Source organism: Armigeres subalbatus, chromosome 1 (genome assembly GCF_024139115.2).
Source record: "Armigeres subalbatus isolate Guangzhou_Male chromosome 1, GZ_Asu_2, whole genome shotgun sequence".
NCBI classification, from domain to species: Eukaryota; Metazoa; Arthropoda; class Insecta; order Diptera; family Culicidae; genus Armigeres; species Armigeres subalbatus.
Genome location: NC_085139.1, coordinates 117,150,623 through 117,272,876, shown reverse-complemented (window position 1 = coordinate 117,272,876; position 122,254 = coordinate 117,150,623). Strand labels below are relative to the sequence as shown.

Genomic DNA, 122,254 nt, shown 5'->3' with positions numbered 1-122,254 from the left:
AGTCTTCCGTCAGCCTACCAAACGAACTGGTGGGTCCAGGTAATGCTTTGAATAGTACATGTCCTCCCGAAGCAACATCAGATACCGTACCTGTCCTAAGTGGATATGAAAGATTTCAGACACGCACACAAGAACCATGTGGGGTGATTTAGTCTGCATCTGAACAACTTCCTGAGCCTCGGCCTGAACTGATAACTCTAGAAGACAATCTAATTACTGTTTACCATCAGCATATCAGAGGACTACGCACCAAGGTTAATAATTTCTTTCTGGCTGCTTCGGAATCTAATTATGACGTTATCGTTATCACTGAAACGTGGCTGAATGACCAGATTCACTCGACACAGCTTTTTGACGATCGTTTTACCGTCTACCGAGATCGAAACCCTGCAACTTCGATTAGAAAAAGGGGTGGTGGTGTTTTCATCGCCGTTACTAATCAGCTGAGTTCAGCTTTACCTTCAGTACAAATCGACAATTTCCTTGAGCATTTATAGGTGAATATTTTCATCGGCGATAAAGTGATCACAATCGGTGTCGCCTACTTATAACCAGAGATTTCAAACGTATTGAGAAACATGTTGAATCTGCCACGAACATAGCTAACTCCTTGAAGTTCTCATAGCTCACTTTTCTTGCACTTACCCTTAACCGACTTCGCAAAAGATTGCATTCAACGCAGTATCTTGCCCCATTATTTCCTATTGAAAATTGGCGGTACGGACTATGGGCTCAGCGAGCGAGCGTGGGCAGACTCTCTGGCCGACGAAGGAGAGAGAGCCGCTGCAACCTGGGACATTCGCCTCCTCTACGATATCTCACGACGCTTAAGCGGGGCGAAGATGTATGCAACGATGCCTGTGAAAGACGCGAATGATCGGTTATTGACCGACCCAACTGACCAGCCGAAACGCACTTCGAACAACTTTTTTCTAGTGCAACGATGCCTGTGAAAGACGCGAATGATCGGTTATTGACCGACCCAACTGACCAGCCGAAACGCACTTCGAACAACTTTTTTCTAGTGCCAGGCGATCACCACCACGGCATGATCTGCCTAGGATCCGACGTATAACACGCGTCAATACCGAAGCTCCATCACTGCCAGAGATTCAAACAGCCATCCAAAGCATGAAATCGAATAAAGCACCAGGGGTCGATCGCATATCAGCCGATATGCTCAAAGCTGACCCCATGACAGCCGCTCAACTACTGCATCGTTTATTTCGTAATATCTGGGGCACCTCAACTTTCCCGGTCGACTGGATGCGAGGTATCTTAATCTTAGTGAAGGTGCCCAAAAAGGATGACCTGACTGTATGCGATAACTGGCGAGGCATTATGTTGATGTGTACCATTCTCAAAGTTCTGTAATAATTGGGTAAGTATGGCCTGAGCTATGCTGAGACTCCCTGAATCAATGGCCTCAGGGTCGGCACGCTCACCTCAAGCTACTCGCGGGCAGGGAACTCTCGCAATCAAAATGTAGGGAAAACCACAGAGCTTCACAATGCGACACTTTATTTTCTCCACTCTTTCACTTTCTTAAGTCTAGCTAACCTGTCTTTCTCGGGGCCCCTCTTCCTGGCAGCACTCCACCACTTCACTTCTTCCTTCTTCAACTCCTATCCTTCCTCGTCCTCTGCCTAGCTCTCCTTCCGTCCTTCCTTGTCTTCAACCTTCGATGCAAGGGCATTCACGGCGGGGACGGCGGCTTTCTTCCTACTCGGTTGAGTCTTTACTTCCTTCGCCCTTTAATGGCCTACGTAGCGTCGGTGGCTGACACTTTCCTCCTTCTGTTGCCGACGACTCGGCTCGCTGCGGTTTACCGGTGGTAACGCCGGGGTGGCTTGGGGATCTCCCTCGCTCCTTGCCGCGGTCCAAAACGACCAATAAGATGGCCGAACGGCTATCGGCGGTACAATGCCGAATCAGGCCGACAATAGAACCTGGGTACGATGGCGGTTCTCGATGGTGTTTAACCAAGGGTTTAACCATAAAAACGGCAGGGTTCTGACGTCCTCTACGCCTGGTATTCTTCCACGAACTCTCTCACTTCAACTTCTTCTAATTTGGAATTGCGTTGGATAAGTGACGGTTTCAGACTTGTTTCCTGCATTCTAGGGTCATGACCTCCTTTTTCAGGTCAGTCACCACGCATCATTCCATCAACCCAATTACGCCACCCCTTCATGGCTGCTCGACGATGGTGCTTCTGGCCCTCTGGTGTTGGGTTGGAGGACTATGGTGAGTGGTTGGCTGCGGTCTTCTAGGGTGGTGGAGGCTAATCACGCCCTGCTCTACTGCAGTCGCTACTGTACATGGAAAACCTACACATAAAGACGAGTTTTACCTGCCATTCACAAACAATTCACGCATAACATTAAAATTCCACGAATTTCTCGGCAACACTCATCACATAACATAACCAACATTTACAGTTCTATGCAAAATTATCCTAGCCCGGATTCAGGAGAAGATCGATGCGACTCTCCGGCGGCAGCAGGCCGGATTCCGTGCCGGAAGATCCTGCGTGGACCTTATTGTCACGCTCCGCATCATTCTGGAGCAGGTCAACGAATTCCAAGAGTCCCTTTACTTGGTTTTCATTGACTACGAAAAAGCTTTCGACCGTTTCAATCACGAGAATATGTGGGCGCCCAGAGACGCAAGGGGGTTCCTGAGAAAATCATCGGCCTCATCGAAGCACAGTACGAGGCCTTTTCGTGTAGAGTGCTGCACAGGTCAACAGGTCCTGTCCGACCCTATCCGGGTCGTAGCTGGTGTGAGCCAAGGATGTATTCTATCACCGTTACTATCATCGTAATCGACGAGATTCTGGAAGATGCGATTGACCGTGAACCAAACCGCGGGCTGTTATGGCAGCCTATAACCATGGAGCACCTAAACGTCTTCGAATTGGCTGATTACTTTGCACTCCTCGCGCAACGGCGCCCTGATATGCAGAGTAAGCTCAACGACCTTGCCGAGCGCTCCTCCTCGGCAGGTTTAGTCATCAACGTCAACAAAACCAAATCGTTGTATGTAAACACGGCTACCCCTTCCAGTTTCCAATATCTTGGTAGCCAAATGGCGTCAGACGGCGGTACCAAGATCGACATAGGCGCACGGATCAAGAAAGCAAGGGCTGCCTTTGCAGGTTTAGAAATATCTGGAAAAACAGGCAGATAAGTGAACGCACCAAAATACGAATTTTCAACTCTAACGTGAATTCTGTTAAGAAAATTATTTTGAGCTTTTTAGTGGAATGTTTTCACCTGTCATAAGACGAGTTTATACAATCCCATTGAATTCCACCACTTAATTGTATATTGTCAGATACGTATTTCGACCTCAACGGTAAGGCCGTCTTCAGTGTCTCGTACTTGACTCGACTCAAGTCAAGTACGAGACACTGAGACGGCCTTACCGTTGAGGTCGAAATACGCATCTGTCAAGATACAATTAAGTGGTGGAATTCAATGGGATTGTATAAACTCGTCTTATGACAGGTGAATTCTGTGCTGTTATACGCTAGCGAAACATGGTGTGTATCAGTGGAGAGCACTCAACGGCTGCAGGTGTTTATTAACAGATGCCTGCGGTATATAATTCGAGCCTGGGGGCCCCACAACTGGATCTCAAACAACGAGCTCCAGAGGCCGATAGCAACAGAAATTCGGGATCGGAAGCGGGGCTGGGTCGGCCACACTCTACGTAGGGGCGGAAACGAAATCTGTAAACAAGCATTAGACTGGAACCCAGCGGGACATCGCAGCAGAGGCAGACCCAGAGGCTCATGGCGGTGAAGCCTCAATAAAGAAATAAAAGAAGCCGACCGAAATCTAACCTGGCAACAGGTTAAAGCGATAGCCGAGCAACGCTCAGGATGGAGATCTTTCAAGTCGGCCCTTTGCACCACCGGAGGTGTACAGGATCCATAAGTAAGTAAGTTAGAATTAATAGATAGTTGATTATTTCAACGGATAGATTGGAAGATAGCTTGATTGATAAAGAGTCGTAATGTTCAAGATTCCATACGTTATGGCAGACGCCATTTAAATGAATATTTATAGGCACCCAACATGTTTAGGAAAAAGAACAAAGTAAGCCGCAGAAAAAATCTTTCTCTATATTATATTTCATAACCTATTTTTACTTGCCATATGATATGCGAAAGTATACATGGTACTTGGCTCACAGACAATAGCTGTGCAAGTGCTCACGGAACTCTAATTCCACTTAAAGAAGAAGAAATCATTAAGTTTTTTCAAGTACGTTCCCGTTCTTTTAGTCCCAGGATCATCTGCATTCAAAGGACACTAAGCAGTAATTAAGAGCAGATTCATTTTGTTGCTGCTTCACCGAATCCGCACTTCATTATCAGTATCCTAATTTTGCTTCAGCGAGACTCTTTGCTAATGAATATATTCGCCACAATCTCTACCCAGTAACGGTAATGGATGGGAGGACGTTTTGCTTGATGCTGTTCTTTTTTAGATCCGATCCAATTGGAGTGCCGTTGTGGCCCTACAGATTTAATGGAGAAAAATTATATGTCCCCATCGCCAGGCAGATTTTGGGTGGTCATCGGAGGGAGGAAATCAATTTTGTTAATTAATTTTTAAGTCGCTCATCCTTCGCTCTAGAATGGGTTTCTGCGTGGTGCGACCATTGGACCAGAAAGCGGTTACTGCTGAAGAAGCACTAATTAAAGGAAATGGAAATGGCTTTGAAAATTTGCTAAACTCAATGATGGTGAACCGCGTGTGATTTGCTGGAATTAGTCTATTTGAATGATTTGTACCTATTGTTATTGTTATACTTTTTCCGAAACTGACTGTCAGACTATTTATTTATTTATCATCAGACTAATGGAACGTACACACGGTCAAGCAGTTTGACCAACATTGACTCCACCTCTCGTTTGTTCAAACATCCATCATGTTTTACCAACAGCGGCACGAACAATCAATTTATTCGACCAACAATAACACACACGAGCGACCGAAAGGCCAACTTGAGCACCAACCATCAAAAAATATATGGGGGTTTGTGCAACTTCACTACAAATGCTCAAACATGTTCGGCGAATCTTGACTCCACCCCCGACAACTCAAACCAAAATCAAACCGTTTTAATTTTTTCCAACGGAGCCGCCAACTGTCAAATGGTTGATCGAACAACTTCATACACGTTCAAACAAAGCAGTAACCGAAGCGTTTTCTGGGGGGCGGAGTCAATGTTCGTCAAACTGCTTGACTGGTGTGTACGTTGCATAAGGCCGGAGTGGCCTGTGCTGCACATAAAAGACTTCTCCATTCAGCTCGGTTCATGGCTGCACTTCGCCAACCACGCAGTCTGCGGAGGGTCCGCAAGTCGTCCTCCACCTGATCGATCCACCTTGCCCGCTGTGCACCTCGCCTTCTTGTTCCCGTCGGATCGTTGTCGAGAACTATTTTCACCGGATTACTGTCCGACATTCTGGCTACGTGCCCGGCCCACCGCAGTCTTCCGATTTTCGCGGTGTGAACGATGGATGGTTCTCCCAACAGCTGATGCAACTCGTGGTTCATTCGCCTCCTCCACGTACCGTCCGCCATCTGCAACCCACCATAGATGGTACGCAACACTTTCCTTTCGAAAACTCCCAGTGCGCGTTGGTCCTCCACGAGCATCGTCCAGGTCTCGTGTCCGTAGAGAACTACCGGTCTTATAAGCGTTTTGTAGATAGTCAGTTTGGTACGGCGGCGAACTCTATTCGATCGAAGCGTCTTGCGGAGGTCAAAGTACGTACGATTTCCAGCCACTATGCGTCTCCGAATTTCTCTGCTGGTATCGTTATCGGCGGTCACCAGTGAGCCCAAGTACACGAATTCTTCAACCACCTCGATTTCGTCACCACCGATAGAAACTCGTGGTGGGTGGCTCACATTGACCTCTCTTGAGCCTCTTCCTACCATGTACTTCGTCTTCGACGTGTTGATGACTAGTCCAATCCGTTTAGCTTCGCTTTTCAGTCTGATGTAGGCTTCCTCCATCCTCTCAAAGTTACGTGCCATGATATCAATGTCGTCGGCGAAACCAAATAACTGGACGGACTTCGTGAAAATCGTACCACTCGTGTCAATCCCTGCCCTTCGTATTACTCCCTCCAAAGCGATGTTGAATAGCAGACACGAAAGACCATCACCTTGCCGTAACCCTCTACGGGTTTCGAAGGGACTCGAGAATGCCCCTGAAACTCGAACTACGCACATCACCCGATCCATCGTCGCCTTGATCAACCGTATCAGTTTATCCGGAAATCCGTTTTCGTGCATTAGCTGCCATAGCTGGTCCCGATCGATTGTATCATATGCGGCTTTGAAGTCGACAAATAGATGATGTGTGGGCACGTTGTATTCGCGGCATTTCTGCAATACCTGACGTATGGCGAACACCTGGTCTGTGGTAGAGCGTTCACCCATAAATCCCGCCTGGTACTGCCCCACGAACTCCCTTGCAATTGGTGTTAGTCGGCGGCATAAAATTTGGGAGAGTACCTTGTAGGCGGCGTTCAGCAATGTGATTGCGCGGTAGTTGCTACAATCCAGCTTATCGCCCTTTTGTAGATGGGACACGACACCTTCCATCCACTCCTGCGGCAGAACCTCATTCTCCCAAACCTTGGTAATCACCCAATGCAGCGCTCTAGCCAGTGCTTCACCACCGTGTTTAAACAGCTCGCCTGGTAGATGGTCAACTCCAGGGGCTTTGTTGTTTTCAGCCGGCCGATCTCCTCCTGGATTTCCTGGAGATTCGGAGCCGAAAGTCGCATGTCCTGCGCGCGTGCTCCTAGGTTCATTACCATACCGCCACCGTTGTCTGCCATATCGCCATTCAGGTGCTCTTCGTAGTGCTGCCGCCACCTTTGGATCACCTCACGCTCGTTCGTAAGAAGGTTCCCGTTTATGTCCTTACACATATCGGGCTGTGGCACGTGGCCCTTACGTGAACGGTTCAACTTCTCATAGAACTTTCGTGCGTTATTAGCGCGGTACAGTTCCTCCGTCTCTTCACGGTCTCGATCTTCCTGCTGGCGCTTTTTCCTCCGGAAAATCGAGTTTTGTCTGTTCCGCGCCCGTTTGTATCGTGCCTCGTTCGCCCTCGTGCGGTGTTGCAGCAATCTCGCCCATGCTGCATTCTTCTCCTCAACTAACTGCTCACATTCGCCGTCATACCAGTCGTTTCTCTGATCCGGAGCCACCGTGCCTAGTGCAGCGGTTGCGGTGCTTCCAATGGCGGATCGAATATCTCTCCAGCCATCTTCAAGAGATGCTGCGCCTAGCTGCTCTTCCGTTGGGAGTGCCACTTCCAGCTGCTGCGCGTAGTCTTGGGCTAGTCTATCGTCTTGTAGCCGTCCAATGTTAAGCCGCGGCGGACGACTCCGACGCGTGTTGATCACCGTCGAGAGTTTTGAGCGCAGACATACTGCGACGAGGTAGTGGTCGGATTCAATATTCGCACTGCGGTAAGTGCGTACGTTCGTGATGTCGGAGAAGAATTTACCGTCGATTAGAACGTGGTCGATTTGGTTTTCCGTTACTTGATTAGGTGATTTCCATGTGGCCTTGTGGATATTCTTACGGGGGAAGAAAGTGCTTCGGACTACCATTCCGCGGGAAGCTGCAAAGTTTATGCATCGTTGGCCGTTGTCGTTCGATACGGTATGCAGACTATCCGGTCCGATGACCGGTCTATACATTCCTCCCTTCCTACCTGAGCGTTCATGTCACCGATGACGATTTTGACGTCCCGCAGTGGGCATCCATCGTATGTCTGCTCCAGCTGCGCATAGAACGCTTCTTTCTCGTCGTCGGATCTCCCTTCGTGTGGGCAGTGCACGTTGATGATGCTATAGTTAAAGAAACGGCCTTTTATCCTCAGCTTGCACATCCTTGCGTTGATTGGCTGCCACCCAATCACGCGTTGGCGCATCTTTCCCAGCACTATGAAGCCGGTTCCCAGCTCGTTGGTGGTGCCACAGCTTTGGTAGAAGGTAGCCGCTCGATGCCCGCTTTTCCACACTTTCTGTCCTGTCCAGCAGATTTCCTACAGCGCTACGACATCGAAGTTGCGGGGATGTAATTCATCGTAGATTATCCTGTCGCAACCTGCGAAGCCTAGCGACTTGCAGTTCCATGTTCCAAGCTTCCAATCGTGATCCTTTATTCGTCGCCTAGGTCGTTGCCGATTGTATCGAGTCGTATTATCTTCTATGTTGTTCGTAATAGTTGTTTTTAAAGGCGGCTTATTGGGCCTGCGCAAACCTCCTGTCTCGTCGGAGGGCCGTCGTGTCAGGGCTGTTTAGCGTCCCACCTAACACCAGGACTTGGGCTTGTGCGCTTTGAGCGGCACACGGTCGCTTTGGCGGAGCCTACTTGCGGATACATGCAGCTTTTTATAGAGGTATAACAGGGCCCACTGTCAAACCCCACCACATCCTAGGCAGGCGCCACAACTCGCAGATGGCCTGGGGAGGGATCGTCAAGCCCTTGGACATAGTCCCTGCTGCCCCCTGTCAGACTATGCGAGCTATATAATATCTCAAGTTAAAGTTCACACATTCATTCACGATATGAAGCGTACACAAACAAGTTTGACACATGGCCACATTTGAAAGTTTATTAAGCACTGAGGGTGGTTCAAAAAACCGATTTTGCTCCGCAACTCTCATCTGATTCTGTCTCATGTTCTGAATGCCCTTCGAAAAAAATTGAGCTTATTTGAATAAATTGATTTAGCACAAGCCGTTTCAAGTTCGAATGGAAATTAGTATGAGAAAAATATGTTTTGCCTTTCTCGTTAATTTAAAAATCCTAGATTTAAAATAAATAAAGAAATACCAATCGACTCAGCTCGACTAAGAGCATCATTATCGGTCGCGAGCATTTTAATCACCCGCGCAGCGCTTTCATTTTAGTTTCGTTATTCGTTTCCGTATCGGTCACTATTTTCGGCTCTCAATTTGGTTGCTGTATTCCGTACCGGTGGCGTTTGACAGTTGACAGTTCATCAAATAGCAGCGCTCTTATCGCGCTACCAAATTTGGTCACCTGTCAGTCGCGCTACTGTTATAGCAGCGCGTTTAGCAGCGACCGGTAAAGTGTCAAGTAATGATACTGCGCTGCCAAACGGCTTAAACTCACCACCGGTAATCTTGCTCTAATGGATTAATGAAAAGGCAAAATTTGCCGCTATGAAACGAGTAGATAGCGCCACCGTAGACCAGTTGCTTCAAAACCTCTCACATGTTAAACCACATATACAGTAGTGACTTTGTTTTGATGCGGTGAGTGCAAACGTGAAGTTCCTCGAGGTCTACAAGTATGAGTACTACACTCTCATGACCACCCCGTCACGAAGCCACTCAAGGCTTTGTTGAGAAGGCTCCACGGCATGATGGAAGAAGATCTAATTACGGAGCTCGAGAGCTGCGGCCTGAAGCCAGTGACCGTGCACAAGATCGCTCGTCATGACAAGACAAGGAAATATCGTAACCAGCTTTACCTGGTCCACCTGAAGGACACCACGTGGAAGGACCTGAAGCTGGTCGCCGTTATAAATTACACCGTCGTTGACTGGGAGCGATATAGGCCAGTTCAACTGGTTCAACTTCGGGCACAGGACCAGAAACTGCCCAGAAACTCATCCCAAATGCGCCTACCGCGGCGACCAACATCGGGCTACAACCAAGGACTGTCCAAAGCGGGCGACGTTTTTTGGAAATCCGGAAAAAGGCATCCACCAGGACTGTGAGTTATCTGATAACATTTTGTGTTCCTTTTTCTGTTTAAGGATTTGTTGAAACTGGCCTTCTAAACGAGATTTTAGTTCCAGTATTTCGACCCTGTTCCTTGTCTGAAATAATATTCAAAATTTTTACAACACCTTATGAAGTTATATGGCTAATAACAATTACCGCCATCGGGGGTGACAATAGGTCTGGGGAGTGAGAATGAGTCATCGCTTTCACCGGCAGCCTGGAGGTCGGATAGCAAAATGGTTCAAAAAGGTCTCTTATATTTTAGTCTTCTTCCCCTCAGATACATTCAATTTATTCTACAAGCATTCTAAGTACTTGAAACAGTGACCCATTCTCACCCCCATTTGACCCATTGACGACCCCGACGACGGTAGCTTCAAAAACGCTACGGAAAGAACGGATTCGAATGATTTATCACGAAAATGCGATAGCTCTCGAAGATGTGCACGACGATGTGTGTTGAAGAAGTTGCGCTGGATAGTTCAGATGGGACACGTTCCAGAAACTAGATCTTTGAATTCCAAATCGTCGGTTTTTGCAGACGAGTTCGATGTGATCCGCTTGCGTGGCCAGATCCAATAATTGATTGATTGTTGCAAAGAATTTTCACGGATAAAGAAATAAAGATACCTATGAAAGTATTGTTTTGCAATGAATCATTAATTGAAACTCACCTACAAAAATGTCTAGCAGGAGAAAGTTAATTGAACTGATGATACACCCAACCAGAGATTGCAACATTTTATTGCATTAGTTTGTTACAGTTTGCCATAATTTGCGACATATGCACAGATTACATTAAGTAAACACGGCAGGTCCTTGCATTAAATCCCTGGTCACGAGAGATTAAGAACTGGTTATGTGTTCGTGTCTACATTGAATCTAATTCTACACTCCCATCGAAGAGTTAGTAAAGACAGAACACGTAACATCTAGCATGAGACAACGGACATGACATTTACACAACACCCAGTGGACCAGTGAAGAGCTTTTCGCTTTACGAAAAGTTTTCTCCTTACCGGGGCGGGAATCGAACCCACACTCCACAGTACATGCATCTAGACGACTGACGTCGCTGTGTACCTCGACAACCTCATCAACCTTACAAAAAAAAAAATCGGCCGAAGACGGGTTTTGTACCTGGACCCTCCGCACTCAGCGCATCTCGACTGACGCGCTATCCATCTGGACTATAGATAGTAGAATCCAAGACAAAATTTTCAAAACGACTTATTTGCTTTTGTAAACAAAGATTCAAACGACGATTTGACGAATCTGATAGCTCTACCACGCAAACCAACACCACCAATAGGAAGGCGAGGGTTTCCGCTACCTGTTGATGGTGTTGGTTTGCGTGAGAGAGCTATCACATTCGTCAAATCGTCGTTTGAATATTTGTTTACAAAAGCAGATAAGTCGTTTTCAAAATTTTGTCTTGAATCTATAGATGAACGAAAGCATGGCTGAGTCGATTTTTTTGCCCGTGTACACGCCCATATGACGTCACAGCCCTTAACGTTTCCATTGAAATCGTGACGTCATGCTCGTTTGGAGACACGTTTGACAGTTCGTTTGGAGAAAGAGGATTTATCTTCGCTCATCTATATATTCCACTATCTATAATCTGGACTATATACCTCTATATACCAGATGAGGAAAGACGCGACCAAAGGCTATCATAATCCACGTTTCATGCTATGTGGATGTGATAATCATAATATAATCGTAAGTGGTAGGGTAACAGGGATAGAAATGAGTGATGCGATTGGAATAAGCACCATGCAAATTTGTGTCCTTTCCCGTCATCAAGCCTATCAAGTGTGGGTCGAAGTTTTATTGCTGTACACGATTCATATACTTGTTCTAGGAGGAGCCAACGAGATTCGTTTAGATGTATTCATCGAAACCAAATAAACCAACTTAATGCAATGTGCTGGCATAACTGATATGACATTCTCTGATCATGCGAGATTTAATACAAAACGCTTCACACAAAAATGTTTTGGGTATACGTATTCAAACTCCTAATTCGATTTTTTTTCTAACTTTTCTAGTTCAGCCTACTAGGCTCCTAAGGACGATATGCATCGTCACTTTTTCAGATTACGGCAGTATTGTCCTAGCTCGAATGATGGATTAAGATAGGGCTCGGTTTGGTAGATTTTACCCCGTAACACACTACGTATAAGGGACCTTCCAACAGCAATTATCAGGCAAGTACGCTCTCAATACGTTCAGTTCATCCTCCGAAAAGTCTCCTGTTTCCAGCCAATGCGCAGCGACGTTTCATTCATCAGAATATCCTTTTGATCGGACACCGGGACGCACACTTGCCCCCAGCCTTGTGGAAGGTCCCTGTCCGCTCATCACAGTCGAGCCAATCCAGCCTGCGATCATCAGCCGTCCCGGCCCTGTGTTTGAGGCCGGTGAAGGGACCTTCCAACAGCGATTATCAGGCAAGTATGCTCTCAATACGTTCAGTTCATCCACCGAAAGGCCTCCTGTTTCCAGCCAATGTGCAGCGACGTTTCTCTCATCTGAATATTCTAACGATCGGACACCGGGACGCACACTTGCCCCCAGCCTTGTGGAAGGTCCCTGTCCGCTCATCACAGTCGAGCCTATCCAGCCAGCGATCATCAGCCGTCCCGGCCCTGTGTTTGAGGCAGGTGAAGGGACCTTCCAACAACGTTCATCTGGCAAGTTTCCATTCAACGTGTTCAGTTCATCTTCTGACAAGATTCCTGATTCTAGACAACTCGCGACCACGCTTCTTCCGTTTGAAAATGATGCTCCCCAACATTCCAGTACTCGTCACTCCCACATCAGCAACGAAAACGGTGGTCTGCACATCTACTATCAGAATGTTCGCGGGCTTCGTACCAAAATCGACGATTTCTTTTTGGCGGTATGCGAAGGAGATTACGATGTTGTTGTATTAACCGAAACTTGGCTCGACGACGCCATACAATCAGCACAGCTTTTTGGACGCCACTACTCGGTGTTCAGAACTGATCGCAATCCTTTGAATAGCCGTAAAACCCGTGGCGGTGGTGTACTAATTGCAGTTTTATCTAAGTTCAATTGTGCTCGTGATTCTGCTATCGTTAGTGATACCCTAGAACAATTATGGGTTCGAGTCAATATGCCTGGATTCATTATCAGCATTGGGGTTGTGTACTTGCCACCTGATCGTATGAACAATTTTGATGATATTCAACGACATCTAGAATCTATCGAAACGGTTAATTCTACACTCAGGGCTAACGACAAGGCCCTGCTGCTCGGTGATTACAATCAATCTGCGATTCGTTGGTGTTCGGTCGAGAGTTCTCACCCGACTGTTGACTTGATACGTTCTCGTCTATCAGAATCCAGTTGCGCATTGTTGGACGGATTCAACTTTCATGGATTGACCCAGATCAACTCAATCGTTAATTCAAATGGTCGTGTACTTGATCTCGTTCTGGCAAACGATGCAGTGCTGCCTAGTTGTGCAATACGCCCTGCTCTTGAACCGCTGACACCTGTTGATGTCAACCATCCTCCGCTTACCTTGGAGTTGTCGTGTGCACCGCCAATTACCTTTGAGTCTGGACATGATTCGAGCAGTTATAATTTCCGAAAAGATTGGGATTGGGATTGCATCAATTCATTTGATAACGTCGACGGTGCTGTGGACTTTTTCACCGACAGTATCATTCGTGCATTTGCTATCCTTGTTCCGATTGTTGGAGCTGCACGAAAGCCCGCGTGGTCCAATCACAGATTACGAATACTTAAACGTCGCCGGTCCTCTGCACTTCGGAGATACTGCAATTATCGTTCCACTTACAACAAGCAACAGTTCAATAGTGCCAGCAGTGTATACAGAAGTTATAATCAGTTTTTGTATTCCCGATTCATCAGTTGCACACAACGAAATCTGCGTCTAAATCCCAAGCAGTTCTGGACATTTGTTAGGTCCAAACGGAATGAAGATGGTCTTCCTACGTCAATGCAACTGAATGGTGTTTCTGCTGACACTCCAGCTGACAAATGCGAGCTCTTTGCTGAACAGTTTAAGACCTCTTTCAACGATTTCTCAGCTCCGCTACCTCTTGTCATCGAGGCTTCTCGTGACACTCCTCGAGATGTTCTGGACTTAGGCATCTTTCCCATCAGTGATGAAGATGTGTGCCGAGCGATCCGGAAACTGAAATTTTCGTTCTGCGCTGGACCGGACGGGATACTGGCTGCTTTGCTGCGCCGGTGTTCGAGCGCTCTTATTAAACCGTTAGCAAAAATCTTCAATCTTTCCCTTCAAACCAGAACGTTTCCCATGCGCTGGAAGTCGTCATACCTTTTTCCAGTTCATAAGAAAGGAAACAAATGCGACGTGAGCAACTATCGTGGAATAACCATTCTCTCCGCTTGTTCGAAAGTTTTTGAAATAATAAAGAACGACACGCTCTTCGCCTGTTGCAGGCAGTACATCTCTAAGGACCAGCATGGATTTTTTCCTAATAGATCGGTCGCGACCAACTTGATAGAATTCACAACAACTTGTATTGAGGCTCTTGACAATGGGCGGCAAGTGGAAGCGGTATACTTAGATCTTAAAGCTGCTTTTGACCGAGTGGATCATCGTATTCTACTTGGCAAACTTGAGAAGTTGGGAGTTTCCATTGCGTGTGTTGATTGGTTTCGATCTTACCTGACGGATCGAAAATTGCGTGTGAAAGTCGGATCATCTCTTTCGGATCCCTTCGTCACGCCATCTGGTGTACCACAAGGGAGTAATCTAGGACCATTATTGTTTTCGATATTCGTCAACGATGTGACACTGGTGCTACCACCTGGTGTGAGACTGCTCTATGCTGACGATGCAAAGCTTAACATTGTTGTCAACAGTCTTGAAGGCTGCATTCAACTACAAATGCTTTTAATCCGTTTAGAGGGGTGGTGCGTGCGTAACTGCTTGTCACTCAGTATCCATAAATGTCAGACAATAACGTTCAGCAGAAAACGAAAACCTATCATCTATAATTACACGCTGTCTGGGACAGTTCTTGAGCGAGTGAACTACATCAGGGATTTAGGAGTTACACTTGAAGACGCACTAACCTTCCGTTTCCACTACGATAACGTGATTTCTAAGGCAAACCGACAACTTGGCTTTATAATAAAAATCACCAAAGGATTCCGTGACCCTTATTGCCTGCGATCACTATATTGTGCGCTTGTACGATCAATTTTGGAATTTGCTGTCACTGTCTGGTGCCCTTACCAAACCACTTGGATTTCGAGGATCGAATCTGTGCAAAAAAGTTCATGCGCTTTGCATTGCGCAATCTCCCTTGGCGTGATGGCCAACATTTCACTCCGTATGAAAACCGCTGTCGGTTGCTTGGACTGGATACCTTAGATGTTCGACGCCATGTGGCACAGGCCATGTTCGTAGCGAAAATCCTGAATGGTGCTTTTGACTCTCCGTCTCCAGGATGAATTTTTACGCTCCTATGCGTCCGCTGAGGAGGAGGGATTTCATTCAGCTTGGTACTCGAAACAGTCGTTACGGTCAGCATGATCCAGTTCGATATATGTCGTCCAGTTTCAACGAAGTGTTCCATCTCTTTGATTTTAATCTATCGCCAGCTACTCTACAGCGAGTTTTTACAGCATACTTTAGTGACACAAATTGACACTACAACCATAGATTTCTTAGTTCAGTTTTATTATAGTGATGTATTTCGTGTGTATTATGATTGATGTGTTATGTGTATGTTTATATAATGATTAGATAACGACAGTTTTTCCCCTTTTACCTTTATAGTCATTGAGACAACAGATGCCAGATGACAATTGTTATGAAATAAATAAATAAATAAATAAATCTACCCAGCGTTAGGAGGAAAGCATATGGGCCTATACGATGCTTGATTCCCCGGCGGTTTCCCTGGTTTAGCCAGCAACAATAGTTTGTGGATTTTCCAGTGATAAGCGTTGTCCGACGTATCAGCGTCAGCTTCTCGGCACAACTCCTTGAAGCAGTTGGACTTGCTGATTTTAATCCGTTTGAAAGCCGCTCACGCTCCTCTCTGATCATTTTAAACCTTGCCCTCTGAAATCGTACTGAAGGTACCTTCGTTTCCAATTTGACTTCCAGATTTGCCAGCGCCTCCAGCAAACTGTAACCTCTGGCGTTGGTCAGTCAGCTTCCCCATTCCACTGCCCAAGTGTTGAAGTCGCCTCCGATGATTACCCGTTTTTGGCCGATCAGCTTCTTCGTGAGTGCATCCAGCACCCGGTTATACTGCTCCAAAGTCACCCTTTTGAGTACGTTGCAGCTACACACGAAGATCCCGTTAATTTTGGCGATTGCAAAACTCTCGCTTGCGACTTCTTGAATAGCGCACGCAAATAAAAGCGATCATGAATTCATAAACTAACGAGTTCGAGGTGTATTTTTTCTGGAACAACAGTCACGGATTCGGGAATACATTCACATTTTCTGGAATGTTCTGGAAAACGTTACTGGTGTTCCCGAATCCATGAATTAAATCACGGTGTATTTTTGCTGGTTCACGAATTCGGGAACGCTTTTTTTAAAAGGTTGCAAGGCAGGCATCTCGGTTGCTTGCTACAGTCCCTAGCAACGTGTCTTACTTCACCACATTTTCTACATAGACAGTTTTGCGCCTGGTTGCCAAACGCCATGAATTTGAAGTATTGTTCCATCTCTTTGGTGATCCGTGGGGTGAGTCCCAACGGACTCACCGACCGTCCGACTATCGCCTTGCTCACCTTCACCACTTTGTTGACAGCTACTTGTGAACCACCGTACGCTTTCCTCAGCCGGATCGTCATCTCATCTGCACCCCACCCAGCATATATTGAGAGGCCAGTGCATCCCGCATTTCATCTTCCAACGTAATCTCGTCCAGGTCTCTGCATTCGACTATGTTTCTGTGTCTAATGAGCGACCACATCGGGTCACATAAGAGTTGCTGTCACCACGTTTGTTAGAATAATTCTTGTGCTTCTAGAGCTGCAAGGCGACAACGTTTATTTGAGTGCTTCGTTACTATTTAGGCTGTTTAGTGTATAAACAGAGAAACTACACACAAAAAAAATCGTTGGTGAAATTGAAAGAAACGTTGGTAAAATTAAGAAAATCAGTTAGTGATTTTCAGTAGAAAGTATAACATTGTTGAATTTACAATTCTAAAAGTGTCACTTCAGAATGAACTTTTACAAGAGCCAACTTTTCAAAATAACAATTACCTCTCAAAACTAAATGTGTATTTAAACTTTCAAAATAACATTTTCCTCTCAACACTAAATGTGTATCAAACTTCTCAAAATAACATTTTTCTTTCAAAATTGAAAGTGTGTAAAATGCATTGATATTCAAAACAAGTGAAGTACGCCAAACTAAATTATCACGTTTATTATTTATAAATTAATTATTATTATTATTGGTAATAAATATCTTCTCCTGATGAGCAGCCTCCTAGTCCAGGTCAATAATTGTTGGTGATGACGAGGCTTTAACGCTGGCATTTGCCCCAAAGACAGCATTCGCAGCGGACAAAAATGCAGCTGATCCATATTCGGCGCTAATCGCATCGGTTGAGCTCCAACCGGGGTCTCGGGTGCTGCGATTCCAGATTGAGCTTGAATAGCGGTGATAGTCGTCTTCGTTAGTAAGCTCTTGGATCAGTCCCGATCAAACCAATCAGCCGAGTTCGGATTCGAAGCGGATATTCACTCGACTGCTTTTCGAAAAGAGTCATTCGTATTCACCGATCGTCCAAATCCTCTTCAACTTCTTACGCCTAACCTTTATTGTCCTCTGATCCGTCTGCGCCCGAAGTTTGTTGTGCAAATTTCCTTGAAATCTTTTCCGATCTGACATCTGAAATCTGACATCACCAGCAACAGAAGTAGTAGCCATAAAATCTCTAACAAACGACATCGCTTTGACTCGTGATTTATAGATGGGTATCTTCTCCTGTTAGTCGCCGTCGTCCATGTTGAAAATTATCAGATGACCGTCGTCCAATCTACCCGCCAGCTGCTGTCGGTGATCCGGCATAGACAAATTGGCTTGCTTGTGACCGAGAGGAATGAGCTTTTTCCAAGGATTATATTATATCAACCATCCGATCGTCCATCAGGACCTGTTGACATAAAAAATAGTTGACAGTTTTTATTAATAATAAACCAATAAATTATTAATAAATTTCAAATTATTTACAATAGATAGTGATTTCTCGCGATGAATCTTATTTTTCACAATTGTCACTGACGGATACTTGTGGGCTGCCAGGGACATTATTTATTCCTGGCAGTGCTGCCGAAAATGTAAAACTTTAAACTTCGTTTGACTATTTTATTAATTTTGTCCTGAGAATTTTGTCTGTGAAAACCAGAACATCAAACTGAAAAAAAACTTTCAGGTCAATCAATTTTGCATTTGATTTGAAAGTTTTGACTCTTAAAAATACCAAATTTCGCATATTGTTGCAATAAAAGTAGAAAAATGTTGGAATCCCAATTTTATTTTTCTCTGTGTATGTACTTTGTCTTAAGAGTTTCATAACATGTTGTAAGAGTTTCATAACAACCTTATAGAGTAATTCTAAATCTTTAAAACCGCCATAAAACCAATCGGTTACTTCATTCGCGCTAGCTACTGGTTCAACTAGGTTCAACCTGAGACGAGACCTGCAAAGACGCTGCTTCTTTTCTCTTGTTTTGACACTTGTTCTTCTTTTCATCACAGTTGACCATCGAGTTTCAACTGTTTACTTGACTGTTTCACCTAAGCCCCAGGTGGACCCTTCTGAGCACAATAAAAGTGTATCCAATTCACGAAATAGTTAATTCATTTTCATAAGGATTTTTATACCGGGAACAAAACACAGCTTTATTACTGACTAGCTTTATGTACCCGGCCTTGCTCGGAATTGCCAGTTTGGTTTTCAGTTTTTTTTTCACAATCAGAAAAAGATAAAACCAATTGGTCAACAGGGTAATTGTGTTAACTTATTGATACTTCAAGATTTGATGAAAGATTGATGAAAATAAGGCTTTTGGAAACATTGACTGATCTTGAAGAAGGGATCGTTGTTTTGAATAGCCTTATTCCGGGCAAACGTCAATTGCTAAAGAAGGAATAACATCCACCGATACTTTATTCATTCATTATTTTTATTTTTAAAGAAGGGATCACACCCACCATTGCATTATTCCGGGCAAATGCAGAAGCAATCACATCCACCATCCAGAACGAAAAACATTAATCATTGCTTTTCAATGGGCAAACCATGATTGCGATGAAGAGTAACAATTATCATTGCTTTATACCCAGCAAATGCATGCTTTCTATGAAAGATTTTTCTGATACTGTCCATAATTCATGTCGAACGACCTTAGGCCTTAAATAGTGTTATGTTAATGGACTGCTTCATTCAGGGATATGTCATTTTCAGGGAACTGTCATATTCTGGGATATGTGTATCGGTAAGAATCACTTTTGGAAAACATCATTTTCGTCATTTTTGGGGAATTGTTATCACTGGGAAAATGTTATTGTCAAGGATTGGCTATTTTGGAGGAATTCGGGAAATTTGTTTTTGGAGCATTGTACAATGTCAAAAAAACTCGAATGAACTAAATAAGAGGGATTTTTAAATTACACGTTTCTAAACAAAGTCCAAAGTCCCTCCCAGCCTCTCTTTAATAGTTTCCTTTGGGTAGAGAATACGTGTTTACAAATTTGGTTTGAATTGACCCATGCGATAAAAAGGTATACTAAGGCTGTGAACCATTCCACCGATTCGATGGTTATTTCGCCGTGGTTAAAAATAACCCTGCTCCAGAGCATGGTTAGATTTGACGATTCTATAGTTAAACTTTGTTCGCGAGAAAATTGGCGCCAAATTCATTTCGTTCCGAATAACTACCAATCTGTCAAAACTCAAATGGGTCGGCTTCGGAGTAAAATTTTAACCACGATGGGAAAATAACCATCGAAGTGTCAAATTTTAACTAAAAGTTAAACGAATCGGTGGAATGGTTCACAGCCTAAACTGTTCGTTTAATAAATATCCTCTCTCTCATTCAGCTATGACACTCCTACCCAGTCTGATATAGTCTTCCTTAAACAGAGAATACGGGTTCCAAATTTGGTGGACATCGATAAATTGGTTCAAAAGTTATGCTGAATTGATCGATAACTAAACAATACCCCTCTCTCACACCCACCCCCTTTTCAAATGACCTACCCACATTCACTAAAATTGTTTCCTTAGGACAGACAATATTTGATACGGTTCAAATTAATCATTGGGTTCAAGACTTACATTGAGTTGATCGATTGCTGAATAATACTGCTCCCCCCATACCCTCCCTTTTTCAGAGAGCATCCCTAACCTAACTATCGTCGTCTCCTGAATATCAAGAATGTGTGTTCCAAACTTGGTTGAAAACGGCCAAGGGGTTCAAAAGCTACACTGAATTGATCAATAACTATGCAATACCCCTACCCCACCACCCTCCCCCTTGTACAAAGAGTATGCTTAACTACTCTATAGTCGTCTCCTAAAGATAAAGAATGTGTGTTCCAAATTTGGTTGAAATCGGCCAAGGGGTTCAGGAGGTATACTGAGTTGATCGATAACTAAGCAATACACCTCCCCCCACCCCACACTCTCCCCCTTTTTCCAAAAAGCATCCCTAACCCCCTATCATTGTCTCCTTAAGATAAAGAATGTGTGTTCCAAATTAGGTTGAAATCGGCCAAGGGGTTCAAAAGGTACACTGAGTTGATCAATAACTAAGCATAACCCTCCCCCCATACCCTCCTCCTTTCCAAAAAAGACATCCCTAAGCCTCCTATCGTCGTCTCCTTATAATAAAGAATTTTTGTTCCAAATTTGAATGAAATCTGCCAAGCGGTTAAGAAGTTAAACTGAGTTGATCGATAACTAAGCAATACCCCTCCCTCCCACACCCTCCCCCTTCTCCAAAGAGCATCCCTAACCCCCCTATCATCGTCTTCTTAAGCTAAAGAATGTGTATTCCAAATTTGGTTGAAATCGGCCAAGGGGTTCAAAAGGTACACTGCGTTGATCAATAACTAAGCATAACCCTCCCCCCCATACCCTCCTCCTTTCCAAAAAAAGGCATCCATAAGCCTCCTATCGTCATCTCCTAAAGATTAAGAATGTGCGTTCCAAATTTGGTTGAAATCGGCCAAGGGGTTTAGAAGGTACACTGAGTTGATCGATAACTAAGCAATACCCCTCCCCCCATATCCTCCCCCTTTTCCAAGGCGCATCCTCAACCCCCCTATCGTCGTCTCCTTAAGATAAAGAATGTGTGTTCCAAATTTGGTTGAAATCGGTCAATGGGTTCAGAAGTTATGCTGGCACATACATACAAACATACATACAAACATACAAACATTGAGTTTTATATATATGGATTATTAACAAGCTAAACGGAAGGTTTGGAATACTCGTTAAAGTAAAAAAGTCTTGGTAAAACAAAAATGATGTGGAATATTTTATTTGGGATACCAATACTTTCACTCAAAAAGCTGCTGGTTGCACCTGACAGTTCGTGACAGCAGTTGACTGGCAGCAGCTGAAGTTACATTTTTTCCTCTTTGCAGGTCTCGTCTCAGGGTTCAACTGCACTACCAGTAAATTACATTATTTATATTCTCTGTTTTAAGCCTCTCCTCATACACACGCACAGGCCAAAATCATTGAAGTAGGTATAAGATGCGAGAGGGTTTGTTTTGCTGCTTTGGCTGTGCAGTGCAGAGCGCATGTACTTCGAACTTATTTTATTCATTCATATTAACCACACGCATGTAATGGTGAGATAACAATGTTTATCAGTGATACACATAATTTGAAAACACAAAACCAGGTAATCAGTTCAATTTAGTGTTGAAGCGAGTGGCTCGGGAGTAGCAGTACACCGCCAGATGCAGAAGCAAGAGATGGCTGATATTAAGAAGGAAGAGCAATATGTTTTCTACGGTGGATCGACGAGTGAAAGTGTCGAAGCTGGGTGTAGCTCGTTGGGAGAACTTATCATCAAGCGGTTGCGCGAGAATGGCGATGATGTTGCGTTTGTGAGTGGATTATTACGAGATTAATACTGATAAAATAGATTTTGCTTGCTCATTCCTTAAATTCTTAATTGCATTATACTTAAAGCATGAATATTGAGTATATTGACAATACCATATTCACGATAAAATATATTCCTTGTTTTGCAGATTGATGGCCTCACTGACGAATCTATCACCTATGGAGATTTGTTGGAGCAGTCGGTTCGACTGGCGAACCGCTTCCATAGGATCGGAATAAAGAAAAATATGTTGATTGCTATCATTTGTGAGAACAGACTAGAATTGGCGCTTATAGCTTTCGCTGCAACCTATATGAATGCAATACCGATCTTGCTGAACCCCTCGTATACGTCGACTGAGCTGAAACATGTTCTTCAGTTGACTCAACCACGCGCCGTTTTCGTCTCTCCCATCGCTATAAAAACATTACTTTCAATAGCGGACAATATCCCTTCGATTCGGATGATCACATTGCTCGGTTCGAAGGAACGGCCACATAAACGCGTATCTTTGTTCGGTGAACTGTTTGATAGAAATAAGCTGAAAAGTGCACGATCTTTCAGGCCGCAGCCAGTAAACTTGAAAGAGCAGGTTGCTCTAATGGTAATGTCTTCCGGAACCACAGGCCTTCCAAAAGCAGTTCAATTAACCCACTACAATCTCATGGCCGTACTAGCTTACATTCGTGATGATGCCAAGAGTTTCTCTCTTCCTACGACATTATTAGGACTTACACTGCTACCATATTTTCACATCTATGGCTATATGATTCTACTAAGCGCATGCTGCAATAAACGCCCGATCGTATCACTGCCAAAATTCGAACCCAAACTATTTCTATCAACGATTGAAAAATACAAAATTGCCACTGCTGCCTTAGTTCCACCACTTTTAGTCTTCCTTGCGAAGCATCCTCTTGTGGACAAGTACGATATCAGTTCGTTGGTGGCTGTTGCCTGCGGAGCGGCACCTTTGAGCAAGGAGGTAGAAGAAATGGTTCACAAGAGATTACCAAGCTTGATGCTGATCCGCGTTGGGTATGGCATGAGTGAAACGTCACTGGGAGTTCTTACCAGAAACTTCGGAAAATCCGGTAGTGTCGGTAAGGTGAACCGAATGTTCTGGGTTAAGATCGTGGATCCAGATACGGGCAAGACCTTGGGTCCAAATCAGGTTGGAGAAATCTGCGCCAAGGGACCAATGATCATGAAGGGATATCTCAAGAATGACGATGAAACGCGTTCCATAATCGATAAGGACGGATGGCTACATACAGGGGACACGGGCTATTTCGACGAGGAAGAAGATTTCTACATCGTTGATCGTATCAAAGATCTGATCAAATACCGAGGTTTCCAGGTACCACCGGCGGAGGTCGAAGCGGTGCTGCTTACCAATTCGAAAATCAAGGATGCTGCGGTAATCGGTCTACCGGACGAGGTAAGCGGGGAGGTACCGATGGCATTCGTGGTGGCCCAGCCGGGGGTGGAGTTGACCGAGACTGAAGTTATCAGTTGGGTAGCAAGTCATTTGTCGAAAGAAAAACAGCTTCACGGGGGTGTGCAAATGATTGCGGAGATACCGAAAACGGCTAGTGGTAAAATTTTGCGACGTGAATTGCGCGCGTTGATAACGAAGTCAAAATTGTAAGATGTTCTTATCTTTTATGGCTTATTTAGGGGGGTTGATAAGCAATATAATGGGTGTTTTTGTTAGATAAAGGTAGAAAAAGTAGGAATAATAAATTGTTTTGAAATTATTATTTGTGTTTTTTTAGAAGAAAAAAATTTGTTGTGATAAGGTCTGGGTACTGAATTTGCAATCTCAAAAATAAATTTGTCTAGCTTTTTCTCGTGTTTAAGGAGCTGTAATTCAACTCACTCAAGTATAATTTTGCTGTGTTCAACCCAAAACGTCAAGAAGAATAAGAACATCAAGAAGAACTTGATGAACAAGGAGAACCTGACGAACAAGAAGGACAAGAAGAACAAAAAGAACAAAAGAAACTAGAGGAACAAGAAGAACAATAAGAACAATTAGAAGAAGAACAAAAAAGGACAAGAAAAACAAGAATAACAAAACGGAGAACAAGAACAAAAACGAAGATCAAGAATGATAAGAAGAAAAAGAAGAACAAGAAGAACAAGTAGAACAAGTAGAACAAGAAGAATAAGAAGAACAAGAAGAACAAGAAGAACAAGAGGAACAAGAGGAACAAGAAGAACAAGAGGAACTAGAAAAAAACAAGAAAAACAAGATGAACTAAAAACAAGAGCATGCGCATTATGACCGCACAATTCTGTAGTTTCTACTCCGTGATTGACTGAACCTGCGGAATTGTACAGAGAACACAATGAATAGGACTTGGGATTAGCTACCCATGCTCAATGTACACGTTTCGGGAGCTCAAATATTTAAAGTCAATAACGGCGCCGGCCACGTCCTTACGGTCATATAGGAATGGAAGGATTGTTAGTCTCGTTGCTACTAGAGACCGAGTATACCTCTGCATCTCCACGATTGTCTTGGGATAGGATATCGTTTTAGTTACAAAGGATAATTTATCTGGATTCACACTGAACTTCGCACTGAACTGATTAATTTTATTACGGGCCGCACATTGCAGAGCACAATATTTCGGCAGATCGCGAGATCGTTCTGCTGTTTGAAACAAGAGAAAACACGCACTGCACTTACTTGTTCAATGGCTACTCTTATTACCGGCCGCGCAATGCAGAACACAATATTTCGCCAGACCGCGTGATTGTTCTGCTGTCCATGTCTGGTGCATGGCTGGTGGGATAAAATTTTCTTAGTCGATGTGAGGCACTGCGTGCATGGATTCTAATTGTTTGACTAAGTTTATCACGGTGGTGAAGCACTGGCTACAGCGCTGCACTGGGTGATTACCAAGGTTTGGGAGGATGAGGTTCTGCCGCAGGAGTGGATGGAAGGTGTCGTGTATCCCATCTACAAAAAGGGCGATAAGCTGGATTGTAGCAACTACCGCGCAATCACATTGCTGAACGCCGCCTACAAGGTACTCTCTCAAATTTTATGCCGTCGACTAACACCAATTGCAAGAGAGTTCGTGGGGCAGTACCAGGCGGGATTTATGGGTAAACGCTCTACCACAGACCAGGTGTTCGCCATACGTCAGGTATTGCAGAAATGCCGCGAATACAACGTGCCCACACATCATCTATTTATCGACTTCAAAGCCGCATATGATACAATCGATCGGGACCAGCTATGGCAGCTAATGCACGAAAACGGATTTCCGGATAAACTGATACGGTTGATCAAGGCGACGATGGATCGGGTGATGTGCGTAGTTCGAGTTTCAGGGGCATTCTCGAGTCCCTTCGAAACCCGTAGAGGGTTACGGCAAGGTGATGGTTTTTCGTGTCTGCTATTCAACATCGCTTTGGAGGGAGTAATACGAAGGGCAGGGATTGACACGAGTGGTACGATCTTCACGAAGTCCGTCCAGTTATTTGGCTTCGCCGACGACATTGATATCATGGCACGTAACTTTGAGAGGATGGAGGAAGCCTACATCAGACTGAAAAGCGAAGCTAAACGGATTGGACTAGTCATCAACACGTCGAAGACGAAGTACATGATAGGAAGAGGCTCAAGAGAGGTCAATGTGAGCCACCCACCACGAGTTTCTATCGGTGGTGACGAAATCGAGGTGGTTGAAGAATTCGTGTACTTGGGCTCACTGGTGACCGCCGATAACGATACCAGCAGAGAAATTCGGAGACGCATAGTGGCTGGAAATCGTACGTACTTTGGACTCCGCAAGACGCTCCGATCGAATAGAGTTCGCCGCCGTACCAAACTGACTATCTACAAAACGCTTATAAGACCGGTAGTTCTCTACGGACACGAGACCTGGACGATGCTCGTGGAGGACCAACGCGCACTGGGAGTTTTCGAAAGGAAGGTGCTGCGTACCATCTATGGTGGGGTGCAGATGGCGGACGGTACGTGGAGGAGGCGAATGAACCACGAGTTGCATCAGCTGTTGGGAGAACCATCCATCGTTCACACCGCAAAAATCGGAAGACTGCGGTGGGCCGGGCACGTAGCCAGAATGTCGGACAGTAATCCGGTGAAAATGGTTCTCGACAACGATCCGACGGGAACAAGAAGGCGAGGTGCACAGCGGGCAAGGTGGATCGATCAGGTGGAGGACGACTTGCGGACCCTCCGCAGACTGCGTGGTTGGCGAAGTGCAGCCTTAAACCGAGCTGAATGGAGAAGTCTTTTATGTGCAGCACAGGCCACTCCGGCCTTAGTCTGATGATAAATAAATAAATAAGTTTATCGCTCATTCGTCCTGGTACTAACATTACGAAATTCGCGAAAAATACAACTGATTTCCAGTGATGCTGTGATTGCTTCAAAACTCTGTATGTGTCAATTTGTGTTCTCCATATAACTAAATGTAGGTAAATGTGTAATCAAAAGATTGACGATTCCATTTTGCATGGTTTAAAAAATGGAATTCGATATGAGTGTATTTCTGAAAATTGTCTGCCCCCTCCTTTATTTACGCCAATTACACACTTCGTAAACTCATAGACAACAATTAAGTTTTGTAAAGGGGGGTCCCGTAGCGTAGTTGGCTACACGTTCGCCTTATAAGCGAATGTTCATGGGTTCGATTCCCAGCCCCTCCACCAAACCCTCGTCAGTCGCCGGATGCGCAGCCCATGCGGTAGCGTATTGGGAGACGCGCCTTATCGTCGTGGCTGCCTGATGACGACTGACAACTTGTTCTTCTCGGAGGCATTCCTCCAACGTACCCGGATAAAATGGCAACCGAACAATGCAACGATCATTGGATGCACGACATGGACAAACGGCACGGAAGAAATAAACTACCCAATAGTGAGTTTAATTCACCCAACCTCGAACATCCGTACGGGAAGCCAAAATTGAGTAAGTAGGGTCGAAGTAGTTTGCCATTACTCCCATGTTAAAAAAGTACCCAACGGAAAATTTATTGACCCAAATTTAAGTTTAATTCACTCAATTTCGACCTCAGGTAATAAAACTCAACATTGGCTTCCCGTATTGAACTGGCGTCGTTGGATTGTTTGGCTCTTTTGTTTTTGACAACAAAAGACAGAGTGGATGAAAGCGAAGAGAAAAAATAACTCAAAAGTAAGTTTAAAAGTACTCAATTTTGGGTACTTTTTTTCTTCCGTGGACACAACGGACTGACGATGAGATGAACTGAACTGGCAACGACAACAATAAGGGTCTGTTCACAAATTACGTAACGCAAAAATCCGAGTTTTTGACCCCCTCCCTCCCCCTTGTAACAGAAAGTAACATTTTCCACACCCCCTCCCTCCCCCTTATAACGCGTAACTGAGAAATTTTTAAATCCATTTTTTTCCTCTGAAGCATGTGGGTTTTGGTATTTATTGAAAACTGTTAGAATAGAAACGGCACATGATTAAAACCAAGGATATCAAGAATGCAACTAGTAAAAACTTAAATAGAATTGCGACCATGATCATTCAAATTTTAGTTGAGCGGGACTGTTCTGTCGAGAAATACGATATTCGCTTTGTTCTTTTACGCATAACGGTCCCGCTTGATTTCGGCATTGACTAAAACGATAACGATAGACAAATCATTTTTAAATGGGACTGTTTATGTGGTTTTGACTGAGATGCAAAATTGCTTAGAATGAAACTGCCTCGAAATTTAGCAACAATTATTCGAACAAAACTTGCTGTATTTTAGGATTCCCAAAAAAAAATCAAAATAGCCTGCACTGATAAAAAGTAAAAAAAAACTACAAAGACTAGCATGGGACAATTATGCGTAGTATGGTAGTAAAGAGGAAAGGTTGGTACGTATTCATCGTCGTGATTAAGACATATTAGCAATTACTTCAATCAGTGATTAAAAAAACCCTCTAAGATAAACTTTTATTCGCGTTATGCGTAACATTTGCTAGTACCCACCCCTTCTCCCACCTTTTAGTGTAACAAAGTATAACGCAAGCTGGACCTCCCCCTCCCCCAAAAGCGTTACGTAATTTGTGAACAGACCCTAATGGTAATGGAAATCTAAAAATAGATTCTGTGTGGATTCTGCACAGCAGAATACCACAGTAGATATCAGCACAGTAGCGGTTAAGTAACACAGAGTGCCTGAATAAATAAATAAAGGAATAAAAAAAATAAATAAATAAGTTTTGTAATTTCGTATTCTAGCATATTCTGCACATAAAAGTATTTGTACATAGTCCCTGCAATGTGAACGATTATTGGAAGCATAGAGAAAAGTCACATCTATTACGATATGCCTAAAAACTCCAATGAAGGGTTAGGCATAAATCAATCAGAAATTTCCCTCAAATGACAAGGTCCATAAGCACTTCCACAGTTAATAACTGCGAGGTTTCTAAGCCATGTTACCTTTTTTGCATTCGTATATCATGAGGCTAACACGATGATACTTTTATGCCCAGGCAAGTCGAGACAATTTCCAATACGAAAATTGGCTAGACCGGCACCGCGAATCAAACCCAGCCACCCTCAGCATGGTCTTGCTTTGTAGCCGCGCAGGAGGGCCCCAAAAAATATTCGTTGAAATATTAATCGATAAAAAAAATTTAAACATGAAGTAATTTGGAGCAACAGAATCGTTGTTTTCGGTGTACCCCATGAAATCATTTGCATTACAGCTGCAACTATCGGCAACTTTGTGAGTTTCAAGCAGTTGTAGTTTCAACTTCCCATTAATAAATCTTGCAGAGATCGGGCTACTTTTGACCAGGCATTGCAATATCATCTGAGCACAGGATATTATCTTTGCTTCTGCAAAGATATTATCTCTAATCAAAGAGCACTCTGGAAAGATATTATCATTTGAGCGTTTGATGATGATCCGGATAGCCAACGCAGTTCGGGGATTGTTCGCGTTGCGAAGGTGTTGCTACAACAAAAGCTGTGAAAAAATGTTTCTCCATGACGAACATTGCACTTTGTTTACTGAGCGGATAGATAACTAAGATCGATATCCCATCATTTCATCAGTATCTTTGCTCAAAAGATCGAATGATAGGATAGTTTGCAATGCCTGCTTTTGACACGGGATCCAGACAAATGCCCATAAAAGCAATCTAAAGGATTGGCCGAGTATATGTTGAAACCGATTTGAGATCTTAAAATAGTTGGACCTCACGTTTTTTCGTAAAGTTCGTGAGGAACCATTTACATTCATCTGATAAAATGCATTTATCTTTATCCTATTAAATAACTTATGTATAGATATCGTTCAACATATAAAAACTTAACTATGTTATGCGTGGTGGTCGATCAACGAGAGAATGTGCAGGTTGAGGATCAAAGGCCGGTTCTTCAGCTTCAGCTTAATCAACGTCCATAGCCCACACTCCGGAAGCACTGATGATGATAAGGACCCATTCTACGCGCAGCTGGAACGTGAGTATGACAGCTGCCCAAGTCACGACGTCAAAATCGTCGTAGGAGATTTGAACGCTCAGGTTGGCCAAGAGGAGGAGTTTAGACCGACTATTGGAAAGTTCAGCGCTCACCGGCTGACGAACGAAAACGGCCTACGAAAAATTGATTTCGCCGCCTCCAAGAATATGGCCATTCGCAGCACCTACAGACAGCCTGCACCTGCAGACAGAATCACAAATCGACCACGTTCTGATCGATGGACAGCACTTCTGCGACATTATCGACGTCAGGACACATCGTGGCGCTAACATCGACTCTGACCACTATCTGGTGATGGTTAAACTGCGTCCAAAACTATCCGTCGGTGGATCCGTCAGTTGAAGCAGCCATTAACGACGCAGCGGAGAACAACGTTGGGTATGTGAGACGAAGTCGACGGAACGAGTGGTTCGACGAAGAGTGCAGGCAGATTCTGGAGAAGAAGGACGCAGCGCGGGCGGTCGCGCTGCAACAAGGTACCTGGCAGAACGTGGAACCTTATAGACGGAAGCGGAGACAGCAGACCCGCCTTTTCCAGGAGAAGAAACGCCGCCTGGAAGAAGCGGAGTGCGAGGAGATGGAACAGCTGTGCCGTTCTCAAGAAACACCCAGTTCTATCAGAAGCTCAACGCATTCCGCAAATGCTTCGTGCCGCGAGCCGAAATGTGCAGGGATAAGGATAGGAGCATCTTGACGGACGAACGTGTGGCGATCGAAAGGTGGAAGCAGTACTACGAGGAACATTTGAATGGCGCTGAGAGTGCAGGCAGTGAAAGTAAAGGCAGCGGAGGAGATGACTACGTCAGTTCAGCGGACGATGGAAGCCAACCAGCCCCACCTTGAGGGAAGTTAAGGATGCCATCCAACAGCTAAAGACCAATAAAGCAGCTGGTAAGGATGGTATCGGAACTGAGTTCATCAGATGGGTCCGGAAAAGCTAGCCACTTGCCTGAACAAACTGATAGTCAGAATCTGGGAAACTGAACAGCTACCGGAGCAGTGGAAGGAAGGGGTCATATGTCCCATCTACAAGAAAGGTGACAAGCTGGAGTGTGAGAACTTTCGAGCGATCACCATCCTTAATGCCGCCTACAAAGAGATATCCCAGATCATCTTCCGTCGTTTATCACCATTAGTGGATGAGTTCGTGGGAAGTTATCAAGCCGGCTTTGTTGACGGCCGCTCGACAACGGACCAGATCTTTACTATACGGCAAATCCTTCAAAAATGCCGTGAATACCAGGTCCCAACGCACCATCTGTTCGTTGATTTCAAGGCGGCATACGACAGTATAGACCGCGTAGAGCTATGGAAAATTATGGACGAGAACAGTTTCCCTGGGAAGCTTACCAGACTGATCAAAGCAACGGTGGATGGTGTGCAAAACTGTGTGAAGATTTCGGGCGAACACTCCAGTTCGTTCGAATCGCGCTGGGGACTAAGACAAGGTGATGGACTTTCGTGCCTGTTGTTCAACATTGTGCTAGAAGGTGTCATGCGGAGAGCCGGGTGTAGCAACCGGAGTACGACTTTCAACCGATCCAGTCAATTTATTTGTTTCGCGGATGACATGGACATTGTCGGCCGAACATTTGCAAAGGTGGCAGAACTGTACACCCGCCTGAAACGTGAAGCAACAAAAGTTGGACTGGTGGAAAATGCGTCAAAGACAAAGTACATGCTTGTGGGCGGAACCGAGCGCGACAGGGCCCGCCTGGGAAGCAGTGTTACGATAGACGGGAATACCTTCGAGGTGGTCTACCTCGGATCCTTGTTAACGGCTGATAACAATGTTAGTCGTGAAATATGAAGGCGCATCATCTGTGAAAATCGGGCCTACTACGGGCTCCAGAAGAAACTGCAGTCAAAAAAGATTCGCCACCGCACCAAATGTGCCATGTACATGACGCAAATAAGATCGGTAGTCCTCTACGTACATGAAACATGGACAATGCTCAAGGAGGACTTGCAAGCACTCGGAGTATTCGAGAGTGCTTAGCACCATCTTTGGCGGTGTGCAAGAAGACGGTGTGTGGCGGCGAAGAGTGAACCACGAGTTCGCCCAGCTCTACGACGAAGCCAGTATCCAGAAGGTAGCTAAAGCCGGAAGGGTAGGAAGGGCAGGACATGTTCCAAGAATGCCAGACAGAAACCCTGCAAAGATGGTGTTCGCTTCCGATCCAGCAGGTACGAGACGGCGTGGAGTGCAGCGAGCGAGATGGGCAGACCAGGTGCAAAACGACTTGGCGAGCGTGGGGCGTATTCGAGGATGGAGAGATGCGACCTCAAATCGTGTATTGCGGCGTCAAATTATTGATTCAGTGTTATCTGTTTAGATGTAGACAAAATAAATGAAATGAATGTGCGATTAGGATATCGGGCGTGCCGATGAGCGGCACTATCATCACACGGTTGCACATGCTATTAGGCTTTGCGGACTACATCGATCTCATTTTAACGATCGCAGGGCAGTAGTGGAGGTTTAAGGCTTAGCCAAAGCCTCTACTACCAAGGCAAAGTAAATTGCTACGAGTAATAGATAAAGGAAGAACTAGTGGTGTTGATGCTGAGGTTGTGCTTGTAGTTGATGAAGAATTTGTTTACTTTGTACGGCTTGTGACATATGTGACAATGACGTTTCTCGTGAAGTGAGAAGACGTATTGTTGCTGCGAATAGAATATTTCAACGGTTTACATAACCAGCTTAAGTACTGAAAATATATTATATTATGATAGACTAGATGATCTATTGGCAAACATTTCTGTCTCATACGCCGGAGGTCGTTGGTTTAATGTCAAGCTCGTTGTTTTTATAGGTACTTCGTATATCCCTTAAACCTTTTCAAGTTCTTGCGATCGCAAGGACGAATAAAGGAAAGCTTGTTTCTAACATGTACCTTTCAAATTAGAACCTAAGAAATCAATGATGGATAGACAATTTTCGCAAAGTGAATTCAAATCTATTGTTTCTTAATCTTAGACAATCTACATTGAACAAGTGAAAAAGACTTGAAATAAATATTTTAGGTTATGGGAAATTCATTCGCAATAATGAAAACTTTGCATTTTAAAGAATTTTTCTCCTCGACCAAAGTTCTATTGATTCAATTTATTTCGCTCCGTATTAAACAGTAGCAATTTCTAAATAGACATGGCAAACATAAGTGAAAGTATGCTGATAAGGCCCATATCATAATATATCACGATGAAGATACCTGTGTTGAGACGTAGGGCAAATTTATACATCATTTTCCGCACTTATCTACTTTTCGCATCACCAGAACCCCTAGCTTCTTTTGTCGATTGGAGCTGAACTTTTGCAAGCTTTCTCTGCTTCCACCCCGCCCCAGGAAAGATGAGTGCCGGTAGATAAACAATCGATAGCATCTCAATAGGAGTGCTCCATTTTCATTTTCCCGCGTAGACACAAGAGTAAGATCACACAATACCGTGCCAGACCGTTTACGTTTACATGTCTATCAGGACGTCGTCGGAAGGTAATCTCCGGTGGTGAAAAGTTTTTCTTTTCAGTAAGTTGCTTCATTTGTTGGGAAATTTTTTTCTCTCACTGCACGATGATTACTTTGGTTGTCGGCTATGGTGGGGGACACCAACAATATTTTAAGTGGTAGAAAACGGTTTTTGCCATTAATATATTTATATGGTCAATTTATGCAGGTATATGATATCAGTCAACGGAATAAAGCAAAATAGTCATATATTAGAAAAAGATCTTAAGAGATCACACAAAAAACATCCAAAAATTGTGTGACAGATCAGAAAATGTCAAATATATTGGAATTCCAAAATATTTATGATTCTAACAAAAACATATTTTGAGGGGGGGGGGGGGGGGGGGTTGAAATGGCTACTTATTTTCAAACGAGATGCTGAAAAAATAAAATAAACGATGGTATATGTATCTGTTGACACCAATTTAAAGTTTAGATAACACAGCTGATAATATTTGCAGCTTCATATTTTTTCCCGAGATAGTCTCTTAACATGACAATCGTAAACAGCAAGGCGGGGTATTTCTAAATATACAACTTTTTTTCGCCTAACCGAAGAAGATGCCATTTCCAAACGATAAGACTACAATGCTGATTACGTTTGAAATAAATGCCACTGTTATGGTCATCATAATCATCTATCAGGCTGAACAAACTCCAACAGTCATCTCTGTGCAACACAGTTCCATCCGAGCATTGAACCAAGCAAGATGCACAACAACGATCGGTACATTTTCTACGGTGGACAACTGAAATCCAACATTCACTGTGGACGTACTTCGTTGGCAGATTTGATAATTCATCGACTGAAAAATCATGGGAACGATGTGGCATTTGTGAGTATTTCAGTAGCTTTCTTTATTGGTAGTAAAACTCACACGGAAATCTGCTGTCTCAGATTGATGCAGTTTCTGGCAAAACCATTACGTTCCGACAAATATTGGATAGTGCACTCAGAGTTGCTCACCGCATGAAGCAGTACGACCTCGGTAGAAGATCTATCATCGGCATTATGAGCGAGAATCGTTTGGAGTACTCGATCGCGGCATTTGCCACCATATTTGTGGGAGCCATAATTATACCCCTGAATCCCAGCTATACAACGACAGAACTGAAACATGTGCTGAATCTCATCAGCCCTCAAATGATATTCACATCATCAAAGGCTCACAGCACACTGAACTCATTAATGCCAGAATACCCTTCCATTAAGTTCATCGTTTCGCTGGATGACGTTCAAGTTGAACCTCGAGTCAAATACTTCCAAGAGTTTCTGAATAATTCTAACAATTCGATGATAAGCCCCGATCCAGCAATTCTCAAGAATGATGTCGCTGTGATGGTCCTTTCGTCCGGTACCACTGGTTTGCCTAAAGCAGTTCAACTGACACATTTCAACGTCATGACCGTCGTTGCATACATGCGTGAAGACCCTCGATACAATGATTTATCTGTTCCGATACGTCTGTTGGGACTGCTACCGTTCTACCACGTTTACGGTTTCATGTTAATGCTCAACGTCTGTTGTAACCGATACTCAATGGTGGTACTTCCTCGCTTTGAACCGGATCTTCTCTTACGAAGTATTCAAGATTATAAAGTGACGATGGCAAATTTGGTTCCTCCTTTGGTTGTATTTCTTGCAAAGCATCCCTCTATCGAGCGGTACGACTTAAGTTCACTGAAAGCGATTCTATGTGGAGCGGCTCCACTTAGTATGGATATAGAACTGCAAGTGGTCCGTCGATTGCCGCAAATCCAGAGCATCCGTGTCGGTTATGGAATGAGTGAAGCATCCCTGGGGGTAATTTCAAAAACAAATTCAAAACCAGGAACGGTCGGCAGAGTTCATAAAACCAGTTGGGTGAAGGTAGTCGACACGGAACATGGAAAAACGTTAGGACCTTACCAAATCGGAGAAATATGCATCAAAGGACCTCTGGTTATGAAAGGATATTACAAGAACGAACAAGCAACTCGAGAAACGATCGACGCAGAAGGATGGTTGCATAGTGGGGATACGGGGTATTTCGACGACGAAGGGGATTTCTTCATCGTGGATCGAATAAAGGACCTGATCAAGTACAAAGGATTCCAGGTGGCCCCAGCAGAAGTGGAGGATGTTCTACTGGGTCATCCGGGAATCAAAGATGCAGCGGTGGTGGGGATCCCGGATGAGGCCAGCGGTGAGCTTCCGACGGCATTCGTAGTTCTTCAGGACGGTGCACGGTTGTCGGCGGTGGAGGTGCAAAGGCTCGTAGCTTCCAAGTTATCACCTCAGAAACATCTTCGTGGAGGTGTTTATTTCGTACAAGAAATTCCGAAGACCGGAAGCGGCAAGATTCTTCGACGTGAATTAAGAGATAAGTTGGTCAAAATCGAAAAGTCAAAGTTGTAACCCAATACAAACGTTTAGGTATAGGAGCTAAGGAGCGCATAATTAAAATCATATATGTACTGAAATTAAAAAATTAGATCAATTTATAATCGCACTCAAATTAAATGTTAATTGTTTTACTTTTAAATTATATTCACTTATCAATTTTAATTTTGGATGGTAAAAAGTGTTCATCCTCAGCGATTGTCCATTATTCTCCTGATCTGTTTTCATTTTAAATTTATGTCGCTTTTCTTAATTTCTTCGCTGCTTCACCGCGTTTCGTAACATTTCTATCAGTACGATCAAATTAGGATTATCCAACTTTGCTCGTAAATTTTGGTGACTGTTTGTAAACATGCTTGATGCGCTTGACTATCCTTGGATATCAGAGTTTTGAAGACGGCTGCTGTTATATACCGATCGACTCAGCTCGACGAATTGAGGTGATGTCTGCATGTGTGTATGTATGTATGTGTGTATGTGTACATTTTGAAGAATTGTCCTACACTTTTTGGAAAAACGGCTGCCTCCCACTGACTGCCAAAGCGTGGGACGCGGGGGGCATTCACCGCCAAACAAATTTGTTTTCTGTACCCCCGTCTTGATTCTGATTTCTACATACGGTGAATAGTCATGATGGCGTGACTCGTATTTTTGGTAGATCGGTGATACTCTCCTGCAGAATGACGGATTGGCTACGGAAGTACTATTACAGTGATGAACTTATAAAATCATAAAAAATCACTTTAATAAAGATTAAAAAATACGGAAGTACTCTTTACAACCAGTGGCATAAGCAGCGAACCTTGTTAAATGTTAGACTTCTTCTTCTTATTGGCATTACATCCCCACACTGGGACAGAGCCGCCTCGCAGCTAAGTTTTCATTAAGCACTTCCACAGTTATTAACTGCGAGGTTTCTAAGCCTGGTTACCATTTTTGCATTCGTATATCATGAGGCTAGCACGATGATACTTTTATGCCTAGGGAAGTTGAGACAATTTCCAATCCGAAAATTGCCTAGACCGGCACCGGGAATCGAACCCAACCACCCTCAGCATGGTCTTGCTTTGTAGCCGCGCGTCTTACCGCACGGCTAAGGAGGGCCCAAATGTTAGACTATTTATCCGTAAATGATTGACTTTGGTAGCCGATAGGGAGGTCAGAACCCGAATGGTTGGATGGCGTTTTTCTAGGAAGCAGTTTTAAAAGCATGGGAATATCCCATTATGTATGTCATTCCAATCCATTCAAGTGAATGTTAATGCGCTTAATAAGGAAACGACAATTCATGAGTGGACAAAGTGACAGTCATTTCTTCAGCAGTTTACTTGATACATCAACCGACATCCTAAAACCTTTTTAGGGCTTGTTCTAGGTTGCGGCCCACGATGGTGAGAGGTTGGACCTTTGTGATTTTGGAACATTTAGGTCTTAGGCAGAATGTCCTTCGCCAATGGATATCTTACTGCCGATGTGGAGCTTTTGCTAGACTTTTGCAAAAACTCCCAATGTCAGTCAATGTTGACGAGAACGTGATCGGCTAATGAAATATTGGATCATTTCACGTAAGTAGTTGGTAGATAGACAATTGAACTCTTCAGGATGGGATGTTTTCTGTATAAACTACACTGATTAGCGTGTAGGGCTTAGATTCGGTCGTGGCAGAATTGGATAGCAAGTTAAAAAACGTCTTGGGCATTTGTATAGGATCAGCCAACATTATTGCTTTAGATTGGTCACTTCTAGTACAATGCATGCCGAGGGAATCGAGAATGTTTTCCATCCGAAAACAATCCTACGACTTTGCTGGCAAGGCTAACTGGAGACCAAAAATAGATCGGTCACTACAGACTTCAAAAATAGAATCCGTTGACGCATGAGTATAATATAGGGTAGACTATATTATCCATGTCAATTGACCTCTTCTCTCACGTCAGCAAGGTTGTTGGACCCAACTTGTAGCTTACCAGTTTGATCAATGGACTGTCCTAGTGAATTCTTCACCGTATTTACATGCATCAACCAGATAGTGCATCTCTTTCGGTCAATCTTTTTAAGGTGGCGCGAGGCTGGAAATCGCTATCAAAGCGTTGAAGCACAGTGTCTTATGATGCATAGTTGTTTGTTTGGCCTTGATATCCTAGACATTGATGAAGACCTCAAATGGCTTAAGAAATTCCCCTTCAAAGGGGAAGCAGAAAATATTATAGCTTCAATAAGGTGGGAATAATCGATCTAAAATGAATTTTAGTAGCCTAGAAAGAGATCTTCGCCGTATTGACAGAATAGGGCACTGCACGGACTACTTTGTCTCTTTCTTGCTTCATAGAAATTAGAAAACAACCAGGCCAGTAAACGTCAAAATTTATGAGGGACGTTCTTCATAAATTTTGACGTTTACTGGCCTTGTTGTAGAGTTAGGAGTTAGGATAGGATGTCATAAAAAATCGTACCGATTTACTGTACTGTCGTTATCGTACCGGTTGCTGATTGGGTGAAAATGACGGCGATGGCACATTTTCAGAAGGTTAGCTTATTGTTAGGACTAGGACTTTTTCCGACCCATAATCGGTAGGGAGAGCCTTCACTCCGCTACCAATGACAACGGCCTACGGCTAGTAAATTTTGCTGCTGCCAGAGGGATGGCCATCAGTAGCACCTACTTTGCACGAAAGAGCACACTTGGAGACACCTGTCGTGTTCGGAGGAGACGGCCTCACCCGAATCAGCCGTTTCCAGCTGCTGCTCGATCCGCAGCAGCTCGGAAGCATTACTTCTTCCCGCGAAATTCATCACAAAACTGAAGCTGACTCCGCTCATCTGTCACTCACATATCTGGCACTCGTTTTCTGTTTATATTTATATTACCCCTTATTCTGTTTATATTTATATTATCAATACCCGTCTCAATCCCTACAACACCCAAATGGTGAAACTTGCAACCAGATAGACCATGTTCTGATGGATGGGCGCCATTTATCGGATGTTATCGATGTGCGGACATTCAGAGGTCCGAACATTGACTCTGATCACTACCTCGTAGTCAGTAAAATTCGATCACGGTTGTCAACTGTATCGAACGAAAGATCACAGCGAACGATGCGTTACAGCGATTGTCGGCGGAAAGAGTATCGGCTGAGTACCGCCAGAAGCTCAACGAACGGATAAGTGCAATCAACGTTAGCGACAACATCAACGATCTATGGGAGTAGATCCATGGAGCGGTGAGCACAACAGCACGAGAAGTGGTAGGCACTGCACAGAGGCGACCCAGGACGGGTTGGTTCGATGTGGAGTGTCAGAGAGTGACAAACGAGAAGAACGTTGCCAGAAGCCGGATGTTGGGGTCGGGTACCCGATCGAATAGAAATCGGTACAAGGAAGCAAGAGCAGCCGAAAAACGAACCCACCGCAGGAAGAAAAAAGAGTACGAAGAACAAGTTATTAGTGAGGCGCAGGAAAAAATGGAGCAGAACGATATGCGGAGGTTTTATGAGTCTGTCAATGGCGTGCGGAGAAAGACAGTGCCATCTCCCGTCATGTGCAACGATCAACAAGGGAATTTGCTGACAGATAAAACTGAAGTGGCTGAAGCAAATCTTCAAGACTTTGTTGAATGGAGGAAGTGACGGTGCATCGGTTAACAGAATAAATATTAGCGACGATGGACAAGCTGCCCTAGCAGCACACTTGCTACACATTGGTCACTGCAATTTTTATGTGACCAGATTAAGTCACAATCAAGTTGCTAAACCATTTCTGACTGACTTGTGCTGCTCGGGTGTGGAGTCACCTACACTAGATGAGGTTAAAAAAGCTGTTAAAGAGCTGAAAAACAATAAGGCTGCGGGGAAGGACCAGCTCCCGGCTGAACTTCTCAAACACGGCAGTGAGCAGCTTCATGAAGTTCTTCACCATATTATGTCGAAAATATGGGAAGACGAGGAAATGCCTGCTAGCTGGTTGGACGGCCTCATTTGCCCTCTCTTTAAGAAAGGGCGCAGACTGGAGTGCGCCAATTATCGAGGAATAACCCTCCTTAATTCGGCGTACAATATTATGTCCCGTATTCTGTTCAACAAATTGAGACCGCTTGAAGAGTCCTTCGTCGGCGAATACCAAGCAGGTTTTCGTAAGGGGCCGATCAACGACGGATCAAATGTTTACCCTGAGACAAATCCTTGATAAATTCCTGGAGTACAACTTGCAGACACATCATCTGTTTATTGATTTCAAGGTGGCGTACGATTCAGTGAAACGGAATGAATTATGGCAAATTATGCTTGAACATGGTTTTCCGGCGAAACTGATACGGCTGATTCGTATAACGTTGGACGGATCGAAATCAAGTGTAAGGGTTGCGGATGAAATATCGACGTCATTTGTTACCTTAGATGGATTAAAGCAGGGTGATGTACTCTCGAATCTACTGTTCAATATAGCGCTCGAGGGAGCGATTAGGAGAGCTGGTGTGCAAAGAAGCGGTACCATTATCACAAAATCGCATATGCTCCTGAAATTTGCGGACGATATCGATATTATCGGAATTGATCGCCGTGCCGTGGAAGAGGCCTTTGTGCCTCTTAAGAGGGAGACAGCGAGGATTGGGCTCACGATCAATACCAGCAAAACGAAGTACATGGTCGCTGGCAATCATCGTGGGTTCATTAGTGGTGGTGATAGCGAAATGGTGCTGGATGGTGAAAAATTTGAAGTGGTAGAAGAATTTGTGTATCTTGGAACATTAGTGACGTGCGATAACGATGTTACCCGCGAGGTGAAAAGGCGTATTGCAGCTGCAAATACGGCTTATTACGGACTTCGTAACCAGCTTAAGTCCCGTAGTCTGCAAACGAAAACAAAACTCGCGCTGTATACTACTCTGATTCTTCCGGTGGCTTTATACGGCCATGAGACATGGACGTTAAAGGAGGCTGATCGGAGAGCTCTCGGAGTGTTTGAGCGTAAGGTGCTGCGGACAACACTCGGCGGTAAACAGGAGAACGGTATCTGGCGGCGTCGCATGAATCACGAAGTGTACCAGGTGTATAAAGGGCTGGATATTATTAAGCTTATTCAACACGGCAGACTACGGTGGGCTGCTCACGTTGTTCGTATGCCGGAAGAACGTCAAGCGAAGATAATATTTAGTAGAGAACCCGGAAGAGGCCGCAGGCTTCGTGGAAGGCCGCGTACACGATGGCTTTTTGCAGTTGAAGAGGACCTGAGGGCGCCCAATGTTCAGGGCGACTGGAAGCGATTGGCCCAGGATCAAGTCCAGTGGAGAAGGATACTCCATTTGGCGTAGGTTCATCGAAGAGCTGTAGTCCATAAAGTATCAAGTAAGTAGCTTATTGTTAAATTGGCCGTGTTGCTGGTGCATAAGTTCATATTCATAAAAATATGCAAATTTTTTTTTTTATGGATTTTATGTGTAAAATTAAATTATGCTGAACTGTAAAAGATATACAGTATACCCCCGCTGATCCGACAAATGTATGGCCGGACTATCGGAGTTTCTCTCGTTAATCCGACTGTCAAATCCATACAAATGAACCAAAACAAAATCACAGCACAAATTTGAAAACTGACAGCATAATGTGTTTAAATGGGTGTTGATACTTTTTAATCCGGAAAATTCCGAATTAGCGAGATCCGGACTAAAGAGTCGTCGGACTAGCGAGGTCCGGATAAGCGGGGGGATACTGTATACATGATACAAAGGTTATGCTAAATAAAACCACTCGATTTTAAGCACCATTGATCACATTTTAACCCTTTTCACTCTGAAACTCATCTAATTCCACAAAAAAAACTTTTTCTGTTAGTACTTAGTTGTCAAATCCTATCTTAAGTTTAGAGGATTTTGTTGGCAAACTGTTACTGTTAGCCAATTCGGTCCATGGCTACGTACGAAGGGCTCGCAAATAGTTTTTCACCTGACTTGACCCCATGGCAGTGTGGGCAGCTCAGAAGATTGAGCAATTGCTTTTAATATGGTTCACCATACGAAACACTAAAGGAACCGAATCCGGAGATCTGTTTGGAAGATTTGAATCCGTTAGAAGAAAAAAATGGCATGCCATATATCAAACATCAAACTTTATGATTTTGGAATACATTTTAGCCTTTCTCGTATACTAAGTGTACGTGGGGAAGGGCCGTTTAGGCGAATACCGTTCGGCCGGATGCCATTTGGCCGAATGCCACTAGGCCGAAAGTTTTTTGTCCGAATATACCAGTTGGCCGAATAGACCATTGGGCCGAAAGTCATTTGGCCGGAAAAGTCGTTTTGCCGGCAGGGTCATTTGGCCGTAAGGGTCGTTTGGCCGAAAGGGTCGTTTGGCCGAAAGAGTCATTTGGCCGAAAGGGTCATTTGGCCGAAAGGGTCGTTTGGCCGAATAGGACATTTGGCCGAATAGGTCATTAGGCCAAATAGGACATTTGACCGAATAGGTAATTTGAAAAGTGAGAAATTAGGAGTGAGAAGAGAGACTCTCAATTCTCATTCTACATTTCTCACTTCTCACTGTAAAAAGTGAGAAGCGTGAAGTGAGTAGTAAGATGTCTCACTTTTCACAGTAAGGAGTGAGAGATGAGGAGTGAGAAGTGAGACGTCTCACTTCTCACTCCGCATTTCTCACTTCTCGCTGTAAAAAGTGAGAAGCTCGAAGTGAGTAGTGAGACGTCTCACTACCCACTTCACACTACTCATTTTTTACAGTGAGAAGTGAGAAATGAGGAGTGAAAAGTGAGACGTCTCACTCCTCACTTCTCATTTCTTACTTCTCATTGTAAAACTCATATCCTTAGAAGACCCGTTCGCCTATGGCAATAGGACTTATCCCCAAAGCAGAGTGTTCGAGGAGCCCGAGAAGGGAATTAAATTTAAAAATTAATCCTGCGTCCTGATACTGGCCGCTCCGTCGTCAGCAAGTGCGTCTCTGATACTGGCCGGTATGCCGAAACACCCTGGGATGGCCGTATTTGGGGCAACGGCAAACGAAGTGTTCGACACTATTACTGAGCGGGTCGGAAGGACCTGGCCCAGGGCATGGGACTCTTAGGGTCGGCTTACAGGGCTGGTCAAGGACACAAGTAAAACACGTTCTTGTTCTTTTTTATATATATTCTTTTCGACTTACGGTTGTGTGTGTGTGTGTCTGTGTGGCGTGTAGTTGCGGCCGGCCGATGCTGGAGCTCTTCGGGATCCCGGAGCGGTTTATTAGGGGAACGGGCCACCGATCGGATGGATAATTCGACGGCAGCTCAGAATGCCCTACAGGCGACGAAAACGGGTGAATTACCCGATTGAGTTCCCTTTTGACGTCGATTGTCTGGACGGAATCGACGGTGCGGTCCCAACAATGTCCTCGGAGTCTTTCCCTGGACTTTCGGGTGATCCACGATTATAAAAGGCCTTCCGGGGGGGGGAGCGGTCTCACCAGTACTTCTCAGGTGAACGTTAACGGGTCCTGGTAATAGGGTTAGGGGTTAGGTATGAAATTGGCTTTTGGGGTTTGATTGCTAATTTCGTCCTCAATTTATAGCATACCTGATTCCAAATAATAGGTAAAATCCCCGATATGGGATTATACTTGAGCTATAAGCTTTAGACTGTGCTTGGTGGGTAACGGATAACTTTTAAAAAACTTTTCTACCTTCTCACTTGGCGCTCTAGATCAGAAAAGACTTTAGCTAAATGCAACCCAGTAGCTCATACCTCCTTTTCCCTTTTCCTTTCTTATACCGTAGTCGTCGTATCCAGTGTGGCAATACTTTTTATTCCCTTTGGCTCATTATTTTCATATGTAACGTCTAGTTGTGATCAGTGTAAATGTATTGTGTTTAACAAATTTTGTTTTTTTTTAGCTTATGAGTGATTTTTAAATTAATTATATCAACAATATTAACGTAACAATTTTAACTAATAATTTTACTAACATTTAGAATAGACATTACAATTAACAAACTAACAAAATTAACACTTTTTTTATATTTTTATTATTTAAATTAACCATAGTTACGTAACGGTAACAACACTGTTGAATACCTCTCAGATATAGCAGTTGGATTGAAATGGACCTCCCCCGAAATTGTGGTAGACTCTAGTGTGCCCGGTTCTGAGCCTGGAGATCACGATTTGCTCCTTTTGGGAGACCAAGTCATTCCAAGGACCTGTGGAGCACTTGATTTTGCTTAGGAAAATTGAGTTCCTGGATCCCCAAAGTGTAGCCCAGTCCTGACCGACGACATTTTTTGTCCAGTTTTTCACGTTGACCAGCGGGACGGAGCGGGTGTAGAGTAGGCCCACACTGGCGAGGGCATCGACATCGACGTTTCCCCTTATGCCGCAATGGCTGGGAATCCAGGCGAAGCAGGTGTTTGGCGTCATACCTGCGAGGATTCCTTGGATACACGGATGTTTTAGGTTATGGCTTGGTAGGGCGACGACCACACTAGCTGAGTCCGTAAGGAACGCTATTGGCTTATTTGCTGGAAGAGTAGGTAGCTGCGATGAAAATGGTTGCAGCCTTGTTGGAGAAAATGCTACATTGAGGAGGTAGGCTCTCGGACCTGGCAAGGTTAGTTCCGGAAACGCCGAAGCCTACCCCTCGGCTAGAGACAGAACCATCAGTGTACCTGACGGTATGGTTCCGGTCTGGTTATCGTCTCACCGGAAGCGTGCGGCGACGGATTTCTCAATCTTGACGGGAGGCATCAGCCTTCTTCTTGCTCCGTGCCAGTGGACTCGACCCACTGGGGGGAGACCGGTCCCGGCCACGTTCTTTAGAATCCGGTCAGCCTCGTCTAGGAGAGATCTCCTGAGGACACAGCGGCAAAGGAAATGACCGTGCAACAGATGGCGACGCAGGCTGCTTCTGCTGGAGTAGGAGGCAAGCCGGACATAATTATTGAAGACGATGGATAAAATGCCAAGCAGCCAAGCAGGTCTCTCTGCGCGGAGAAGGTTAGCTATATACCATAAAGCATGCGACTGCCTATTGTCACTTGGCGAACTCTTAGTCTACATCTGTTATTCGTGCGGTGTTTTGGCCAAGGTCTTCATCAGGCTGATCCGGGATTTGCAGGTTACTTTAACAGCCCGCAAGTGTGGTAAGAAGCCGCCGATCTCGACTGGTTTGCAATGCTATAACGACCTAGATTGATGGATTGGACGGTCCTCCTAGTTGGTGCCGGCCACGGCAGATGTGGCCCCGGATACACTTTTGGCCATTCAGAACGAATCCAATGGTAGCCGCCCAGCGGTGAAGGGCACTAACCGGCGCCTGCGTTTTTATTCGGGTTTGTCCAGGAGTACCTCCTATATAACGACCAGCAAGATGTCGTCGGCGTAGACCAAGAGATAGACGTTCGCCGGTAGGACAGAATCAAGAAAAGGGTGACTGCAAGAACCGACCCTTGTGGGACGCCTGTTTCCTCGGCGGATTCTCCGGAAGTAGTGCTGCCAATTTGAACCTTAAGGTCTATTATTTTCATACTCTTTATATAAACAAAAAATAATTTGTACGGGAAAAATCTTACAGGGGGGGAGGTATGCTGGTTCAAAAAACCCAGAAAAAATGCCCCAAATACTTTCAAAATTATTTTTTTGATATGAATAATATTATGAGTGTGACAAAAATATGTTGTAGTTCAGATGCATCATCAAGTTTATTTTAAATAATTTTTTGCGAATTGCACGGATATAGGAGCATGTTAATAATAATGGATCAAATACCGTACATGTAAATCACTTTCTAGGATTCATTTATTTATTTTTTTTTTGCGAATTGGGACATGGCTTTAGGATGTTGAAGTTCTGTTCCAATGATTTAAAGAAAAGTTTGTGAACCTCACCATTTATTTACCTGTTTCCTATCTAGTATAAACATCATTTGCATTTCAAAGCTTTGCCTTGACTTTTGGCACTAAATCCTTACGCAGAATTTTACCCGTTGCCGTTCTAGGCACTTCATTAATAAATCTCACTCCACCATGAAGTTGCTTCTGCTGTGAAACATGCTCGGCAACGAATGCCTTGATCTCCTCCTCACTGACTTCTTTCCCAGGCTCTTTCACGACAAAAGCTGTGGCCAACTCACCAACTCTCTCGTCTGCTATACCTATAACCGCAGCATCCTTCACCTTGGGATGTTTCATCAGAACCGCCTCCAGCTCTGCCGGTGGAACTTGAAATCCTTTGTACTTGATCAACTCTTTTATGCGATCCACAATGAAGAAGTCCTCATCTTCATCGTAATACCCTATGTCTCCAGTATGTAACCATCCTTCACTATCAACGGCACTCTCCTTTCCAATATAGCCTTTCATTATCAGCGAGCCCTTGAACCACAGTTCCCCGCGTTGGTTGGGTCCAAGTACTTCTCCACTATCCGGATCCACCACCTTCGCCCATTGGCCCATTCGAACTTTCCCGACACATCCTGACTTATTCTCGAAGCCAGTTTGCATTAGCATCACGTACGTGGTTTCCGTCATGCCATAGCCCTGCCGGACGAAAGCGATCCCCAGCCTCTCTCGAACTTGATCCTCGATATCCTTACTCAAAGGTGCTGCCCCGCAGAACAACGTCATTAGCGATGAAAGGTCGTAGTTATCCACCATTGGATGCTTGGCTAGGAAAACCATCAACGGAGGCACCACTGACATGAGGTTGACTTTGTACTTTTGAATGCTGTTCAGAAATAGATGTGGGTCGAATTTTGCCATCAGAACGCACCGACAATTGTTGGTAACCATGTTGATCAGACCGACACTTGCCTGCACATGGAAGAGTGGAGTTACGGCGAGCGCAACCAATTGATCGGGAAGATCCAGCAGCTTGGCAGCTTCTTTAGCGTGGGCTATCGTTGTCATAATGTTGGAATGCGTGAGTTGCACTCCCTTGGGCAAACCAGTTGTTCCCGATGATAGTAAGATTAAAGCAACGTGATTCTGTTTGTCGACGGGGTCCGGCTTGAATGTGTCCGTGTCTATCGGTTGATTAATTAGATCGCTGAATGGGATTGCTTCGGGGACTCCTTTTCCAAAAACAACAATCCTATCGGCGCTTTTTAGCTTTTTGTTACAATCGATTAAAAGTTGAGAAGATTCTTGCGAGGCAAACATCACCTTCGGCCTAGTCATCTGGATAGCGTGGGTCAGTTCACCTGAAATACTGCGTGTTAATTCTTACTTTCATATCATGAATCAGTGTGCATTACCTTCGAGGTATGAAGGATTGAACTGGGCCAAAGATGCCCCTGCAAAAATAGTACCGAACATTGCAAATGCATAATCTAGGCAGTTGTGGCTAACGATAGCGACTGTGTCGGATTTGTTTATGCCTAAATTTTGCAACCCTTTTGCTACCTTTATAGATGTGTCGAGAATTTGCTGATAACTGAGCTCCGTTCCCGATGCCGGGTCGATCTATCCCAAAGCAATCATCTTGTTAATCTAAACTGCATCGATTGATGATGTAAGTCAATGTTGCTCATACTTACCAGTCCGATATTTGCCGGTCGTAGTTTAAGTTCCTTGATTATCATCTCTCCTAGAGAACCATCATGCAGAAGATTCACCGGATCGGGTCCGCCAAAAATGACCCACTTATCTTTGTCCTCGGTCGATAAGGTCATGGTTTCAAAATACACTTCGTAACCTCCGGGCCGCGTGGACTTTAGTCAATCGATAAATGTGCTAATGTTTAGAATTTATATGCGCAAGCCAGTGACGACGATGTGCTGCTTGTTTAGTTAGTATAGGCCGGTTTGGCGTACAACTCGTTTCTGATTCGATAGTTCCAGTGCCGTAAGAGAAGCGTAAGCGATGCGATCGGACTAAAATGAAAACTCTCCCTAAAAAATTAGAAATTTTCCATAAAAAAATGGGAAATTGCCATCAAAGAAATTTTTTTATTGCTCTTTATTGATTATTTTATTAAATTTTTTTAATTTTTTGTGGAAAGAAAAATAATTCTGTGGAAAATTTGGTGATTGTTTATTGCTAATATTGATTTATTTTTGGAAATTTTGTATTTTTTTCCGTGGAACATTTTGATTTTTTTTAAGGAAAATTCTACTTTTATAATTGCATTTTTTTGCTTTAAAAATTGATAATTTATTTTTGTTTTGTTGGAATTTTTTTAAATGTTTATGGAACTTTTGCATTATTTGTGGAAATTTTATATTTGTTGCTCATACTCTGATTTCTTTATTGGCAATTTCCTATTTTTATATGGAAAATTTCTAATTCTTCATGGAAATTTTATTTTGCTGCCATGTGATCGAGCGAGCACGCTCAGATGGGTTAACTATAAATTAATTTAGCTAACACGCCTCACCTTCAACGCGAATAGTATTTTATCATAGTGTTCTTAACCGGTTCTATTTACCATATTTTTTAAACTTCTATTTTTATTTTTTTATTTTATTAAAATTTAGTTTATTTGAAAAATAAGTTCGCCCATATTTAGAACATACAATTGTTTTTGCTGCTATTTCAAATCTAGTTTGTAAAGTTCAATTTCGTTTAATTGCCTATCATTTGTATTCTTAGTTGCTCTTTGACATGTAATTGAGTTTTCATTACTTTTTGCTGTGTTGATTGAACAACATGTTGACGATGCTACTTTAATTTGATGATTTTTTTATCGACGTGAAATAATTTAAGTGCTAAGCAATATAAGCGTGATGTGTGAAGCAAACTAGAGAAAGAGAATGAGAAACTATGCGCTACTCCGCTATGTTATCGACTCTAGCAACGAATATGTAATAGATTTCGATCAAATTTTCATCACTATTATGTCTTGTTGTATTGATATTTTCCAATGTCCGGTAAATCCTATGTAGCGTTATTATGTACATCTTCGTGTGATATTTTTTTCAGGTGCGAATATGCAGTATGATCGCTAATCATGTCGCGTTCACATATGTATTGTATCTATATCATGCTCTTCTTAACACATGGCATGTCGCGTCTTTGTGTGCGACTCATGACAAATTTCGCGAAGGTCGACATATCCAGCCCGTAACATCTATCGTTTTTAAAAGGTGCTGAAGGTAGGTTATTTTCAAGGCTGCTATAAACTATTTTGTGTAAATTTCTAATGTTACGGAGCGTTTACTTAAAAGAAACCCAGATTGAACCACCTTTTCTCGTGTATTATAAAAATGTATTGCGCACAGCATATTAGGGGATATATTCTTCAAATTCCATCTATTTACTAATGGACTATTCATTTATATGCATTTCTGCTGCTTTTAGAATAGTAAAATTGATTATCGATTTTTTTCACCGCACCGGGCTTTGAGAAAAAATAATGTCTTGTCAATGTCTCCGGAACGCAATGGCCAATCAAGCATATTTTCAATAGTGAAAAATAGTTTCCGGGTCTTCTTACATAAGTTTGGTTTTAAGTGATATGAATTGGTGCCAGCGAAAGTAAGTATTTTCCCAAAAACACAAAAAAAAATCAAATTGATGTATAGAGCACATGTACCACTAATAACGGAAACAAAAGCAGCAGAAAATCAAAATCGTTTCCAGCAAAAGTGGTAGGGTAAATTACTACTTGGACACACGTTCCAATTTCCGGCACACTGACTGTACAGAAAATTTATGTTTTGTATGATTTAGAAAGCTTAGAATTATGATTAAAAAATTTCAAAAAGTTTCTCATCTATCTTGCACAATCCTCAATACTAATCAACAGTTCATTTTGCATCTGATTCGTCAAATTTTAGAAATAAGAAATCATAAGGGTTGTGTACAAGACACGACCGCCCGACGTAAACTACGTGAAACAGTTTGGTGAAATGAAGAATCTAGTGCCATTATCCATGAGTATTACAAAATCACTCTTTGGATTTCCTATGAAATTTACATTTTAAAAGGAACTGATATATTTATGTAATCAAAACAAATTTATTGAATTCTCGAGTTTTGTTTAATATGAGTAGTTTAGTTTTGTTTGTTTAAATTCAATTAATTGTCTGAAACTTGATTATGCATATGTACAACATGTGATAGATTTAGTTCGGATAAGGTATTGGAGGGTAACCGCCCCTTCGGTGGGCTTTGATCCCACGACCCCAGTTCGCTAGACAGGTGCTTTCCCTACTAAGCTACGAAGGACCTCCGCCGTCCACCGCAGCTTAGCGGGTACTGATGAAACCAAATTCCCAGCACCAGATACCAGTCGATCTCTCGCAATACATTTTCAGAACTAACTCTCTCATATGTATTTTTGTACACATGTCAACCAAGTAGGATGAGTATTTAGTATTGTCCGGCTCCTCACACTTGCTTCATCAGCAACGGCGCTCAATGAAGTAGGGTTGTGTGAGGTTGTGCCAGTTTGGTCGTCAATCCCGAGTCTTTTTATGCTTATAGAAATGAAGCGATGGGCGAAAATGACCATAACTTACATTAAACTGATGTCCGTGTTGGAGATGCAGAATTAGATTGATTGGTTCTGAATTTTTACTGGGTTTGGAAAGAATTGAAATTTCCACTAGCTCAACGTTGATTCTCAAAAGTTCCAATAAAATTTGAAATTGATGGAGAGTTTCTGATGCGTTTGAGATATAAATCTCCAAAATCTATCAAAAGATAAAGGCGTTATTAACGTTCAAAATCTTACATGGTTTCGCGACGGACCCAAAAGTTGACATTTTCATTTTACACCCTGTATCAGAGCCTTCCCCTTAGACGTAGTTTAAGTCAAAATGCGATCACATTATCAGTTAACCATTTATATAAATATACTTATTTGTTTATTTGTTTATTGTTTTAGGAAAAGGGAAAAGCCCGTTTGAGTTGAACTCCTTTTGTTCTCTCTCAAATGGGCGCAAAACCTCTTCGTCTTTTCGTATCAACAGAATACAATTTCACTCCAAATGATACACAATACAATTATTTATTACAACTATTTACAATAATTAACTTAGTCTAGATCTAGTATCAACAATTTAAACTAACCTTTCTAAAAGTGTGACAGAGTGAGCAAAAACCTTTTCCGAAAAGTGTTACGACTCAAGTAAAAATCGAATTCATTTGAGCAGCGATTGAAAATTCTGCACATGCTCAAAGATGGTTCGTTGTGCCCGTAATTCGTTCGGGCACCGCGGAGGAAACAGAATGGTCTAGAACGAAGGTTTTGTTGGCTGACGTTGAAATTCAGCTGGGACAAAAGAGGAGGCGAGTCAATGTTCAGAAGTAAAAGGTCTGCTACAAATAACGCACAGGCAGTATCACGGCGGACGCTTAGTAAATCTAGCTCAATTAACCTACAGCGGTCCTCATAACTAGGCAAAATGTCAGGGTTTCTCCACGGGAGGTGACGTAGAGCGAACCGTACGAATTAACGCTGAACTGATTCAATACGGGAAATATTATTCTGATAGTAAGGTGCCCAAACTACAGATGAATATTCTAAAGTGGATCTTACTAAAGAACAATATAGAGCCTTTAAACAGTGGATATCATTAAAATTCCTTGCTATTCGAAAAATGAAACCCAGTGTACGGGAGGCCTTAGAGACTATGAAAGCAACATGTTCATTAAACGTCAGCTTAGTGTCTAATAATACACCTAGATCCTTGACAACAGTCTCTCTACGTAGTGTGGTGGATCCAATAGTATAGTCAAAAATTTAAGGAATCGCAAACAAAAATTACATAAAAATTACAAACTAGACAATTCGAATGAAAATTTGGAAAAATATTTAGACATCTGCGATCAATTAAAACTAGCAATTTATGTAGCATTTGAAGAGTATAATACGAAAACAGAAAACGAATTAAAGTCATGCCCAAAGAACTTCTTCAATTACGTAAAATCAAAATTAAAATCAGACAATTTTCCCTCATCCATGCATCTAGATGAACGCGTCGGTAATTCCTCGGAAGACATCTGTAATCTCTTTGGAGATTTCTTCCAAGAAATATACACCACCTTTTCGGAACAAGATCACGACCTTGATTTTTTTTTGTGCCTGTCCCAGAATTTGCTAGGGGTATTGGTGTTAATCAGATCATGGTAAACGATATTCTAAACGCTTTAAAAACATAGATGCATCTAAAGGCTCTGGCCCTGACGGTATTCCACCGGTATTTTTGAATAGTCTGGCTAACGAGCTGACGGCACCTTTATTTTGGCTCTTCAGATTGTCACTGGAATCCGGAAGTTTTCCCAGGGTATGGAAAAGCTCTTACCTTGTGCCCATCTTCAAATCGATCAAAAAATCGGACATTCGTAATTACCGTGGAATAGCCATTATCCCTTGCATTCCCAAACTTTTTGAATCTATTATTAATGAAAAATTATTTTCACAACTTAAAAACAGAATTACAAATAAACAGCACGGTTTTTTTTAAAGGTCGCTCAACCGCTACAAATTTAATACAATTCATTGATTATACTCTTCATGCGATGGATAATGGTAACTACGTGCAAGCTCTGTACACTGACTTTAGCAAGGCGTTTGATCGCATTGACATTCCATTGTTACTCTTCAAATTGCAAAAAATTGGAATTGAGCCAGGACTCCTTAGATGGCTTGAATCTTACCTCACAGACCGGCAACAAATAATTAATTTAATAGAAATAAATCCAATCCCATTCAAGTCACTTCAGGAGTTCCACAAGGCTCCCATCTTGGCCCTCTTTTATTTATATTGTATGTAAATGACATTTCCCTCATTCTCAAAAATATAAAGCTTTTAATTTATGCCGATGATGTTATTTATGGAAATAAAAAATGAAGGCGACATTATCATATTCCAGAATGAAATACAGATGTTTTATACATAGTGCAGAAAAACCCTATTGCAACTAAATGTAAAGAAATGCAACATTATATCATTCAGCAGAAAATGAACAACACCAAATACACAAATTGTACTAGGAAATAAAACTGTAGAAAAAGTGAAAAAGTTAGGGATTTAGGAGTGATTTTAGATTCGAAACTAACTTGTTGATCACTATAACACAATCATTCACAAAGCTAATAATAAGCTAGGCTTTATCAAGCGCTTCTGTTTCAACTTTCAGGATCCCTACACAATCAAAACACTATATATTTCATAAGTACGATCCATACTGGAGTATTGTAGCATTGTATGGTCGCCTTACTTAACCTCACATGAAGAAAGAATAGAATCAGTACAAAAACAATTTCTACTATACGCTCTTCGTAAATTAGGTTGGACGTCATTTCCTCTTCCATCTTATGAATCACGTTGCATGCTTATAAACATACAAACATTGAAACAGCGTCGAGAGTTTGCAACGGTTTCATTTGTTAACGATATAGTATCTCAACGTGTTGACTCAACTGAAATTTTGCCGAAATTAAATTTTTACATACCTTCTCGGCTACTTCGACATAGGACTTTATTTTTCACTAACCACCGCCGAACAAATTACGCCAAATTTGGACCTCTTAACCGAATGATGGCTGTTTATAATCAACACTGCGAAGCTATTGACTTAACAATGTCTCGGCATAACATTAAACAATATTTTCAAAACACGAACATAAGGAATTCAACAATTTAAATTCATAATTACAAACAACTTTAGCAAAAAAAATATTTTTTTAATGTTTTTTATTGTATTTCATAATCTACTATAGCATTACGAAAGAAAAAAAACATGTATATGTATTTGTACTAGTCTACGTCGGTTGACGAAATAAATAAATAAATAAATAAATAAATAAAGGCAATTGCTGAATGTATACGAGAAAACGAAATGAAGGAGCATTTATCTAGATTGAGAACCATACAATTCAGCTGACACCAGTCAGTGAAGAGATCCAACTGTGATTGCAAAAATAGTGTATCTTGTACACCGTTTACGATCCAAAATAATTTGAAGTCGTCGGCAAATGATAGTTTAAAGTACTTGAGAAGCAAGTTAATGTCGTTCAGGTAAACTATAAAAATTAAAGGATCAAGATGGCTGCCCTGGGGAACTTCTGAAGTCACAGGAAAAAACGAAGAAACACAGTCGCCAATTTTTATCGCCATTTTACGGTTTCCCAAATAAGAACTGAGCCAACAGAGAATGGAGCCAGAGAATCCAAGTCGTTCAAATTTGGCGACAGCGATGTGATGATTGATTTTGTCAAAAGCTGATGAGAAGTCAGTATATATTGAGAATAGTTGAAGGTATACCATCCGGGCCCGAACTAGTAGATGATTTTAGCGACGAGCAGCATTCATCGACGTATTCTGCCGTGACTAAAGAATGTTGACCGACTGGAGGACGGAGGGGTACGCTGGCAGCAGCTTGCTGTACTAGTTGCTCAGTAAGAAGTACTAGTTGTTGATTAGAACAATACACCGGAGAATTGCTTTAGCAAAGGTCACATATTCCCTTCGTGGATGTTTGTTCTATGAGTCCATTCGTCATGACTGTTGGAAGGCCAGATTCTTTTCGCTGTTTGTTCCCATAGTTCCAAAATCCTTTTGGGTTGCGACCTCGCTTGTGATTCCGATTGTCATCGCCATGCGATTATAGTTTGTACTTTTGAGATGCTATTTGTACGTCTGAGATGCTACAGACACCAACTTTATGATTGAATTTTCTGTTGTGTTTAGCACTTTGTACAAATTTACAAATAAGAGCAACCAAACGAATGCCCGAAGCTCGCGAGAAAATTTTACTTGTTGTTGACAATGACAACAGGATGATTTCCCACAAAAGAACAGTTGCGTCCAATTATTCATTTTCAAACGAATTTACTCTCAGTCAAACCCACTTCCTCTCATGTAAAATATATAGTAGACCTCTTCATGTTTTCAAAAAGTATCAAAAATTCAACCGGTCAGCCAAGAATCACAATTCTTATGCTAAAATAAGTCTCCTGTCAAATTTTCAGCTAATTCGGATAAAATTTCGAGGTGGCTCAAGTCGATTTAGTGTTTTTGGGCTATTTTCAATTTTGGAAAAAATCTAACAAGAGATATAAACGTCGAAAACTATCGCAACAACCTCTATACGGAAGCTTTTGGTGTGCTCTACAAGTCTTGTGAACATTGCGATTCGTTCCGTTCACGTTTTGTCCATGTTAAAGTGATTTTCAAGCTTTTAAGTGCATAAAAATACTGTTTCCCCCAAAAGTCGTTGTTCTACAAAATTCTTGAGTTTATGACAAATGATTGTTAATTTATTATATTATAGTTTCTCTTTTTTTCCCTGGAAATTTGAGTAATATAATTGCCCATGTGCAATTTACCGTTAAATTCTTAAAAATCAGAAACTGAACAATTGTCATAAATTTGCACGCTGAGATTTCTTCAAACAAGTTGTTTCAACAAAGAAGCTTCGATTTCACTTGTTACTACAATGCACTCAATGTTAAAAGCATGCAGACATATGATGAATTTAACAAAATTTGGAAGTCGTTTGTTGTAAGCATCAAATATCATATGATTTAATTTATGTTTTGTTCGAACAACTTGCTTGAAGAAATCCTAGCGTGCAAATTTATTACAAATGTTCAGCTTCTGATTTTTAAGAATTTAACGGTAAATCGCACATAGGCAATTATATTACTCAAATTTCCAGGGAAAAAAGAGGAATAATAATATAATAAATTAGCAATAATTTGTCATAAACTCAAGAATTTTGTAGAACAATGACTTTTGGGGGAAACAGTATTTTTATGCACTTAAAAGCTTGAAAATCACTTTAACATGGACAAAACGTGAACGGAACGAATCGCAATGTTCACAAGACTTGTAGAGCACATCATAACCTTCCGTATAGAGGTTGTTGCGATAGTTTTCGACGTTTATATCTCTTGTTAGATTTTTTCCAAAATTGAAAAAAGCCCAAAAACACTAAATCGACTTGAGCCACCTCGAAATTTTATCCGAATTAGCTGAAAATTTGACAGGAGACTTATTTTAGCATAAGAATTGTGATGCTGGGCTGACCGATTGAATTTTTGATACTTTTTGAAATCATGAAGAGGTCTAATATATAGTCCTTAAAAGAACCTTTTGATCTTCGACCATGCGGCCTAACAGCAGCCAACCAAGAGTCCTAGTCTTGCGAGAAAATTGCACTCGAGTGCTGCTGACGCCGATGACCACAAGCTGATTTTCATCATGTTGGCTCCTCTCCCGCAACCATCCCGTTGGGAACGCTACCCACGCCACCGGTGGTAACGAATTTCCTGCAGCAAGAACGCCGACGACCACCACCGATGCTGATGGCTCGCCGCTGGGGCCGCCCTTCACGAAATCTCGACAAAATGACGCGCACCGATGCCGATGCTGGGACCGCTCTACACCCTCCGCGATATTTCGAAAGAAATGGCTCGCGTGCGTGGGAAAGCAGCTTCCATGTAATTAATAATTCAAAACCTGTCGCCACGCCCCTTTGAAGAGTGTTAAGGTTGCAAATAATATTTGCACTCATACCGATAACAAAGAGGAGGTACTAATGGGCTTACTTCATTGATTACAAGAAAGGTGCTTGCCCGCGCGCGCGAGCTATTGTGTTCGAGATGTCGCAAAGAGCGACCCTAGAGATGTCGTAAAATCTCGATTAAAATAATCGATTACTCTCGATTCTTGACGATTATTGACACGATTCATCGTTGAGTAGTAATCGATTCAAAATTAATCGATTATCACAACGATGAATCGATTAATCGAAGTAATCGACATCTAAGCGTTGACGTAAAATCCCGATTAATCGATTAGTAACTAATCGATTACTCTTGATTCTTGTCGATTATTGAATTGATTAATCGTTGGGAAGTAATCGATTCAAAATTAATCGATTATCGCAACGATTAATCGATTAATCGAAGTAATCGATTAATTTGCGATATCGGCGATGGTCGTCGGCGAACTGCTGCAACGTCAACAATAGACAGAATCTTACCTAGAAAACTCCACGTTTCGCCGATGACAGCCGAAGCAACAATTTACCGCTGAAACGCCTTCCATCCATGCCAATTAAAAGTCTTCCTCCGAAGCGCGCTTATGATTCCACTACCAACGGCATCGTTACGACTAGACAGTCTGCCGTCGCCAAGGGATTGTGGACAGATTTCATTTCGGAACAACTTCCTCTAGCACAAATGGCGATTTTCTAAAGAACCGATTTATCTTCAATAATGTGTATTTATAATCACTCATAGCGACAAAACCAAAGTCAAAATCTTGCGTAAAAACTTCACTTTCTCCAGGACAGGTAAATCGGCAGAGTGAAAAAAAAAATCTGTTGCAACCACCAATACTGACGCTATAGAATTTTCTTCAGTCATCATAATGCGATTAAATTTATTCCATCGTCTCCCTCCGACACGTGCTTGGGGTCCTACTACCGACGGCAGGTTTGTGCAGTTGACAAGCGATTATGTTTTGCGCTTTGAATTAAGTGCATCTTGAAAGAAAAAAAATCAACTTAACCTTCCTCCCAAACATAATGGTGGTCCTGAAAAGAACCGATTCATTTTCACTTATGTGCCACGACCGCCACCACCACATAAAACAAAAAATTTCATCCGCATCATCACTCATTACCGGCCCGTACATTACTGCAATCTGATGTCCGTGTTGGGGATTTATGAACGGGATTGATAATTTCTGAATTTTTCACCCGGTTTGGAAAGAAATAACATTTTCAATAGTTTAACGTTGATAATCAATAGTATCAATAGAATTGGAAAATTGCTGGAGAGGTTCCGAATTGATTGATAAGCATATGTCGAAAATCCATCGAAAGATAAAGACGCTATTAGCGTTTGAAATCTATCCTAATTTCGCGACGGTCTCGAATTTGGAAATTTCCGTTTTACACCCTGTATCTGAGTCTTCCCCTTAGACGTAGTTTACGTCAGAAGGTGTGAGTTTTAAGAGGACAACAAGACTGATTATTTATTTATTTATTCAGACTAAGGCCGAAGTGGCCTGTGCGGTATATAAGAGTCTTCTCCATTCGGCTCGGTCCATGGCTACACGTCGCCAACCACGCAGTCTACGGAGGGTCCGCAAGTCATCTTCCACCTAATCGATCCACCTTGCCCGCTGCGCACCTCGCCTTCTTGTGCCCGTCGGATCGTTGTCGAGAACCATTTTCACCGGGTTACTGTTCGACATTCTGGCTACGTGCCCGGCCCACCGCAGTCGTCCGATTTTCGCGGTGTGAACGATGGATGGTTCTCCCAACAGCTGATGCAACTCGTGGTTCATTCGCCTCCTCCACGTACCGTCCGCCATCTGCACCCCACCATGGATGGTACGCAGCACTTTCCTTTCGTAAACTCCAAGTGCGCGTTGGTCCTCCACGAGCATCGTCCAGGTCTCGTGTCCGTAGAGGACTACCGGTCTAATGAGCGTTTTGACTGATAAGCGAATATCAAGAACTCTAAATTCGTGAAGAGGGTGCCAATTACAGAGTGATTACCTTTCTGAGTTAGGCGTACAAAGCTCTGTCGCGTATTCTGTTTAATAGACTGAGACCGCTTGAGAAGTCCTTCGTCGGCGAATACCAGGCAGAAGAAAATATTGTGAATCGTATAAAAGACGGTAGACGTCAGTGGGCTGATCACTTAGTGCGAATGTCGGAAGAAACAATAGCGAAAACAATATTTAACAGAGAACCGGATAGAGGCCGGCGACTTCATGGAAGGCCACGAACACGCTGGCTGCACGCGGTGGAATCGGACCTGAGGACGAGGAAACGTTCGAGGAAACTGAAGGAACATCGCCTAAGACCGACGATTATGGAGTTCTACAATACGCCAGACATATGTGTAATACACATTGTGTATTGACGCTGTAGCCAACCAGGAAGGTAGATTCGTGATACAGATTGCCATTCGCTTTCTGTGTCGGAGTAACCTATCACAGCTCTTCGAGTTCTACATTATAAACGTTTGGTCCACGTGTTCGCTGGATTCGGCACAGTTAAAAACGAAGAATGCCGAAGAATTCGCCGGTATATCCCCGCAAGTAATTGCTGGAATAATTGAAAATCACTACTGACTGAGACTGACTAGACTGAGCGAAGAGGACCGGGGCAAGCAAGAGCTTCTACCTAACAGTGATCGAGTGCTGAAATTGCAAACCACTCGATAATGATGGTAAAGGAGAGTCAAAGTGAAAAAGTAATGGAATCGCGCCGCAATTGGCCAAACGTAGCATTCAGAGTTGCAAAACTGATCACGATAACAGATGTAAACACCTAGTTAGTGTAAAATTATCCGTGGGCATTCATCTAAAATACTCTTCATTGAACTATACCCTTTGGAACAGGTTGCGATTTGATCAGAGTGCCTGTTTTATCGTGTTTCAGCTCAGTAAGCAGATTGATCGTGCGGTCCGATTTTATATTGTTTTGTTCTGTGCGACTGTGCGATTGAATGTGTTTTGTATAGGGCACTGCACGGACTGCTTTGTCTCTTTCTCGCTGCAAAGAAATTAGAAAACAACAAGGCCAGTCAATGTCAAATTTTATGAAGAATGAAAGAGAAAGAGATTTTTACGTGCAGTGCCATTTATGACGCGAATCATTTGCAAGATCCGGGTTACTTGGTTCTGCTTTGGACGGTTCGTAAGTAAATTAATGAATGTATTCTTAAAACTTTTCCGCATATACTTTTATTGACAAACGCTCAATATTGTCGAATAGATCTCCTTATTTTTTAACCTTTCCCACTAACACAAACTTTCTTTCCCGAAACATCTATGAAGATAGTATGGGTTCCCTGCATCTTCATTAGTAGATGTTGCACTAACATTCCTTCCCTTCCTTCCGTGATTATAAGGACGCGGTCAGGTATACAACTGCTACTGTATAGGAAAAGGTACTAATCCCAAGTACCAATTTGCGACAATATACAGTAGTAGATTGCTTAATTAAGCATTGTATAGCCATCCACGATTTGTACAATCACATAAGCTATGCTAAGAACTTTACTGATTTCATCATGCTTTCGGGTGCCATTCGATTATACATATATGTATTACGGAGTTTCAATGACTAACATGAAAAGTAAAACGTATGTCCTTTTTATGGGCTGATGATCCGATGTATACAGCTCATTAGATCTAACGATATCTGCACATCATTAAAAAAAATATATGTCTTGTTTCTTGTTGCCATCATCAGATTTTTCTGTGCCACCTTCATACTATCTCAATGAATTGAATAAGAGGAAAATTGTGCAAAGTGCCTCTTGGGGCATGGAAATTAATTTAACAGATGTGTCAATGGTTTCCGAGTAAACGAAACAACAAAAGAACAGCAGAATACATTTTGGGCATGTTCATTTTTGATTTAGCTTGCCAGGATTTCAAACGCATATTAGTGCTAGGACCTTTGTAATTTTTGGGCTTTATTTTGGGTCATGATTATGAAAACTTTAATTCGATTGAATACAACTATGGGGAAATAGTTGTCTGTTCACATAAAAACCAACAAGCATAAAGTCGAGGAAGACAAAATCATTCGCAGGTTCGTTTAGTTTGTAGACCTGGTTATTATCTTATTGGTTACATGTCGTTCAAACCAAAATGAATAGAACAAGCAAATTGTATTCACAGCAACCACTGGAAGATCGTTCCATGATTTCTTCTGGTTAGTTCACCAATACTGAGAATTCGTCTGATTGAATTTCAGTAATCTTCTGAGAAGAAATGTCGGGCAAATAGAACTCGACCGATCGACGAACACTGGAAGTGTCGCATAAGCCACGGTTTCTAATACACCTCAAGTGTAATTGTCACAATCGAGCGAGATAGTAGTGTATCTTCATATTATTTTGCTCCATTCACCCCATAGAGGGCCCGGTTGAGATGAAATTTCCGCAGAAGACATCACACTTTTCTAAATGAAGAAACACGTTACGCTTGATTTTGGCTTCTTCTTGGTAGGTATACTTCGATGACACGTTGTTGTCTTCCCCCCATCCACACGTTCACTTCGTTTATAATGCTGTGGGAATATGCCATGTAATGTGTATGAACAGACGATGGATGCGGGTTCCGGCACTTTTCCCAGCAATCAATCAATAACCTAACGAGCAGCCGCAAGTGACGGGAGGATGGTGCGGGCGAAGACCGTCGGCCCTTACTGATGTGGGGGGTTTTGGAGGAAAACGCTTGTATCTCGCCTACGTGTAAGGATGCTTTTCACTTCATCATCGTGTTCTGATTCTACCCACACCCACAGAGCTCATCAACGGGTGATTGACGGTAAACCCACCGCCATGCCGTGCCGCTGATAAGATGCATTTACCTTCCGTTAAATGGCGGAGGCAGACAAGTTTGTGGAGCAGTAATATGTCATCATGACAGCTTTCCGCCCGGTTCATCAAACGAACAATCTTGTACTCTGGACCTTGAAGTTGATGTTTCTAACGAAATTGGCCTGACTGCCATAAAAAGGACCACTTTCGATATGAAGAGTGAATGCCTCATGCATAACTCTTTGACGAGAGGACACTTTCTGTGATCCTCAGATTTGTTTAATTGTTCGGGCATTAAGGCCGTGTTTTGGATTAGACCATCATTTTATTTATTTTTTCTATTTTGTATATCAGTACATGATTCAATACAGTCAGATTAGATTCGAAAATTATGAAGAGTTATCTCTATTGCAGCTCCAGTGACTCGTTCCTGAATGCTTGGAATTTTATGACCATTCCCAGCTCACTTTCACTTACATTAAATAAGCCTCGCATTTTTAAGCTACAGTTATCTATTTTATTAATTAATTGCCATGATGAACATCCAAACTTTACGTACAAAATTTTATTTAACTAGAACTTTTAACGACAACAATGCAAGTAGGGTAAATCATGTATTTTCGACATCTGAATACATATATCTTGTACTTATGGCTATACAGGTATACCTCGATTATATGGACTTCGATTATATGGACTTTTTTTCAGCTCAATTTTTTTTTGTGTTTTGGGGGTTTGAAAAGCTGTTGAATATTTTACATCATATTTTACATTGATACTATGTTTATTGAGGTGCTCTGGGGCAAATTAGGGCCAGTACGGCATGTTTTCAAAGCTATATATGAAAGTGCACCCTAAATCATATGATCCGCTGACTGGATTTTCACATTGCAATTTTCATTGTAATTGTATTTCATTGTAATTGTATTTCATTCACCAGCAAAAGCCTCGACCACGTCCTTACAAATCGCTGGGGAAAAATAACGCGTATTTCAACTGATCTTTGCTATATGAAAACGTGAAGTGGCTTGTCAGTCTCACAATATGAGAGGCAAGTGAAGGGTTGTGATTGCCGTATTTAACTGTTAGACCTTTATTTTCAACCTTCTTCTGCTTTGGGTGTGTGGAATTGAGTGTAGAAGAATGGATGACGCATCACCATCTAGCAAATCTGACCCACTGAGACTGATTTTTATAGCATTATATCCAGGAAGCTGGAAGAGTTTTTCAATGACTGCTACCAGGGATCGCAATGCTCACTTATTCTCATGAACAAAAGATGCTCATTCACGCATCAAACGCCGAGAAATCATTTTTTTTGAAAAAAAAAAGCCTGGTGAATGATTACTATTTTTCCCTCGCTGTCAGTGCCGCAAAAATCTACAAGAAGACTTTCAAAAAATGTTATCGAATATCCCGGTGTTTATGTTTATTCATCACAAACATAAATACCGGAATATTTACAGCAGACAGGGAAATTGAATATCGGGAATGTCAGTTTGCAGTTCTCAAACGAATTGCTGTTCATAGAAGATTACCAATAGTCAGGCAGCAATTATTATTTCAATTTAATTATGAATTTAAATTAATAAATAAGATTCAATTGCGACTATGTCATAAAGAATATGCTCAGTTAGAATTTTCAATTCTTCTAGTTCAGTTCTTCATTCCGTTGCTCAGTTAGAAGTTGACTGCCAATAATAAATGCTTTTCAGAAAAGTACCCGCAAACTCTCGAAAAAATCGAAATTAGAACTTGCAAAAAAACCCGGGTTGGATAGTATGTACCCCCAGAATGTTTTAGAGGTTCGGATCCCGAAAATATGATCCTGTTTTAATATACGTATATAATCTAAAATATTCACAACACATTATTGTGGTTCTCAAGATTTTTTAGCGTTTTGCTCAGTCACCGCTGCCTCGCTTAGTTGTGCGCCGCTAAGGTATTTCATTATATTGTGGTACTTATACAATTTTTATCAATTTGTTATGTAAAATATTACTTCGCATATTATACAGTTTATACTAGCAAGATCCGCCACAAAAATATACCAACCACTATTAAATGGATTATTCGTGATTGATATCACCACCGATCACTGTTACAAATGAATGCACTTATTGGATGATTTTCACCGAGGATCACCTGAAATTCACGAACGGAAACTTTATTTGCCAAAAACCGACACCGTACTGGACAAGTGGAACCACGACGATTGACTGGAGAAAGTGCGAAAAGCAATAGACAACAAACGAACAGATCGACGATCGACGGCAGCCGCACTGCATCGCACACACGCGTACGATTGGGTTAGGAAATGTGAACGATCGATGTGATCCTGAACATCGAAACTCACGATGACTATGACGAGGAGGAGGACAACTGTTCCAAACAGCGGTCAGAGCTCAGTAGCAAGTACTATGACTTGAAGTCTTTGCTATTGGACAAGGTCAAGGAGTTCGAGGTACCACCATCCCTTAATCAGTCAACCCGAAACCTGGAAGCGTCAAACCAAGCAACCATGGAGCATGTGCGATTGCCGCGAATCGTTTTGCAAACCTTCGACGGCAACATCGATGATTGGTTAAGCTTTCGTGACCTGTATGTGTCACTCATACATAACAATGTGGACTTACCGGACGTGGAAAAGTTTTATTACCTAAAAGGGTGCTTGGCAGGCGAGGCCAAGGCTCTTGTGGATCAACTAGTGATCACGAGAGCGAATTACCATATTGCGTGGGACTCTCTGGTGAAAAGATACAACGATTGCAAGCAGCTGAAGCGCCGTCAGGTTCAGGCGTTGTTGAAACTTCCGAAGCTGGCAAAGGAGTCGGCTACCGAGTTACGGTTTCTATTGGAAGGGTTCGAGCGAAGTATGCAGACGCTAGATCAGCTAGTACAACCGGCAGAATATAAGGATCTGCTGCTCTTGGACGTTTTATGCATGCGACTGGACCCAGCAACTAGAAGAAGCTGGGAGGAAATTTCTTCGACCAGAGAGCAGGATACCATCAATGATCTGACCGAATTCCTGCAGCGTAGAGACAAGGTCCTTGCTGCTCTACCACCCAAGTCTTCCGGATCCAAGGTTGTACCCCCTCAACAAAAGAAGGCACTGTTTCGGTACTTGAGCTACACCAATGTTCAGAGGGCACGTTGGCGCTGTGTAGCATGCCAAGTAGATCATCTCCTCTACCAATGTCCGAAATTACAACGGATGTGTATTAACGATCGCGACAAGGTGTTACGGGACAACGCACTCTGCCGGAACTGTTTTAAACGTGGACATCAAGCGATGGATTGTCCTTCTCGATATGCATGCCGAAATTGTAAGGGCAAGCACCACACTTTGGTTTGCTTTCAACCATCACCCAGCAGAAGTGGAAATGAATACAATTCCAATTCAGCACGGAATGGAAATTTCGCATGTCAGAGCGGATCGTCAGCAGCTTCGCAACCAAATTCCGAAAACTAGTGCATCACAAGGAGGTGACATAAAGAGCAAATCAGTAAATCCAAGACTATGTGCAAGTTAGTAAGCCATGCCGAACCAATCCAACTTGCTAAAATCCAAGGTATGGAACTGCTAGGAAGAAAATTAGTCACCAGGACGTTTCGAGAAGCTATGAAAATTATGGACGAGAACAGCTTCCCTGAGAAGCTTACCAGACTGATCAAAGCAACGGTGGATGGTGTGCAAAACTGTGTGAAGATTTCGGGCGAACACTCCAGCTCGTTCGAATCGCGCCGGGGACTAAGACAAGGTGATGGACTTTCGTGCCTGTTGTTCAACATTGCGCTAGAAGGTGTCATGCGGAGAGCCGGGTGTAACAGCCGGGGTACGATTTTCAACAGATCCAGTCAATTTATTTGCTTCGCGGATGACATGGAGATTGTCGGCCGAACATTTGCAAAGGTGGCAGAACTGTACACCCGCCTGAAACGTGAAGCAACAAAAGTTGGACTGGTGGTGAATGCGTCAAAGACAAAGTACATGCTTGTGGGCGGAACCGAGCGCGACAGGGCCCGCCTGGGAAGCAGTGCTACGATAGACGGGGATACCTTCGAGGTGGTCGAGGAATTCGTCTACCTCGGATCCTTGCTAACGGCTGACAACAACGTTAGTCGTGAAATACGAAGGCGCATCATCTGTGGAAGTCGGGCCTACTACGGGCCTACTACGGGCTCCAGAAGAAACTGCGGTCGAAAAAGATTCGCCACCGCACCAAATGTGTCATGTACAAGACGTTAGTAAGACCGGTAGTCCTCTACGGACATGAAACATGGACAATGCTCGAGGAGGACTTGCAAGCACTCGCAGTATTCGAGAGACGGGTGCTTAGGACCATCTTTGGCGGTGTGCAAGAAGACGGTGTGTGGCGGCGAAGAATGAACCATGAGCTCGCCCAACTCTACGGCGAACCCAGTATCCAGAAGGTAGCTAAAGCCGGAAGGGTACGATGGGCAGGACATGTTGCAAGATTGCCGGACAGCAACCCTGCAAAGATGGTGTTCGCTTCCGATCCGGCAGGTACGAGACGGCGTGGAGCGCAGCGAGCGAGATGGGCAGACCAGGTGCAGAACGACTTGGCGAGCGTGGGGCGTATCCGAGGATGGAGAGATGCGGCCTCGAACCGTGCATTGTGGCGTCAAATAGTTGATTCAGTGTTATCTGTTTAGATGTTAACTAAATAAATGAAATGAACGTTTCGAGAAACCTGTTAAGACGAAATACATTGCCAAGCGAGCGAATGTTAAATCCAAGTACTCTGAGAGATGTTCAATACCCTAAACTAGTCCATCCCGTCCTACGCACGAGAGGTTTTGTTTTCTTATGTCTTTTCAGAAATCCTAGTAAGCTTGTTCGAGACAAAATCTGGACACAACATTGAGAATTAAAAAAAACGATGTAGTCAGTTTATTCGGCACAATTTTTACTTCAAATTACTTCATTCTCTGTCTATGCTTTGATATATGCACTAAAATTGGTGACATTTTAATTTCCCAAGAAACAGTTCGTGTCGACAGATTTGTTCTCCTCTGTAGTATTTGTTTCACCTTCCCATCCTACTGGTGGTTCCCTAAATCCGTTCTTGTTCAACTCCTTGGCATCCTCATTGGTGTCAAAGAAGCATCAAACTATTTCAAGACTCTATGAACAGCGCTTACATGAAAACAATAGCTTTTTAGCAAGATTTCGAATCGAAAGAACTAGACCTTAATGGCGGCTGCACACAATTGATTTTCGAACCTGCTCTTTCTTCGACACCACGATCCATTAGGTACTTGTAATACTAATAAATATTTTTTTTCTGATAGTACAGACATACGTTCTTTACTCTACGAGATATTTCACTCGTTGATGAGGTATTTCAAAAGTTATACATGTTTTGGGGTGTCCAGATTTTGTCGCGAGCAAGCCTTAATTTAAGGGTGGGCGGGGATGTTCGGTTATTAGATCGACGCACCTCTCGGCGGAGCATGCACTGGGTGGTTTACGTAACCACCCATCTTGAAGAGGTTTCGGCGCAGCGACGCCCAAGCAGCACAATCGAAGAGAATTTGGTTGCGGCGACTTGATTGTGACTGAATCTGGTCATAAATAAGTTGCAGCAATCTATTTGAAACATGTGTGCAATCTATTTGAAACAAACTCGGGCGGCGCCATCCTTTGAGGGAGAGTCTCCTACTAGCCATTGAATGGATCGGACAGGGTCCGAATTTCCGAGGAAATAAATCCAAAATATATGTGTAGTGTTTAAGTAGAATAAATGTAGTTTCTGTTAAATCAAGTGTGTTTAATAAGTCAATGTAATGTGATGTGTAATGTGCTATGGACCTAAAGCAAATAAATGTGTAAAAGTGTAAAAGACGAAGCCAACCCAAAATCCACGAATAAAATCCTAATCCGTCGCCCAAGATTGTGTCCATCTCAGCCCCCAGGATCGATTTGACAAGCCACTAAATAGATACAGTCCACATCAGAGGTGGAGGACCAGCTCCCAAACAGTATATTTACTGTTTACTTTGTTTGCAAAAACAGGAAGGCACTGTATTTAGAATTTATAAACAAGTGTAATATTGTGTCCACATTAAGGTTGATGAAGTGCTCATTAACGTAATCTAATCTAATCGTAATTTTCTAACGTAATCTTAGAACGGTGTGCAAACTAGCAACTGAAAAAATGTTACGATCTTATAAAAACTCAACATTTTCTGAATCATCATAAAATGAGTCCAAACATGCGGTTCAGACTGTAAGGCAAGAAAATTATATTTCTATCATTCTATTAAGACTATTTTCATAGTTTAACAAAAAATTTGAGAAACAAATTGTTTGCTTCGATTATATTGAAAATTCGATTATATGGACTTTTTTGAATCGAAAAAGTCCATATAATCGAGGTATACCTGTATTTGGCGTATTTTTTTATTTACTGCTTCGTCTTATTCATAATCACATTTCGAGCTATATTTTTATAACAAAATAAACAAAATTTAACCAAAAGTCCAAATTATATTCAGATGTTACTCTACACGTTGGAATAAAATTGTACCCATTTTTCTTACAAGGATTGCTTTAGTTTTACAGGAAGCCATGAAATTTAACTTTCTCCATGAGGCTCTAATTTTCTGATGCAATATACATAAACTTACGAAAACGATGCTTACCATAGCACCTTACTTATATTGCACTTACATTATATCAGTATTCACGACTTCTGTAGCATAATAGTGATGAAATCTATTAAATTGGTAATTATTATTATTTGTGACTTTTCCGTTTCTATGATTTGGTTCCACATATTCACTCACATTAAAGAACCATCTACTAAAATGTACTTTTTCACTCTTTTCCACATCTTCTGATGTTATTCTACATATGTGTCTTCCTGAACGAATACATTACAGTTCCAAAAGTTACATATCGGATTTCAGGCCTTTCTTGGTCCATCCTATAGCGGAGTGCTACTGGCGTTAAAGGTTGCGTAGGTGAGAGGCTAAGTTCCGTTTGGGATGTAATGTCAGGAAGTAAATCCTATGTATCGAAGATTAAATATGAACCGTTTATGTGAAGCCCATGCGTAACTTCAGTAAGTCGTCAACAACAGTATAATCCTCTTAACTCATGTTACTTTCACTTCACCGTCGTCGATTCCGGGTCGGTAATGGATAGGTTCACCCGGCAGAAACTGCCCTATAATTGAGACAACCATCCCGGTAGGTTGTAAACAAATGGATTTAATGATGAGCAACATGCCAGCCCAGACAAACGCCCACTTTGCCTTTTGTGTGCGAAAGCTGAGGACACTCAAAGGGTATTACAAGCTACATACTTGAGCAAACTGTCAATTTACCGGAGCAATAGAAACATCATCTAGAGTGGGGTTCGTAGTAGGTAGATAGGAATGAAAATATGTGGGATCTTGCTAGCGAAAAGTAGCCAATGGAGATGTAAATGGAAAAAAAACCCTCAATTCCCCGTGCATAGTATGATCATTAGGCTTGCCACATAAGATACAATAACATACAATGGAGAAGCCTAGAAACTTTTTAATTGATAAGTCTTAACTGCCGTGAATCGCAAGTCAGTTCCATCTGTATATGGATGCCATATACAAATGGGACTAATTTGCTTTTCATGGCAGTTAAGACTATGGAAATTCAGACAAGAACACTAAGTTGAAGGTAAGTTAGTCTAGATCGTCTAGCTCACATAACGTCGATTTGCAAGAAAAAAAGAAAAATAAATCGGTGACGATTAAATGAAGGCACGTCGACGACTTGGATACCATTTTAATTATTTTATTTTTTGAAATATTATTTGAAAAAATATTCTTCAAGTACGTTGGCCACCAAATTAATTTCCAATCCAAAATGTTATTAATCTCAGTCGATTTTTTGATTACTTAAGGTTAACTTTCAGTAAGCCAGTGAACAGGCGAGAAGCGTGACCCCCTTTCCAAGAGACGTTGCAACGTTGTTCTCCGATATGTCTGAAATTTCCAGGATTTGTTGATAAATATGAAAGAAAATATTTTACAAATTTTCTGATTTTTTTCATTAAGGGGAAGTGGGGTGAAACGGTCTTTCAAGAATTGGTGTAAAAACCGCCAAAATAAAAAAATAAATTCAATAACTTGATCGGTGACTGATCGATTTTGTTAAAATTTTCCAGGCTTTGTCTACTGAATTAGTATTTCAAATCAACCATTTGGTTTTAAAATTGTTTGCTTCAGAAGAAAATGGACTTTTTCGACAAAAAAATGATTTTTTTTATAGGGAATATAGGCAGTGTTTTTTGGCGAGATAAATCTATCATTTATGTTGTCAAAAACGTTGGTAACCTTTCGCGGGTAGCTCAATTATACTCCTTTGAATACAAACCTCAAAACATTTTTACCAGAGGTTTTACGCGAGAAAAAAAGAAAAGAAAAACATTTTATTTCTGGTTTTACGGAAATAAGTGTGTAGTGTTTTCGGAGTATATGTCTAAAATGTCAAAACAAACAACGAAGGAAAAGGAAGGAAGTTTTGGTCTAGGTTGTTCCTGTCAAAAGATAAAACTTATCTAGATAAGTTTGAACTCATCTAGATAAAAAAGAAGTCAAAATGAAGGGTAGTATCTTCCGAGATAGTGTGCTGAAGACACCAAGACTTAGGAACGTATACCAGAGTAGAGACGGAGTGGCGGAAAGGAAAATGTTACAAATATGCGTTTATGGGCAGTATATATGACTTTTTATTTTTTTATGAAATCCAAATGATATACAGTCGCCTCTCCACATCTCGATATTGAAGGGACCATGGAGGTAAGGAGAGATGGAAGGTAATGAGGAATGGAAGGAAAATTGAAATTGATACTATAGATTGAAAAAAGCTCATCGCTGAAAAAACGACAACAAAACAAATGTTATCTCTTGTTTTTGATGTGTTTGTTACTGTACAAAGATGGACTAGTATGCTAGAAATCTGAATAACTCAACAAAGAAAAAGAAAAACTTGACACTGGATGTCAACAACAACGCAAGCTGGGATGCTATCGCGCTCTCGTTACACCGGCTTAGCCTGCCTGTATCGGTTTTGGAAGGCTATTTCCAGAACCATGTACTACACTCAACCCTCCTTCTACGTCACTTATTAGGGGGACGTAAACAGTATGTGACGTAAAAAGAATTTTTGCTAAAATTTCTAGTATTTCACTTAAATTATTGATCGTTGGATACTCTTAAATACATTCACTTGCGTCTTACATGAGGTATTGTAAGATCTCTCCAAATCCAGGCGTATGAGATGTTATAAGATCTCCAAATTGTCCTGGAGTTTGAATCAAATGGACTACCGAATCTAATGAGGCTTCTATGATGTCCTCAGCTACGGTATCATCCCAATCATGCCCTCCAAGTATTTGTCTTTCACTTGCGTCTCAAGTCCAGGTATATGAGATGTTTTAAGATCTCCAAATTGTCCTAGAGTTTGAATCAAATGGTCTACCGAATCAACCAAGGCTTCCACGATGTCCGCAGCCATGGTGTCAACCCAATTATGTGTTCTGAGTATTAGTCTTTCACTTACGTCCAGGACAATTTGGAGATCTTACTACATCTCATATGTCTGGATTTGAGACGCAAATGAAAGAGAAATACTCGGTGAACATAATTGGGTTGTAACCGCGGCTGGGGATATCATGGAAGCCCTGGTTGATTCGGCAGACCATTGGATTCAATCTCCAGGACGATTTGGAGATCTTGTAATATCTCATATGTCTGGATTTAAGAGGCAAATGATCGACAAATATTCGGAGGACATAATTGGGTTGATACCATGGCTGGGGACATCATGGAAGCCTTGGTTGATTCGGCAGACCATTTGATTAAAACGCAAGAGCAGTTTGGAGATCTTAGAACAACTCATATGCCTGGATTTGAGACGCGAGCGAAAGAAAAATACTCGGAGGACATAATTGGGTTATTACCGCAGCTGGGGACATCAGAAAAGACTTGGTTGATTCAGTTGATTTTGTAGACCATTTGATTCAAACTCCAGGACAATTATGAGATCTTAGAACAACTCATATGCCTACATTTGAGACGCAAGGGAAAAACAAATACTCGGAGGACATATTTGGGAGGAAACTGCGGCTGAGGAGTCTAGGGAATTCTTGGATGACCTGGAAAGAAATGGCTGCTGAAGGCATATTGAGTTTGGTTTAATAGATCATATAGGGCATGAACCATTTTTAAAAACAGATAACAGCTCTTTTGTTACGCTTGTAGACCTTAAGTCCTTGGATATGCTTGTAGACTCCAGATAATTCTCGGATGACCTGGAGTGGAACAATTGTTTAAGGCAAATGATGAATATATAAAGCATCTACTTTGTTCTTTGGGATTCTAAGAGTGCCTTCTTATAACCTTACTTCTGGATGTCAATAATGTTTCAAATTCTTTTTACTGCCGTAAAAAGAGGATTGAGTGTATTATACGAGATCGATGCTGGTCAGAGAAGCGTTCCTATTACCGCAGGAATTCTGAAAGGTTCAATACTGAGCCCGGTATTATGGACGAGGTTCTGAAACTAAAGCTAGCTCTTGGTATCAAGATCGCCAGCTTCGCCGATGACGTAACCTTGCATGCAATGTTGCCCTACACTCAGTGCAAAAAAATCTGCTCTTTGATTTTACTCCATCTAAAAGATTTTATAGTCTTAACTAAGTAAGGTCAACTAATAGAGGGATATTTGAATTTTATTAGTTAAGACTATAGTGTAGGATGTAGAATTGACTGCACGCATGTACACGATCAGCATGGTGGCGGATTGGGTGAGCGCTAGAGGCCTGGAGCTTGCTAAGCATCAGATGGGGGTGGTTTTCGACAGCAATAGCAAGTCGGTACAACATGCAGTGATTCATGAGCGTGAAATTGCGATCACATAAGAGCGGAGCTTGAAGTTGTTTGGGGCCATAATAGACGACAAGCTGACCTTCGGCAGCCATGCCGAGTATGCGTGCAAGACTGCTGTTACGGCATTATCGAGAATGATGTCCAACAGCCCATACTAATTTCCATACATACTTCATACTCAATTCAATCAAAGGTAATTGCCTATTTCCGGGGATTAAACCACCCGACTTGGACGTTAATTTACAATGTTATGAAAACTCATATGTGAATATGTACGTTATGTGGAAGATATTGATTTGAAAAATGTATTGGAGAGGTAACCACTTTCCCTTCGATGGGACTCGAACCCATGACCCTACAGTACGCTAGACTGGTGCTTTAACCAACTAAGCTACGAAGGACCTCCGTCGGCCTTCGCAACCTAGCGGCTACTGAACGAGCTCGAGATTCCCAAATTGGACGCATAGTCAAATCACTCGCAATCCATTTATCAAGCCAATACTTCCACATGTGTATTGTACACGTCCACATTAGAGGAGCGTGAGTATTTGGAATGTCTGGCGGCTATACACATTCTTCATCAGCAACGGTACTGATCAAGTGAGGTTGTGTAAGCTATTTGCCAGTCGGTCGTCCAATTTGGGAATCTCGAGCTCGTTCAGTAGCCGCTAGGTTGCGAAGGCCGACGGAGGTCCTTCGTAGCTTAGTTGGTTAAAGCACCAGTCTAGCGTACTGTAGGGTCATGGGTTCGAGTCCCATCGAAGGGAAAGTGGTTACCTCCAATACATTTTTCAAATCAATATCTTCCACATAACGTTCATACTCAATGTTTTTTATGTTTATATGTAGGTATATTTGTGAGTATGTTCGTATGTATGTTTGTACGTATGTTCCAGCACAACTTCTAAACGCATTGACCGATTTCAACCAAATTTGGAACACACATTCTTCATCTTAAGGAGGGGGAAAGGGGAAGGCCAGTGATGAACTTATACAAATTATAAAAACCCAGATTAATCCACCTAGCGGTGATGGTGCCTTTCTCGTTTTTTTCGAGTCAGTAATTTCTACGCATCCCATAGTCCGATCCGCCCAATTTTCAATAGGAAACAATGAGGCAGGATTCTGCGTCGAATGCAACAAAATGACACTTTCTTGATAACATTGTATCCCCGGGAATATTATGTTTTACAATCCAAAAAAAAATATTTGGCTTATACATTAAATACATACTAAATACATTAAATTTAAAAGCGTAACCTGCCTTCTTATGATCATTGGATGTTCTTGAGGGCAGCAGGGACTATGTCCAAGGGCTTGACGATCCCTCCCCAGGCCTTCTGCGAGTTGTGGTGCCTGCCTAGGATGTGGTGGGGTTTGACAGTGGGCCCTGTTAAACTTCTATAAAAAACTGCATGTATCCGCAAGTAGGCTCCGCCAAAGCGACCGTGCGCCGCTTAAATCGCACAAGCCCAAGTCTTGGTGTTAGGTGGGACGCTAAACAGATCTGACACGACGGCCCTCCAACAAGACAGGAGGTTTGCGCAGGCCCAATAAGCCGCCTTTTTAAAACAACCATTACGAACGACATAGAAGATAATACGACTTGATACAATCGGCAACGACATAGGCGACGAATAAAAGATTACTATTGGAAGCTTGGAACATGGAATTGCAAGTCGCTAGGCTTCGCAGGTTGCAACAGGATAATCTACGATGAATTACATCCCCGCAACTTCGACGTCGTAGCGCTGCAGGAAACCTGCTGGACAGGACAGAAAGTGTGGAAAAGCGGGCATCGAGCGGCTTCTTTCTCTTCTTATTGGCATTACATCCCCACACTGGGACAGAGCCGCCTCGCAGCTTAGTGTTCGTTAAGCACTTCCACAGTTATTAACTGCGAGGTTTCTAAGCCAAGTTACCATTTTTGCATTCGTATATCTTGAGGCTAACACGATGATACTTTTATGCCCTGGGAAGTCGATACAATTTCCAATCCGAAAACTGCCTCGACCGGCACCGGGAATCGAACCCAGCCACCCTCAGCATGGTCTTGCTTTGTAGCCGCGCGTCTTACCACACGGATAAGGAGGGCCTCTAGGGGCATCTAGCGGCTACCTTCTACCAAAGCTGTGGCACCACCAACGAGCTGGGAATCGGCTTCATAGTGCTGGGAAAGATGCGCCAACGCGTGATTGGGTGGCAGCCAATCAACGCAGGATGTGCAAACTGAGGATAAAAGGCCGATCCTTCAACTATAGCATCATCAACGTGCACTGCCCACACGAAGGGAGAACCGACGACGAGAAAGAAGCGTTCTATGCACAGCTGGAGCAGACATACGATGAATGCCCACTGCGGGACGTCAAAATCGTCATCGGTGACATGAACGCTCAGGTAGGAAGGGAGGAAATGTATAGACCGGTCATCGGACCGGATAGTCTGCATACCGTATCGAACGACAACGGTCAACGATGCATAAACTTTGCAGCCTTTCGCGGAATGGGAGTCCGAAGCACTTTCTTCCCCCGCAAGAATATTCACAAGGCCACATGGAAATCACCTATTCAAGTAACGGAAAACCAAATCGACCACGTTCTAATCGACGGTAAATTTTTCTCCGACATCACGAACGTTCGCACTTACCGCAGTAAGAATATTGAATCCGACCACTACCTTGTTGCAGTATGTCTGCGCTCAAAACTCTCGACGGTGTACAACACGCGTCGAGGTCGGACGCCGCGGCCTCACATTGGGCGGCTACAAGGCGGTATAGCCTAGCCTAAGGATACGCGCAGCAGCTGGAAGTGGCACTCCCAACGGAAGAGCAGCTAGGCGCAGCGTCTCTTGAAGAATGCTGGAGAGATATTCGATCCGCCATTGATAGCACCGCAACCGCTGCACATGGCACGGTGCTCCCGGATCAGAGAAACGACTGGTATGACGGCGAATGTGAGCAGTTAGTGGAAAAGAAGAATGCAGCATGGGCGAGATTGCTGCAACACCGCATGAGAGCAAACGAGGCACGATATAAACGGGCGCGGATCAGACAAAACTCGATTTTTCGGAGAAAATGCAACATCAGGAAGATCGAGACCGTGAAGAGACGGAGCGACTGTACTGCGCTAATAACACACGAAAGTTCTATGAGAAGTTGAACCGTTCACATAAGGGCCACAGCCTGATATGTGTAAGGACATAAACGGGAACCTTCTTACTGACGAGCGTGAGGTGATCCAAAGGTGGCGGCAGCACTACGAAGAACACCTGAATGGCGATGTAGCAGATGATGATGGCGGTATGGTGATGAACCTGGGAGAACGCGCGCAGGACATATTTTTACCGGCTCCGGATCTCCAGGAAATCCCGGAGGAGATTGGCCGGCTGTAGAACAACAAAGCCCCTGGGGTTGACCAACTACCAGGAAAGTTATTTAAACACGGTGGTGAGGCACTGGCTAGAGCAATGCACTGGGTCATTAAAGAGATTTGGGAGGGATGGAAGGTGTTGTGTGTACCATCTACAAAAAAGGCGATAAGCTGAATTGTTGGCGACGTGTTTAGCCATTGACCGAGCCGAATGGCGAAGACTCTTATATATACCGCACATACCACTTCGACCTTAGTCTGAATAAATAAAATAATAATGAAATTTTTACATGTGCTGTTCACAACGTACATTTTCGCCAACTACGCAGGACAACGTCTGCTGCGTAACCTAGTTTTCAAAAATAATTATAATTTTCCATTGCTGAAGCGTTACAATTCATACACCTTAGAAATTGAGTTGAAAATTACCATTACAAAGGTCGATTAAAAAATGTTGGTGTGATTTAACCATGATTGCAGTAAATGACAACTAGCATTGGCTCATAGACAGGTCAACACACAAAATACTTAGTGATTATTTTTACTATTTCTGTTTTATTTTAATAAGGAGCTGCCAGATGTCCCCAGCCAAAATAAGGTTCAAGAACAAATGCATCTCACAGTCCCACAAGAAGCCGCCATTGGTCCCGTATTGGATGCGAACTTCTGCCACCTGCTTATCATCTGTCTATACGCCTGGAAGGCAGGAGTTCTCACACTGCAAATCTCATGCCGTGATTAGCATGCATGCATCCACATGAATGGAATATAATGACACCGAAGGGAGACATTCAGCCAGGACAATGGGACATAAGTTCTGTGAATCGAACTCGAATTAAATGCACATTCGTTTTACGATGCCTGCATCCAATCCTGGTAGTGGAAGCACTTTTCTGCCATAGATACCTGGGGCTCAAACTAATTGATTTTCTTCGCTCCTACCCACTTTCGGAATTAGACCGAAAGGGTAATATCCTTGGGGATCGTTTACGGTTCGATTGGTTACTCTTATGACGAAGTTCTGATCGGTGGACTAAACAAGCTCATATGATGGCACGCAGCTGTAGCCCCACAGGCGAACGCATTCGATCATATAACTACATTGTGTTTAGCCGTTTGCAGGACTAGTGTTATTTATGTGGGTCATGGTCACGTCCATTTCTAAAATGGAAATGCGGAGGTCGATTATTTTGGCTCGTTTCGCTGAATTTCAGACTCGTTTTCGGAGCTAATTAACAGTAAACAAGCGCGATTTCAATAAATGGAATACCTTCTTATATATTTCAGTACCTTTAGCCACCACCAGGTTAGGTAAATGCAACAACACCCATTGGACAGATTAAATTGGATAGCGACGAGGATTGGGGAGCAAAAACTTTGAGTGTATGGTGATGTTGCTGTATGTCGACGATTGGAGCCTTAAAATATTTAATTATAGTAGCCGGCTAACTTCGTTTTCCTCAAAATGGATTAACTTTCAGAAATAGTTCGCATTATTTAAAAAATAAATAAAGGTCGAGCTCCTTGTTCTAGTGACTACCGATTCTGTCTTACAAACAGGAGATCGTGGGTTCAACTCCAGGCTCATCCTTATTTCTTTATTTGTTTACACGAGCGGCAAACTACATACTGAATTGGCTCTCGCGAAACCTGAAAAAAGATAGAGGAGCAAATACTGAAGCTGAAGCTGAAGCCGTGATAAAGTGATAAAAAACGAGAGGAGTCTTCTACTTATGCATCTATTTATTCATCTCTCCGAACAACAGTAACTTCCCGCGGCAATCGTTGAAAAAGCGGATGTATTTCCGGTTTCCGGCGGCAACAGAATAACTACACACTAACATGTCCCTTTCAAACGGGTTGCTCCCGTAGTTAAACCAATTGGATCCTGTCGTCGTTCAACAGGAGCATTATGATCGAAGCACCGGGATTGACTAGAAACCAATCGAATGCACATTATACCAATTTGCCAGCATGGCTGATAGGTCGTGGTCAGTGCAAATACGTAGTCCACCGAAGTTTATTTTCTGAAAGTCCCTTTTCGTAGAGTTTTTTTTGCTCATTCTTCCTTAGCTAACAATGTAATTGTAATTGTTTAATTAAATATGACTGAACTCGATTTGTTCCGGTTCAAGTGTCGATCGGTCTGTGTTGTTCTACGTAGACATCCACCATAACTTTTCTCACCTTCGCTCGTGTTTTCCGATTCACAATGGTTGGCACTCTGCTGAGTATCTACCCATGTTGACAGAGGAAAGTTTTTCTTTAATTCTCTTGTCACGCAAAAGTTTCAGCCTCACCCCAGTTGCCCCGTGCTTTGTCTTCGTTTGGCTGATAGTGCAAAGTGTGCAAACGATAGATGCCCAATTGGAGATAGCTAGTCGAATTAATCCAAGTCTTTTGTTACCCACGGAATATTCCGATCCGTTCGTTACGGTTCAAAAAATCGTTGCAGTGCAGAACTTTTGTTCGTGGAAAATTGCTTTCCCAGGTGTAGTTGCAACAGCGACGTTGCAAGAACATGGCGTTGGAAGTTATTTTGCGGCTTGGATGATAATTCAATCTGAACTTAATGGACAAATAATTAACAACAGCTGAGTTACGTGCTGTGTTTTTAAAGGTACCTTCACATACTCTGGCGGAAAATCTTGCTGTGAAAAAACCTGTCCAATCCTTTTTACTCCTATATACTATTGTTACAGTGTTGAGAATTTTAAATTAGGCCATTTTTTCAGCACTCCCCATATGCTGGCAATACCTGGATACACTTCCGAGCAAAGGCAGATAACTGAAATGATATCAAACTGATAACACGATTAGTTATCCTTATTATCAACTTGATATTTAGTTATCAATCATGTGATTAACTGATTATTTAATAATAACAAAATTTATTATCAATACAAATTTAGTATTTTCTTCTAAATTTTGCGTCGTTCAGATATCGGGCTGAGCATTCTATTCTTTCAAACATATTATATAGCGCATAAAAAAATCTACTCTACGCATCCAAAAATAAGCGCCAAGTAGTATACCAAGTAATATACCTGTAGCAAAAAAGCTAATTTGATGATTTTGAAAATTTGACCGCCACGTGGTGGTTTGTAGCGATGAATGCCAGATCTGTAGAAGCTTTTAAAAAATGATCACGAAAGATGTCATTTTGTTGCAAGGCACAATACTAACTTCTGCTAAATGTATCCGGCCTCTGCTATAAATAGTGTGACAAGAGCTGTTTCCAAACACTGAACTGAAATTTTCGTCTAAGCAGACGGTGACTTTCTTCGTTACTAACGATATCCACTGATTTGTTTATTTCTCTATCAACAAAGGAATTTGCACAAAAGTTGAAATTTTCCTGGTTGTTTTATACTATCCTTATTAACTTTACTTTCATTTCAGGTGTCGTTGACTAATGAAATATGTATCATGAGAACCAAGCGTTGTAGTTTAATAAGAACTTTAAATGGCCTTGCAGCTTCCGGAACATGTGATCCAAGGGCATGTGCTAATTCAGGAACGTTGAATAGTCTTACTAACCGCAATATAATTGGTCTTGGGCTTCATACAGTGCTTATGTATATGGGGAAGCGGAAAATTTAACTGGAAATGTCAGATAACACTAGTCAACAGTGTTTTACTCCCTTCAACCATTCTCAGTGTACTTGAAAGATTTTTCTTCGCTGAATTCAGTCATGTATTCAGATTTTTTGTAACACGTCCAGTTTTTGAGAAAAACGGGTTTAAATTCACAAAACTACGAAGTCTTATGGGAATTTGTTTTCTCTGTGCTGTAAAGCTGGTTTTCAGGTGATAACGTTGAAAAAGTGGTTTGAATTTAATAGAATAAATCGTACAAGATCTAAGTCAGTTGTTGAATCTTATTTGACACGTTCATTTGTTGTGAAAAACGGAATTTATTTCACAAAAGTACGTCTTTTCATAGAAATTTGGTTTCTCTCCTCTGCAAAGCTGAATTTCGGCTCCTCACTAAAGTTTGAATTTTTGTAGAATGGGCCTTGTAGAATGCATGTCTACATTTTCATTCACAAAGTACGTCTTTTCACAGAAATTCTCTCTTCTCCAAAGCTAAATTTCGACTCTCACTTTAAAATAAAGTTGGAATTTTGTAGAATGGGCCTTGTAGAATGCATGTGGGTTGTTGGATTTTATTTGGCACGTACATTTGTTGTGAAAAACGGAATTTCATTCACAAAAGAACGTCTTTTCATAGAAATTTGGTTTATCTCTTCTGCAAAGCTAAATTTCGACTCCTCAATTTCAGAATAAAGCTTGAATTTTGTAGAATGGGCCTTGAAGAATGCATGTGGGTTGATGGATTTTATTTGACACGTTCATTTGTTGTGAAAAAACGGAATTTGATTCACAAAAGTACGTATTTTCATAGAAATTTGGTTTCTCTCTTCTCCAAAGCTAAATTTTGACTCCCCACTTTTAGAATAAAGTTTGAATTTTGTAGAATGGGCCTTGCAGAATGCATATTGGTTGCTGAATTTCATTTGGCACTTACATTTGTTGTGAAAAACGGAATTTAATTAACAAAAGTACGTATTTTCATAGAAATTCGGCTTCTCAATGCGCCAAATGTCATCCAACCAACCATATGCTTTCTGCAAGGCCTATTCTACAAAATTCCAACTTTATTCCCAAAGTGAGGAGCCGAAATTTAGCTTTGCAAAGCACAGAATCCAAATTTCATTGAAAATACATACATTTGTGAATTAAATTCCGTTTTTCACAACAAATGTACGTGCCAAATAAAATCCAACAATCCACATGCATTCTACAAGGCCCATTCTACAAAATTCAAACTTTATTCTAAAAGTGAGGAGCCAAAATTCAGCTTTGCAGAAGAGAGAAACCAAATTTCTATGAAAAGACGTATTTTTGTGAATGAAATTCCGTTTTTCACAACAAATGTACGTGCCAAATAAAATCCAACAACCCACATGCATTCTACAAAGCCCATTCTACAAAATTCAAACTTTATTCTAGAAGTGAGGAGCCAAAATTCAGCTTTGCAGAGGAGAGAAACCAAATTTCTATGAAAAGACGTTCTTTTGTGAATGAAATTCCGTTTTTCACAACAAATGTACGTACCAAATGAAATCCAACAACCCACATGCATTCTACAAAGCCAATTCTTCAAAATTCAAACTTTATTCTAAAAGTGAGGAGCCGAAATTCAGCTTTGCAGAGGAGAGAAACCAAATTTCTATGAAAAGACGTACTTTTGTGAATAAAATTCCGTTTTTCACAACAAATGTACGTACCAAATGAAATCCAACAACCCACATGCATTCTACAAGGCTCATTCTACAAAATTTAAACTTTATTCTAAAAGTGAGGAGCCAAAATTCAGCTTTGCAGAGGAGAGAAACCAAATTTCTATGAAAAGACGTACTTTTGTGAATAAAATTCCGTTTTTCACAACAAATGTACGTACCAAATGAAATCGAACAACCCAAATGCATTCTACAAAGCCAATTCTTCAAAATTCAAACTTTATTCTAAAAGTGAGGAGCCGAAATTCAGCTTTGCAGAGGAGAGAAACCAAATTTCTATGAAAAGACGTACTTTTGTGAATAAAATTCCGTTTTTCACAACAAATGTACGTACCAAATGAAATCGAACAACCCACATGCATTCTACAAGGCCCATTCTACAAAATTCAAACTTTATTCTAGAAGTGAGGAGTCGAAATTCAGCTTTGCAGAAAAGAGAAACCAAATTTCTATGAAAAGACGTACTTTTGTGAATGAAATTCCGTTTTTCACAACAAATGTACGTACCAAATGAAATCGAACAACCCAAATGCATTCTACAAGGCCCATTCTACAAAATTCAAACTTTATTCTAGAAGTGAGGAGTCGAAATTCAGCTTTGCAGAAGAGAGAAACCAAATTTCTATGAAAAGACGTACTTTTGTGAATGAAATTCCGTTTTTCACAACAAACGTACCAACAACGTACCAAATGAAATCCAACAACCCACATGCATTCTACAAGGCCCATTCTACAAAATTCAAACTTTATTCTAAAAGTGAGGAGTCGAAATTCAGCTTTGCAGAGGAGAGAAACCAAATTTCTATGAAAAGACGTACTTTTGTGAATAAAATTCCGTTTTTCACAACAAATGTACGTACCAAATGAAATCCAACAACCCACATGCATTCTACAAGGCCCATTCTACAAAATTCAAACTTTATTCTAAAAGTGAGGAGTCGAAATTCAGCTTTGCAGAGGAGAGAAACCAAATTTCTATGAAAAGACGTACTTTTGTGAATAAAATTCCGTTTTTCACAACAAATGTATGTACCAAATAAAATCGAACAATCCACATGCATTCTACAAGGCCCATTCTACAAAATTCAAACTTTATTCTAGAAGTGAGGAGTCGAAATTCAGCTTTGCAGAAAAGAGAAACCAAATTTCTATGAAAAGACGTACTTTTGTGAATGAAATTCCGTTTTTCACAACAAATGTACGTACCAAATGAAATCCAACAACCCACATGCATTCTACAAGGCCCATTCTACAAAATTCAAACTTTATTCTAAAAGTGAGGAATCGAAATTCAGCTTTGCAGAAGAGAGAAACCAAATTTCTATGAAAAAACGTATTTTTGTGAATAAAATTCCGTTTTTCACAACAAATGTACGTGCCAAATAAAATCCAACAACTCACATGCATTCTACAAGGCCTATTCTACAAAATTCAAACTTTATTCTAAAAGTGAGGAGCCGAAATTTAGCTTTGCAGAGGAAAAAAACCAAATTTCTATGAAAAGACGTTCTTTTGTGAATGAAATTCCGTTTTTCACAACAAATGTACGTGCCAAATGAAATCCAACAACCCACATGCATTCTACAAAGCCCATTCTTCAAAATTCAAACTTTATTCTAGAAGTGAGGAGTCGAAATTCAGCTTTGCAGAAGAGAGAAACCAAATTTCTATGAAAAGACGTACTTTTGTGAATGAAATTACGTTTTTCACAACAAATGTACGTGCCAAATGAAATCCAAGAACCCACATGCATTCTACAAGGCCCATTCTACAAAATTCAAACTTTATTTTAAAAGTGAGGAGCCAAAATTCAGTTTTGCGGGGGAGAGAAACCAAATTTCTATGAAAATACGTACTTTCGTGAATTAAAATGCGTTTTTCTCAAAAACTGGATGTGTTACAGAAAATCTGAATACATACCTGAATTTAGCTTAAAAAAATCTATTGAGTACATTAAAAATTGTTGAAGGGAGCGAAAAAAAGTTCAATTTTGTTGGATAGTGAATCAAGAAATTGCAACGATCTGGTGTGTTGTGGAGAAAACAATCATGCTCGCACTTTAGTCGATCTAGCAATGTGCTCAACCAAAGACTAACTATTGACTATTGACGCTCAACTATTGACAGTTTAAACGCAAACGAGCAAGATCATCTGCAGTCAAACCTCCAATATTCGATGTTGAACGGACTCATGGGAATATGAGATGTGAAATAGAAAATCCTTTGGAAGGTGTTTGAATGGATTATCACAATAGCCCAAACATATGTTTAACTAGTCGACCCGGCAGACATTGTAGGCGAAAATGCGCGTTGTGGACTAGGTACCCATACGAAATTTTCATTCGAATCCTAATTCCGGGGGGCCATTGCCCCGGGCCCCCACATAACCTCATGTACCAAAATCAACCTTTTCGTACATTTAGGGCCCCACGAAAACTGTCCGGCCCTGGAACCACCGAATAACAACATTTTTTCACGGATTAATGCTTCCTGGGATCAGCAGTGTTTATGTTTATATATGCATATGAAAACATGAAACGTTTCACTGTGAAATGCAAGGTTGTGGTTTAGTTTGAAACTATAACCGAAATCGATTTATAGCATGGCGCTGCTAGTAATTGTTTTAAAACCTAATGATTAATAAAATTCGAGCGAAAAAACTAACCTAAGCCTATTATTTAATTGGTCACAACTGAAAACAAAATGTATTCAATAAAGGGACGACGAACCGTATTTATCCTAACTGATTGCTGATTCGCTATTTTGAATTCATTTCGGTTATCATTTTTGTCAAGTTGACTTGTAATTCAACCAGAATGATAACAATTCTAGTTATCAATATAACTGGATGATTAAGTTTGTTATTAATAAGTTATTCTGCTTTGCACTCTGTCCAGCCGACTGTTATTTACATAAATGGTCATGGCATCATGATTTGATTATAAATAGTCTTTAGTAAATGCAAGATCGTAGAAAGCATAGTGCTTTTCTCTCCTGCTCCTCAAGAAAGCGTAATTGGGTGAGTGCCTAGAGACGACGCCGTACAATCACTCGATTTGAGTTCGAATCCCAGTGAATGCCAACATTTTTTTCAATGCGTAACGAAGTCGGCAAAGAAGATTTAACTATTTTGGTCGATAAAACAGTGATGGCTGATAACTAAATAATAACTAAATTAGTTATTTGAGTTAATAACATGTATAACAAAATGTGTTATCAATTTCAGTGATAACCTAATTTGTTTTCAGGTAGTTATTTCAGGAACAAAATTCTGGTATCATTTTTGTTATGTTGGCTGTTAATTCAGCCAAAATGATAACAACTTCAGTTATCAATATGTTTGATAACCAGATAATAGAATTTGTTATCAATTAGTTATTCATTTTTGCTCGGGCTACCTCTGAAGCGTGGGGAGGGGGCTATCGAGAATGGCTCCCACTACCGCTACCAGAGAGATGGTTATCATACAATGAATACAATGTGCCCACACATCATCTATTTATCGACTTCAAAGCCGCATATGATACAATTGATCGAAACCAATATTTATTTATTTATTTATTTATTGATCTTCGTCTTCAGTATAACTGTACAGACTGAACTAAAAACTAGTTAACATAGAAAATACACACTTTCGCGATGTTTTTACACCTACATACATTGTCTCTAAACCAAAACGTTATAGCAGTTAAATTTTTGTTACTTTACAAATCCAAAAATAAACAAAAACAAGAACAGAAACTAACATTAAAATTACATTCATCGATACTGTTGCGCCAGCAACGGACGAACAGAAAAATTATTTTCCGATTTAATAACACTCTTTATTGGTTTCCGTTTGAGGGTTATAAAATCCCTTTGAAAGAGAAATTGATAGGATTTGTGGATATTATTTCTATTTATGTGTGTATGTGTTTGTGTGATTTGGTGGGATACATAAAATAATTCTGTCTTGACTTACGTTTAGTGTTCTTCTGCTAAGTCTTTCGCCCGTACTAGTAGCAACCGTAATGCACAATTCTAGATCGTGGTTTGAACTCAAACTGTGGAATGTTGTACTGTTAAGTTTAAGTTGGGCATGGTTATAAATTAAGATTTACCTTCGGTATGTGTAAAGTAGTAGGATATTATTCACACTTGGCTCTCGTTTCGATAGTTTTAAGCTAATTTTAAGTATAATAACATCTAGTTTTTAAGATAGTTTATAAATATTCCTAATGTTTCTCACCTATACTCTGCAGTATCACTAGCAATTATCGGTGCTTTGTTATTATTACCGTATTTACCTACCATTCTGCTTACACCTCATACATATTCAGTCTGCTGCTACTCTCAGGCTGCTACCAATCGACAAATAGGTAACAGGGCTGGTACTGATTGATGCAAATTAGAGTTTTAAAAAATGCGAGGTGCGCTGCAACCCGTAGTGTTGTAACATTCCCCCACGGTACGCCACTGCCATGCAAGTAGCTTACCATCGTTTGCACCGCTGCCAAATACGACAATTTTGAACGTTGATATATCGTAGACGCCACTGACCACTAGCATTGCTCGCAAACCTTCAATCATGCGTCTTTTGGCTGATTTATTGAGTGACTGCAGTGAATATCCGTAGGCTGGTGCTCGATTATTCACGTATCCAAACGTATTATGAAGCTTGATCCTCGTCCATGGTTGCATCAATAACGTTGGTTCGATCAGGGGCTGGTAGTCGTAACACCATGGTATTTCAATATCCATATTTGTCGGTATGTCGGTGAAAGATCTTGATTTAAGCTTGATATCTGGTATTTTCGGCAAGGATTGTACATTCCCATAACACTCCAGTACATCAGTCCGGCGTATTACATTCGATGCAGGATATATCGTGGAAATATTATTGAGCTGCCGGGTCTGTCGAATGGTCTCGAAGCATCGATGGTGACTATAACGAATCATGCCTTTCGACAGCAACGAGTTAGTAGTTTTGTGCAGAGCGATGAATTTCGTGTTCCGCATTTTTTCGTGCCCAAGGCATTTGCTGGTTACAATACGCACTGGGCACTTGTTCAGTGATTTGATCATGAAATCCCGAATGTGCTTGATAGTTTTCTTATGTGCCTCTATAGTTGGCACTGTGGTGGTTTTTCTACGAGATAGAGTCCTTGACACCTTCCGCTTTGCTATAGTTGATGATTTAGGAAACTCTGATTCGGATTGGACGCCGGAGGTACACTTCATCAATTCTTTAGATTTTTCTCTCAGATGTATATGAAAACTACAAAAGCCATTATAATTATGGTTTGTCCCTCCCGATTCCATTATACACGGTCCGTATATCATCCAACCAAGGCGCGTCATGGAAACCATAGGCTCATTTTGGCCACCTTCTATGCTTCGAAGAGAATGACCTAACCAACAATTATTCATTCCGATAAGAATTCTTGGAGACACGCCTTCATAAGACTCTAATGGCAAACCTTCAAGATAGCTGTATTTATCTGTTAGGTACGGCAATGAAATTGACTGCTTTGGCAAGGAAAGATCCGATACCGTATGAACTTCGGAGAGTTCAAATATTTCGTTGGTTTCTTTCATCCCTGAAATCTTTAGAGACAATTGGACCGATTGTTTCTCCTCTCGTTGGTGACCACCGGTCCAATCAAGGCACAATGGATAAGGTTTTCCTTCAAGACCCAATTCTTCAAGCAGACTGTGTTCCATTAAAGTCGCTGACGATCCATCATCGAGGAAAGCATATGTGCTTACTTGTTTTCCATTACCGTGGATAGTGATTGGCACGTACCGGAAAAGTATCTTCCTTGATGCCTTCGAATGAGTATTGCAGCTCAGTGTCGCTGAGTTTCTACTCGTTACATTTTCTTGATCCGGTAATGCAGGTTTGTTATATCGCTTATCATCATGCAATAATTCACTATGCATGAATGTGCAACCATTCTTTCCACACGGTACTCTGACCTGACAGACACCAAAGTGCTTACGAAGACATTTCCTGCATAACTTTTTCTCCTTCACAATGCTCCATCGTGACCCAATATCCATATTAAGGAACCGTTGGCACGTTTCCGGGCCGCTACATTCATTCAGACACACCAAACAAGCTTTAGGAGAAGCAACTGAGTGATCTTGAACCGAAACCTCACGGTCGTCGTCCCTTTCAGAGTGAACATTAATGTAGTGGTCTTCTTTCTTTCCACTTTTCTCTGGTTTCAGAACACCGATTGATGGCATAGTGACCAGGCTTCTTCTTTATTGCTTGGAGCAGGGAAAAGCCCCTGGGAGTGGTATTCATTTGAATCACTTCTCCCAAAGGCATAAAACCTCCTCTTCTTTTCAAACCTCTTTACAATTTCAGTGCACTTCCAATGAGAATTCATTCTCTTTAAAGGAAGTGCAATAAGTTCATCAATACATATTTAAATTCTTATGCTACTCTCAATGACTTATAATCTATAAATTACTACTAACTAATGTTAAATGCAACTCAACACTATTCAAGTCACTTCATGGGCAACGTTAATGAATGATCCTAGGTTCGATGGGTAGCTTAGCGACAGAAGATTCAAACTGACCGAGCAGCAAGGAACAGGAGCCATCTGGTGGATCTAGAGCCGCGTCATCGTCTGGTGTTCATCGACAGTAGGTTGCGCTGGAAGAGAAACTGGCAATTCCAAATGGCCGAGCAACAAGGAACAGCAGCTGCTAGATGGATCTGCAGCCGTGACATCGTCGGTGTGCATCAACGGTATGTTTCGCTGGAACCATTAGATTTTTTTAAAGAGGGAGCAGTATCTTGACTTCGGCTAGACATATACCAATTCCTGTTACCTGGAAGGGAAACTGGCGATTCTAACTGACCGAGCGACAAGGAACAGCAGCTGCTAGATGGAACTGCAGCCGTGACATCGTCGGTGTGCATCAACGGTAGGTTTCGCTGGAACCATTAGATTCATTTAAAGAGGGAGCAGTATCTTGACTTCGGCCAGACATATACCAATTCCTGTTACCTGGAAGAGAAACTGGCGATTCCAAATGACCGAGCGACAAGGAATAGGAGCTACTAGGTGGGGCTGGATCCGTGGCATCGTCGGTGTGCATCAACGGTATGTTTCGCTGGAACCATTAGATTTTTTTAAAAGAGGGAGCAGTATCTTGACTTCGGCCAGACATATACCAATTCCTGTTACCTGGAAGAGAAACTGGCGATTCCAAATGACCGAGCGACAAGGAACAGGAGCTACTAGGTGGGGCTGGATCCGTGGCATCGTCGGTGTGCATCAACGGTATGTTTCGCTGGAACCATTAGATTTTTTTTAAAGAGGGAGCAGTATCTTGACTTCGGCCAGACATATACCAATTCCTGTTACCTGGAAGAGAAACTGGCGATTCCAAATGACCGAGCGACAAGGAACAGGAGCTACTAGGTGGGGCTGGATCCGTGGCATCGTCGGTGTGCATCAACGGTATGTTTCGCTGGAACCATTAGATTTTTTTAAAGAGGGAGCAGTATCTTGACTTCGGCCAGACATATACCAATTCCTGTTACCTGGAAGAGAAACTGGCGATTCCAAATGACCGAGCGACAAGGAACACAACTTTGAACGAAATATAGTCTAGAGATTTTGAACTCATCCATTTAGGTGTGAGACTGGAAACATCAATGTAGTTAGGTTCTGGAGTGCCAAGTGCACGAGAAACCATCATATGAATATCCCGCTCGGTGGCACTCACATCGATATTTGTTAAAAACAGTGCAAATTCGTTGTCGTCCGTCGTTCGCAGCATCTCATCATTATATGTTCCAGGCGCACTACCATCGGCAGCGTTGAAAGGTATACGGGAAATAGGAATAGGAGTCGAATGTAGCAGTGATGGTTCGTTCGGAAAAATGTCGGGTGTGATCTTCGCTAATGTTTCAACGATTCCAGCTACTGTTGATTTCAGGAGCAGAACTTCTTCTTCTACCGATTTCCTATTTATCTTGTTCAGTTTCGCAGGCTCGTGATTTATAGAGTCTCTCTTTCTCCGAAAATTGTTCATGCATACATCACACATCCAGATAACGTTCTTAGACGAAAGGGCACACAATTCGCCTTCGCTCAGTGACACGCATCCTGCATGAAAAAATCCCGCGCAATCTCCTTCACAAACGGTGAAGAGATCGCATACAGGATCGACACTCAGAGAACATTTCTCACAAACACTGGTTTTATCCGAGGTTTTATCCATAGCGTATACACAATGGCAGCCACAGTCGAAATATCAAACCAAATTGAACTTTTCTGGTTTAAATGCGCTACAGTTTACAGATTTTTCTTCTAGAAACAAAGACTAGCGAGCGTTAGTTTATCAGAACTGATAGAGTTGCAACGGAGGTCGACGGTAATGTAAAACCACCAAAAACTTAAACTCAATTAGAACAACATCCACAACGTGACATGCAGTGCGGTTTGCAATTCACTACTTGGCAGCTAATGCACGAAAACGGGTTTCCGGATAAACTGATACGGTTGATCAAGGCGACGATGGATCGGGTGATGTGCGTAGTTCGAGTTTCTGGGCCATTCTCTAGTCCGTTCGAAACGCGCAGAGGGTTACGGCAAGGAGATGGTTTTTCGTGTCTGCTATTCAACATCGCTTTGAAGGGAGTAATACGAAGGGCAGGGATTGACACGAGTGGTACGGTTTTCGGAAGGCGAGGTGCGCAGCGGGTAAGGTGGATCGATCAGGTGGAAGACGATTTGCAGATCTTCCGCAGACTGCGGTGCAGGCGACGTGCAGCCATAGACCGAGTTGAATGGAGAAGACTTTTATTTACTGCATAGGCCACTCCGGCCTTAGCCCGAGAAATAAAAAAATATTGCTGCTCGTTCTAAGACAGTTGACATGAAACTTTAAGAAAATCGGCGCCAACCACCGAGCGCAGCATCCGGCTCCCTTGCACAAGAAGATGCGCGAAAGCGTAATCGGAAAACTGTATCGAAATGGAAGGACACCTGCTTAAGCGCCTTGGTGGGTGTAGAGGAGCAGACCCCGGGGGCGATACGATGGTATTTGTTAAGAACCGGGGAGAGGATGTGAACTGGCTCTCGGTGTGCTGAGCGGGTTCGTTTTTATTTGACCTATGTGGCCTGGACAGTGTTATTTGATCCAGCAGCTGGCATCGACCACTTTATATGGGGCTGAAAGCTAGACCCAAGGACCATGGTAAGCTTTCAGAAATGTTTTGGTCGTTTAGTTTGAGACTGGGACCGGAAAGACGGTGCTTCCGCTACAAACTTACCGACGCACAGTGCGTTGACTCATAGACAAAAGTTAAATTTTGATAGATCATACTGTAGCATATTCTGCACATGAAAGTATTTGTATAAAATCCATGTAATGTGAACGAGTGTTTGAAGCATAGAGAACAGTCATATCTATCACGAAATGATTAAAAACAAATTTCCCTCAAATGACAAGGTTCATAAAAACCTTCCGTAGTTGCCTCTTCAGTTTACCATCTGAGTGTTCAGGGTCGGAGATGGTAGCATGAATTACGTTGGAGATGTGTCGTTCTATCGCCACTGAGGGCGTTAGTGATTGCATGAGCAGATACTAGAATAGAGTAATGATTTCGCTCAACAAGGTCTGTGTTCGCCCATTAGGGTGCGGCTTATTTTTCGAATGTTTCCGAAACCTGGAATTCGTGTGCCCAAACGCTTTTTTATGGCAAAAAAAGAGTAGCCTCAGAATTTCAGGCCAAAATATTGAAGTTTAGATCGCGCAAAGGCTTTTATGGTGATTTTTTTACCATCAAGTTTAGACTTTCATAAAAATAATCATAACTTTGGCAATTTTCATCCGATTTACAATCTATTCTAATTAATCTCTTCAGTATTAAATTTATGGAAACTTTGTGGAACATTTTATTCCTTGAAATCAGCTCCAAATGTTGGTAATATGCAGATTTTGATAAAAAAAAATTCTTCTTTTTTAAAAAAAATCAGTTTTACAAACGCTCTAACTTTGTCAAATATCGGCCGAATCCGGATATTTTTATATGAAATCAAAGATAAATTTGTATTCTAATTTTGCTTAGAACAAACTGAGTTTCTGAAACCATTATTTGTCAATGTTTTAGAACTAATACTGCGAAACAATTTTTCTATTGAACAAGGACGTCACATAGTAGGCCATAATTTTATTATTTTTCTAGTACATTTTGAATATAATAGTTTCATTTCATATGGGATTGTACCGTAGTCGTATAGAACTGATTAAGTACAGTAAACTAGCAGAAAGCTGGATTATCTGTAGAAATTTCATTATGCTTTACTGTTTTGAAGTTTTTACAATGTTATATGATATAATGAAATGTTGTTTATAATGATGATTATAGCAAGAATGAAATTTTGAAACGAGTTAATTGTAATTATAAAAAATCTTATTAAATTGGTGACGAACTATTTTTCTGGAAAATCTTTTGAAGTACCTAAATCTACTTATCATTTGAATTAAAATCAACAAATAGCCTTTATTGGAAGACTTTATTTCATAAAGGTCGTAAGCTCGTAAGCTCGATACCCGAACTATGATAGAATTGGTTTACATTCCACATTATACCATAATCATAATGGTATTGAATTATAATCACGCTGTAGTCTGGTTTTCTTTATACATTTTTGGAAGAAGGATTTTTATATTATATTGATAATGTTGCGAAGATTGTAAACCTCATTGTTTTAGATTAATGCAAGAGTTTTCCATAAATTTGTATTGTTGGAAGAACTTAGTGTTAATGGTAACGGTATCAATCATATCCACGTTATATTTGTAGTTGTACGAAGAACTATAAATAATTATGCTGGAAAGCTCGATTTACTCATGGTAAATCCAGGACAGTAGATTCATAATAGTTGTACTTTAATCAAAAATGTTTACTGAACTGCAATGTAGTTCGGGAATGTTTTCATAGTGACTACGATTTTAATAGACCGGACTGTATGATCAACGGTTTGTTAAGAATGTTCTCCGTTCTCCGTTCTCCGTTTAATACTGTAAATGTAATCGCTGAAACATGTAGGTGTTCGAAGAACTTGAAAGTATAAAAAAAACACAAATCTCATTTAATGCACCTTTAAATCTTCATGGAATTGGCTAAAAATTGTTCGCGAGATTTCTGTCAAGCTGCCCATTAAAATGGTGGGGTGACACTTTGAATCTGGAATACTTGAAAATAGTAAACAGTTCTACTAATTTTTAACTGATTGAAGAACGGTAAATTATACTGCTCTCATTCTAAACAGCTTTTCATTATGGCATAACATTGTTAATACGTCAAAACAATAAAACATAATGAAATTCTTACAGGTAATGCAGTTTCTAGTAAATTTACTATGCTAAACCAGTTTTATACGACAACGGTATAATTTCATATGAAATGAAACTATAAAATTTAAAATGTGCTATAAAAATAATAAAATTATGGCCTACTATGGAGCGTCTTTGTTCAATAGAAAAATCATAAGGGTTGTGTACAAGACACGACCGTCCGACGTAAACTACGTAAAACAGTTTGGTGAAATGAAGAATCTAGTGCCAGTGCAAGAATACATATTTGCAGCAGCTCTCTACAATACGCTCTCGTTATTCTGCTACGAACTGCAACGTAATTCTGCTACGACGTCGTACTTTGAACAAATTCGTCTAGCCTCAATCTTCCTATGTTTAAAATGGTGGCCCTGAGAAGAATCGATTAATTCCCAATAATGCATATTTCGAATCACTAACGACCACACGACCCACGCCATTGGCTGGAATAACAAAACCAAATATGAATCTTGAAAGAATCAAACTTGACTGCCACTGAAGCCATCCATGCGAATACATATTTATAGCATCTACCTCCGACGCGCGCTCGTGATTCTGCTACGGACGCCAGGCAACTTTATAGCGTCTCCAAGCGGTTAATTTGCACTTTGAAAAAAATTCGCCTCGCCTCAATCTTCCTTTGTATCATTAATAAATCGATTATCATAACGATGAATCGATTAATCGAAGTAATCAACATCTAAAAGTTGTCGTAAAATCTCAATTAATCGATTAGTAACTAATCGATTACTCTCAATTCTTGTCGATTATTGAATCGATTAATCGTTGGGAAGTAATCGATTCAAAATTATTCGATTATCACAACAAATAATCGATTAATCGAAGTAATCGATTAATTTGCGACACTCTACCGATGCTGGGACCGCTCTCCGCGATATTTCAAATGAAATGCCACGCGCGCGGGAAAAAGCAGTTTTCTTATAATCAATAAAGATGACCCATTAGTCCCGCCTCTTTATTGTCCGGTATGACTGCAAATATTGTGTACCCTTCACACACTCACCAAAGGGGCGTGGCTACAGGTTCAACTTTATTGATTACAAGAAAGCAGCTCTTCCGTGCGCGCGAGCCATTTCGTTCGAGATGTCGCGGAGAGCAGACCTTGGTACCACCTTCGGCATCGGCAGAGCTCCTACCGGAAATTTTATTCCCGGCAATGGTGTGTGTCGCGCGGTCGGTCGTCGTCATTAACATTAGTAGCGCTCAGATTAAATTTTCTTGTATGAAGTAGGGGGAATGACGGCTTTCGCATGTTTTGTTCTATTATTTTCGGTGGGGGGGGGGGGGGGGGTTTGTTGACCAAATTGTATGAAATTTGGCCATATTATCTTTGATATGCAAAGAATGTTTAGTCAAAATTTGAGCATAATTAGATACAGAAAACCCCCTGACAATAATAGAACAAAACCTGCCAAAGCCGTAATTTCCCCTACTAACGATTGGCTAACATCAATCAAAGTAGCTCTTAAGTCACAACTTGAGGCGAGAGGAATTTTGATCAAAGTAAAACTTAATTGCTTGGTGATGGCAGATTGTTTTCCGTCGGTAGTAGAATCACGAGATCACGATTCAGAGAAAGACATATAATTTTGGTAGATAGTCATCCATGCGAATATATTTCTGCTGCTTCTCCGTTTGACGCGCGCTCGTGATTCTACATACATACAGAAAACATACGATGATTCAACTCATCCATGAGTTTTTAGGTGCTGAGTTGGGCTTGATTTGAATCGTCCATGAGTTTTCACCACAACAGACCAAACCACAGGCGTTATCACTGGAACCGCGCTGGTCCGTTCTCCGTGACATCCAGAATGAAAATGACGCGCGCACGCGAAACATGGGGCTTTTTATACACAGGGAAAACGAAGCAGTGGATCAAAAGGCCCGTACCTTACTGCAATCTGATGTCCGTGTTGGGGATTTATGAACGGAATTGAATTTTTCACCCGTTTTGGAAAGAAATAACATTTTCAATGGTTTAACGTTGATAATCAATAGTATCAATAGAATTGGAAAATTGCTGGAGAGTTTCTGAATCGATTGATAGGCAAATGTCGAAAATCCATCGAAGGATAAAGACGCTATTAGCGTTTGAAATCTATCCTAATTTCGTGACGGTCTCGAATTTGGAAATTTCGGTTTTACACCCTGTATCTGAGTCTTCCCCTTAGACGTAATTTACGTCAAAATCAGTTTGCAGTATTTGGTCTAAAACACTGCCAAATAATACTTTTAGAAGCTCAGTTTGTTTAAAGAAAAAATAGAATACAAATTTCTCTTTGATTTTATATAAAAATATCCGGATTCGGCCAATATTTGACAAAGTTAGAGCGTTTGTAAAACTGATTTTCCTTAAAAAAGGAGAATTTTTTATCAAAATCTGCATATTACCATCATTTGGAGCTGCTTTCAAGAAATATGATTTTCCACAAAGTTTTCATAAATTTAATACTGAAGAGATTAATTATAATAGATTGTAAATCGGATGAAAATTGCCAAAGTTATGATTATTTTTATGAAAGTCTAAACTTGATGGTCAAAAAATCACCTTAAAGGCCTTGGCGCGACCTCTAAACTTCAATATTTTGGCCTGAAATTCTGAGGCTACTCTTTTTTTTTGCCAAAAAAAAGCGTTTAAGCACACGAATTCCAGGTTTCGGAAACATTCGAAAAATAAGCCGCAGCCTATTGCCCATTTCAGGATTGGAAGTATAGACCGTTGCCAGTACGGTAACAATGAAGCAAACCCATCTTTAAAGGTAGCTAGATCCCAATTCTGCTTAACTCCTGGAATGGAACCATGGTGTGCTACCGCGGAGACGGACTCCTAAAGGCTGGCTGAAAGTAAATTTTGGTCGTGCAATTCAATAAATTTAAAAAGCTCATTTATCGTTGTTTTACAGAACTTATTAAAACTTTAAAGTTACAGCATCATATGATTACATTTCTCTTACATTTCTTTCCTCTTGTTGGGGTCCATTAGCGCCCGCACAGTTGAAACGTACAGTGTTAGCGCATTTCTTCCACTTTGCCCGCATTTGCTGTAAGTCCTTCACTTCCTCGCCACATCGTTGAAGTCGCTGCTTATTATTTTTCGATTGGTCGAAAAACCGGGAAACCCGGATGATTTATTAACATGGGGACAAAAATGGATCATGTTGGCAGCATACCACTCCAGAACTACATTGTAGTGGCACCTGGTAAAATCGGGTCAACGAATGACTTTACCGCTTTTTCCCTTTGCTTGCGGATGGACAGCAATACACGCTTTTTCAGACATTCTTCGACGTAAACTGTCATCAAATATTATATATCAACAATATAGCCCACTCTCGCGAAAAACAGGCGAATAGCGATTTCAGCGCTTTTACGAGTGGCGGTCGAACTATTTTATCTTAGTAATCGTAGATCGTTGTGAAAGTCGTTGCTATCGTGTGCTATCGTTGTCATAAACAAAAATATACGTATACAAAAGCTAAACGTCTGGTTCGGTTCTCTGTTAACCGATAAAAATAAATTTACTAAAAATCAGTATGGGTCGAATCTATTGGGCTGTGTTAGCATGAAGGACGGCGTGTCCTCATTATCATTCTTCAAAATATTCTCTGGAAATAGGTAAGAACGTATCCATTAAAGCTATTGGACACTTCGATGAATCCATTAATACAAGGATTTTATAACCTTGAGTTATATGTATTCTAACATGGGTACAACACTCAAAGGCACGCATTAGCAAAGATTCATATAATATCTGCCTAAGAACGTTTTTGCTCATTCAGTTTTTTGTTTCTGGCGTATCTAATGGTCGAAGAAGGAGTTCAATGCATTTTAAAATTCTATGTATATTTTATATCAAATATTACAATATGTTAACTCATTTTTTCAGAACTGTCCAAGGATGGGTTGAGTTCTGTAACAACTCATGTTTGTCGAAGCATAGTGTTATCTGTTCAAATCATTTCCGTGAGTCGGATTTTGTCAATCCTCAAAATAAATCTCAAGGGTATGTATACACATGTGTAGCACATTAGTTGTATCTGGAAAGTTTATATTTCAAACGGTGTTTTTAAGTCGCGAGTTTTTTATGCATAATTCGAAAATAGATATACATGATGTACCTATTTCTTAAATTTCGATGAAATTATTTCGATTTGTGTACCTTTGCTAAGCGCTGCTTCCCAAAAACATTCAGTGGTATCTAATTCACTTAAAAATTAATTTCGCACACAATAAATAAAATAGATCAAATAGTTAAATAGATCTAAAATAGTTAATTAGTCGTGTTTTAGGAGATACTTTGATTTTTTTTTATTATTTCGTTTTCATTATGATCTCAATTATAAAAGTATTTACAATTGGCACTTGAGCTAATAATCTTGACTGTTCTAGTCTCCATTCATTTGCACGTCCATCATTAATGCCATGTGAGGAAGATGCTGTTTTAGACATCTCAATGGATCTTGATGAAGATCTACTTCGTACTGATCCAAATCTACAATCCGAGGATGTTGGATACTGTGTTGAAATAGGAGCATCTCAGGATGTCAATGTTCCATTGTCGAACACTCAGCGCCAAAACAACTCATTTGAAACAGATCATGATTATTGTTGTAAAGTAGATAATATAACTAAAATGATGGACCAGCTGATTCTAAAGGGAAAAGAAAACGTTAAATTGAAGAACAAACTGAAAACTAAACAAAAGGAAGCATCTAAATTAAAGAAGAAAGTTCGTTCTTTAAAAGAAGAAGTTAAAACGTTAAAAAAAACAATTGGTAACATGTTCGTCGCAATTAGTTGATCCAGTTTTATTAGAGCTCGAAAAAAATAGAAGAAGAAAGTTACGCGGATCAAGATTTTCCGACAAGATAAAAAACATGGCAATCATTTTACATTATTGTTCCGGTAAAGCATATCGACAAATACGGAAATATTTTTCGCTTCCGTCTGTTGGAACCATCAAAAGGTGGCTTTCAAGATTAGAAGTAAAAGAAGGGTTTTCAAAAGTTATCTTCAAGCTCTTAAAAGTCAAGCCGCTACGTTACCGCTAGATGAAAGAGTTGTAACTATTTTTTTGGATGAAATGTCGATATCTCAGCGTCTAACCTATGTGGCGAATGCCAAAACAGATTATTTCACAGGATTTCCTACGAAGGTTGGTATTTTCTCAGCAGCATATATATTTTAAGGACATCACATTCAATTTTTATTTAAAATAACATCATTCTAGATGCTAGCTTTGGTAAAATATTTTGAATGAATTAAAATAAAAACTTTGTAAAGCTGTCATAAGAATGAATAACATGATGAGCTCGAAATAATAAAGACATAAATACATTCATCTTTAGTATTTTTTTAATCTACTGCCTATGATCGCATACGAGTTGGAGAAAAGAAAGAACATTAATGTAGCAAATTTGTTTCATCTTAAAAATGAACGTATAAGAGTCCCATTTTTTGTAAACATAGTAAACGGCATTTAATTATGCCTGTTATATTAAAAATTTAGCATACTGCACTTCTATCATTGCTCAAAGAAGTATTGGTTATGATATATTAACCACGGAGGCTCAGGGAGGAATAGTATGAACTCAAAATTGTTTGCGCTTGCACATATTTCATCTATATAGAACCTAAGAAAATAAAAGATCCTCTTTCTCATAAGTTCTTACGTTACTGAGGTACGGTTCATTAGCAGAAAATGAGCATCAAGGATGTATGTTATACAAATACTGTCTTTAAAAAAATAATGGTATGTTGAAAACTACTAATAACATTACACTATCTCTTTAAGGTTGGGAAACAGACGATTGATATTGATAAACGTGCGAGTTCAGCATTAACTTTCATGGTGAAATCAATGAAATCGGGTTTCAAGCAAGCAATCGGATATTTTTTCAACCACTCGTCAACCAACTCAAACCGTGTTCAAACAGTTGTTAAAGATGCCGTCAAGTTAGTGTCGGATACTGGTTTGATACCAAAACTAATTGTGTGTGATCAAAGCTCGATCAACAGATCTTTATTCAAATCGCTTAACATAACTACAAAAACCAGATTAATCCACCTACAGTGAGATTTTGACCCTTCCTTAATTAAAAAGAAATATTTTCAGACTCCAGTATTTAAAATGAGATAAAACTACTCAACCTTCCACGGCGATTGAAAGTGTAAATGACAAATTAATTGCCTACCAAAAGGCAGATTTCATGAGTTGAGTGACAACAAAACGAATGATTCCGAACTGTACGTCAGGTTGCCTATCTATCAGGCGCTCGTCGGATTGAATAGCTATTGTAACATGTGGTAACATGGTTGGTTAGAAACTATCGTAACGCTGGCAGCATGTATACTCGTAATTTCCAGAGACCTTGATAATAATTAATCCAGAATTAACTAAATTAGTCATTGATCTGAACGAAACTCAATAGTGTTCAATAATAACATATATTTTGCCTTATGGCTGCCTAATTTTGTAAAACTAATGATGTTTAATACCTTAAAAATGAGTGAGATTTCTATGGTAGTAAATGTCAGAATTTGCTCACATACACACACATGCATGCATATAAGTGGTCTATTAGTGTCTCAAAACATGCTCACATTTGCTATCTAGCTTCCACTAAAGAAATTTTTGAAATCCCTTCAAATTTTTACGTTTTTGCTTTTCTGAGAAGGTTTTGTGGTACATGCTTCTATCTGTTCCTCAATTAAAATCAATTGTTTCTTTGAAACAAATCCGAAAAATAAGTATATTTTCATATCATATCACTTGTTGTAATTATATTTTCAATATCAAAGTAAATTTATTTCAATTGCCATACATTTTATTTCATAATTCAAGATGTTTATTGATATATTAATACATAACACGCCTGCGTAACGCATACAAAGTGAAATTATAGACACTTCCGAAGGAAGGGTCAAAAAAATGGTTCATCTACAAAAAATCGAAAATTTTTTGTGCATTTGATGCGCCTCATTTAATTAAGTCAAGCAGGAACAACCTTCTGAGAAATAATGCTATATTCGATGGACAAGTCTGCAAATTCAAACACATAATAGAACTCTACAACGAAGATATTCAACAAATCCCTCGATCAGTTCCGAAACTAACATACAACCATATCAAGTTGGCTCCGTTTGCAGAGATGAGAGTAAATTTAGCAACACAAACGCTAAGTGAGTCCGTAAGTGCAGGACTGCGGACGTACGTCGATACAGGGAGACTCTCTGAAGAATGTTTAAATACAGCGAATTACTGCGCAAGTTTCGATAAATTGTTTGATTGCGCGAACTCCAGTACATTTAATGAAACTAAGGTATGCCTTAAATTATTATCAAATGTATTAAAATATTATAAGATAATAATGATTTTTCAAAGGAACTGAAGAGTCCAATTCAAGCAAAATCCCCGCACTGGATATTCCTGAAGAGCATGAAACAGAAGTTGAAAGAACTGCGCTTTATTCCTCAGGCCTGCGAATCTTTGGAAATGGTATTTTCCAACAAAAAGGCTAATGATTGCTCGCTAATTAATATGTTCACTTTTGTTCAGGAAGGAGATCAACCCAATCTACCCGCTCAGTCACGAAATCCATACTTCATTGAAGGATGGATTTTGTATATTTCTGCTATAGAACACTTGTGGAAGGAGCTCCACTGTAAATATGGCTTCTCGTTCCTACGAACCAGGAATCTATCACAGGACTGCTTGGAGCACTTTTTTCCATCATTCGATGGAAAAACAGCAACAACAGCCATCCTGATGCCAGCAAATTTTCATCAGCATTTAAATCAATAGTTGTAAATCAGCTTATTGCGCCAAAAAAGTTGGGAAATGTTGAAGCAGACGTGTGCAAGTATTTTGTCAATTGTCCAGATATGGCGAAAATCAAGCTGATTTCAACTCCAACGAAACAACAAAAGCGATGTAAATCAAAAGTAAAACCCGATGATGAAAATTTAAGCCTAAATCAAGCGAACAGTATCTTCTACACAACCGGATGGATAGCGTCGAAAATAATCCATAAACAATGCCTTGACAGATCTTTCGCAGATGTAGGTCGTATAGGGCCTGAGCTGAAAATTCTTCTTAATAACAAAAAGTACGATAGTTCGTCGAGATTAAGCGCTCCAGGTCTAAAGTTATACAAGTTTTGTAAAAAAATAGTTTATATTTTTGAAAACAGTTTTGAAACTTTTTTAAAACAATCAAATTACGCAGTGAAGAAAAAGCTTCTCGATGTTTTGTTTTGGCCATATAGAACAGCCAAATCTCAAACCCTTCTAATCAATGATATATTATGTATGTCTTGTGCCGAAATGGTCGCTAATAAGTATATTAACATGTTAACCAAAGCAAAACTTCAAATACTTAACACAAATATCCAGAAAGCAGATAGCAAAAAACGCATTGACAGGAAATCTAAAGTATCAGCAAAAAGACGCAAGCTAAATATAGATAAATAGGTTTATTGATTTTCATTTCATTTTTTTTTTCGTTTGTATAGTCTTGAGTTAATATTAGTTAAATTGTAGGATAATTACTTATTAATAGAATTAATATTGTTAAATGTTGCTAGAAATAAATTATAATACATTGAATTCATCATATTTCAACGTTGCATTTTGCTTCACATGAGCTTTCCCCTTAATCACATATATTTAATTTAATGGAGTGTAAGAAAATGTCATGACGTATTATCATTATTTCGACAAACACGTCAAAACTATAGATGTTTAACAGCATTCTCAACAGTAACATTACGAATTCGTTAAACTTTTGTTGATATTACGGGGTTTTCGGAGAAATTGTTTAGTTTCTGATCTATTTGGTTGCTTTTGAATTTCACTTTATAATTTTAGTAATAAATTATTTTGATATTCGTTGAGATCCTCAGCGTACGTGTCTTAGATAAATATTCAACTTTTCTGTGGAGGTATGATGATCTCTCAAACATAAAAACATTTCAGTAGTACCGTACCACAAGTGAAACTATAATGAACAGCATCGAATAAAAACACGTTCATTGTGCACTATCCTACATTTCTGATCAATAATTCTGAAATGATTATCTCCTTGAAATTCTTCTAAAAACTTAAACTTTGATCGATTTGTGAGCATTATTTGGTTGCTGTGACGTATGAACTGAATATATTATGATTGTTTACCTCGTTTGCATAATTCCAACGCCAATGCTACTATGATCGATTTTGTAAAAATAATTCGACTTTCTGCCACTAGCCAGCGCTGACCTCAGTAAAGTTTGTTCGCCAATTGATAGTATGGAGAAACGCGAAGTGGACTATCTTGTACTTAAATATCTTTGCTGTCATCGTCGAAGATGTGGCGCGCCAAAACTGAACAGCAAATCGCTTGCCAAATCACCAATTTCTTCGCGAATTTGGCGGCAAAGACGAAAAGGAGTCTTTCCGACACATCCCCAGGTCCAGTCGCGATGTTAAACTTTTGGCCGGGAAGCTGACTAAAATCAAGTTTCTATGAGGCATCTTCAGCACTTTAGCGAGCTTGGAACCGTAGCACTCCGGATTTTCCAAGTGTTTGTGAACAATGTTTTTCCCAAGATGAATACACCATAGGGTAACCGTACCCTTAGTGGAGGTAGCACCAATAGCGGAGGTAGTGGGGTTTTAATTAGGTTTATCATGAATATACCATTTACGATGATTTCAGTTGATGCGTCGTGCTTTAAGTATCCTTTTAAATACAACTTATCCAAAAATTTCGCTTGAAAAACTATTGAAAACAATGTTTTTCTTTAATAAAATTGACTCCCTTGCACCTATAGTGGCGCAACTGTACCGATAGTGACGAGTCCCATAAGAAATCAATGGATAACACCACTGTGGGAACCAAAATTAATTTTTACTGCCACTAACCCATTAGTGGTGCAAGCCATATTCGATAATAAATATATGGGTTATATACAATATAATATAATATAATATAATACAATTTGCAAAAAAATACTAGAAAAAACTTTCCCTTCGCTGCGAGTTAAATACTAGTCCGGACGTGGTGATGTATCAGACTGGAATACAGATGACGAAATTTGAATTGCAATTGAAAACAAAATAATTTTGTTTTTTTTTTGGTTACCAAAACATTCTTTTGGGAATTAAGCCCTCTGCTTACTTTGTTGCGCCATTGTCGTATCCTCTAGAAGACCATGCATTTATATTTGCCAAGGCCATGCATTTCTAGTGGCCAATGCCGTTCAACATTTGTTGTTATATGTATTGCATAAAATAATATTATCCGCTACAGAAAGCATCTAAACCAGTGTCATCAAAGTTTAGCATTCTCTCTCTCTTTCTTCAGGGCTGTTTATTATTGAAATCATTTTTTAGGACTGGCCACTATTGAATGTATTTGTGTGTTTCTTGTCAACTTGATTTGCTACAAAGTTATATAGTGTTGACCCGATTCTGTCACTTCCCGATTTGGTCTGCCCCCGATTTTATCACGTTTTTGACCCGATTTTGTCACCCCAAAAAAATTTAAAAAATTTATTCATTATTTTTATTTTCGTGAATAATACCGGTGATGATTTTCATGAAATAGTTTTTACCACCTGTGGTTTATTATGAATGTATTCTGAGCACCTGTGAAGGATTCTGTAAACATTTTTGACAAGAAATAACGGATACCATTGACACATTTTGTCATTCCAAGGCATAATCTTATTCATATTTGTAAAATGAATTGAAAAATTGAACATAATTTTTTTTCGATTTCGTCACATGCCCTATTTTATCACTCCAAAATTCACGGGATATTACACAAAGAAGAGGAATCTTTTATATATAGGTCCTGATTGCTTCTTTTTGCACACATAGCTAGGTGGCCGTGTGATCAAACCTTTTTGATAGTGTTAATAGTACTCGAATGCCATCAAAGTTCTGGAAAAATTAATACCAAATTCACGTTGTGAATGCATCAAGCAGATAATATAAAATAATTTGATGAAATAAATTATGAAATGAAGCTCGCCTTTCACATTTGAAGCAGTTTTCCTTGCATTGCTCAATAGTCAGCATCAGCGTGTAGGAATTTGAGCACGTTTTCGGTTGCGCGTTTTTGTCTTCCACAAAACCGATTCAACGAGAATATTTGGTGGTGGGAACTAAAAATCGTTTATGCCAAATTTATATCAACATATTGATCTCGGCTTTATTTTTCAGTTCAAACAACCTCGTGGTTGTGAGAAATTCCTTCTCTTGTCGAGGTGATTTTTCATCCATTTAGCAAACGCCAACCACTGGCATTTGATTGAATTGCGACACGTGACTCAATCATTGGCTTGGCATGTAACGAGGCTTCAAACTTTACACTCGAGCTCTGCAACCGTGTTCCAAATAATTTATTATGAACAAGGATACAACTATTTCCCTCGCCCGGAAGGGATAATTTCGTTTGATGTCCTTTAGTGTTATTCGTTCTCCGGGCATTAGTTTCAGCATGGGCGAGCTCGAAACGGATATGCTAATCGTGTCGTGTCAGCTGCGGAATAGCTACAAATTAAATTGTTAAAGGAAAAATTTATACCCCCACTTGTGAAAACATATCGCACTCACTAAAGCTCGCAACGGCAATCGGTTAGCTTGTTCTGTGCGTTGGCTGACGGCAGGAAAAGAAAAGTTGCAGATTGAATAATACATTTTATACGAAATACACGCTCCAAGGCAGCAAGGAGCAGCGAAATGATGATACCAGACGACCGAAAGCTTTGCTCATCTGGCTGGTTGGGACACATTCCCCATAGCAGGAGGTTATGCATAGGACATATGCGATGGCAGTTAGCTGCTGACCGTCCGCTACACAGCAAGGCTATAAATGACCACTCTGGGGTGAATGGATACATGCCGGAAATGCCGAGAAACAGAGAGGCTCTAATTCAATAAAGTCCCGAGATTAGAATAAATTCCATTTGAGCACAACTGCTTCTCCTCGCTATGCCGGGGTCGGGAGGGGGTGGCGAAGCATACTATCATGATGTTCAAAGAAGAGCAATATGCATATCTTTTTTTTTTTCTACCGACCGGCCGACGTCGTCGTCGTTGGCGTCGTGCTTGCGCTCCGGAAGAATAGGAAATATTCCTTGTGGTGTCATGATTTAATCGCACACTCCACAGGGTATGAAGATATCGAGGAAGAAGTCGAGCACTATTATTTATTATTCAGGAATGCAATAGACACTTTGAATATTTAGATATAGCATTTTTATACGGAAGAATATATGATTGGCTAGGTTGCAGAAAAAAACGAGAGTAGCATGGCCGTTTAATAAATTTGAAAAACATATTTAGAAATTTTGTTTGTGCCCTTTTTGACTGGAAGCTAGCTCAAGTTTTTATTTAATACTTATATCGAGATCTTTGGAAGCCCGTATTCTACCTTCCTTAGGTCAGGTCGATCAAAAGTTGCGTTTTTTCTTAAATCGGCAAAACTGAGGCGTTTCTCGTAGGGAATCCATGCAGAACTACTAAGAACTTTTTGCTGCACTTCATAATTAACTTTTTTGGTTTTCAAGTAAAGAAATGCTTGAGTTTCGAGTTGCTTTGCCATGCAATATTAATAATCTTTTTTGTTCTTTTGTTGGTTCGTTGCCAATCAGATTCAGTTTAAGGATGTCATTTTCTCAAGCATCACACGTTTTCTACTTAGATGTGGCTCCACTTAGACGATACATCATCGAACTTTTGTGTTTTGTATCAGATAGGTTCGAAGCCAACGCCCTGAAGTTTTATTTTAGTTTCATTTTATCTTAAATTTGGAGTTAAATTTTTATCAGTTTATACCAAAAATAAACTAATGATTTGTAAATGGTAATTTACCAATTGCTTAGGTTGGCTAAGACTTAGACTGACTGTACATGATAATGGTTGTCACTTCGTGATTGATTAGAGTCAAATCAGTGTAAATTACAGTACTTGCGATTCAAGTGAATAGAAATTTGACTTTATCCAAGTCCACGTTTTCAACAGCATACAAACGTAGATCAGTAACGGCGCCGACCAAGTTCTTACAGTCTGGTATGAATAAAGGGATACGTTATTGTGTAAGTATTGTTAATGAATACCTCTGCATCTCCATAATACCAAGGAAAAGAAGTTGTGTTAGTTAATGGAAATTTCAGTTAGAAATGCATAAAAGCGAGAATAACAAAAAGATAAGGGAGAATTGAGAGGTGGAATGTGGAAAAAAGATTAAGAAATATGATGATGATGATGGTGATGACTATCATCTAATTGCAGCAAGGCACCTACCATATTTGACAAACGATTTGATCATGGTTATAATATTGTTTGTATTTCATCACACTCCTAGTTATATGAAGGGCCAAAAACGGGTGGGGTTGTTCCATAAGCAGAGACACTTATGCGAATCCACGGGATAAATAGTGAATCTCCTTCCAGAAGTAAGTTCGTACTTACAATAATAAAGCCTGTCCACGTTAAATTTCGGACACTGAGACAATGTCTAACAGATTTGTAGCCATCTTATATCTGTGGACAAGAAGAAAAACCCGCTGAAAGAATAACATAAAGCGGAAAGATTCAACTGTCGTGTAAATTGATCTCCTCAGTGGTTTGTGAAAATTTTAAAAAATCGCATGGGATGATGTGTGTCCGAAAATTAACGTGGACAGGCTTTATACACCCAGTTCTTTTTTTACACGGGTGGGTTTTAGTTGATTACGACCTTTAGCGTTAATGAAACTATGAGTAGTTAGTATGTAGTATGAGTGGTATTGAAGAATACTAACTGTGTAAAAAAAATATAACCCTCGTTTCCAAGATTGACCCAAGAAGATGGGCAGAAGGAGATAAACAAATAACAAGCAGAGAATAAAAAGACAGAAGTATGCAGCGAGTGTGTAGTCAAAATAATAAAAATTGAATAAAATGAAAAGTAATTTGTGAAAAGCTAAAATTAAGAATCGAAAAGTGACAGGAGAAAAGTAGAAACTAAGTGGTCGACGAAAAAGTGAATAGTGCGACTTCGGAAGTGATTTACTAAAAATAAGAATGAGAGTAGAGTGCAGCACCACAATGGTCGTTCAAAGTTCAAAAAGTGCGTAAGTTCAAAATTTCAAAAATTCAAAACTTCAACAAAATTCTAAAGTTGCCAAGTTGAAAGTTCAAAATGTTGGTCTTGGGTTCAAAATATCAAAATTGAAAATACAAAATTACAAACAATCGAAAGTTAAAAGTTGAAAAAGAGTTTAAAAGAGCAAAAGTGCAGAAGTAGAAAAGTTCAAAAGGTCAAAATTTCAAAATATCAAAAGTTCAAAAATTGAAAAGAAAAAAAAAGTTCAAAAATTCAAAAGAGTTCAAAGATTCAAAAGTTCCATGTTTCAAGCTCAATGAGCAATGCTAAAAGTTCCAAGTTCCAAGTTTAAAATCCATAGTTCATATTAACCAAAATCCAAAGTACAGTAAAAAGAGAATGAGCATGAAGACCATGTACTTTAGTGTTCCTACTTCGTGATTGATCAAAACAATCGTAATGGCACAGAGAACTAATAGATGGAGCATGGGAATTGCTTTTCAACCTCAATGTTCAATGTTCATAATCCGAAAGCTCTAGTAGTTTTGAGTGGTAAATAAGGGCCACGTCCTTACAGTCTACCGAGGATAGGAAGGAAATGACGATGGAGTAACTTTCTTACTGCCAGCCGAGAACACCTAAATACTGTCATAAGACCAGGTTTCCGTCATGCCACGGCGCTTGTCCATAACCATTCAATTTTATTATTATTTATTCAGACTAAGGCCGAAGTGGCCTGTGCGGTATATAAGAGTCTTCTCCATTCGGCTCGGTCCATGGCTACACGTCGCCAACCACGCAGTCTACGGAGGGTCCGCAAGTCATCTTCCACCTGATCGATCCACCTTGCCCGCTGCGCACCTCGCCTTCTTGTGCCCGTCGGATCGTTGTCGAGAACCATTTTCACCGGGTTACTGTCCGACATTCTGGCTACGTGCCCGGCCCATCGCAGTCGTCCGATTTTCGCGGTGTGAACGATGGATGGTTCTCCCAACAGCTGATGCAATTCGTGGTTCATTCGCCTCCTCCACGTACCGTCCGCCATCTGCACCCCACCATAGATGGTACGCAGCACTTTCCTTTCCAAAACTCCAAGTGCGCGTTGGTCCTCCACGAGCATCGTCCAGGTCTCGTGTCCGTAGAGGACTACCGGTCTAATTAGCGTTTTGTAGATTGGCAGTTTGGTACGGCGGCGAACTCTATTCGATCGGAGCGTCTTGCGGAGTCCAAAGTACGTACGATTTCCAGCCACTATGCGTCTCCGAATTTCTCTGCTGATGTCATTTTCGGCAGTCACCAGTGAGCCCAAGTACACAAATTCTTCTACCACCTCGATTTCGTCACCACCGATACAAACTCGCGGTGGCTGGCTCACATTGTCTTCTCTTGAACCTCTGCCTATCATGTACTTCGTCTTCGACGTGTTGATGACTAATCCGATCCGCTTAGCTTCCCTCTTCAGTCTGATGTAGGCTTCCTCCATCTTCTCAAAGTTACGTGCCATAATATCTATGTCGTCGGCGAAACCAAACAGCTGGACGGACTTATTGAAAATTGTACCACTCGTGTTAATCCCTGCTCTTCGTATTACCCCTTCCAAAGCGATGTTGAATAGCAAACACGAAAGACCATCACCTTGCCGTAACCCTCTGCGGGTTTCGAAGGGACTCGAGAATGCCCCTGAAACTCGAACTACGCACATCACCCGATCCATCGTCGCTTTGATCAACCGTGTCAGTTTATCCGGAAAACCGTGTTCGTGCATTAGCTGCCATAGCTGGTCCCGATCGATTGTATCATATGCGGCTTTGAAGTCGATGAATAGATGATGTGTGGGCACGTTGTATTCGCGGCATTTCTGCAGTACTTGGCGAATGGCGAACACCTGGTCCGTGGTGGAGCGTTCGCCCATAAAACCCGCCTGGTACTGTCCCACAAACTCCCTTGCAATTGGTGCTAGTCGACGGCATAAAATTTAGGAGAGTACTTTGTAGGCGGCCTTCCGGAATGTGATTGCGCGGTAGTTGCTAAAATCCAGCTTATCGCCCTTTTTGTAGATGGGACACACACACGACACCTTCCATCCACTCCTGTGGCAGAACTTCCTCCTCCCAAATCTTGGTAATGACCCAGTGCAGCGCTCTAGCCAGTGCCTCACCACCGTGTTTATATAGTTCTCCTGGTAGTTGGTCAACCCCAGGGGCTTTGTTGTTCTTCAGCCGGCCAATCTCCTCCTGGATTTCCTGGAGATCCGGAGCCGGTAGAATTATGTCCTGCGCGCGTTCTCCCAGGTCCATCACCATACCGCCATCTTCGTCTGCCACATCGCCATTCAGGTGTTCTTCGTAGTGCTGCCGCCACCTTTGGATCACCTCACACCTCACGTCTGCTCCAGCTGTGCGTAGAACGCTTCATTCTCGTCGTCGGGTCTCCCTTCGTGTGGGCAGTGCACGTTGATGATGCTATAGTTGAAGAAACGGCCTTTAATCCTCAGCTTGCACATCCTTGCGTTGATTGGCTGCCACCCAATCACGCGTTGGCGCTTCTTACCCAGCACTATGAAGCCGGTTCCCAGCTCGTTGGTGGTGCCACAGCTTTGGTAGAAGGTAGCCGCTCGATGCCCGCTTTTCCACACTTTCTGTCCTGTCCAGCAAATCTCCTGCAGCGCCACGACGTCGAAGTTGCGGGGATGTAATTCATCGTAGATCATCCTGTCGCAACCTGCGAAACCTAGCGACTTGCAATTCCATGTTCCAAGCTTCCAATCGTGATCCTGTATTCGTCGCCTAGGTCTTTGCCGATTACATCGAGTCGCATTATCTCTTATATTGTTCGTAATGATTGGTTTTCTAGGCGGCTTATTGGGCCTGCGCAAACCTCCTGTCTCGTCGGAGGGCCGTCGTGTCAGGGCTGTTTAGCGTCCCACCTAACACCAGGACTTGGGCTTGTGCGCTTCGAGCGGCACACGGTCGCTTTGGTGGGGCCTACTTGCGGATACATGCAGCTTTTTATAGAGGTTTAACAGGGCCCACTGTCAAACCCCACCACATCCTAGGCAAGCCCCACAACTCGCAGATGGCCTGGGAAGGGATCGTCAAGCCCTTGGACATAGTCCCTGCTGCCCATCCATCCAACCATCCAAAGAACATTCAAATATACTCTCTTGAACATCTTTTGCGGATTCATGAAGTTTCATTCGTCAAAAGATGGGTTTTGGAATTCCGCTCCGGAGGAACAAGGTCGCAAGATTGGTTTCGGGACACATAAAAAAGTGGCCACTTCTCCGGAGGAACCAGGTTTTCGGCATGCCGCTAAGCATGCCCATACTCATCCAAGTGCCTCCAAACATACTCCATTGGTCATGATTTGTGAAATCATGAAATTTGATATACGAGACGAGCCAGCCTTGGGCTGAAAGTCTCGCTAATGAAGACATAAAAAAAAGTTTGATACGTCGCAAGACGGGTTTCCGACCTATCAGATAGTGGCCACTTCTACAGAGCAACTAGGTTCCCGACATGCCGCTGAGCATGCCCATTATTGCCCATACTCATCCAAGTGCCTCCGAACATACTCCATTGATCATGATTTGTGAATTTATGAAGTTTGATACGTCGCAAGACGGGTTTCATGATTTGTGAGATCATAAAGTTTAATACGTTGCAAGGGGGGTCTCAGGACCCATAAAAAAGTGGCCACTTGCCCGGAGGAGCCAGCTTCTTGGAATGCCGCGGAGCATGTCCATACCCATCCAAGTGCCTCCAAATATACTCTAATGGTCATGATTTGTGAAATCATGAAGTTTGAAATGCCGCAATTCGGGTTTCAGGACCCATAAAAAAGTGACCACTTCTACGGGGGACCCAGGCTCCCAGCATGCCACGGAGCATGTCCAACCCATCCAAATGCCTCCAAGGAAACTGATCAGAAAACATGATCATCAGCATGATTTGTGAAATCATGAAGTTTGATATGCCCCAGGATCTGCACAGCCACAAATTCCCTGCAGCAATGCAAAGAACGAAAATGATGCTTTCAATCATTTCAGAGCTCTAAAGATGATATTCAGCTTTTTGATTTCGTTTAATTTATTTTTCGGCGTTCTCTAAATCTGGATCTATGGTCGGATAAATAAAAAAAATGGAATTTAATTTCCGTTCTGAACGCTCATGACCAGAGGGAACAAGAGGCTTGATCGCTACAATTGGGGTAAGTTTCCTGTCTCAATTATTGCCGTTTCAATTATCTCCGAAGAGCAGCGCACTTAACAACACCTGGAGCTAAATTAATACTAACAAAAATTACCTGGATTTCCCGTACTACTTTCTCGGAGTTGGAGTTTTAACCTTTGTTATGTTACTTCAGAGTTTCCGTTTAGTCGACCATTTTTATTCACTAACCAGATATTCTAGATATTCAAATCAATCAACAAGAAGATCTACGATGTCCTCACTATTTCCATGAGCTGGAATAATTCCACGAGACTTCATTACATCATTATACATACGTATCAGACTAAGGCCAGAGTGGCCTGTGCAATACATAGAAGTCTTCTCCATTCAGCTTCGCCAACCACGCAGTCTGCGGTGGGTCCGCAAATCGTCATCCACCTGATCGGTCCAACTTGCCCGCTGTGCACCTCGCCTTCTTGTTCCCGTCAGAATGTTGTCGAGAACCATTTTCACCGGATTACTGTCCGATATTCTGGCTACGTGCCCGGACCACCGCAGTCTTCCGATTTTCGCGGTGTGAACGATGGATGGTTCTCCCAACAGCTGATGCAACTCAAGGTTCATTCGCCTACTCCACGTACCGTTCGCCAACTGCACCCCATCATAGATGGTACGCAGCACTTTCCTTTCGAAAACTCCCAGTGCGCGTTGGTCCTCCACGACCACGAGCATCGTCCAGGTCTCGTGTCCGGTCTAATAAGGGTTTTGTAGATTGTCAGTTTGGTACGGAGGCGAACTCTATTCGATCGGAGCGTTTTGCGGAGTCCAAAGTACGTACGATTTCCTGCTATAATGCGAATTTTTCTGCTGGTGTCGTTATCGGAGGTCACCAGTGAGCCCAAGTACACGAATTCTTCAACCACCTCAATTTCGTAACAACCAATACGTGGTGGGTGGCTTACATTGTACTTTCTCTTGCTATCATGTACTTCGTCTTCGACGTGTTGATGACTAGTCCAATCCGTTTAGCTTCACTTTTCAGTCTGATGTAGGCTTTCCCCATCCTCTCAAAGTTACGTGCCATAATATATATGTCGTCGGTGAAACAAAATAACTGGACGGACTTTGTGAAAATCGTAGCACTCATACCACTTCCAAAGCGATGTTGAATAGCAGACACGAAAGACCATCACCTTGCCGTAACCCTCTGTGCGCTTCGATAGGACTCGAGAATGCACCTGAAACTCGAACTAAGCATATTACCCGATCCATCGTCGCCTTGATCAACCGTATTAGCTTGTCCGGAAATCCGTTTTCGTGCATTAGCTGCCATAGCTGGTCCCGATCGATTGTATCATATGCGGCTTTGATGTCGGTAAATAGATGATGTGTGGGCACGCTGTATTCTCGGCATTTCTGCAATACCTGACGTACGGCGAACACCTGATTGGTGGTAAAGCGTTCACTCAAAAACCCCGCCTGGTACTGCCCCACGAATTTTATTACAATTGGTGTTAGTCATGGGCGTAGCCAGGATTTCGAGAAGGGGGGGCAACTTTTTTGGTCTTCTAAATCGTAGTTTTATAGTAATTTTATAAAAACACATGAATATTAACACATGAAACTAAATCCAAACCAAATCGAAACAATAATTATTAAAACAATAATGGATTTAAAAATGCGTGATTTATTGCTCATCAGATATTTTTAAGTAAAGTGAGAAAAACATTAACGAACTTAGTATTCAGAAAGAATATAAAATCGGCTATAACAATTATTATAAAAATCCTGCATTCTTCCATAAGTCTTGTCTTATGCATTATTCCTTAAGTTTAAGAAAACTAGAACCATACATCTGAATTTCTTAACAAATTCTCTCTGAAATAATATTTATTATAAAATAGGCAGAAAAATCAATATGCAAGCTTTCTCCAGGAATTCCTTCGACAATTGCTCCTGGCATTCTATGCGAAATTCTATCAGGGATTCTTCAGGAATGCCTCCAGCAACTTATTCGGCAGTGCCTTCAGGAATTCCACCATAAATTTTGCCGGGAATTGATCCGAAAATTCCACCATTATTTACTCCAAGAAAATCTTCACGAACTTCTTTATAAGTTCTGCAGAATTCCCTGCAATAATTCAAATAATTTCGTGCTGTTTCCCATAATTTTTAAGAATAAGAATATTCCGTGGAAATTCCGCAGAATTGCCAGTAAACATTCCTGAGAATTTCACGAAAAATCTTCGAATTTCTTGTGCAAATTCCATAAAATTTTCCGTGAATTGTTTCGAATAATTTCTTGTGAAAATTTCAAAGAATTTCTCCAGGAATTCCACCGGAAATTTATACAGAAATTATACCGAAAATGAAATCAACAATGGAATTTTCGGAGGAATTCCTAGATTAATTCGCAATGAAATCCTGAAAGAATTCCGGTGGAAACTTCAAGATTTCCACTGGGAGATCCTCCAGGAGTTTCTCCGAAAATTCTTCCTGGAATTCTTCCAGGAGTTCCACCGGCATTTCCAATTTCTCTAGGATTTCCTTCGAGAATTATTCCGGTAGTTCTATCGGCAGTTCCTCTGAAAATTCTTCCGGGAATTTCGGCAGAATTGGAATTTATTTAGGCTTTTTCAGGAATTTATATAGATTTTCCACCAGAACCTCCTCTGAGAATTTCTCTGCGAGCTCCTCAGGGAATTCTCCGGGAGGTCCTCTGATGATGATGATGGTCCAGCTACAAACCCCAACAAAGGTTTCAGCTAGACGAGATTTGTCTATAACATGAATTCTCTTGTTTCCGAGAATGCTTCTGGTAGTTTCCCCGGGGTTCCTTTGAAAATGTTGAAAATGCTCCCGGGAGTTTCTTCAGAAATTCTTCCAGAAAATTCCTTCGAGAGTTCCTCCGGGAATTCCACCAGCAATTCATCCGCGAGTTTCTCCGGAAATTTCTCAGGGAGTTCCAACAGAAGCTATTCCAGGAAATTATTCAGGCTTTTTTTTCTGGAAATCATTTAGGCTTTCTTCAGAAATTAAGCTGGAAATTCCTACAGAAGTTCTTCCGATAGTTTCTCTGGGAGCTCATCCGGGAGGTCCTCTAGGAATTCTTCTAGTAGTTCCTCCTGAAATTCCTTCGGGAGTTCTTCCGGGAGCTCCTCCGGCAGTTCCTTCGGGAATTCCTCAGGGAGATTCACCAGCAGTTTCTACGAGAATCCCTCCGGGAGTTTCACCGGCAGTTTCTCCGGGTGTTTCTCTGACAAGAAACTCCCGGAGTAACTCCCAGAGTAATTTCCGGAGGAACTCCCGGGGGATTTTCTATAGGAATTTCCGGAGAAATAATCAGAGGAATTCTCGGAGGAACTGCCGGTGGAACTTCTGGAGGAATTTATTGAAGAACTACACTGCCGTAATCTGGAAAAGTGACGTAACAGCCATTTTGAAACATGCATGTTTTCCATTTTTCTGTTAAAGAGCTCGATGAGTAGTACTCGTTAACACCATTTTTGGAAAATGGCGTATACGTCACTTTTTCAGATTACGGCAGTACAGAAAGAATTTCCGGAGGAAATCCTGGATGAACTCTCGTAAGAATTCTAGGAGGAACTCCCAAAAGAACTTCCGTAAGAATTCCAGGAGGAACTCCTGGAAGAATTGTTAAAAGAACCTTCCGGAGGAATTCCCGTAAGAACTCCCAGAGAAATTCTCCGAGGAACTTCTGGAGGAATTTGTAGATAAATGCCTAAAGAAATGCTAAATGAATTCCTGGAAGAAAGCCTGATTGATTTCCCGAAGAACTACTGGTGGAACTTCAGAGGAACATCCAATGGAATACCCTAGAGGAAGGGAAAAAATATTTCTGAAGGAACTTCCGAAATCCCATTTGCCGTGAAATTCCTGCCAAATATCGTCCAGGAATTCCCTGTAAAGTTCCTGGAGGTATTACCGGAGAATTTCTTGGAAAAACTCCTGGAAGAACTCCCGGAGGAACTCCCACAAGCACTTCCGGAGGAATTCCCACATGGAAGTCCTGAAATAATTCTTATAGAAGTTCCTAAAGGAATTTCCGAAAAAATATCTGAAGGAATTCCCAGAAAAATACCAGGAGGAATTAATGCAGAAATTCCCAGATGAAATCCTGAAAGTATTCCCAGATGAATTGCTGAAGAAAATCCCTGCGGATTGTTCCGAAGAAATTTCTGGAAGAACTCTTGGCAGATATCCGAGTAAATTCCGAGTGAAGTTCTAGTACACTTCCGCGGAATATCTCCCGGAGAAATTCCTGAAGGAATTCCTGAAGAAGTACCTGAAGAAACTCTCGAAAAAATACCTGTAAGAATTTCTGGGGATACTATATACTTGGGAATAGTTGGACGAATTCCAGGAGAAATTTATGAAGATATTTCTGGAGGATTTCTTGAAGGATATTCTGAAGTAATTGCAAAAAGAATTCCAGATTGGAATGCTAGATGATTTCGCTATTGAATGTTTGGAGTTATTCCCGGAAAATTTCCTGGAAGTAATCCCGGAGGAATTAAAGGAAGAGTTCCGAGAGGAATGCCCGGAGAAGTTCCTAGAAGAATTTCCGAAGGAATTTCTTATAGATTTACAAGTGAAATTATGGAGCTAAATCGGAGGATTTCCGTCATAAATTTTGAAGAAACTTCTGGTAGAATTTTGGGAAGAAATTCAGTATGTATTCTTGACGGAACTCTCGAATGCATGCCTGGATTGCCGGATTATTCCTGAAGAGAGAATAGCCGAAGAAAAAGAAATCTTCAAGGGATTTCTTCGTGAATTCCCTAAAAAAAATTTAGTGGGGGTTTCTAGATAAGCAGGAATTACAATTACATGAGAAGGATTTTCAAACGACTTTCAGAGGAATTTGTGGATAACTTTCCGGAGGAATTCAGAAGTTCCCAGGGGAGCTTGTAGAAGGATTTCAAGAAGAATTTTTGAGTCCGAAATGTTTCGAGTTGTTTTGAACTTTCATATATTATGGATCCTGGATGCCCTAATAAGTTTTGGGAATCTTTTGAATTTCATCCACCTATTTCTGTATATGATTGGATCATAAAGTGCACATGTTTGAGAGAACTCATTTCAGTACCCGTTCAATCTTTCCACAATTTAGAGGGGGGGCGACGCCCACCCCCCGTCCACCCTTGGCTACGCCCATGGTGTTAGTCGATGGCTTAAAATTTGGGAGAGTACCTTGTAGGCGGCGTTAAGTAATGTAATTGCGCGGTAGTTGCTACAATCCAGCTTATCGCCCTTTTTGTAGATGGGACACACGACACCTTCCATCCACTCCTGCGGCAGAACCTCATCCTCCTAGTGCCTTACCACCGTGTTTAAACAGCTCCCGAAGAAGGTTCCCGTTTATGTCCTTACACATATCGGGTTGTGGCACGTGGATCTTACGTGAACGATTTAACTTCTCATAGAACTTTCGTACGTTATTAGTGCGGTGCAGTTGCTCCGTCTATTCACGGTCTCGATCCTTCTGTTGGCGCTTTTTCCTCCGAAAAATCGAGTTCTGTCTGTTCCGTGCCCGTTTATATCGTGCCTCGTTCGCCCTCGTGCGGTGTTGCAGCTATCTCGCTTATACTGCACTCTTCTCCTTAACTAACTGCTCACATTCGTCATCATACCTGTCATTTCTCTGATCCGAGAGCACCGTGCCTAGTACAGCGGTTGTGGTGCTTCCAAAGGCGGATCGAATATCTCTCCAGCCATCTTCAAGAGACGCTGCGCCTGATTACTCTTCCGTTGGGAGTGCCACTTCCAGCTGCTGCGCGTAGTTTTGGGCTAGTCTGCCGTCTTGTAGCCGCCCAATGTTTAGTTGCGGCAGACGACTCCGACGCGTGGTGTACACCGTCGAGAGTTTTGAGCGCAGATATACGAAACGAGAAATTTTCAAATCCATCAACAAGAAGATCTACGATGTCTCCACTATTTTAATGAGTGGGAATAGCTCCACGAGACTTCAATACACAATTATAGACACATTACAGAATTCGTTGAACTGAAAGTCTCGCTAATACAGACAAAAAAATCGTTGAACATCTACGACACTCCATTGCTACGACGCTCATTGCTGAATATTCAAATCGAATAACATAAAGATCTACAATGTCCTCACTATTTTTATGAGTTTGAATAGCTCGACGGAACTTCGATTCACCGCTATAGACTTAATACAGAATTCATTTAACACATACGACACTCCACACTGTTTTTGAGTTCAGTTCTAAATATTCAAATCGATCAACAAGAAGATCTACGACGTCCCCACTATTTTATGAGTTGGAATAGCTTCACAGAAATTTGTTATACCATTATAGATACATTACAGAATTCATTGAAAATCTACGACACTCCAAAATGTCTTTGAGTTCAGATCCAAATATTCAAACTGATCAACAAGAAGATCTGCGATGATCTAGCATGATTTTACCGCCACGGAAAAAATGTATGCAAAGAACATCTAGAGAAGATCCATAAAGTCCACTGGAACTTGGCCAACTTTACAACTTGTCAATACACTTACACGTATTCTACATATTAGCATTTACTCAGTTATTAATTGAAAGGTTTTCTATACCTGCTATTGCGTGAGTACGTATCTTGTGTGTCAAGTACAATGGATACACTATGCCCAGTGAGTCGAGAATGTTTCCCACTCGAAAACATCCTCAAACAAGCTCAAGAACCTATGAATCACTCTTTTGGTCTTGCAGACCTCCAATATCTGAACTGAAGAATGGTTTGGACTACCGTAAATATTCTGGAAATGTTGTATTTTGTACATACTAGTGTAATGATGTCCCATGGGGCTTCTTTAACTAACACACAAGCTCGGGAACCTATAAATGACTATGTTCATCTTGTAGATTTCCAAGATATAAACTCAAGAATAGCAAGGATTACCGTTTATGTTTTGTAACACTGCGTTTTAATAAAAATAGTTTAATTATGTATCAAGAAGCATTTCCAACTTCAAATTAGGATTGAGGTCACATAAAACGCTTTGCCCTCCTTAGCCTAGCGGTAAGACGCGCGGCTACATAGCAAGGCTATGCTGAGGGCGGCTGGGTTCGATATCGGTGCCGGTCTAGCCAATTTTCGGATTGGAAATTGTCTCGATTTACCTGTACATACAAGTATCGTCGTGTTAGCCTCATGATATACGAATGCAAAAATGGTACCTTGGCTTAGAAACCTCGCAGTTAACAACTGTGGAAGTGCCAAATGAACACTGCGAGGCGGCAATGTTCCAGTGGGGATGTAATGCCATTAAGAAGAAGGGAGAAGAAGAACGCGCTTTGTTGTTTATGTAGATCATCAAGATCTGAACTCAAGGAAAGTTTGGAAGTCCTAGAAGACTTAAAAAAATATTTTTCCCCATATTTCTACTTTTTTATCCGTTTTTGGAGCAGTATGTCCAAAATTTATGTTGAAATAAACTGAAAAAAATACGTGTCGAATCGGTTAAATCAAAATTTGGCAATGAAAGGTCCGCGATTGGATCTGAGGGAGGCCATCCCCCTCCGGATCCATGTGGCCAATCTCAAGAACCTAACTGGTTCGTTTGATGGCTGAATCAGAAAAATCGATTAAGAATTGAAAAAAGTTATGATTTATTTAAATCAATCATACCATCTGATAGGTATCAAGGTAGGATAAGGACACGGAGAAGCAGACGTCTCACTTAGAACAAAATGCAATCAAAATCATCGTAACGGAAACATCATCATCCAATGCTAAATGTACTGTGGGTGGACAAGCGGCAACAGGGTGGCGGTAGTGCTCACACGTCAAACAAAAGCAAAACCGATGCTATGGAACCGCCATTAAAAAAAATGCACAATGGAACATGCATGCAACATTGAGTGAGAGTTCTGTTTCTCTGTGATACGGGTTTAAATAATTGTTATTGTAAGCAAAAACGAGCTTTTCTCGAGCTCAACCCAATTCCAATTCTGCATCCATTCAACAGCTTATTCTCAAACACTTTTTTTTCAAACTTCTTTAATTTCCAAATGTATCTGATTTTGTTAATAGTGGAAGTAAATGGAAGAATAATAGTTTTTAACCCTGATTTTGTTATCAACGATAATTCACATTTCGTTATTAATTGTGTAAATGCAACCAGAACATTAGTTTCTGAGAAGCCAATAAGTAGGAAGCTAGTAGGAAAATGTCCAACGGAAGGAAATACCATTTCGCATTAGCACTCCGTTTCCTATCCTGTTGACTTACAAAATGCCTGGCACCAGAGCAACGATGGTAGGCGGCCGTAGGCACTCGAGAGTCATTCCTAACGCAAGAGACACTCATCGTTCTCGCACAATTTCATCAGGAAGAAAGCATTTTTACGGTCCATTTGTAAGACTGTGGCTTTGGTGCGCTATTTTTGGTTTGCTCTGATGTATTCAAATTGTGACAATTGAAGGGAGATTTGTCGATTCTGGATTTTTTTATGCTGTTTTGCGTTGAACTAAATACCACAGGAAATACTAATTACTTTTGTGTTTTAGCTAACCGTTTCGGTAGAAAAAGTACGCCCCATTTTTAGTGTGGCTGAAATATAGTTTATTTTAAAATAATTGATGAAAAACCGTTAGCTAGAATTAAAGTTTGGATTTGCTTTTGGCCAATTCACGAAGCGTTCTGCGGAGAATTTTACCACTAGCGGTTTTCGGTATTTCTTTGATAAATCGTACCCCTCCGTGAAGCTGTTTTTGTACTGACATCTGACCATTCATAAATTTGATTATTTCCTGTTCGTTTATCTGTTCGCCGTCAGCAGGCACTATAAAAGCCATGGGTAGTTCTCCAGCCTTGTCGTCCGGTATGCCAATTACAGCTGCATCCTTAACCTTTGAGTGCGATAGCAAGACTGCCTCTAACTCAGCTGGAGGAACTTGGAATGCTTTGTACTTAATCAATTCTTTCAACCTATCGACAATGTAGAAGTTTTGTTCATTATCGTAATATCCGACGTCTCCTGTGCGTAACCATCCATCCTCATCAAACGCTTGCTCTTGCCCAATGTATCCCTTCATAATCAAAGTACCTTTGAAGCAAAGTTCTCCGTTCTGAAATGGGCCCAGCGATCGCCCCGTTTCCGTGTCGATCACCTTGACCCACTGACCTTCTCGTATTTTGCCAACGCTGCCCGGTTTGTTCTGCTCATCTACTTGGGCAAGGATCGCTAAGGTCGTTTCACTCATGCCAAAAGCCTGGCGCACCGAAGACACCTTCAAACGAGATCGGATCAAATCCTCAACCTCTCGGCTCAAAGGAGCGGCACCACTAATAATCGTTTTGACAGACGAGAGATCGTATTCATCCACCATAGCGTTTTTGGCAAGAAACACGGCAATCGGTGGAACCATGTTCAATGTGTTGGGTCGATATTTTTCGATACACGCCAAGTAAGTTCGTTGGACATACTTTGGTAGATAAACAAGTCGCATCCCGTTGAGCAAGCAATTGATCATGGTGACTCCACCTGCGACGTGAAACCAAGGCAGAATATCTACTGCTACCAGCTCCTCTTGATCGGTACTTATTTTGCTCAAAAATGTTCTAAAATCAGAAGTAGATTAGATTTGCCTTCCTTATTTGATAAATATTAATTTTTACTCCAGAAAAAAGTTTGTTGTCAGCACATTACGTTGGGTGATTTGCACTGCTTTCGGCAGTCCGGTTGTTCCCGAAGACATTACAATCAACGCCACATGGTTGTCTAATTTTAGCGAATCGGGAGTAAAATCAGACAGAGTATGCCGACGATTGGAGCCTTCCAAACAATCTTGCCATGATCGCCCACCGGTACCATTGTCGAAGTGAATAAACTTAACAGGTCTTCTAATTTTCAAGCAGGCTTTCTGAACCCTCAGGTTGGATTGCGCTGAAACAAAGATGACTTTCGGTTTTGCCAGCCTGATAGCGTGTTCCATCTCGCCTACAAATAGATTATATAAAAAAAAAGAAAGAAATCATTCCAAACAAAACAAGATAAGACATCAAGCCGACCGTACGTTCTGAGTAACCTGGATTGAAGAGCGCTGCAGCTGCTCCGAGAAAGAGCGCACCGTAGATCGCGATCGGATACTCGAATCGATTTTCGCTCACTATGGCCACGACATCATTGCGACCCACCCCAAACTCGTTCAATTGTTCCGCGATGGCCAACGATTGCTCCAGAATGCCTCCGTTGGTCAGCTGCAAACAGGTGACTCCATTTACGAGTGCCACCTTGTCCGGTTCCCGTGACAACTCTTTTATGATCAATTCTCCAAGTGAACGGCAACCGCGGTTGTATGCCGCTGGAAGCGGACCACCGTATATAACATTGGGATCGTTACTATCCGATTTAGAAGACATGATTTTCCGATGAAAAGTAATTGAAACCACTCCGCTGCTAATGTAACGAGAGACTGAATTGTCCAACAGCTGGTGATACGGGTGATAAGATTTCACTCAAGAAGATGTGATTGAACTAGGTGTACGGTATGTATGCCAGAGCAGATAAACTGGTTTTAATTGATGTTAGCGTGTGATAGTCTTTTCCTCTGCGCAATGAATTAGCTCGTAGCTGTGATTATTAGTGAATGTGTAAGCAGAAAGGTTTTGCCTTTTAGAGGAAAAGCATTTTTTTTTCATTTAGCAAATAAACAGTTTTAAACAGTATTGATCGAGTTAAAACGTTTCATTGAGTCAGTTAAGAATATATTCAGGAAATTTGATGGCTTTCTCAGTCTTGTGTACTCAAAACGACGAGCTTTGTTTTGTCTTATTTATCGGCCTTTATTTTGGCCTTTTTCAAGAGTGACTATCATAACTGTCTACCGTTTTTCGTTCTTTAATTTGACGTTTTTGACGTAGGACTACGTCTGTCTTTTTTATATTGGGGTACACTTCACGATTGCGAAAATCAGGGACCGTCACGAAAATATGATAGACTTTAAACTGTAATATCTCAGCCGTTTCTCGATGGATTTTAAATTTTATTGGACCATTCGATCAAAGATGAGTCAACGCTTTTTTGTATTTATATGAAAATACTGATTTTCAACTATTTATTATCGAAAATTGATAAAAAGTTTAGAAATAGGTAACCAACCCATCACGTACTTGCATCACTAGCACAGACATCAAAAGTCAATCACTTGCGGGTTTGGATCTAATCCTCTGTTTGAACAAGATTTCACGCAGAGCGGACATAGCATCACGGAGGCGCTGGTAACATTTTCAACGGAAATCCATCGCATTGGTGGTGGTTTTCGGTGTGTTGCTGTAGATCATTCCACCTCAACGAACCAGCATTTTATATGAAGAAAGGGTTGACTATGAAAATAGCACTGTTGCGATCCAGTGCCGCCAGATGGCGATGCTTTTATTACATTATTGGACGCATTGGGGAAAGAAAATTGGTTCTTCTCAGGACTAGCATCGGCGTTTGGCGTGGAAGCTTGGTTTCTGTTTGTGATTGCATCCATTCAAATTTATGGGCTTAATTTATTGAATACAAGAAAGCTGCTTTCCGGTGCGTGACCCATTTTGATCGGGATTCCGCAAATAGCGGTTTAATCATTTATAAGGCTTATTACGGACTTCGTAACCGGCTTAAGTCCCGTAGTCTGCAAACGAAAACAAAACTCGCGCTGTATACTACTCTGATTCTTCCGGTGGCTTTATACGGCCATGAAACATGGACGTTAAAGGAGGCTGATCGGAGAGCTTTCGGAGTGTTTGAGCGTAAGGTGCTGCGGACAATACTCGGCGGTACACAGGAGAACGCTATCCGGCGGCGCCGCATGAATCACGAAGTGTACCAGGTGTATAAAGGGCTGGATATTATGAGGCTTATTCAACACGGCAGACTACGGTGGACTGGTCACGTTGTTCGTATGCCGGAAGAACGTCAAGCGAAGATAATATTTAGTAGAGAACCCGGAAGAGGCCGCAGGCTTCGTGGAAGGCCGCGTCCACGATGGCTTTTTGCAGTTGAAGTATACCTGAGGGCGCTCAATGTTCAGGGCGCCTGGAAGCGACTGGCCCAGGATCGAGACCAGTGGAGAAGGATACTCCATTCGGCGTAGGTTCATCGAAGAGCTGTAGCCCATTAAGTATCAAGTATCATTTATAAGGCAGTGGCAACTATATTGCCACCAACAAATTATATGTTTTTCTGTTTATTAAGAAGAGCTCTACTTATTATTTCCCAAGTAGTGACTATATTTACTACCTAGAAATCCCCCAGATGAATTTGAGCCATAAAAATTGAAATGTCAATTTGAGAACGGTTTTTTACGAACAGATCTTAAGTTTCGAGTGGAAGATGGACTATCAGTTATAATTCGTTGAAAAATGACGACAAAGATATCCGACATTGTCTGCGGAATCCCCATCAAAATAGCACGCGCGTGCCGGAAACCAGCTTTCTTATATCTAATGAAGTAATTCCATTAGTCC

The 122,254-nt window shown here is 41.3% G+C and overlaps 5 protein-coding genes across 11 annotated transcripts; 2 read left to right on the top strand and 3 right to left on the bottom strand.

Moving 5' to 3' along the window:
* Positions 1-16,942: 16,942 nt before the first annotated feature.
* Positions 16,943-86,377, bottom strand: LOC134204984 (uncharacterized). Of its 7 annotated transcripts, none has more exons than XM_062679836.1 (4): positions 84,369-86,377; positions 84,241-84,303; positions 84,102-84,183; positions 16,943-17,973 (listed from the first exon to the last, which is right to left on the bottom strand). In XM_062679836.1, the coding sequence occupies exons 1-4, from the start codon at positions 84,431-84,433 to the stop codon at positions 17,938-17,940; spliced, it is 246 nt and encodes an 81-aa protein (XP_062535820.1). In that variant the 5' UTR covers positions 84,434-86,377; the 3' UTR covers positions 16,943-17,937. The 7 variants fall into 7 exon arrangements, 2 of the variants coding, with proteins under 2 accessions (XP_062535820.1, XP_062535819.1); XM_062679835.1 differs by lacking the exon at positions 16,943-17,973 and adding an exon at positions 83,934-83,996; XR_009978031.1 differs by having other exon boundaries at positions 84,241-86,377.
* On the top strand, positions 21,737-23,703 carry LOC134204985 (uncharacterized). Its single transcript, XM_062679837.1, has 2 exons — positions 21,737-21,944; positions 22,092-23,703. Exons 1-2 carry the CDS (start codon positions 21,795-21,797, stop codon positions 23,592-23,594), a joined length of 1,653 nt encoding a protein of 550 aa, XP_062535821.1. The 5' UTR covers positions 21,737-21,794; the 3' UTR covers positions 23,595-23,703.
* On the top strand, positions 33,598-35,447 carry LOC134205691 (uncharacterized). Its single transcript, XM_062681217.1, has 2 exons — positions 33,598-33,791; positions 33,854-35,447. Exons 1-2 carry the CDS (start codon positions 33,666-33,668, stop codon positions 35,351-35,353), a joined length of 1,626 nt encoding a protein of 541 aa, XP_062537201.1. The 5' UTR covers positions 33,598-33,665; the 3' UTR covers positions 35,354-35,447.
* LOC134205685 (uncharacterized) lies at positions 45,134-47,148 on the bottom strand. The gene is made up of 3 exons (XM_062681204.1): positions 46,849-47,148; positions 46,567-46,774; positions 45,134-46,512 (listed from the first exon to the last, which is right to left on the bottom strand). The coding sequence occupies exons 1-3, from the start codon at positions 46,981-46,983 to the stop codon at positions 45,245-45,247; spliced, it is 1,611 nt and encodes a 536-aa protein (XP_062537188.1). The 5' UTR covers positions 46,984-47,148; the 3' UTR covers positions 45,134-45,244.
* A 31,580-nt stretch (positions 86,378-117,957) lies between the features above and the next one.
* LOC134205677 (luciferin 4-monooxygenase-like) lies at positions 117,958-120,349 on the bottom strand. The gene is made up of 3 exons (XM_062681192.1): positions 119,818-120,349; positions 119,420-119,741; positions 117,958-119,362 (listed from the first exon to the last, which is right to left on the bottom strand). Exons 1-3 carry the CDS (start codon positions 120,161-120,163, stop codon positions 118,402-118,404), a joined length of 1,629 nt encoding a protein of 542 aa, XP_062537176.1. The 5' UTR covers positions 120,164-120,349; the 3' UTR covers positions 117,958-118,401.
* Between the last annotated feature and the right edge of the window lie 1,905 nt (positions 120,350-122,254).

What these genes read in the sequence shown, in the direction of transcription:
- LOC134205691 (XM_062681217.1), top strand. Translation starts at nt 33,666, where the DNA reads ATGCACAACAACGATCGGTACATTTTCTACGGTGGACAACTGAAATCC. An exon ending in ATGGGAACGATGTGGCATTT is followed by an intron (nt 33,792 to 33,853) that starts GTGAGTATTTCA and finishes CTGCTGTCTCAG; the next exon opens with ATTGATGCAGTTTCTGGCAA.
- LOC134204985 (XM_062679837.1), top strand. Translation starts at nt 21,795, where the DNA reads ATGCAGAAGCAAGAGATGGCTGATATTAAGAAGGAAGAGCAATATGTT. An exon ending in ATGGCGATGATGTTGCGTTT is followed by an intron (nt 21,945 to 22,091) that starts GTGAGTGGATTA and finishes CTTGTTTTGCAG; the next exon opens with ATTGATGGCCTCACTGACGA.
- LOC134204984 (XM_062679835.1), bottom strand. Translation starts at nt 84,433, where the DNA reads ATGGTAGGTAAATACGGTAATAATAACAAAGCACCGATAATTGCTAGT. An exon ending in CTACTTTACACATACCGAAG is followed by an intron (nt 84,184 to 84,240) that starts GTAAATCTTAAT and finishes AACATTCCACAG; the next exon opens with TTTGAGTTCAAACCACGATC. An exon ending in TTAGCAGAAGAACACTAAAC is followed by an intron (nt 83,997 to 84,101) that starts GTAAGTCAAGAC and finishes TCTCTTTCAAAG; the next exon opens with GGATTTTATAACCCTCAAAC.
- LOC134205677 (XM_062681192.1), bottom strand. Translation starts at nt 120,163, where the DNA reads ATGTCTTCTAAATCGGATAGTAACGATCCCAATGTTATATACGGTGGT. An exon ending in CAATCCAGGTTACTCAGAAC is followed by an intron (nt 119,742 to 119,817) that starts GTACGGTCGGCT and finishes ATCTATTTGTAG; the next exon opens with GCGAGATGGAACACGCTATC. An exon ending in ACAACAAACTTTTTTCTGGA is followed by an intron (nt 119,363 to 119,419) that starts GTAAAAATTAAT and finishes TTCTGATTTTAG; the next exon opens with AACATTTTTGAGCAAAATAA.
- LOC134205685 (XM_062681204.1), bottom strand. Translation starts at nt 46,983, where the DNA reads ATGACCTTATCGACCGAGGACAAAGATAAGTGGGTCATTTTTGGCGGA. An exon ending in GACCGGCAAATATCGGACTG is followed by an intron (nt 46,775 to 46,848) that starts GTAAGTATGAGC and finishes GCTTTGGGATAG; the next exon opens with ATCGACCCGGCATCGGGAAC. An exon ending in CAATCCTTCATACCTCGAAG is followed by an intron (nt 46,513 to 46,566) that starts GTAATGCACACT and finishes GCAGTATTTCAG; the next exon opens with GTGAACTGACCCACGCTATC.